The sequence below is a fragment of the Orbicella franksi genome, chromosome 2 (assembly GCF_964199315.1).
Source record: "Orbicella franksi chromosome 2, jaOrbFran1.1, whole genome shotgun sequence".
Lineage (NCBI taxonomy): Eukaryota > Metazoa > Cnidaria > Anthozoa > Scleractinia > Merulinidae > Orbicella > Orbicella franksi.
The window spans coordinates 9,618,356-9,762,534 of record NC_138146.1 but is presented as its reverse complement, the minus strand read 5'-3'; the positions used below and the strand labels follow the sequence as shown (position 1 = coordinate 9,762,534).

General features: G+C 38.5%; 6 protein-coding genes, 1 long non-coding RNA gene and 1 pseudogene across 11 annotated transcripts in view; 4 read left to right on the top strand and 4 right to left on the bottom strand.

The window, feature by feature from the left end:
• LOC145479972 (WD repeat-containing protein 1-B-like) overlaps positions 1–20,731 on the bottom strand; it is a 49,275-nt gene extending 28,544 nt beyond the window's left edge. Inside the window, exons 1-4 of the mRNA XM_081458459.1 lie at positions 20,509–20,731; positions 20,228–20,349; positions 14,269–14,359; positions 2,155–2,302 (exon numbers count right to left, since the gene is read on the bottom strand). Of these exons, the coding sequence (XP_081314585.1) occupies positions 2,155–2,302; positions 14,269–14,359; positions 20,228–20,349; positions 20,509–20,716 (569 nt within the window). The 5' untranslated portion in view covers positions 20,717–20,731. The remainder of the gene's footprint in view (positions 1–2,154; positions 2,303–14,268; positions 14,360–20,227; positions 20,350–20,508) is intronic.
• LOC145480002 (uncharacterized) lies at positions 14,366–20,221 on the top strand (annotated as a pseudogene).
• Positions 20,732–24,334: 3,603 nt separating the features above from the next.
• Positions 24,335–30,764, bottom strand: LOC145477985 (uncharacterized). The gene is made up of 2 exons (XR_014048172.1): positions 30,432–30,764; positions 24,335–26,342 (listed from the first exon to the last, which is right to left on the bottom strand). It is a non-coding gene; the product is annotated as an uncharacterized LOC145477985 (long non-coding RNA).
• Positions 30,765–50,244: 19,480 nt separating this feature from the next.
• Positions 50,245–74,245, top strand: LOC145479969 (mitochondrial proton/calcium exchanger protein-like). 3 transcript variants are annotated; one of them, XM_081458452.1, is made up of 14 exons: positions 50,246–50,419; positions 50,533–50,566; positions 51,823–52,546; positions 54,435–54,578; positions 58,317–58,457; positions 63,307–63,510; positions 67,713–67,832; positions 68,558–68,689; positions 68,950–69,096; positions 69,587–69,616; positions 70,100–70,240; positions 70,326–70,498; positions 71,994–72,135; positions 73,211–74,245. In XM_081458452.1, the coding sequence occupies exons 1-14, from the start codon at positions 50,389–50,391 to the stop codon at positions 73,349–73,351; spliced, it is 2,304 nt and encodes a 767-aa protein (XP_081314578.1). In that variant the 5' UTR covers positions 50,246–50,388; the 3' UTR covers positions 73,352–74,245. The 3 variants fall into 3 exon arrangements, with proteins under 3 accessions (XP_081314579.1, XP_081314578.1, XP_081314580.1); XM_081458453.1 differs by lacking the exon at positions 69,587–69,616 and having other exon boundaries at positions 50,245–50,419; XM_081458454.1 differs by lacking the exon at positions 63,307–63,510.
• Positions 74,246–74,337: 92 nt separating this feature from the next.
• On the bottom strand, positions 74,338–78,502 carry LOC145479962 (metabotropic glutamate receptor 2-like). The gene is made up of 2 exons (XM_081458438.1): positions 77,568–78,502; positions 74,338–77,160 (listed from the first exon to the last, which is right to left on the bottom strand). The coding sequence occupies exons 1-2, from the start codon at positions 77,644–77,646 to the stop codon at positions 74,534–74,536; spliced, it is 2,706 nt and encodes a 901-aa protein (XP_081314564.1). The 5' UTR covers positions 77,647–78,502; the 3' UTR covers positions 74,338–74,533.
• Positions 78,503–90,919: 12,417 nt separating this feature from the next.
• Positions 90,920–98,884, bottom strand: LOC145479964 (metabotropic glutamate receptor 3-like). Of its 3 annotated transcripts, none has more exons than XM_081458442.1 (3): positions 97,064–98,884; positions 96,036–96,153; positions 90,920–94,458 (listed from the first exon to the last, which is right to left on the bottom strand). In XM_081458442.1, exons 2-3 carry the CDS (start codon positions 96,118–96,120, stop codon positions 91,952–91,954), a joined length of 2,592 nt encoding a protein of 863 aa, XP_081314568.1. In that variant the 5' UTR covers positions 96,121–96,153; positions 97,064–98,884; the 3' UTR covers positions 90,920–91,951. The 3 variants fall into 3 exon arrangements, with proteins under 3 accessions (XP_081314568.1, XP_081314569.1, XP_081314570.1); XM_081458443.1 differs by having other exon boundaries at positions 97,315–98,884; XM_081458444.1 differs by having other exon boundaries at positions 97,854–98,884.
• A 12,371-nt stretch (positions 98,885–111,255) lies between these two features.
• Positions 111,256–112,818, top strand: LOC145470488 (uncharacterized). The gene is made up of 3 exons (XM_081454306.1): positions 111,256–111,351; positions 111,828–112,033; positions 112,164–112,818. Exons 1-3 carry the CDS (start codon positions 111,256–111,258, stop codon positions 112,807–112,809), a joined length of 948 nt encoding a protein of 315 aa, XP_081310432.1. The 3' UTR covers positions 112,810–112,818.
• A 277-nt stretch (positions 112,819–113,095) lies between these two features.
• Positions 113,096–113,577, top strand: LOC145477984 (uncharacterized). Its single transcript, XM_081455865.1, has 2 exons — positions 113,096–113,167; positions 113,264–113,577. Exons 1-2 carry the CDS (start codon positions 113,161–113,163, stop codon positions 113,575–113,577), a joined length of 321 nt encoding a protein of 106 aa, XP_081311991.1. The 5' UTR covers positions 113,096–113,160.
• Positions 113,578–144,179: the final 30,602 nt, after the last annotated feature.

The window sequence follows — 144,179 nt, the reverse complement described above, 5'->3', positions numbered from 1 at the left end:
ATTTCAGAGGAATAAAAAATAACACAAATTTTTATGAAATTTTTTTGCTATCGTACCTGTGGGAACAAAATTTAAAGGGGTGACCATATATGGATGAGTTAAATAAATTGCTGTATGCTTCCTTTGTGTGTATCTTCATATGTTATGATCGATTGGCTTAAGTGGAATTCCCTCCATGGGGGTATGGATATTTTCTCGAACTACACAATGCCCAAACACAATAACCGACAAAAAAGTCTCTGGGAAGTTGAAAGAGGCAATTAATACATCTTTAGTTAGTATTTTCCAAGGGCCATTTGCCTCTCCTACCCAGCAAGGGAGTTTATATGCTCCCTCATCCACCCCTACATGAAGTTAACACTCTAACAAAAAGTTAAGTAAACAGATTTCTGTTTTTAATATATTGCGTCCAAATTGCAAAATATATTGACATCTATTAATGCTGCCATTCAGTGCCTTGCAAAATTTTGTGCATTGGCTGGTGAAATAATGAATTTTCCTAGACTAAATGAAAATTCAACAAAATTTACTGTTTTGTTCTAGCAAATTATCTCATCATTCAATAAAACTGTAACATGGTTCAGAAATCAGTCTACAACTATCATTATCAACTAGTGAGACAATCTCAGATACTGTAGAGCGCAACTGATAGCTCTGGCATGGTAGTCCCATAAGTACTCACCCATGCTCGGTTCACTTCAGGTTTTGTGTCTACCTTAGTAGTCTGCTAAGGCTTTTCCCCTTAGAAGTGTGTATATTTAAAGGTTGTACTATCATTCAGGGTCCAAAAATTACGTACAAATTACTACTGGTGTTTTGGGTTGATTTCCGTTCATTTTAAATTCAATAATACGTTGAAGCAGCAAATGTGACAATTTAGCTCTTCTCGCCAACTTTGTTTTCCTCGCAATATGAAACCCTTGTTTTCTCCAAAACACACAGAAGATGTGCTTGTTTTTTGGAGATAAATGAAAGAAAGTTAAATACCTGATGTGGTGATGAAGAAACGGAACAAACAATGTCGTTTTCCTAAAAATGCAAATTTTCTTATCACCGATGAACAAGAACTAATTTAATTATCAGATAGTCATGAAATACCACTTTCTTTTTCCGTTGTCACCTTTGTTGTTAACAATAAAACAATTCAAAATTAACAAACAATGATATTGATGGCTGAGCAGTGTTTCAACGAAAAGTATTGAAGATAACCAGCGCTACTTAGCCAATATGAATGAGGCTCCTCAAAGACTGATTAAATTAATTTGCGTTCTCATTAGGTTCCAGGGAGTCTGCAGCAATATTTGAACACTTTCCCGGTTTCTTTTGTCAAAAATTTACAATTTGTGGAGTATTAAGGCCACTAACTTGGGAACTTTTTGGTCTCTCTTACAGACACAATTAAGGCAAGAAGTAAACAAGCCCCTAAGGAGAAGCAATACTTTTGAACCCTGACAAACACACTATTGTAGATTGAAAACAACAGATAATATTTGTTGAACCGACCTGTGTGTAATTCTAAAAGCTACGCAGCCAAAGCAACATTTCACTTTTGCAATGAAAAGGGACAATTGGCGCTACCTGAAAAATAACTGCCGTCCCTGGTCACATGACATGACATATAAAATACCGCCTGGAAAGATAGTGTATAACACTAATGATGCTAGAACGCATGCGTCTTACATGTTGAGTTCTACCATAAGGAAAACCACCCAACATTTGTGCACGATTCTGTATGCAATGTTTCCTCTACCTAATGTAGAAGCCACGAACACTAACTAATCTACGCATGTATTTAGAGCAAATTAGTTTTGTTCTAAAGGGAATGGTGCCACAAGGAGAGCAAGGGGTTACCTGAAACAAATATATAGCTTTGCGATGTTCACACCCAACTGATGGCAATGGAACATGTTCTACGTAGAGTAAACATGTACCTTTCCCACCCAACCCCCACCACTTCCTTGCCTCTAGACTAATTAATTAATTGAAATTAATTAATTAAACAAACATTAAAGTTTACACCTTAGCGCCATAACGGCTTAGTACTTTAGCTGCAGGCAGCCCCCAAAACCATCCCAATAGTGCACTCTGCACTAAAAATACTAATAACGACAACTGGTGTTTACCATCATTAATCGTTCTATGATGACATCTTACTTTTCTCTGCCCTCCCCACAAACAACTATTCTCTTGCTGTCAGGAGACCAGGCAATATCTTTAATGGCACCACTTAAAGGCTGGTATTCATACTTCAGTAAATGCTCTTTCTGTGTGGTATCCCAGATTCTTAGCTTTCCAGAAACATCTGAAACAGAAAAATCACTTGCAATGGAGCAAATGTATACATGTACATGTATGTCAATTAAAATAAATTATTAATAGTTAATTAATACGTTTATTGAATTAATGATTATTGCATTAACCCATTGACTCCCGAATGATTTGCATGCGACCCACCCCTAAATTCCCCGGCGATTTTTGGACATTTCAGAGTGCGCACGAGCGCTAAAAATAAACCATATGCGCAGTAACCACACACACAAGATTAGGCTTCAAGACTTTGTTTATTTTAAGTTGAATAAATGAAGAGCCAAAATACTAAAAAATATCAACAAAAAGAAGTCAACTTGATGTTTAAAACTGATAAGAAAACAAGAAATTACATTATTTCTTTGCCGTGCGACAAAATGCCAGATGGAAGCCGAGAAAATTGAATATGCGAAAATGAGTTATTATCGACTTCAGAGAACAAATTGAAACCAAATACAACAGAATTTCCATTCCTGTACTATAACGGCTAACATTTGAGAAAACAACGGAAATTAAATGCGAAAGGCACATGTAAAAACCAGCTTGAAAGCAAGAAATCAACTAATTTCTTTGCTGCACGAAATATTACAGCGCTGCGAAAGGAAGAGTTGTATTAAAGTCAAAAAGTAGACAAAAATAAGCTAATTATTTTGAGATCAATCATATTTCAACTGTGCTAAATTAGAAGCCACTTAGTTCTTTTCTCGGCAGTTCTGTAATAGCTGAATAAGACTCGAAAAAATATATTTGAACGAAGTGAATAAACTAATCAAACAAATCGCAGAGGCTGCTGTAAATTAAATATGCAGAAATCCAGGTAGTGTGCAAAAATACTACTCACTTTTAAAACCTAAAATTCCCCTAAACAGGGCACTAAATGAAAGAAATGCGAAAGGAAGTTCAATGACAATAAATTTTCATTCAAGCTGAGGTGAAGAAACCTATTTAAAAGCAAAAAAGTGTTGAAAATTTCACAGACGTGCTTCGCTGCACGACTGCATGTTCAAATTAATTCTTCACGCTAAGGCGAAATCTCTGAGTTTCTCCCGACCACTTTTGCAGTCATTTTATCGGCTGTGGCTTTACCGATCATTCCAAAAGTTGAATTCAACTTTGAAGCAATAATAGACATTACCATTTTTGTTTTCTTAAGTCCAGCAAGCTGCTTTAAGTCCCTGATCTGTGTTCAAAACTCACTTGAAAGCGCACCGATCGTCATGTTTTCCCGGCAGTTGAAGGAAGGAAAAATTCTTCACCAGCAAGGTTTGAGGACTCTGTACTCCTTGATCTTCCATTCTGAGGCCACCTGAACATTAATTTGTATTTTTCTTTTCTATTTTAAATCCCAAAGTGATAATTTCTCCTTGTTAGGAATAAAAACAAGACCTCTGAAGTTTGTAGATTTGGTCCGCAGCGCGCCATGATAACCTGCAATTTATGAGCGCACGATTTTAAGGAGAAAAACCGTCTTTCTAGGACCCCTAAAGTCTTCTAAAAATATGTTCAGTAAGTCAATTCTGATTGGTTTATTTGTCCTCCAGAATAATAGAACAATAAGAGAACCAAAAAGTCTACAGGGAGGGTAGGAAAGGCTATTGTCCCCATGTGCTTCATTTCGGGCGGTTGCAGGTGACACAGGAAATTGGAGATGTTTTTCGCACGGGTGGTTAACGGCGGCACGGGACTCAATGGGTTAAAAATAAATGTCATCAATGATGAATATCCTGTAGATCCAGCCAGTTTCCAGTAAAGGGACAGAGGATATTACATGGACTATAGGCCACATGGGGATATGAAATTTATCTTCAAGTGTTGAAAATATTTCATACGTGAGCACAACCAACAACTCAGATCAGAAATCTCTTTCAACAAGAGAGAAATTTTTGATTTTTAGCCATTTAAGACGTTGCTGTATTTGCAAAAGTGCTTATTTAATTATTTGTTCAGTGCAGATAATCATTGTCCCAGATAACCAAAGTAAGTTCCAGATGTTAACACTATTTTCCAGCCGCCATATTTTACCTATTTAGAACTGAAATCGACATTTTTGAGCTTATAGGTTGCGTGAAATTAACATTTTGCTGTTTTCTAGGTGAAATCAACATCCTTTCCGTCACACGTTACATGAAATCAACATTTTTCCCTGTTTAGATGTGAAATCAACATTTTTGAGCTTATAGGCTGCGTTAAATTAACATTTTTCTGTTTCCTAAGTGAAATCAACATCCTTGCCGTCATGCGTTAACGTGAAATCAGCATTTTTACCTATTTAGACCTGAAATCAACATTTTTGAGCTTATACGTTGCGCGAAATTAACATTTTGCTGTTTTCTAACTGAAATCAACCTCCTTTCCGTCACGCGATAATGTGAAATCGACATTTTTACCTATTTAGACCCGAAATCAACATTTTTGAGCTTATATGTTGCGTGAAATTAACATTTTTCTGTTTCCTAAGTGAAATCAACATCCTTGCTGTCACGCGTTAACGTGAAATCAGCATTTTTACCTATTTAGACCTGAAATCTACATTTTTTGAGCTCATACGTAGCGTGAAATTAACATTTTGCTGTGTTCTAAGTAAAATCAACCTCCTTTCCGTCACGCGTTAATGTGAAATCAACATTTTTACCTATTTAGACCTGAAATCAACATTTTTGAGCTTATACGTTGCGTAAAATTAACATTTTGCTATTTTCTAAGTGAAATCAACAACCTTCCTGTCACGGGTTAATGTGAAATCAACATTTAAACCTTTTTTTGACCTAAAATCGACATTTTTGAGCTTTTACGTTGCGTGAAATTGACATTTTGCTGCTTTCTACAAGAAATCAACATCCTTGCCGTTGCGCACTGACACGAGTCAAGATTTTAACCACTTTTGACCTGAAATCAACAAATTTGAGCTTATATAAGTTGCGTGAAATTGACATTTTGCTGTTTTCTAAGTGAAATGAAAGTCCTTGCGGTCACGATTTTTTGTTATAATAAATCGAGGCGAGACTTCGACTCACAACAAAGGCTTGGCTTGGCTATTATAACAAAGGATCGGCTCTTGTTATCATAACAAAGGCCTGGCTCCGTTTATTTGAAGGACTCGGCGGGAAAAGGCATCAGGTATTTTAATCAAAAGTGAACTTTGTCGAAAATGTTCCAAATTTCGCATGTAGTTTTGTTCAGGTACTGTATGTTAAGCAATGTCCCATAATTTTCGCGCGAAAGTTCGCTTCATTTTTGAGATATTGCATATGCAATAAACCACTCGGTTTTCCCAACCTGTGTGCCTTTTTTGCATATGTTATTTCTCGAGAATGAAGAGCAATGCAGCAAAAAAACCTTCAGAGCAATGTTTTTCAGGTGAAACGAAGCCCACATGCCAAAATTCAGCTAGTTTTGAGCACTTTCAAAAATGGCCGAAAAATCCAGGGGACGTTCTTGCACATGGCCTTTCAATTGTGATATTATAGACAATAAATAAAGAAGACAGATCTCCAAGTTTAAGATGTGTGCGTTGTCCCAAAGTTGAGATATTTGTCGTGATGTTCTGCGCAAAATTGTAGAGCCTTGTATGAAGCCACCATGTTGGAGGACCTCCTTAGTCCTCTAATAATTATGGTGGCTGGAAAATAGTGTAAACATCTGGAACTTACTTTGGCGATCTAGACAACTGATTATCTGAACTGAACCAAAAAACATTTCCAAAAGCACTTTTCCTAAATAAATACTTTAACTCCTAACATGGCTAAAAATCACGAGATAAGTGTATATTTTTCAACAAAGGCAACTTTAGCTTATGTCACACACCGAAATTCAAAATGCGTTGGTTTCCAAACGAAAGACGCTATTGAGCTGGAAGGTTGTAAACAGATATAAATTTAGTACCTTTTATGCCTGATGAAGATAAAACCTTTAGGGGCTCTTTAGTTTTGGATTTGAGAATTTGATGACGCCATGTGCGCACACTCTATAGACTAAGTGAAACACTTGCGTCTGCGGTACATAAATAAAACATTAATAATTTCGTCCCCACTAACTTATATACAAGTAGCTCAGTGTGATAAGTGCCAGCTTGCCATGCGAGACACCTGGAGTTCAAATCCCAATGGTGACTATTGATTGTTTCCCCTTTTCCTTTTCCATGTGCACATCGGAATGCGTGAACTGCAAGGGCAGAACCAGCGCATGCCCATGGGAAAAACTGGATGAAACCGTGCAGTATCATGCTGTGTCAAAAACGTTTTCAGCAACCTTCTGATGATTTTAATCTGCTCAGTGTGTTTTGATAAGGTTTCAAATAAAAATCTCTTTGGTTTTGTGGTCTAATACTGAACAATACAAGGGAATACTGAAGAAAACAAAGACAAACAAGAGCATGAAGATACAGTCATTGAAGAACGCATGATTCGCCAGGTTTTGTCTTGGTCTCATTTTGTGCTTCGTTTGTTCCTGAGATGAATCCATAGGCAAACCTCATGCACTGCCTGTGCATCCACCCCATGAAACCCACGGCTGATGTACATACATGTATGATTGCAGTTAAAGAGGCTATTCAGCAAAAAGTTCATGTAGCGTGTAGGTTAGAATGACTGGGTTTTTCCTCCAGTCACATTTTTGTTCAATTTGTTTTTAGCTTAAATTAATGCTTCATATGTTGAATAATAAATTAGTCTATGAAGTATGCATCCTGAAGATAACAAAGGTGACAAACAATTTGACAAAACAGTGGTGACCCTCATTTACAATGATTATTTAACAAATACATGTATCCATTAGTGTAGGTTTATGTGTGAGAGGTCACAACTAACTAGTGGAGAAAATTGGACTTCATGCCATAAACAAAAGTGCACAAAAATTATTGAACTTTAATCTTTATCCAGGCCAGCTTTCATAATTCACACAAACTGGGAGTTGTGAGGAAAAGAAAAGTCCTGAATATTTCATGTGAAAGCAATTTTTTTTCAGAAATGTTAGCCATAAAACTAAAAGAAAATCTCCAAGAGTAAGAGACCGTATGGGAACATTTACCTTATTCTCACTAAATTTCATAATTTTCACGACTTTGGAAAAATCATGAAATTTAATACTCGCGAAAGACAGGACATGCGAAAATTAAAATCGTGAAATTTAATGCCTAAAATCTCGCTTGTGCAGTTGTCAAACAGAACATGACAAGAACAAAGTTTATCAGAGTGTAAATATACAGTACTGCTCAAAAGTAAGTTACCACCTCTCGTCTCGAGAGATGAGAGTCTTGTCTCGTGAGAACCACTGAAGCGTATATTTTGGAATAAATTACAAGCAGTTAGCTTGCGAGAAAACGATTAATTTCTCGTGACGCGGTGTAGTTTACCCCGTGAGAGCATCTGGTTTTGTGGGCTCTTGTTTTACACGCTGCTTCAAGGGAGCCAACTTTAACTTACAAGCGAAAAACTTAAATGAAAGTGATGAAAAATGAACATCAAAGAGGTTTGCCAAAACTCAAGTTCGGTGGTTGCTTTAATTATTTCATTGCAGCCTGTTGACTTTGCATAAATATGAACGACAGCTTTTAAGTGGAAACTTGCTTCGCAAGACCCAATACTATCATTGAAAATGAAGAAAGTGAATGGAAACATTGTTTTGTATTCTCAAATCAAGACATTGGTGAAAGTGCTTGAGTAATCGATGAGTAAAGTGTCAACAGTCTCCGGATTATTTTTACTTTGTACGTAGTGAATTTGCATAAGCGTGTGTGTCCTTTGAACTCACTTTTGAATTGTAAAACCGTTGTTTTCATATATAAAATTGAATGTAAACAATCTGAAAAATCGCAATATTAACCAACGGAAAGAGAACTTTGGTAAATCTGTACATGTTTCGTCTGACAGCAGGAAAGGAAGTGAATTTTTGATAATATAACAAATCGAAAATGTGACTTAATGCACGCGTCCCTTGCCAAAATAACAAACGCATGTGGCAGAAGCGGCAGGTATATTTTGCAGGTTGAAATTTAATAACAGGAAAACCGCTGGCACTTAAAAGAAATGTACAGGTGGTAGACTTACCATGACTGTTACACGACACTGTTTACAATCGCTCTGTAAGGTGGCTTCCACCTAAGTGCCAAACCAGCCAAAGCGATGGGAGGAGTATATTCCTATAATTTTAAGCCTGCAATGAATTATCGTTTTTGAAGAAACTTCTGAAGTATCATCTGAAATATCTGCAGAATTTGGTTTCTCCCCTGTGTGTACCAAAATGAAAGCACACTGAGCTTGTGCTAGTATATTCCATTGGTTAAAATCTTAAAACTTACATTATTTCATTTCTATATTTATTTGCTTCATTTATGATGGCAATCTTCTGTTGTTGAGGGAAGACCCGAGCCAAATCTGGAATTGATGGAAACATCAGTGGAGCAGCCATCCAGATGGCTTTGAAGAGATTTCACTGGTCTCATGTGATCAGCGTGTCGATCGATAAGTACTTATACCGGAGCGATTGTGTTTTCACTATGTGAAAGACGTGAACTACCTTATGTAAGAACCTCTGACGAGTATACAGGTTATAAATTATTTTTAGTGCCAGCGGTTTTCCAGTTATAATTGAGTTTCAACGTGCAACCTGCAACCTGGAAAATATACCTGCTGTAGCAGAAGTGTCCAAAGAATTGGAAGGTGAAATGGGATGCAGAAGACGTCAGTTTGAATACTGAAAGTTATGTTGATCTTAATTTCCTTGTTAAACGCCCTTACCAAGAAAGTCAAAGTCTGTTGAGCGATTGATAGAAAGATTGTGATCTTTTGGTCAAATTAGTTGTATTGATGTTGACTTTGCCTACATGTACATTGATCGATAAAAGGCTTTTGGAGAACCCTACAAACAAAGAGAAGCGTTTCAAAAATGAAATGGCTTTAAAGGAGTTTTTAATAGCAAATGCTGCAAGATAAGCTGTGTCACGGAACTCGCTTAGCTGCAAAGTTAGTAACGCACGTCGATCAGCGATCGAAACACAGTTATGAAAATTGTGAACCGCTCGAAGGCCAAGAAAAGTCCTGAAGGGTCCGTGTTTGCTTCTAAACATGACACTATTAACCTTTCTTTCATGTATACAGCACCTTTCCACTGAAGTGAAGTAAATGACTTCATTAATCGCGGTGTTTGCTTGGCGAAAGAAGCTGCTGGGATCGATCAGCAAAAGAAACAATTTCAGCGTACAGGTCTAGACACAGTGGAAGTCATGAATGATATGTTTTCGATTGAAAACTGAAAAATTTGCAGCAAATACATTCACAGATACCATTCTCAAGCCATGTGGGTTGAAAATTTCTGGAGTTACATCTCTTATGAACATAGTAAACATTGGAAATCCGGCGCAGGTGCTCACAAGCAAAGCTTCGTCAGATCCCACAAAGTTTTGCTGTGTTGTTGCTGCATTGTTTGCTTTACAATAGGCTATTAAAATCTTGCGAGAAGTTCAGGCAGCCGTACTTACAGTTTTTTAAAGTTCTCATGAGATGAGACTCGTCTTGCGAGATGAAAGTCTCATCTCGCAAGACGAGAATCTTGTCTCATGAGAAGATGGTAACTTACTTTTGAGCGGTACTGTACATGTAGATGTACCTATTGTGGAATACTGTACCTTATGCTTTGTCATGTTTGCTATCGTTTACAATGATGATCAATGATTTTTTCCAAGACCCCCCACACCTCTGGAAATTCCAATAAAACTTCACACATTTCTTTAAATTTTTTGATCTTACAGAACCCCCTCAACCCCCCAAGAAATTTCAATCCCTTCTGTGGGGGAGTATGGATATTTTCTGGACCTGTACAATTTACCTTTGTGGAGGTCTGTTTTAGTGCTTAAAAGTTGCAGATTTGTTTTTTCTTTGAATGCTCGGCCTTAGATTTGTCAAATTTTGTGCTTTCAAACTCGCTGCCTGTGGCCATGTTTTTCAGCACAAAGTTCGCTGGGAGATTATGACGTCAGTGCATTGTCAGACTTTCAACATGGCGGGCTGATGGCGGGTTTTTTGACCTACGTTGGGAGCATTAAAGCGTGTACAGTTTAAAGTTACAGATAAATAGGGTAGTATTTCTAATATAACACTATTTATAGCCTACCAGTATTGCGAAGACTTGAAATGCCACATTGTTGTGCATATGGCTGTAACAACGAGTCTAAGAAACAAACTGACACAGCTGGAAAAGGCGAAAACAAAGTCACGTTCCATCAGGTTCCGGAAACAGTTCAGGGGGAATTAAGAAAGAAGACGCTAATTGCAATTGGCTGGCCCAAAGAAAATTTACCAAAGTGTCCATATTTGTGTTCTCATCATTATGATCCAAGATGTTTCGATGAAAGTGTGGACCTGCGGAATAAGTTGTTGGGAGGGGCAAAATGGAAGTTGAAAGATGACACAGTTCCTATGACGTTTGCACACAAACCTGCACCGAAAGTGCGTGCCTCCAGTGTGGTGAGAGCGACCAAATGGAAGCATCAAGCGGTGAGAAGAACAGTTACTTTGCTTTGTTTGAACTGAACAAGTTCTTTTATCATGTAATTTATTAAAAGCTGAAATAAAAATATTCCATTAATGCATTATCTTGTTGTCTGTTTATTTCCTGCCTTTAACTTTCACTTAGCATTACAGCGTATGTATTTTTCTTTTGTTACCTCGCATCTATTATGAATGCTCATCTCAGTCCTCTCAAATAAGTACAGCACCAAGTTTAAATGAATATGAGGAATGCTTCAATACTTCTGCTGGTCTATGAAGATAATCTCAGGGAACTATTAAAATTGTGCCCAAAATCTGGTTCCCCAGTGATCAATGAGGAAATTGAGGAGAGACAAAATGAAGGGTTGCAATATTCTGTCGGCATAATTTGTTTAAATGGTTGTAACTTTACCTGGTAAACACAACCTTGTATTCCTGGAGATTTTTCAGTGGCATACACCTTTCAAAATTTCAGCAGTTTGCTTCTGTCATTAATTTGAAATCCACTGGAAAAGATTGCTACTATGCCTTAAGAGGAAATATGTCTTCCCTGTTATTGATGCTTGCTGGAAGAAAGAACAAAACAATCTAATTAACACTCTAAAAGACAGGGGAAGCCAGTGAAACTAGCTGGAGATAGCCGCTGTAATTCCCCAGGCCACAGTGCTACATATGGGACTCACACAATGTTGGATGTTCAAAGTGACAAGGTTGTAGACTTCACGGTTGTGTCAGTTTGTGAAGTAAAAAACTCAATGCTTTGGAAAAGAAAGGTTTTACAGAAACACTTAAAAGCATTGAGGAGGCAGGAGTGACTGTGGCAGGGGTTTCAACTGACTCTCATCCCCAAATTAAGAAATATATGAGAGAGGAACAAAAAGATAAGAAACACCATATTGATGATGGAATGCCTGCAAGAATGTCCAGAAAAAAAACTGTCGGCATCCTCAAAAAAGAAGGGCTGTGGAAAGTTGAGCCAATGGGTTCCCTCAATCACAAATCACTTTTGGTGGAGTATTAAGACTTGCCAGGGAAATGCAGAAATCCTGAAGGAGAAGTGGTTGTCAATAACAAACCATGTAGTAAATGGACATGATTTTCCAACCAACAGAGTGTTCAAAAAAATGCCAGCATAATGCTCTCATTGAAAGCGGGCGACGAAAAAAGTGGCTCACTCCAGGTTCTCCACCACACAATGAATTGTTAAAAATAGCTCGACACAAGGTTGCTCAAGACTCTTCCTCATCTTACTGACTGTGTATGCACCATAGCACTACAGGCATACCACTCCCTTTACCTTACACACTTACCTAAGCATACACACTATTCCCACAAGGTGATGGAGGAAGCAACAAAGCTCACTGCTCTTGATCATAATCACAATGTGACATGACAACAGGTAAGACAATAGCATGTACTGTACAATTGTTAAAAATTTATCCTAAAAATCACACAAGTGCTCTCTCAATGTCATGTAATTTGACCTGTAGTTAATCCAGTTGTTTCCCAAATTAGAGAGTACATGTATGTACCCCTATTGTTAACTATAATGTTCTTATCTACTTTTTGAAAACACACCCATTCCCTTGGTACTCAGGGTAGCAATGCAATATTCACTTGACAATTCAGCACTTAAAGTGTCCATACCGCCTACAGGGTTTTTGTGGTTTTGGTATCTCTATAACATCTAAAAATGCCTTCAAACCAAAAAAATGAATTCAGATGCTTTTTTTTGCCATGAAATCAAGCTTTAAATTTCCCGCTTCAGCACACCCAATGAAGTTGACTGCGTAATGAAAGATTGGTGACGAATGATGTCACTTCAGGAAGGTTTCAAAGCTTCATGCTTTTATTTTGCTTGCCTGACAACCCCATTGTTTCACCAACTTCAGTTTGTTTTTTGTCGATGAAAACTCCTCACCACTACTGAAACAAGTTACCTGAACTAGCAGGATTTGGCAAGTCCTGACTTGACGTCACAACCCATTCCGAAACCCAGACTCTTTTTTTGCACTGACTCACGGTCAACTTCACTGGGTTTGGTTGAAGCGGGAACTTTAAAGCTAGATTTTAGGGCATTAACATGTCGGAATCCAGTTTCTTTTCTTAGAATACCTTTCTACACATTATAGAGATACCAAAACTACAAAAACCCTGTTGGCTGTATAGGCACTTTATAGTGAACTTTATTCCACAAGTCAATACAAAATAAAAAATGGAATTTTTGTGGCCCATGATTTGACCAAACACCTATTGGGTAGGTCCGAAATGAAGCATGCACATATTAGGTAACACAGCCCTGGGATCACAGCTATGCTTTGTGATGTTTCAGGCAACAATCCAAAGTGGCCAGAGGAAAGGGTAGCTAAGATATAAAATTGCATGGAGCAAGGTTACTGGGTGACATGATGCTGAGCCTGTGCTGCAGGAAATGCTAAGTGATGTTATTGACAAAACTGAGGAAGTGAGCACCGCAAAATCACTAAATATGGTTACTATAAAAGTGAAACATGACATAGTAGCCCGGATTATAAATAACAACTGGTACACTTCATAAGAATAATTTTTTATATGGACATATTTTTAATGAATCACATGGGAGCTTAAATTAAATATATACGTACTCACTTGGAACTTCAGTAGCAGACAAATCCATGCCTTGCATCAAATATTTTATGCGGATAAGGGTTGTCTTAAGCACTGCTGCATTTAACCAAACTACCCTAAAATCATCTTGTTGTGTAATACAGGTAATTGGTTCGCTGTTAAAGTCAGCTAGTGCTGATGTTTCAGCAACCTCTTGACAACACAAACATTCTCTGGGTTGGCTCAATGTTGTTGTGGCACAGTTCGAACATTTGCACCACTCCAGGCTCAATAGACGTCAGCAACCTTCCTCGTTGCTGCCACCTGAATTTTTGTCTGAACTTGGATCACTGCTGCTTTTTTCTCCCTCTTCGTACTCTGGTTCAAATCAATATGGAGTCACTGAAAATTCCTCAGCAGACACCATATTGGAAGTCTTCGACACACAGTGACGTCACTAATTCCCATGAAACATTTCAGAAGAAAACATGGCGGTGTGCAGGACATTTTTTATCAAAAATGAACACTTTGCATTTGAATCATGTAATGAAATGTTGATTCAAAACCACTGGAATTGTTAGAGATAGGCATGAAGTATTATTTGACAACAAAACTATTTTTAAGCCGAGGTTCCCTTTAAAGAATAGAAAAAAAATTCACGAAATTTAATACACTTCAATTCTAATATCCTTTCAAAATCGCAAAATTTAATACTCACAAAATATGGCACTTGACTTTTCGCCAAATTAATACTGGGGAAATTTAGTGAGAATAAGGTAGTATCCGATAGATAGATATTGGACTGGCAGTGGAGCAATCTGATTGGTTGATTTTAGTTACTGTCCCTCTGAATTAACTTAGTCATAATTCATGTACAAATTTAGCAGCTTACCTCCTGATGCAATGTAATATCCACTGGGTGCATATACAGCAACAGTTGCCTCTTTGGCATGTTGACTGTACACATCACAAATTTTTGGATTCTGCATGTACAATAGAGGTTAAAAATTTTACTTTCATGAGCAAATAACAAAGTTCTTTATACATGTACAACAACTCTGCTTAGTTCAAATCACTTGAAACAAAATTAATGAAAAATGTACCTGTACTACATGCTTATTGATTAACATACCACAAAGTTCTAATAGTAATTATTAATAGTAATAACAACAATCTTTATTCACACTATTCAGGTACAAAAGGAAGGTAAGACAAAAAAGAAACTATAGAAAACATACTGATAGAGGTTATATAACTATATGTTCAATTTGAGTCAGTGTGCAACAGCCAAAGTAGCAAAGCTTTTGAGTTGGCTGCTGCTTATTTACAAATAAAGAAACGAAGGAACGAAGGGAACAAATAATAATTAAGACTAAACTAATTCACAAAGCAAGAAATGAAAATGGGAAGAAAATTTCACATTATCAGGGTTCAAAATTATCAGTAAATTATCAGGGCTCAAAATAATTTTCAGACCGTGGCTGTTCATGTTGCCAAAGAAATCTTAGCTAGGTCATATCCCGTTTCTGACCGCTCAAGTGATGAGGCCTATACACCCAAAAATATCATTTACTTGTACCAGTTGTTGTTGTAGACCATTTAAAAAGTGGCTTAATGTACAGAACAGCTTAAAACTTTACCAAAAATAGCTTTGGCAGGCCTCAGCAGCTCAATGAAGTGGCATGCTGTCAGTGGAATTCTTGCTTGCTGCCATTTTCACAGCAACGCTAGCCTCTGATCTTCGAAATCAAAAACTCGAAAAATGGGGCAGAGCAGAAGCTCAACAGAACAACAATGTCAATTTTGAACATCATCCTTTTTTGATCCTTTTTTCATGTTGTTGGACAAAGATTTACAGTGCTGTGTGCAGTACCGTGAACACCCAGACGGTTTTTTGACATTTTTTTGACATATATTTGACGAGTTTGATGCTTGGTAATTGGCAACTGGCCAATCAGGGAGCAGATAATCTTGTAAGGCGGAGTAGATCTCCCAGCGTGACATCCATGACAAAGACCATGGCAACATACCATGTGAAGGTGAAGTACGGGGAGGAAAGATTTAGTACTTTCTTGATCAAGGATATCTCCCTTGCTAAGCTTATGCAGGTGATAAAGCAAAACTGTTCAGCACTTGCACACTTACCCACTTCAAACATTCGTGTAAGATATCGCGACGAAGACGGCGATATGATGAATCTGTCGGAAGATCCAGATGATTTTGCTTTCGGCGAGATGCTAAGGAGTGCAAAAGAAGTCAAGGATCGGGACTACGGAAAGATTTTTCTTCAGGCAAGCGAAGTAGACTCGCCGCTGCCGAGAAAACTGAGATGATTGGACGTGGAAATGCCGAGTTCTTCCACTTCTAACAAATTCAAGTCGCTGCAACCAAAGCATTTGTCTTTCACACCAACACCTGGTGCACATCTCGCATCTACAACAGCTCCAAAAAATGCAGAGAAAAGTCCTTTGGACTGCCAGCGACAGGAAATGGGAGAAAATCTTAAGGTTTTGAAAGTACAAGTTACCAGCACAAAAGAAGAATTGGAGAAACTGAACAGTGAATCCAGACATTTTTAGTCGCTTAGTGATATTCGAGCTCGACTCTGTAACAACTGTTGTTACAGTGGTCACACAAAAGTAAAATGCTCAAAACCTCCTTGCACGGACATCGGTGGACGTAAAATCATAGAAAAGCATCCCAAACACAAAATGAAAATTAGCCAACTTCAGTGTGAAATTTGATCTCTGGAAAACAAGGCACAAGAAGAGGAAACCCATCTCAAAAGTTTCACAGCCGCACGTGAGCATGCAAAATCTTCGTTTTTCTTTGTTATGAGACCTAGATTGAAGGCACAAAATCAAGTAAAGTATGCGAACAGAAGCCGGTTGGATAGGGATCTGATTATTTTGCATAGAGCGCTCAAAAAGGTTCCCGACTGGTGTGAAGACAAAAACTGGAGACTTCCGATGATTATAGATCAATATGAGAAATCAAATGTAAACATCTATTTATAAATGGAGTGTATCACCACTCACAGGATAGAAGGCATCTTATTTCTCTTCTTGTAATGTTATGTTTTTAGGATTGAGTTATATTCCTCGTGTTGTTTTTCTCAAGTAAAATTAAGGTAAACTAAAGTGAACTCAACAGTTCCTGCACACTGATTTATTTGAATGTGGGGAGTATTTATCAAGGTCAGATAACAAACAACTCGGCTTCATAGCATTGTGAATTTCAGATTCTTGTTCATTTGTTGATTTTTCTGGAAAAATCAACTACTGTCAATCAACTACTGTTGTAGTTATTAGCCAAACAAATCTTCGTTTACATTCCGCTCTTGTAGTTGTACCTCTTGCGTTACTACGTCTATAATATGTATTTTGCAACTCAACAACGTCAACAAACAGCAAACTTTGTAAATATGATGTGTTGTGTTCACAGATATCATGTAACATTTTTCTTAGTTGAGTTTTCTGATCTGGTTTACAAAAAGGTAAAAAAAGTATTGCTCATAAAAAGCATCCACAGTGCTTGAAATATGCATATGAGCTATTGGCAGTAATGTTGAGCATCACCTGCACTATTGCGATTTTGGTTTAATTGACAGCTAACATCTGGTGGCAACGTAAAAATGCCTTTATCGCGTGGAAGCAATAGTCACAGGTGTTGAAATGTGGCGAGTAAGGTGGCTGAAATAATAGTCTTACACCGCAATCGACTAACATGTCCCTGAGCACTGGTTCAATGCGATGACCGTGGTGGAAGCCAAAATTATCCATGACCACGCAGTCTCACCGCTCAAGCACTGCACTCCCATCAGCTCGATGCTCTTGAAGAACTTCATCAAAGACGTTTAGCAGTTCAAATCCATTAGATGGACCGTCCAGTATATTGTAAAAATCAACGCCGGAAAATGAATGCAAAAGATTTCTAGTAAAATTTGCATTAGATGCTTAGCGCTGAATTTTGAAAGCAGCCTGTCCTAGTGGCGTACTCCGTTCATCCATTTTGGGACTAGGAAAGCCAACTCTAATGCCTTTGAGGGATGTATTTTGTTCATTGTCATGGTCTATCACTTTCTGTTCAAAACCGGGGCTCAAACAAATTTCCTGTGTGATTTGACGTTTGCCAAATCCATCATGATAAAGGTCCAACACTTGTTCTCTGTACATTGCAGGTATGGCTCTTCCATTATCAAAGCTTCCACCATACCTATTCAGTCACACTAGCTGAACATCAGCTAGTGCAAAATAGAATAAAAATACAATTTTGTTTGCGAGACAGCTGTCAGGTCGTAGAAAAAAAAAAAACGGATCGTCAAGCAAACCCGAGTTCAAATATTTTAGAAAAGGAAAACTTACAAGCATTTTGAACGTGAGTGTGTAGCATTGTAGAACTCTTGACCAATATGTCAGTATATCTTTCACAACCATGAGCTTTTAAAAGTCCAGCACTTTAGTCATGTTTGGTTTCCTGCCGAATTCTATCCCGCCTGTATCAACTCGTCAAAAATATGTCAAAAATATGTCAAAAATATGTCATAAAAAGGTCGAAAAAACTGTCTGGGTGTTCACGGTACCGCGCAGCACTGTAAAACTAAACTGTGACACAAGTACCGGTATATGTACATATAAAGATAAGTAAGGCAATATGGCTCAAACTGAGTTTTTCTATAGCCTTACAGGGCTGCAAGTGACTTAATTTTTCCTTTACCTACAGCTTGACCTTGTAGAAAAAGATGATCACACTTATCTGCTTTATGTGCAACAATAAGGTGATCTAGCTTCTTTGTGGATGTCCATGTGTCATAATATCGCTTACATACATGTAATCTAGATTTCAATTTAGTTTCAACTTTTTCTGACACTTACAGGACGCTGCAGAATTGCCCAAAAAGCTATGTATTAAATGGTAAATTTAATTCATTTAAGGTTACTGTAGACCTTCAGAGGTGCCTTCCGGAAAATGGTCACACCCTGTGGTGCGCTAATATCTAACGAACATTTTGGCCAAGTTTCGTTGAAATCCAATAAATCTACATACACTATTAATTCATTTGAATAGAGGTAATTCACGCAAAAATAAGCCTTAAGTTTTCAGCCTCAAAAGAAATTCACAGTTTTCGCACCTCACTGAAGCGGTTGTCAATGTGGCCATGCCGCCAACTAATGAAACGCAGCTTTAAACTTCCCAGTAGGCTACAATAATGCTTCCCAGGAATGAGTGTGCAATGTTTACATTTACAGTATATCTTTATATCTTACATTGTCTGCCGTGAAACATTCACAATCTAAACTGAATCAGCAGATAAATGATAAAGAAGGAAAAGGAAAAAAGAGGAATGCTAGCGGAATAGCCTTGAACAGGCCTACTCGGCGAGCCGAGTTGAGTGCGGATATTTACACATTTACGAAAAAACTAAACGCGCAATTCATCTGCCTTTTTGTTTTAGTAGATTATTGAAAAACACTCCATAAAGCAGTGGAAAGGAGCGTTTGGGGCAGTCTTGTCAGACATCAGCAATTAAATTTGTTGGTAATTCCGCAACCTTTGAGCCAGAAGAAGCTAGAGCAGGGCATCGACGAAACATTCGCTCGTGATTTGCGCTTGCGTTTAAATGTGGGAATGCGAAGCACCTAGTCTATCACTTAAGAGACGAAAACAATCAACAAAAGCGACGATTTCTCTGTAAGAAATTGCAAGACGTAATCAAAAGAAGCCAAATATGACTCCGTGGATGAGATCAGTTGCCACGAAAATTGTAACTGCTCAACTCAAAGGTTGACATATTTTAATTGGCTCATCAGAGTTTGTGGTTCATTGACTCGTTTTAAGAATTCACGTTTTTGTGGATAATGCGTCGCGTCTTAAGTTTTTGAAATAGTTTTTCTTGGAAAATTCAGATAAAGTAAAAGTCTTGAATTTTGTGTAAAAAAAAAAATTGGACAAAATAGGCCCTCGAAGGTCTACAGTAACCTTAAGCAGTGAAGAGCTTTAATAAAGGGTTGTTGCTACGTGATGGCGGCCAGCTAAATTTGCTGGCTGAGAAAGAGATGACCAGAGGCCCGGCCCAACTGGATACTAATATATTTTTGAGTAGCACTTCCTGACCTTATATGGTGCAAAAACATAATAATAGAAATTATTAAAAAAGAAGTCTGTCTCAATAAAACAAATTTTAAAATTTTCTCCAATGCATTGATTGAATCAGTGAAACTGATGAACTTATTTTCAGTTTTTGTTTTGTGTTTAAAATAATTATTATTTGTTTAATACACTCTATATACATGTACATGCATAGTAGGTTGCTTTTACTGTGACTGATGAAAATCTAGTAACTTGAATTTTCTCGCTTCTAAAGGATTAGAAGTTTAATACTGGCGTGCAAGTTAAACAAAGAACTTTATGCAAACTAAACAAAATAATTAACGAGGGCCAAATATTTCCTTTTATGGTCATGCAAAGATGGTTTCTCGTGCTGCAGGAGAAAAAGCAGCTAAACCTGTTCGACCTTATAAGCTACAGTACTATAGCTAGCAGAACATACTCCTCTACGATTACACAGAGATGTAATTTCACAAAGCTTTCTTAGAGCGGCTTTTCTAGATTCTTCACTTAAAAGTCCTTTAGTTCATGGCACGAACTTTGCGGAAATTAATTAAGGAAATTCCCTCACAGTTGAATGGTACTGTTTTAAACTTTTAACGCCTCAATAGTCATGAAATCTTTGTCTCCCGCTTGACTCATTTGTGGTTTGCGATGCTGCAGCATACATGTTCCTTACTTTAAGCTTTAGATTGAATTACGATGACTTAACTTATAATGGCTTGCAGAAATCTTAAGCTCACCTCTATATCGCGGATTATAACGTTGTTACCATTCGTATATAAGAAATTCTTCCCTTTAGGATCTCCCTTTAGGACTGTCGGTCTCCCTCTCACAGTCCTTGGCGAAGTAGCAAATATGTGTCCTGTAAACATTAACAAAGCTCACTGAAATGACCCAGACCTTTGAATGCACACAAGCACCTGAACGAGACGAGCTGCTGCAACTTGACCATGTAAATTGTTCACGCTATGGATTATAAATTAACGCAGATGTGAACCTTTGAAATAAATAAGGTGCTTACCTTGCTCAAAAGACATTATCGTTCCTGTTCTCTGTACCGGTCTTCTCTGAATCACAGAAATCCACTGTCTTAAAGTATTTGTGTTTTCCTGAGTCTCAGTCACACCTCTTCCCATTCTCGTCCCCAGTGCTACTCGTCTTAAAATATCGTTGACCACGTGACCAAAAGAAACGGATGTACGGTTGCAGTTATGTCCCATTTGTCCCATGTGGCATTTCCTCTGACGTAATGGAATATACGGAGCCAATCATATCATGCGTTCTATCTAATAACACGCAGCATAAGACTGGTAACTAAACTCCGTTGTAGTTTGGTCTTCGAGCAAAATCGAATTTTCGAGAGGTAGCTTATGGAAGCAGTATTTGACTTTGTAGGTCTTAACTCTGAACCAGAGTGACTCTGAACGTAAACATGCAGCGACTATTTGCAAGAATTGCATTTACATCACAAGATTTCTATCGGAAATTGACCGCTTAGGGTATTTTCAGTTTCAAATTCAACATGAAAGTTCGATCGAAGATTTAAACAGTGGTTGCTCTCCGGTTTGCGAACTGTGTGTTCCCGGCCAGCCAATATTAAACTCCGCGCTTCGATTATCTTCAAATCGTTCAGATCGTTCAATGATATTACAGAGGCAAAACAAAATCTCTGAGAAGCAGTGTAACCAATTTTAGTTTCGGTGTCATAAAACTACCACTCAAACTGCGCAATATTTCTCTATTCCCAATCTTGTCACTCACACGAAAGCCGGTTCGCGAAAGCCCTCTACTCAGTATAAGTTTGTTGAGGCTGATTGAACCTTTTTTGATTTGCCGTCTCCCGTAGCATCGAACATTTATTACAGAAAGTTTCTTGTCAAGTAGATTTTATGGCCGGAGTGCTTTCTAACTGTTCCTAGTTCGCTTTGCTTTACAAAACAGCAGTAGCTAGCAGTAGTACAGTCGAAAAACCACACAGCACTTTGTAGCCTATTCAAAACACCACAGAGCGCTTTGTGGCCAATGCAAAACACCACAAAGCGCTATGTGGTGTTTTATTTTGGGATTTAACATTGAAAACTGGATGGCTCGTTGACTCGCAAATATCTCACAGCTATTTTCTGAAATAATTTGGTTTTTCCAATTTTTCACACCACAAAGCGCTTTGTGGCCTATTCAAAACACCACAAAGCGCTTTGTGGTCGTCATCGTTATCATAGCGATTCTGTCAGTGGAAGTTATACTTTGCGGGCAAAACTGGCAGAGGGGCTCTCTTATTTTTACAGGGAGGTTGGCAAGATTTTCGCACCACCCCTTACATTAATTATGCATGCAATTTTTTGACTGACTCGTTCTTTTCACGATTGCTGTTTGAGTATAGTGTGATAGTTTGAGATAGTTGCATACATAATTAATGTATGGCGCTGTGCGGAAATCGTACCTGGAGGTTAGCCGAGTGCTCTTAAAGAAACCTCTGAAAGGAACCAATAGATTTTCGCAAACGTGCTGAGGCAGGTTATGTTAAACACCATTTCAATTTTTGTTTTTAGAAAGAAATATCACCGAATCTCCGATATAAGACTTGATACCCTTAAAAGTACTCGTTATGGTTATCCGGATAGAGCACTGACTGCTAATGAGATTTGCATTTCTGGTATCGACTGGAACTAGCTACAACGGGTGCCTGTTTTTAATCGGGAGAGACGATGAAATGAAAGCAGAAGGTTGAAAATTAGGAATTCAGTGATACCTCAACAACATATCACTTGTTTCGGTTGAAGAATCTTAGGGGGATTTATTATGTTCATTGATTTATAGCTCTATTGTTAGTCCTCGTTTGTAGGCACACCTCGCAGGAATAGACCAATTTCGATATATTTTAATTTCGAATTTTAAAAAATTCAGCCTAACACAATAGACCTCAGCACGAGGCTCTGGGGAATCAACCCCACAAACTCTTATAGTTATTCCCCAGAGCCTCGTACTGAGGTCTATTGTTTAAGCCTGAATTTTAAAGTTCTCACTCACTGACTCACTCATATCGAAATTGGGTTATTTAGCATTGAACATGGAATGAAACTTACGTCGGATACTGATATGGGTATTTCTTTTTTTTTACAAGTCTATAGATCTCGCCATAACATTGCAAGGTGAAGAACTCGACCAATGTTTCACCAACACGGACCTCATACTAGTTCAATAACATAATTCAGTTACGACAAAGATTACACATCCTTTATTTTATTTATGGCTAGACTGGAATTTATACAACTGGTGTTTTCATGAGCAGGTATAATTACCATTATCACTATCAACTGGAATCTTATAGATCTTTATACACAGGAATGAGCCAAAACAATCTGACTTGTGACCTTGAATTAATTGGCTTGAATTATCTGCAATGCTCACGGATGATACAAACCGTTGCTTTATCCAAACATTTTCGAAAATTATATTTTAGGGCCTGTTTTTAGCCTGTGTTGTAAAACCACTATAATCTTGAGATTTGTATTGTTACAAAGGCAAAATAAACAAATGCTATTGATCAATTTCCCATCAGCACAGAGTTTGATTAAGTTTCTAAGATACATATATTTAGCTAGCAACTGCATTCAAACACAAACAACATTGCATTTTAAGGCAGCCAATTTTATGCTTGAGGAAATCCACAAACTACTGCCTTTTACAAGCACCATCCACAGATTAAAGTCTTCAACCCCCACCCCTTACACCCTGCCCCATAAAAGTCTTGTTTAAACACCCACCGTTACACTGTATCTTGTAACCACAACTCACTGAAACTTAACATTTGCATTAAAATTACAAAGTTAAGCCCTCTTTAATCAACAGTATGGTGACACTTATCTTATTTTTTTTTTTACGGCATATGCTTTATTTCAAAATACAAACATTATTTACAACATGGTGTGTCTGTCAAGTACACATACACACTACTTACAAGACCAAAAAACATTGCAATTCAGTTCTATTTAAATGTTCCAATATCATTATGTATACCACCTACCCAAGGGAAAAGAGATATCTACCCTTAAAACACTAAATAAATAAAACTAACTAATTAGACTAGAACGGTGCCCTTGAAGGAGCATCTTCTTTACGATATTTAACTATTAGATGAATTTTAGTCTATGTTCTTCAACGTTATATTTTGTGTTTAATTTAGTGACAAAATCAGAGAGAGTAATTGAGCTATTGTGGAGTTTGCTGGTGTATATGTAATAGCGCATATTATACAACATGGTATAATAGAGTTTTCTTGACAGAGTTTTGTTTGCAATTGAAGAGGTGGGAAAAAGGCCAAATAAAGTTTCTCTAACAGACAGGTGTTTAGTATAATTAACGTTACTGAACCATTGAATAACTCTTCGCTGGAAAGCTTTTGAAAATTGGCAGTTAATAAAGGTATGTTCGATGGAGTCTTCATTTCCACAATATAAACAATCACTATCTTGTTTGATACTGAAGCGGCATAATTCTTTCTTATGGTGACACTTATATTGCTTCTTAATTTATTGCAAGTAACTATCACTGTGAATAATTTTATTATCTTTGTCTTGTTTCAAACAGATCCAATCAAAGCAGTATGGAGGTCTACATTAACAATGGTGGCATTTCACTAGACATGAAAAGACACATGATGTACATGTACCAAAAGCTGTTACATACAGCATAAAACTCTAAAAATGGAACTAAGCAATGGTCTTCCGAGAGTTTCTGTGGAAGTTAAGTCTTAAACAAGAACTTAGAAACCAAAGCAGTGAAGATCAATGAGGAATGGAAAGAGGAACACTCCACTTCTATATTTAACTCTGTAATCTTCATTTGAATTCATATGCCAAAACCAAGGTACATGTACAATGTAGATGTACTTTTCATGCAGAGCAATTATTATGAACATAATTTTCTTCTGATCATCATTCCCCTTACAACCATCTTATCAGAACAGGCATCGTAACAATATGCTTTTCTTCCTACTGGATTTACAATGCAATTTTACCACATCTGCTACAATCTTAAAGTTTATTAAAGTAAAATGTCACGAAGGAAAACCATTTAAATGGAGAATCATGATTGGCTCTTATACCTTGGACATTAAACAACACCACATTTAATGTCATGGACGCTTTGTGGTCTTTGTGTGATCTTTTTGACGAATCCATAAATATTTACCACGGGAAATTTACCTCAGGGAAATATTGGTAACACTCACTAAATGCAGTTTCCCATCGTAAAAGGGTCACTTACCGCGACAAAAAGAGCCCTGTGTAACCGCACCCTAAGAGAGCTATGGTGCTTACCATTGAGCAAAAAAATCCAGAAATTTCTGTTGAAAGTCAAATGGAACAGTAAGGGTGCTTACCATTTGTCAGAATAAACTGGTTGGGACCGATGGATTATGGTAATTAGGGTTTCTCCAAAATCAGCAAACCAACCGAACGAGATGACGCTTACCATTTGCAATTCGATTTCCCGTAATTGTGTTGGCTGATGAGAGACTGAAGACTGGGAAGTTAAGCAAATGGTAAGGAAATTTCTGCCGTTCCGTTCCGACCGGAAAAATAGGACTACCTCTGGAGGTAGTCTACAATTTCCGAACGGATTTTCCACGAAAATTTCCGTTCCATTTCACTTTCAACCAAAATTTCCAGATTTTTTTGCTAAATGGTAAGCACCCTAATTTTCCGCAAAATCCATTCAGAAATTGTAGACTACCTTCAGAGGTAGTCCTCTTTTTCCATTCCGAACGGAACAGTGAAAATTTCCTTACCATTTGCTAAACTTTCCAGTCTCCAGTCTCTCATCAACCGAAAACAGCTGCAAATGGTAAGCGCCATCTCGTTGGGCTGGTTTGCTGATTTTAGAAAAGCTGTTACAATTATTCACCGGTCATCCCAACCGATTTATTCTGACAAATGGTCACTAAGCACCCCTAATTTCCTCGAAACTAGAAGTCCAAACATGTTTCTCCCCTAACCGTTTTCTCGTCTGCAGCTTGGGATTCTACAGAATCTTTACTCAACATTTATCACTATAACATGACAAAATGTATTACATTTGCTGTAATGCTAATCATCAACGTTTATTTGACTGAAATCCCACACAAGTACGCATTGCGGACCTATTTTTTGATATGTTTTCAACAACTTTCTTATGGCTTCCATTCAAACCTGGCAAATCCAAAATTATGAAAAGAAATGTGAGAGGTGAAGTTGTCGACTGATCAACAGGTTACATGATGCTTGATATTTTCACCATACCTAGTTCATGCATTTTGATTAGCTTATTTAAACCATGGAAGGTGGCCACAGTTAGTCATGCATGACTGTGACTGGGTTGTTATAACAAAGATGAAAAGTTCTGTCACTCTTTTGTCCCTTAAATCTAGATCCAACAAAACTATTCACAGACAACATAGTGATTTGTGGTTCATTTAGTAAAAAAAGTAATGACATATTTTCTTCAGCCTTTGAGCTTGGGCTAATTTGAATAAGCTGTTGTAAATGTAGAACAATCAAAACAATTTCAGATTCATCCTCTATTTACTTAATTACTACTTATTAATACATCTGTGAAAGAAATACTGTCTGTCTGTCTGTGATAAAAATTTAAAAAATCTGCAAAATAAATACTGATTATTCTACATCACTGTCACTAAACTCATCCTCTATTAACTTTCTGTAGAGGTTTTCATCATCATTGTCTTGTTCTTCTTGCCCTTCCTCTTGTTCTTCTTGATTCTGTTGTCCTTCTTCTTCTTTTTCTTCGTCGTCTTCTAACTCCCCTTCCTCCTCATTGATCATATCATCTAATGCCTCCAGGTATGGTTTGGCCAGGCTATTAAAAATATGGAGAGGGATTTACTACATTAATAGACACAACAATATTGTGGAAAACTGACACTTTCTGTGAAGGGGCCTATTTCTTGAAACTTCCTGGCTACTCAAGGGCTTGTCAACTTACAGGGACCGTTTTCAGGCTGCTGTTTTGGGCCCAAAGCACCAAACAACCTAATGAAACTGAAATCAGTTTTTAAAAAGAGCTTTGGAATTATAATCTAAAGTACAACAGTAATATTTTTATAATTCAAATTATAAATATGCATACTGTATTTCTATACCTAAATAAGAAAACCAGTTTTTGATTAATATGATGCAAATGGACTTCTCTATAAACTCACTTCCTTCAACTTAATGTCTGCTAATTTTTCATGCAAATAGCAAACCATCAGTTGTGATTGCAGTTACCCATCTCATTTTATATAGCAATTTTTAATTTGGTTTCAAAATTAACTTGCATTTGGGTTTGCATCACTGTGCTCTGTTTTGCATCCTAGCTGTACTTTCTTTGTTGTGTTGTTTGTAATATTGTTAATACTCTGGTTCTGGTTTCAAGGAACTTCAATGAAAACTGTTCAGACATCACTTACTTCCTGTATGAGATGAGGTAATAAAGTACATGTCATTTTTGGTCTGGGACATTGATGGGGATTCCTGGACAGGCCCCCAGAGGAGTTCCCATCTGCTTTAAAAATTATATCATTGGGCTAGCAAAACTAGTGCTGGTCCCAAACCCCACATTAGAATATAAAATCCTTAAAACTCATAGTCCTGTTGTTATTGGGATAAGATGTTCTACGTTCTGAAACACCTTCGTTACAAGTTTAGAAGCCATAGATTTAGGAAAGCCATTCCCTAACAGGAATGTTTTAATCATTGTTATTTGTTTCTGAAAGAGAGAGTCTATTGCACATATACAAGAAGCCTGGTGCAACAAGGCTCTAACCCAAGCAATTTTGCGAGGCCAACGTTCACGACTAGGAAACAAGACATTCTGTCCAGTGTTTGTGTGCTTCCTATAAATGTCAATGGATGTTCTTTTCAGAGAGATGTCACCATGCCATGGACCATGCCATTATATCTTCAAATTTGTTGACCGTAAAACATGTCAGATTTATTTGGTTTGTCCATCAGCAGCACATCTCCAAAATAATGTCCATAAAACTACTCATTTATAAGGCCACTGTCAAGCATTTTACGAACAATATCGTTTTTGAGTTCTGTCATGATAAAAAAAAAAAACAATGGCCTAATGAAGAACCCAACAAAATGCCATCAATTTGCTTGTTGAGTGCTCTCTTAATTAATTTGGTGTTGATCAATTTATCGTCATTAACTCCTAAGAAAACAATCTGAACAACTGTCAGGGCTTGCTGTCAGGGCTTACAAACTCCAATTCCTGTCAGAGTGAAAACAAGTTGTTTTCCTTCCACATCTACATGGGAGAGCACCATATGTGGGTGGTGGTGGTGGTGTATCGAGTTGCGTTTGACAAACCCTTTTCATTTTTTATGTTTCCACATATAGCAATATAAAGGAACTGTGTTTTAACTGTTTAATAGCCAACCACTTTATTTTTAAAAAGTGTCTGTTATTTTTAGTTAAAGTTAATTTGGCTAAAAATTCCTTTCTATTTAAATGTATGTTGCATGAAAACTGTGATCAGGTGGCCCTGGATGCAATTTGTGTTTTTCTGTAATTTTGAAAAGTCAAGCCCCACTGTTTGTTATTACTATTGTATCAAAAAGATAACACCATTCTTATCATGGTTATTCTGACTATTGATCCCATTTCATCATTACTTGCAGTTATTCTGGGCACACTCATCCATGTCAAAGTTTGCAACACAAATTTTGGGGTTTTGAAGTGTTGGCTAAGAAATTTTGGGAAATATTTTTGTCTTTCACTCGGTGATAATGTAACTTAACTCCATTTACTGGAGATAATATTTTTATTCTTACTGGTGTTTGACTGGACCCCATTTTTTGGACAACAACACTACCGGTAAAAAAATTTTGTTGGCATACTTTTACTCAATTTCTGGAACCAGCTTATTTTCACTTAATACAAACCATGCCCAAGTTTCAGGGAAATCATTTGAGCAGAAGTTCAGAAGTGTTAAGGTCAAAGACATGTAAACTCAACTCTAACATTCACTGAAAGTTTCTATATAATTGACTGTCATTTCCAAAACAAGCCACAAACCCAAATTTTGTGAGAAGCTTGCCCCAAAGCTTGCTAATCAAAGTGGCTAGTCAATTAGTGATTGTCCAAACCATAAAAAGCATTAATCCCTAGTTCTCAAAACACTATAAAATGCTTGATAACCTCTTTGAATTTTCAAAGATACATTTTGCAACAGTATTTGGAAATAACTTTTGTGTCAAAGTCTTTCCACACAAATTGCACGATACTGCAATATTTTGGTTACAAGTTTTACTGTTGTGACTCAAAAAGAAATGGGGCACTGTTGTCAGGATTGTAAGCTACTCCCCAACTGATCTCTGGTGAGTCGGAGAGAAGCAGTTTTGTTGTTCTATGATTACAAATACAAAATGGGTACTACAGGTACAGGCTGAGCCATCTTTTTGCAGTTCCTTAATATATAGTTAAAAAGACAATTATCAATAATAACAATAATAATAAATAAAAATAGCAATAATAAAAACAACAACAATGACAACAAAAATAATAACAATAATATTAATGATAATGATGTGCTTTGTACAGGGCATGAATTATGTTTTCATTCATGACAGCTGGTTCATCATATTTGACCAGTAAAAGTGCTTCACTGGGTCTATTTCTCAGAAAAGTGGAGTCTCATCAAAATGTGTGGGCACAGTTCATGGATGTTTAAAATCTTGTGAAGGTTGTGCTCTATGACTGATTAATTACCCAATGAATCACTGTTGCAACACCAAAACAAGAAGGCAAGTTTATAAAATAAAGCTGAGCATTTCTGCAAGTTGAAATTTTCTCATGAGTGCTAATGGGCAACAAAAGTCTACTAGCTATAGGCAACTAAAAAGACACATTGGGAACCAACAAAAACAGAACTAGTTACCCAAAGGGCAAATTAGCAAGAAAGGTAGTGTTGAACACTGCATTAATAGCTGTCAACCTCTCTTAATTCATTTATCTTTGTTGTGCCCCAAACCATTGCAGGAAAGAAAGTGAGTGCTTTGCAGGCTGTAAGTATACATGTAGAATACAGTAGGGACAATATTGTATATATATGGTTTACCAGTTTTGTCATTTAAGTGCTATTGGTTACTTTGTAAATGGCACTTCAAAAGTTAAGGTTGTTATTTGCTAACACAGAAAGCTCAACTTCCTACAAGCTGCCTTGTTCACAGCTTTTGGGGTTTTAAATAAGAGTCACAACAAACAATAGAAAAAATATGTGTGCTGTGACAAATGCTTAAGTAACTACATAATATGCAAATATCTTCCATGTAACATGCAGCAAAAATTGCTTGTATCACTGCCATATATCTATACCTTAACCTATAATATACCACAGAACTTCCCAAACTACCGGTAAGTTGAGAATTTTATTTTCTATCAATTTTAAAAACAAAATTATTTTGTTCTAGTGGAGACAATGGGTTTTTGACTAGTTTAATGGATACACAAGGATATTAAGCTATGCATTAAAGTGGTACTGTACAATCAAACTCCATCTACTAAACACTCCCTGTGCTAAATTTTAAGCCTTCATAGTGCGATGAAAAGGAATTAAAAATTAGAAACTGGCTAATTTATCTACAATCCCGGCCAAAAGTAGTTGGGACACTTGAGCTGTATCACATATTCCCCTTCCCCCATAATCAACATTGGAAAATATTGCGTTTTTTCCAACAAAAAGGGAAAAAAATCACCTGATTATCAACATTGAAAGTGGGGGGAGGGGAGAAATTGCTTCGTGTCCCAACTCTTTTGTCTGGCATTGTCTGAAAGAAGAATTTAAAGAATGTCACATCACTTGCTCTAACAAAGGCTGGAGAAGAGGGGAGTTGTACCGTCTTGCGGGTAGAGCTAACGAGCGCCACTAAAAAGAACAGCATACAATGGCAAGTTTTACCTGGGTGGGCACTAAGAAACATAAAGTCATCTTCCTAAATGACCTTCTACGGTAGGCGTCTACGTCTTTAGAGGTCTGGTTGATTCGCGCAAAACAGAAATGATGCAACTTTGGTTGAAACAGTAGGTACCGAGCAAGTGGATATTTGTCCTTGTCCTCGCCGTTTCGCAGAGTTTATCTGTGGACAGCAATAAAGCGTTGCTGCTACCTAATACTGGAATGCCTATAAAGTGAGGTGTGTTCTCGGCTTCAGAAGTTTAACTACCGCGATTGACCCTTACGGTTAACTATTCTGGTAAAACATTTTGGTTCCAAACTGCCACGTGTATGGCAAGCCGTTTGTAGCAAAATGAAATCCTTGCAATATATGTTTAATCCTTTAAATAATGGTTTTATTTAAAGATAGAAAAAGGCATTCAATCCAATGGTAAATAAAATTTTGGTTCAATTCAATCTTTTAATTTTCACGATTCAATCCAATACCTAAAATATTGATTCAATCCAATACCTAAAATATTGATTCAATCCAATACCTGGAATATTGATTAATCCAATACATTGAATATTGATGCAATCCAATACCTGAAATATTGATTCAATCCAATACCTCAATTATATTGATTCAATCCAATACCTCAAATATTGGAACGGCGTTGGTAACGCTACCTGACAAATAGGGGCGTCTGACATATAGGGGCGTCTGACATATAGGGGCGCTATATCAAAATACCAAAAGTTTATCATTACCTCTGCATGGTTAATGTGTCACACTACTAATAAAAGGTTTAAAATGACAGCTTTGGACTTATAAAAGTGTTAAAACGACAGCTTTTGACTTCTGGGGGAAGGAAAAGACTAACAATGAATTGGTTCGCTGAGTTGAGGTTCGAAGAATGGAGGTGTCGAGAAAGATCCACCTAGATCCACTACAACGAATGCTTTCTTTGTCAGTATTTGTTAAGTCCTAAACTTTCTAAATTCGGAATATTTTTCAGGATTTCATAATTCTTAAGAGAGTCATAAATGGCCGAAGTCTCCTACATGTATTGCGACTCAAGTTCAGTAAACTTTAATTTGAATGGGGCGATCTGTTTCTCAAATTGTTACAGAATTGATCCAAATAACTTAAGCCACGCGCGGATTGGGCTGTTAGGTTTTGGTGAATTCATAAATGCTTCATGTTTTCAAAATTGATTAATTTATCGCGTAGTCTCTTTCGCAGCCTTTATTGCGAAGGAATCTGCATCGTATCTATGACGGGAAAAATACAATACTGATCGTTTTCAATGTCACGCAATAAAAAAATAAATACAACACCAATACAGTACTAGTGGATAAAGTCAAGAAATAGATAAAGAAGATCATTATTTTTCTTAGTGTTAGGTCTTTACGTTTTCCCAAACTTAAGACATTCGTATAAATTTTTCACAGAACTTTACGGAGCCCACAGTACGGAAACGCCGTGTTGGATTACCTTCGTGGTCAACTAAATATGGCGGCCGGAAATATTTTAAACATCTGGAACTTACTTTAGCTATTTAGGCGATCGATTATCTGTATTGAACAAACGAGCATTTGCAATTAAGCACATTTCCTAATGCTCCAACTTCTAAAAAGGCTAAAAAACTTGAGATAGTTATATATTTTTCTACAAACGCGATCGTAGCTCTATGTCACGCTCCACTGCCATCAAAATACTCTGTTTGAATTGTAAACAGATATAAATTTACCATCTCTTATGCCTGGCTCTCAAGTTTTGTCTACGTACACGTATTTAGAGAGGTAAAATTCGAGACATCTGACAAATAGGGGCGTCTGACATATAAGGGCATCTGACAAATAGGGGCGTCTGACAAATAGGGGCATCTGACATATAGGGGCATCTGACAAATAGGGGCATCTGACAGATAGGGGTGTCTGACAAATAGGGGCGTCTTACAAATAGGTGCATCTGACAAATAGGGGCATCTGACAAATAGGGGCATCTGACATATAGGGGCGTCTTACAAATAGGTGCATCTGGCATATGGGGGCATCTGACAAATATGGGCGTCTGACAAATAGGGGCATCTGACATATAGGGGCATCTGACAAATAGGGGCATCTGACAAATAGGGGCATCAGACAAATAGGGGCGTCTTACAAATAGGGGCATTGTATTCTACTTCAGTGCCAGAAAGTTGAATCAACATTGCTATAATTTAAACTACTACATTGATTAGTGCTGCATTGCCTAAAATAACTTTAACATATTCTTACTTTCACGCGCTTGGACTCCCGACATTTTCGAGGTCTTGCTTACCTGAAAGAAAGACAATTTGAAATTGAACTTTTCGATTTGTTTTTCCTTGCCCGTGAAACATGTCTTTCCTCTTACATGCAAGTCATGGCAGGCGAGCATAATCCATCATGCGGAATGGTTGGACGGTCTTGGTCACTCACCATTGCAATGCTTTTAAAGTGTGATCAAGTCTGCTGTTCTTCTCAACTGAAGGCTAATTAAGGCACTTCAGGAGTCAGCATTATTCTGCTGATCTTCTCAACTGAATGCTAATGAAAAAAACTTCAGGAGTCAGCACTATTCTGCTGTTCTTCTCAACTGAAGGCTAATTAAGCAATTCAGGAGTCAGCTATGTACACTTTTCCGCGTTTTCGGCATTCTGCTGTTCTTCTCAACAGTAGGCATGTCTTTACTACATACATCAAGATAATGCTAAAAAGGAGGGAAACCCTTAACACTTTGCCGTAAGAACAGTGACCTCGTTTATTTCTACATTACTGTAAGGTTTTGGTAATTCGGCCTGTTTACTTTTTACACACTGGATAAGACGTTTTCCAATCTTTTTGAATAATTTACCGTGAGGTTGTTGAGATGTAGAAATTGCACCTTGTTCACCGTGTGCCATTTCGTGTATGACAACACTCAAAAATGATGCATCTGTCTCTAACTCCTCGTGAAAGATGACAATGAGGAAGTCGTACTTAGGGGTGTGGAGATAATGCGTACAACCAAGCTTCCTAGTCGTGTCTTTGGTTACGCTTGCGTGGTCTTCAGCAGCATGCATCCGATGTGAGTTTTGCCATCTGGGAAAGGAAAGTCTTCGTAAATTCCAGCAATTGCCGTGTACAGCTCTTGAACGCGCTTACGTTCTACCGGGTAATTTGCTGCCACACGCCGTAGTTGCTGCACTTTGCCTTCGTTTTTTTTTTCCTTTCAGTTTCCTTCTTTTGCTCCCTTTCGAAGACATCTTGGCACGGTTTGTACCGCCACTGTGGATTGTTAAAATTACCCATTTCGCACTTACCGTGAAACCAACGTTTGCAGGCAATACATAGCACCATCTCACTGCCATCGTCAGGCATTCTACAGTGGCAGTGAACAGGACAGCGCCACGCATAAAGAATATCCGTGTCTTTTTTTGGAAGTGCTGCAGGCTTTCTCGACGAACAAAGCCATGTCTTCTTCTTCGAAGCTCTTAAGTAACTCTTGACGCATGATTTTTTGATCAAAACGCTCTCTCGCTGGATCTCGTCCCACGCACAGCAATGTCGCAAAGGCGATTGCAAATAAACCACAGTCATTCCCTCCTTCCTGTTGTTGCACGTCGTCAACCAAAAAGGTTACCTCTTTGGGAGGCTGCATTATTTGGCAAACGCTCTGTTCAACGCTTATGGGGTACCTAATCTTTCTATCTTTATTTTTGTCCACCCCGTGAAGGCTATCGTATATGGAGACTTCTACCCTGAGATTTTGCGCTTTAGACAAAGTTATCCAGTGGTTGCCCCGCACATTTACAATTTGAACAAATCCGTCTATAGAGAGCGAAGGGGGAAAACCATCTTTCTTTGCTAGGATAACGTCTGCCAGACCGGCAAAATTCGGTGCTATCTTCCTCATCAGTTTCATTGCCGCATTGATGAATCAATCATTTATCCAGTAGTCATTCATGATGGGGTATTTGTCCCGATTCTTAAGGCCCAAATCTTTGATCCAGTAACAATCTGCCAAAGATAGCGGGCGCTGTAAAGTTGCATCAACGTCAATGGGGCCATTCTGAGTGCCTAAGTCTGATGACTGGGGTGATTTAGGTTTCATCTTCTCCGTAGTGGCTTGTTGGTTATCAGTGGGTTGATCTTTTGTACCCGAGACTGATGGGTCGGAAGATTCAGGTCTCGTTATCTTCGGAGTGGCTTGTTGGGCAGCTGTTGGTCGATTCCCTGAACTTGAACCTGATGGGTCGGACGATTCAGGCTCCATCTTCTTTGGAGTGGCTTGTTGGGCAGCTGTCGGTTGATTTCTTGAACCTGAGCCTGATGGGTCGCACGATTCAGACTTCATCTTCTTTGGAGTGGCTTGTTGAGCATCGTCATCCATCTCACCTGCAATATTCCGCTTCTGATGCCCCTTCCTCTTAACAACTATTTTGTTCGTTTTATCTAGGACAGCACAACCGTTTTCATCGACTTTGATCTGGTGTTTAAAAGCAGCTCTAAGTCCGTCTTTTTGACGTCGGTTGATCCTTTCACTATGAATGTCAATGTTTGAACGAAATAGAAAAATGTGGTTTACTGGTTTCATCTGGTTTAAATATCTAGTGTCGTGATTGTATAGGAGATGGAGCTGCTCATCTTTCTGCGTGTTAAGGTTTCCTTTCACTTCCTTAATATTCCTTACTCGTTTCAATGCCTCTTCATCTTTCTTTGCGTTTCTTTCGTGCAATCGATCAAAGAGACATAAATGCTTATCGCTTCCAGTCACCGGGTGCACCTTTGTAGTACTGCCTTTGTCATTTCCACCTACGTAGTTGTCGTTTAACCATGGCAACGATACTTCCAGTTTTCCTTCAAGTACCTCTTGCACATTTTCTTTAGTCGGTTCAGCAACCATACCGTTGTGCGGGCTAAACATTTCTCTGTTTCTCTTTTGTCCACGTGCAACTAGCATGTTGGCCATATCACTTACCACGATATTTGGCTGGTGTGCCATAGACAAAATAAGATCAATGTAATCCCTTGGACTTTCTGCGCGCAGAACAAACTTCAAAGCGTAGATAACGCCGTGCTGACAAGTCCCAGATACCCATCCACCAGAGCGACCCCAACTCTTGTTAAATGCCTTCTTAACCTTTTCGTCGTCCTTGGAAATGGCCTGCTTAATCTGCATGATGACATCCAGTACATTATGTAGAGGGCAAATGATTAAAATGAGAGATTTTTTCACACAAAGTCAAAAATCAGTACTTGTCTTCCAAATGAAAATGGGCCCCGATTTGAAGTGGGAGCGCTAGCTAAGTACAGTATATAGAGGGTGAATGATTGAAATGAGCGACTTCTTCACAAAAAGTAAAAAAATCTGTAGTTGTCTTTCAAATGAAAATAGGGACCGTTTTCATAGAAAGGCGCTAGCTAAGCATAGCATATAGAGCGCGAAAGATTGAAATAAGAGACTTTTTTACTCAAAGTAAAAAATCCGCAATCGTCTTCCAAATGAAAATGGACCCCGGTTTGATGTGGGAACGCCGGGTAAGTACATTATGGAGAGGGCGAATGATTAAAATGAGCGACTTTTTCACAAAAAGTAAAAAAATCCGTAGTTGTCTTTTAAATGTAGATGGCCCCGTTTGATGGAGGAGCGCTAGCTAAGTGCAGTATATAGAGGGCGAAAGATTGAAATGAGAGACTTTTTCACACAAGGTAAAAAATCCGCAATTGTCTTCCAAATGGAAATGGACCCCGATTTGATGTGGGAGCGCCAAGTAAGTACATTACGTAGAGGGCGAATGATTAAACTGAGAGATTTTTTCACACAAAGTCAAAAATCAGAACTTGTCTTCCAAATGAAAGTGGGCCCCGATTTGAAGTGGGAGCGCTAACTAAGTACAGTTTTTAGAGGGCGAATGATTGAAATGAGGGACTTTTTAACACAAAGTAAAAAATCCTTACGGTACTTGTCTTTCAAATGAAAATGGGCCCCGTTTTCACGGGGAGCATTAGCTAAGTACAGCTTATATAGGGCGATTGATTGAAATGTGACTCACACAAAGTAAAAAATCCGTAATTATCTTTCAAATGTAACAGTGGGCCCCGTTTTCATGGGGAAGCGTTAGCTAAGTAGATTGTGCAGCGAGCGAATGATTGAAATGAGAGACTCTTTCACAAAAAGTAAAAAAACCGTAATTGTCTTTCCAACGCAAATGGGCCCCGTTTTGATGGGAAAAACAAGCTAAGTACAGTTTAGAGAGGGCGAATGATTGAACTGAGAAACTTTTTCACACAAAGTAAAAGATCAGAAATTGTCTCAGTTTCAAATGTAATATGGGTGAGCATGAGCTAAGTACAGTAGCTGGAAGGCGCGCGAGATATAAATGAGAGAATTTTCACATAAAGCTTCCGTTGGCGGGAATTACTCAATACAGAGTTTGTATGGGTGTTCAAACAGGGTTTTGTGACGGCGGTAGTAACTAGAGCTGTCCGCTTACGAGAGTGTCCACTTTCAAAAGATAATGAATGGCAACAGAGTACATTTGGTGGAAAAAAACTATGATGTCCGATCAACTCTTAGAAACCGGCATCGCCAATATCTCACACTCCTATATATCAGACGCCCCGATATGTCAGATGCCCCTAATCGTCAGATGCCCCTATATGTCAGACGCCCCTATCTGTCACACGCCCCTATTTGTCAGATGCCCCTATATGTCAGATGCCCCTATATGTCATGTGCCCCTATTTGTCAGATGCCCCTATGTGCCCCTATTTGTCAGATGCCCCTTTATGTTAGACGCCTGTACATGTCAGATGCCCCTATTTGTTAGATCCCCCTATATGTCAGAAGACCCTATTTGCCAGATGCCCCTATATGCCAGATGCCCCTATATGTCATGTGCCCCTATATGTCAGATGCCCCTATACGTCAGATGCACCTATTTGTAAGACGCCCCTATATGTCAGATGCCCCTATATGTCAGATGCCCCTATATGTCAGATGCCCCTATATGTCAGACGCCCCTATTTGTCAAACGCCCCTATTTGTCAGATGCCCCTATATGTCAGATGCCCCTATATGTCATGTGCCCCTATATGTCAGACGCCCCTATATGTCAGACGCCCCTATCTGTCACACGCCCCTATTTGTCAGATGCCCCTATATGTCATGTGTCCCTATTTGTCAGATGCCCCTACATGCTAGATGCCCGTATATGTCAGATGCCCCTATTTGTTAGATCCCCCTATATGTCAGAAGACCCTATTTGCCAGATGCCCCTATATGTCAGATGCCCCTATATGTCATGTGCCCCTATATGTCAGATGCCCCTATATGTCAGATGCCCCTATTTGTCAGATGCACCTATTTGTAAGACGCCCCTATATGTCAGATGCCCCTATATGTCAGATGCCCCTATATGTCAGACGCCCCTATTTGTCAAACGCCCCTATTTGTCAGATGCCCCTATATGTCAGATGCCCCTATGTCATGTGCCCCTATATGTCAGATGCCCCTATATGTCAGACGCCCCTATATGTCAGATGACCCTATTTGTCAGATGCCCCTATATGTCAGATGCCCCTATATGTCAGACGCCCCTATTTGTCAAACGCCCCTATTTGTCAGATGCCCCTATATGTCAGATGCCCCTATATGTCATGTGCCCCTATATGTCAGATGCCCCTATATGTCATGTGCCCCTATATGTCAGATGACCCTATTTGTCAGATGCCCCTATATGTCAGATGCCCCTATATGTCATGTGCCCCTATATGTCAGATGCTCCTATTTGTAAGACGCCCCTATTTGTCAGACGCCCCTATATGTCAGATGCCCCTATATGTCAGACGCCCCTATTTGTCAGATGCCCCTATATGTCAGATGCCCCTATATGTCAGATGCCCCTATATGTCATGTGCCCCTATATGTCAGACGCCCCTATATGTCAGATGCCCCTATATGTCAGATGCCCCTATTTGTCATGTACCCCTATATGTCAGGTGCGTGAAGTATACAAGAGAAATGCCGAAACATTAATATATGCTGTTTGTCGTAAATGGGAATTATTAATATTCTCCAATCTTACCTCTCTAAATACGTGCACGTAAAACAAAACTTGAGAGCCAGGCATAAGAGACGGTTAATTTATATCTGTTTACACTTCAACCACGCGTATTTTGATGGCAGTTGAGCGTGACACGGAGTTACGATCGCGTTTGTAGAAAAATATATAACTATCTCAAGTTATTTAGCCTTTTTAGAAGTTAGAGCATTAGGAAAAGTGCTTAATTGTAAATGCTCCTTTTTTCAATACAGATAATCAGTAGCCTAGATAGCGAAAATAAGCTCCAGATTATTTCCGGCCGCCATATTGGTTGACCACGAAAGTATTCCAACACGGCGTTTCCATACTGTGAGCTCCGTAATTTCGTGCGAAACAGTTATACGAATGTCTTAAGTCTGGGAAAACGCAAAGACCTAACACTAAGAAAAATAATGATCTTCTTTATCTATTTCTTGACTTTATCCACTGGTACTGTATTGGTGTTGTATTTATTTTTTTATTGCGTGACATTTAAAACGATCAGTATTGTATTTTTCCCGTCATAGATACGATGCAGATTCCTTCGCAATAACGGCTGCGAAAGAGAGTACGAGATAAATTAATCAATTTTGAAAACATGAAGCATTTATGAATTCACCAAAACCCAACAGCCCAGATCCGCGCGTGGCTTAAGTTATTTGGATCAATTCTGTAACAATTTGAGAAACAGATCGCCCCATTCAAATTAAAGTTTACTGAACTTCAGTGGCAATACGTGTAGGAGACTTCAGCCATTTATAGATCTCTTAAGAATTACGAAATCCTGAAAAATGCTCCACATTATTTATACTGAGACTTGAATTTGTGGATCTAGTGAATCTAGATTTCTTGACACCTCCATTCTTCGAACCTCAGCTCAGCAAACCGATTTATTATTAGTCTTCTCCTTCCTCTAATAGTCGCTACTGACTAGAAGTCAAAAGCTGTCATTTTAACACAAACCATTTATTGGTAGTGTGACACATTAACCATGCAGAGGTAATGATAAACTTTTGGTATTTTGATATAGCGCCCCTATATGTCAGACGCCCCTATATGTCAGACGCCCCTATTTGTCAGGTAGCGTTACCAACCCTAGTGAAATATTGATGTAATCTTCCTGGGCCGAGCGCGGCCAACAGGAACGAGAGTAACTGAGCACTAGAGAGCCGGTGTCACAGTGATATGTGTATCCCCGTGATATGTGTATCCCCGCACACATATCACTAGTGATATGTGTATCCCCCGTGGGGATACACAAAACACTGATACTCACCTAGGCATTCAACGAACAAAATGGCGGCTCGCTGTAAAGAGTAGGAGAAACCAGAAATTAATTCGCGCCCAATGGAGCAGCTTAGGATTCCTGGAGTTTGGTCGAGTTCCAACCGACTCGACTGTGTATCTGACTAAAACTTCGAACAGCGGATAAACATATCACTAATTATTTCATGGCGCAGTGATCTGTGTATCCCCTAAACACAGCCGTTACATTGGCTTTCTACCTAATCGAAAAAAGGGCCAATTATTGCCGAAATGTACTGGCTGCCTACTCGCGACGACGTTTATACCAAGGTTGAGGTTTGCGGAGTTTCCAACTCGAATGTCTAAATATCTAAGCTGAAATCGCGTGCAGGGGATACACATATCACTAATTATTTCATGGCGCAGTGATATGTGTATCCCCATAAACACAACTGTTATAATATAGCGCATCAACCTTGTCAAAACTGCAGGCAATATTAGCACCCGACATTTTTACACGGCTTGGGTTTACTGGAGTTTGAAACTCGATTATTCCACTAACACGCGTGCACGCGTGCACGGGATAATAAGGGATACACATATCACTGATTATTTCATGAACTAGTGATATGTGTATCCCTATGGACACAGCTGTTATATTGGCTTTCTACCCAAGAAGAAAAATGCCCATTACATTTGCATTGTCAAAACCGACTTGCTAGAAATATTCACACCCGGCATTTATTCATAGCTTGGGAGTTCTGGAGTTTCACTGACCTCGGTTGTATAAGACTGCATACAGGGGATACACATATCACTAATTATTACATGGCGCAGTGATATGTGTATCCCCTGAAGACAGCCGTTATCTAGGCTATCTACCGAAGAATAAACGTCGATTATTATGAAACTTGCTAGCAAAATTGCTAGTAATTCACCGCGCAATTAATATCGTCCTAGAAATCCCGTGCCGTGAAACTCAAATTGAAATATATCTAGATCCATTTGGTGTTCAACTTTAAATTCATTGTATCCTGCTCGCAGAAAACCAGTTAGGATAAGAACACAATTCCAGCAGCAGATACGTAAGCTTTTTCAACTACAAAAATTGAGATTTGCGTTTAAAGTCTGTTTGGGTTAGTCGTTCGTCCAGTAAGGGACCGGACGACGAGAGTGCTTTCAAGGAGGATATTGCTATTTAAAGTAGAGGGGAGGGGGGTGGGGGATACACATATCACTGGCCGCCATTTTGGAGGGGATACACATATCACTAGTGATATGTGTGCGGGGATACACATATCACTGTGACAGGGCAGGTTTCTTTCACAGGTCACAGGTCACAATCAAAACACTCAGTAAATTTCGCGATGTAACAATTACTGAGATTCCCGAGAAGTTTATCGATGTTTCCATGCAACAAACCCTAACTAAAAATGTTTTACTCTATAATTTTAATTAAAAAATTTCTAGGGGTGGTATATAAACGAAATGGGTTGAAATATAGCTTTCAAACATATAGTGTTAATATATTTTATCGTAATAAGATAATTCATTATGATAGCAAATTGAACTGTTTTATTTCTATATATATTTTTTTAAATCTATACAACGAGTATGTACTAAACAGAAACAAGAGGGTCCCCTATACCTACTCTGAAAACAATTTCACGCATAAGTAATCGGCCTTTTCACGCATCGCAAAAAATTCGAAAGCAGCTTCACGTTAACAGAAAAAATCACTTTTCACGTAAAAATGCAAAGGCTAAATCATGCGTTACATAAAAATACAAATTCTATCCACGTTTCGCAAAACATACAGAACCGTCCATTTTGATGCATCGAAATGCCGTGTGCATGTGTGACACATCGTGACAGACTACATTCTAGGTCCTCCTGGTTCACTGTCGCTGTGGTTAGTTCTCAGTCGCGTGGAATGGACAGGTTTTACATCTAGTTTACTGTAGTTTACGAGCTTTAATGATGCTAAAATCTCCAAAAAAAGTGAACAATTATTCCCGCAAAAGTCGTTGGTTCACAAATCACGCGTAAGTAAATGCATAATTCACGGATCAGTGTAAGCCTCTTTCGTTTTCATATTATATTGAAAGGCTAAAAACAATTTATGTTTTCAACAGTTATAAGTCTTAGCTTTCTTTGGATCAAATTCTTTTTTTAATTTCAGTGCTACAAATGATTTCCCCTATGCGCCTTTTTTTTTCAAGAAAGAGTTCTTATAGTTGCACTTGGGACGCACTTGTATGCATCTGTTTTATGATGTTTTGTTGTTGTTGTTGTTGTTGTTGTTTTTCATTAAAATTATAGAGCAAAACATTTTTAGTTAGGGTTTGTTGCATGGAAACATCGATAAACTTCTCGGGAATCTCAGTAATTGTTACATCGCGAAATTTTACTGAGTGTTTTGATTGTGACCTGTGACCTGTGACCTGTGACCTGTGACCTGTGAAAGAAACCTGCCGCTAGAGAGCACTGAAAACATGGCGGGCGAAGGAGAACTAGATTTAGAAGTTGAGTTTCTTAAGTTTCTTGCAGACATCTTGGATAAAACGGGAATAATTTTTGAGAATTTTGACTCAGAAGTTGCAGAAGCGCACGCCGAAGTTCTTGATCAAACCATTAGTCTGCTTAGGTAAATGAGACATTGCTACAACCGAGACACAAGGGACACGGAAAAGTTTGATTCCATTACTGCTGCTTTTGTAGATGTAAGTTAACCAATTTTTATGTGACAAACATATTGGTTTATTAAAGGCTGTGTTTGCTAGCTTTTTGTGGCAAATAACATAAACTGTGGCAAATTTTGCTACCACATTGGTCTTTGGTATTGTGCATATTTCTGCTGTCCAATCACTACTGGCACACTAAACTTTGAACTTTAAACAAAATTTTTGCTGTGCCGTGTGCACAGTCAAACATGTTTCTCACAAAAACTGCTTGTGTAAACCTGGCTTTAAGTTATTTTTGAAATAAGAACCTTTACATTTTACAAGAGAGCAATCATTGAACATTGGGATGTGTTTTAAGTTTTTCAATGTTGTTGTCTCATGTTTTGCATTATTTAACCCACATGTGGTACTTCTTTCCTAAAAACGATGTTTTTCTTGATATTCTATGACAAACATGGCACCAATTTGTTGTGAATATTATCGGGTACCCAGGGCTCAAGGCTAACACTACTGCCAACTAGCCACACATTTAAGTTTTGAATAGTAGATTTTGCACTTTCACTAGCCATTGTGACAATCATGATGGAATGGAGTACTGGTCTACTGGATGAAAACAAAATTGAGAATTATCCTGACAAAGTAAAACTGAAGAGAATAGAAACTAATGAAAACAAGGAAACTATGAGTGGATTTCATGGAAATAATTGCCTCAATAAGCATATGATAAATATTTAACTATTAAAGGGAGATAAAAGAAAATGGCAACACTGATAAAAGTACATCAGAGATTGAACATAAGCATATTCAAGAAAAGCAGGATTCGTGTTTGTGGGAGTGAAATTTTCTTAGTGATTATTATTAACATTTTTGATGCAACAAGAAATGTTCAAGATTGACCACTCTTATAAAAAAGTCAGTGAAGCTGTGTATGAAAAAGCCTGGCTGGTGCAAAGTTAGTTTTGGCTAGTGACATGAGTCCTGTTAGTAGCCATTATGCCAGTGCACCAAGAGGTTAGTCTTGTGTCCTGGGTACTTTTGAAAATAAGATAACAAATTAACCTTACAACATTTTAACATCTGTTTTGATAAGCACCTGAAAAATCTACAAGGCAGAGTAGTGCACATGGCAGTTATCAAATGCCCTGATTTCTCTTCAGTTTAGTTGTGTTGCTAGAAGTTAGGCATTATGTAATTCAAACAGTTTCTGAGTTTTGTATATCAATGAAAAGGAAGATGAGAAAATAATTTACTTGATACAGGGTGAGGTTTTCTGTTGTGAATTGAGTTGCAAAAATACTTTAAGGGCCATAATCTCCTTTACCCAGCCCACACACATGTAGTATTATGCAATTGTCAGTTGCCCAAGTTTAACTGTCACTAGTTCTAGAGCCTCTTGGAAGATGTCTACTCCCATTTGACTTGATTATCTTAAGGGATCTAGCCTTTCCAATACAAATGACTGCACTGAATCATGTTGTCCCAGGTCAATTTCTTCAACTACAACATTGTTATTACTGCCCAATGGAGTTGGACCATCAGGATCATCACCATAGTATTCAAAATCATATGACTTTCCATTTGAAAGGGGGTTTTCAGGCTGCATCATATGATTAAGCCACATTTGGTATGGTGACCAGTTTTTTTTCTGTTCTTACATTTTGGTGGTTGAAAGCTTCAGTGAACTGGCAAAGAGCAAGGTTTATCCTTGGTTGAAAAACTAAGTGTAAGGTGGAAAGATGCACTGAATTATCAGTGTCCAGGATGCCTGACAATTCCATACTACAAAAAGTGTAAAAGTACAAGTGGGAAGCACAACGGAAACATCCCTCCACAATCTTTCAATTCGTTGATTGTGTTGATGGCCCGGCAGTGAAGCTGCCCCTCTCCTCTCTTCTAACCTGCTCCATTGTATCGCACACACCAACGTTTTCAACACCATGATCTACTCGTACTCTCGAAGGCCAAAATTCTCCGTCTCTCTTAACAGCATCCAGAAACAATTCAAGAACTGTTTCTGCTTTATTGTTGGCACTACATTTCAAAAACATTATTCTCCGAGAAAATCCGTCTATACAGCCGAATTAGTATTTTCCATCGGATCAGAGAGTGATGTCCATCCAGATGCCAAAGCGAATTTACGCACCCCATCTCAAGACAGTATTTTGGGAATCTAATTTTGCTAACCTTTCTCTTATTCCTCTCCGTTGAACCCGTAACCCAATGGACTTAAAGAAACCTGCAATGAAATTATATCCATACTCTTGAATGATTTCGGTTCCTTATCAGGTAAGCTGTTGAAACCCCTCATATCTTCTCAGCCATACTCTGTCAATCTTCTGTGAATTGTCCATCTCCAAACTCCAATCATCTTTGTTATCGTTGTCCAGATGAATCCTAGTCCTCAAAGTTCCTCGAGCACCTCAACAGGAATTTTAAGAAATGGTCTTCCATGATTCCAACTTCTGAGTCAAAATTCTCAAAAATTATTTCCATTTTATCCAAGATGTCTGCAAGAAACTTAGGAAACTCAACTTCTAAATCTAGTTCTCCTTCGCCCGCCATGTTTTCAGTGCTCTCTAGTGCTCAGTTACTCTCGTTCCTGTTGGCCGCGCTCGGCCCAGGAAGATTGCATCAATATTTGAGGTATTGGATTGAATCAATATTTGAGGTATTGGATTGAATCAATATTTCAGGTATTGGATTGCATCAATATTCGATGTATTGGATTGAATCAATATTCCAGGTATTGGATTGAATCAATATTTTAGGTATTGGATTGAATCAATATTTCAGGTGTTGGATTGAATCATGAAAATTAAAAGATTGAATTGAACCAAAAATTTTATTTACCATTGGATTGAATGCCTTTTTCTATCTTTAAATAAAACCGTTATGTAAAGGATTAAACATATATTGCAAGGATTAATTTTGCTACTAACGGCTTGCCATACACGTGTCATTCGAATTATACCTTTTTCCGCTTTACAGGAATTACGAAAAACCATTTAACATTGTCTAGGATTATGAACTAGCAATAGAGAGCTTTGCGAGAAGTTTTATATGGTAAACCGTTCAACTGAAATAGAAAGGTAGTTACGTAGTTAACTTATTGTCTCCGGCAAACGGTTAACCATATTTCAAGTAGCAAACTCCACTATTTTGCCACCAAATTGCTTCCATTCTGCATTTCAAATGATGTGAAGTGAGAAATTTTTGAACCTTCTGCCAGTTGGGAAGAACAGGGAAGGTTAGGTTGCAAAACACTGACTTACAAATGGTTTACCGTTGTGGTTAACCGTTGTGGTTAACCATTGTGGTTATTCATGCGCGTTAATAAAACACATGGAACCTGGAAGTTGTTGTGTCGCGTGCAATGGTGATATATCTAATTACTGTACACAGATAAGCATTTCATTGGGTTTAAATCAATTTATTTAACATTATTCCGTTAAACAACACAAAGATCTGCTACTTTGCAAATTGATAATCCTGGAAAATGTCCTAAATAATGGACACGGAGTTCTAACCTTTCCTTAAATGCCATTTTGCTTGAAGCAAGTCGCAAATTTCATTTTGCTACAGGCGGTTACAAGTTATATTCCACAAATATCTGCACCAGGCCTTAATCTAGATTAATGTAGAAAAGTTCTGTCCAATTTCCAGAAACAAAGTGTACATCATTGAACCGAAATTGAACTCTAAAATATTGTGACGCCATGACAATCGCTGGCGTTACCTTCATTGGAAAATTCCTCGCATATCTCTTTCAGACAATCCCGTCCAAAAGTAGTTGGGACACTTGAGCTGTATTACGTATTCCCCTTCCCCCTAATCAATGTTGGAAAATATCGCATTTTTCCAACAAAAAGGTAAAAAAATCACCTGATTATCAATATTGAAAGTGGGGGGAGGGGAGAAATTGCTTCGTGTCCCTACTCTTTTATCCTGGATTTTAGGTTCAAAGAAGATGTGTAAAATAATAGCCAAAACTATAAGTTGGCTTTCTCTGACACATTTGGTTTGCAATGTTCTCCTTAGTATTGCTGGACAGGAGTACTTAGTGTACAAGAAAAAAACTCATAAGCTAACCAGCTAACCAGCTAAGCTATTGAAGCATTATATAAGGACATAAGCCCTAAAATTCTTGAGAAAGTGCTGCCATTACAATTAAGACCCATTTACATACAGGTGACAAAAAAATGAATTATTTTGGCAAGACACAACTCAAAAAAAGTTATCAACAAGTGGCAACTGATACATATATATAATAGCAAGGACTGATGCTCACCATCCCTAGTCCCTTTTCTACTAAGCCTTTCTTCGGTTTGTGTATGTTTTCCCTCATCCAAACCATGATGATCATCCATTACTGCAAAAACAAACATTCAAAGCATTATTATTAAACACAAAATCCCACAAATGCAATTATACTTTAAGTTAGACTGACTGTTTTAAAATAACATGCAGCCTTGTAGATTAAAAGCTGTTCTTCAGTAAAGGGAAATTTAAAAGAAAACAAAATTCAATCAGAAACAACTGCAAGAGTACAACTATCTTATCAAGACCTAGGTTTTTAAAGTCTATTATTTTCAACTGACAATGAAACCAAAACAGAACAAACTGAATCTCTAGTGGCAAAGTTTAGCTGGTGAGAACTACATCATATTTACCAAGTGATAAAAGACATCCTTGAGAATAAAAATACAAGTAGATAAACAAACCGTTTTCCCCTTCTTTAGTTGTTTTTACACATTAAAAGAGCAAAAAACCCAAGTATCCAAAAACATGAATAAATTCTCCAGAAGATAACAAGAATGGCAATGCTCCTCACACAAGAGCTGGCACAAAGAGAAAATAGCAATGCCACCTAATGAAGACATGACAAGGCATTGGCATGTATCCCTATTATGTACTAATTGAACCAGCCGCATAGAAATGGAAACCTAGGCAAGCACTTCTTGAAGTAGCCTCACATGATGACTATATACATTGCATGTCTACAAAACATTGCTTCATAACAAACAGCTTAAAGGAAGCCAGTCAACAACAGAGGAAAAGAAGAAAAGAAGGGCAAACAACCCTGACCTTTACTGGTGATTCCTTAGCACTATATTGCGAACCCTTCAAGTGCAAAATTTTACACTCAATCAATAGCATCCAAGGCAAAATCATTACTCGTGGACACAAATTAAGACCTTAAAATCCAACAACTTGAGGAAAACTTTGATTGTATGTCATTTGGATTATTTTATATGATAACCCAAGTTATTCTCCCATTTTGATTGGTTCTCACCTATGATCTATTGGAGGACAGACGCACGACTGACATCACATAATACAGAGTTTTTCCCTCTGCGTTTTAAAATGGCGGAAAGTTTTGAGAATTTAGATAAAATTCTACTTGACTGGGCACCACAAAATGTAATGTGGAGTGATAAAATAAATGAATAGTACTATTTATAAGAACTAGCAAAATAGGGTAAGACTGGTACATCATATCTCTTTTGCAAGTATGGTGACCTATTTTAATTTATTTTTAGAGACTCAGTGCTTGGTAGGGAACATTCAGGGAAATATATTGTACATTTGTTTTCATGATTGTGTCCAGGAGATTACTTTAAGCTTACTTTAAAATCGGTAGAAATCATTGCTAATACTGATAGAAGCAAAGAAATATCACACAGAATAAAGGCTCGAAAGTTCAAACTGTCACAAGAATGGTAAAATTGATTTGTTGACATCCTGAACTAAACCCGAATTTCTTGAACTGTGACCAATTTCAATCCTTGCAAGTTTATTGTCATACAGGTTTACTTTAGAGCTGTTTACACTCGGCATAAAAAAAGTCATTGGAGCTATTATTGGATTACTTGAATTTTGTAGCTGATTGAAACATTTGTCTGCATTTTTGTCGATAAAATCGATAATCAGTTGAAAACCTTGTGATTATCGACTTTTATCGACAAACTTGACTTGTCGATTGACAATTATCGACAAATATCGAGTACTATCGACTTATCGACTACGTTTTCGATTATCGACTTTGATCGACATGTTACGTCCTGCGTAAACTTGAGCCATTAATTACTTACTCCATTACTACAAACAACATTTAACAAATAAAGAAGCCCCGACTGTCCTCTGTTCTGTTGTAAAGCACGCAGGAAGCGGTAGAGCACGAAAGAAGTGTAGGGGAAAACACGAGACGTAGTCGAGTGTTTTTCCCTACTTCTTGAGTGCTCTACCGCTTCCTAAGTGCTTTACAACAGAACAGAGCACAGTCGGGGCTTCTTTATTTGTTTTATGATGAAGAATCAGATAATTTCCCCACGCATTCGGCTGAATTTTCAAACCAAACTTTATTTTCCAAACGAGCAAAAGTGGCGTCAGCCGTGCACTGTTCTCTGACAAAGCACGCTAAAATAAGCCAATCACAATCCTTGTTAGAATCGTTCAAATAATTTGATTGGCTAACGAAGCGACAGCTGTCAATCACAAACTGGACTTCAGCTAAGCTTTCAGTTTCGAGAAGTTTGAGCGGCTTAGCTTTCGAGAGAAGAACGATGCCTTCAAAGTTCGCTTTTAAGTTAATTTTTAAATACGGATCTCAAGGCAGGTAAAGGTTTATAGTCCAGAGGAATCCGGCCGTATTGTGGCCCATGAAAACGAGCACTTTTCCAGTGGAAATTACGAAACGCGGAGCTCAAAGCTTGTGGATGAAAATGCGAAATGCCGGGTTGAATTTGAAAGGAGCTACAGTTATTTACGGCTTGTAGCCGCATGCAGCAAAATTGCCCGAACTAGCGTAAAAGTTAGAAAGACTTAACGGCTCCCACTGGTTCTACTTCGAACACAGAAGAGATTATCAGAGCAAGTTTTGCACTGACCACTCGTCGGTTTACTTCGCTGAGATGACCGGAGAACGAGCGTTACTACACTACATGTAAGTGTTGTTTGAGCAAATGAGCATTTTTAATTGTACATTTACAAAAATAAAGCTTCTCATCATAAACAGAGACAGTTCAATTGTTTTCTGTCGTTGTTTTACTTCTTAGTATAATTTCTGCCTTCGTAACAAAATTAATGTCTTTATCGAAGCACTGTTTAGGTTGAGAATTTGTGTATTTCGCTACAGCTGTACATGTTTTGTCGGCGGGAATCTAGCAAAACTTGTTATTTTAGTACAGTTTTAACACTACTGTTGCTAACAATGGTCTCTGTGAGCCATATTTACTGCAGAAAAATAGCTCGCTTCCAGTGCGTTTGTCTGAGTCAAAGGGGATGTTTAATTTGGGTCAAATTTGTCAAAATTCCGAAGCAAAAATTTGGAAGCCAACTTACCGTCATCAACCCGTGCTCTGTCCTCTGATAAAGCACGCTGTTTCAGCCAATCAGAGCGCGCGTTATATGGAAACTTTATTATAATATAAAATACAATACACTACAATTCACAAAGCTTCTTACCAACAATATTAAGCTTCAAAGGCAGCTGTAAATGTGTTTCGGAAAATACAGAAAGATCCGCCAAAACACCCTCACGACAAAAGTCACAATCGATAGGGTTCGAGCTTTCACCTGGCAAACACTGTCCCGTCCCCTAGTAAGAGGACACGGTCACAACGCATTTTCATTGGAAGAAACAACAACACATACAATTGGTCAAAAGGTGTTAGACATGTCTGTCACGAAGGACGAAAGTGCAACGCTACAAACGGAGGCTCTGGGGACGAGAATGACCTTTTCCCGCCAGCAATGTCCCAGAAGCCTTTGCAGGTTGTCTTATGGAATGGAAGCACGCTGACCGGTATTAATCACTTGAGCATTGAGATGCCCATGTGGATGGTGCGTTGAGCTCTCCATGTGTAAAGAAAATAATTTACGAGCACAGAACAACCAAGTAATTTGATGGCTGTGATTTGCAGAGAATTGATTGTCTGATCAAACTTGAAAGGCGAGGAAATGGCGATGTTACAGCACTCTCTCTGCCTGCGTGAGTATTATTTTGTGCCAAGTTATTTTGCATATTTGCTCATGAAAATCCTAATTGTTGAACACGGATTAAATTTTTATTTTGGCTCTGATTTGTTCATCTATTTTTAACAGGAAGGTTTTGGTTAACGTCTCCACTGCATTTTCGGTAAGTATACGTAATAAGTTTAATTACAAACGAGGTTGCGTGCGACATGTACTTCACTCAATCACGGTACAGACTGTGCATGTAACATGATGTGTTCATGCTTCATCGGCTCTTGTTTAATAGTTTAAGAACTAAACTGCACTTGTTAGCCTGTCAGCAATGTTTCTTTGGAGGCTATTGGATTTCTAATATTTTTATTTGTGTTTTTTAAGTAATGGTCATTCAGCATGTGTTTTATCACATGATTCTGCGCATTCTGATAAACATGTAGTGTTTATATGACGTATGTATGTTAAATACTAAATTTAAGCCTAAGTTAACAGCATAAGCTTATACTTGAAGAAGCGAGTAATTATAATCAATTTAATTTTTGGCAATAATTTACCATGTTTTTTCAGTTAAGCACATGACCTCCTTTCTGGGTTTTATAAGTAAACACTCCCAGCATTTATTGTTGGCACAGGTGTTAATTTGAAGTCTGATATTATTTTATTTGAAAGTGATTTGATGCAACCAGTTCACGTGATTACTAGTTGTATTAATCACTCCACATGTGCATATTAAGAATGTTTATACTAATATTTATTATTTGTACACATCCTTTCTGCACATGCAGTTTACTTGCTACACCATACATAGAGTGCTTACATAATTTATAAAGTGAAACCCGTATTAATCAACAACAGGGCTAGGGACTACTGCTACCACTTCATGTGGATATAGCAATCTTAGGTGTTTGGCCAGTCCTGAAGGGTCACTTTCTTTCTGGTTTTCCTATATTTCGTAACCAAAATGAAAAATAACTTACTATATACTGTTACAGTATATAATAAAAGTATGAAATTTTTGCCCCATGCACCATTTAAATCTCCTCTTTTGAGCTCTTCGTTTAGCCGTATGACAGCTTCAATGCCTCTTTAAGGGTTAAGTTATAAGAATGATGGTAATATAAGGGGTGTTGAACAATGTTTTATTCCAAGATTGCCAAGACACTGAGACCCTTGTGTGTAACACCAGGACTTAGACCACAATAAAAGGAATTAAGGTGATTCCTCAGAATTACATTGTCCATTCCTTACAAAATTTTGCATCATCAGTGCGCATGCATGAGTGTGTGCATATACACAGCATCAAGCTATGCTCAACAATGAAATAAATGTTTGTTTTCTAATAAATATGTTTTATTACATAATTTTGGTGTGCAATTAGTTCCCTAGTGTAGTCCATCATTATTCAGACACACCTCTTTTTTGCAGGCATAGATGTCAATTGTCAAGTTATCTCTCTTGCACTGGATATGATCATAAATCAAGGTGTTATTCTCGCCATGTCAATCCATCATCAAATGTTGTAAGCTTTGTTAACACAGCTCACATGCCATCAAGATTTGGAGTGTTAGATCTACAATTCAACACAAGTCATGTTACACAAAGATTCAAGTTTGTGCATAACTGTTTGTATGGAAGATGTGGTGTTTCACACAGGGCACAACCATGTTCAAAACTTACTGGGAATCCTTTGTGTTTTCCTTTAATGAAAACTACATCGAGCAGGACATTGTTTTATAAAAATGTCATAGCTTTTGAACCTTTGAAAACGTACCCATGGATTCACCATAGAAGGACAATTTTTACCAGCAGTATAAGTTGTGACCCAGCAGCTAGTAAATTAGGAAAGAATCCAAAACTGTGGGAAGAAGAGGAGAAAAAATCCAAGGTTGAAGAAGCTGTTGAAGCCATGAAAGAGAAGAAAGAAAAACTGAAAGAAAAAGCATTTCAAATGGAATGCAGTCCTGAAGAGATAGAACCAATGGTTGCTGTGTCTCCAAAACTAAGGAAGACTATATGGCAAAGAGTTAAACATGAAGTCGTGCATTATTACAATGGATTTAAGCTGCTTTATTTGGAGATAAAAATTGCTGCTAGGATGTTGTGGCAAATTATGAATGGAAGAGTACTGTCAAGACGTGAAAGACGGCAGGTAAGTCATAAGCATGCATGTTGAGCAAGTGAGATTCAAAGTTGTTCCTTTCAGGTACTTTCAATTAATAGGGGCAGTGAATGGTCATTCAAAAACCGTGTGTTTTCGTTGAATTTCATGGATGTCGCAGTCTCATTTTGTGGGCTTATGCATTATGCATGCATAAGCACAGTTAAGCTATTAAGATCTTGTGGGTTCAAGGATATGATGTCACATGACAGAGCTTTTAGAGCATGAGTAGTCTGTGAGATAAAGTGGGTACTAGTATTTTGCGTGATTGTTTTTGAGTAAAGGCAGCCATTGCTATATTTGTAGTGCGTAGTTGTTGCTAGCTCTAGTCATATTGCGTTGTCAGCAATTTAAAGACTATATTCAGGTTTCTCCGGAAGCTCTGGCGACCTGCGAAAACCACCATCCACTTGGCCTGAGCGCACCGGCTACGCAGGGAAAATATATATACTTTTTTGTGGGATCAGCTTGGCAAGGAAAGAGATTGTTGCCGGCTACTTTAAATTTTTTTCAGACTACAAATTTTCAGGAGAACCCTGATATTTGGTATGCAACAAAGGTGGCTGCATAATTCCATTCATCGATAGCTTAGATAGCGGCTTTTAACTGAAACTTTGCCAAGAATCATGTGTGAGGGTTTCACTTGAAAAGTGTTTTTCTTCTGTGGAAGTTTATTTCAAATTTCCATAATTTATTCAAGTCTCATTGTTTTTTATAATTACTTTACTTTTATTGCTTCAACATTTTTATTTTCCTTTATAAACACAAACCATCTCTTAGTACATGTAGCTTGGAGTAGAAGAAGAGGAAGGAAATAAAAGAACTGCCCACACCAGGATTTGAGCTGCCAACCCTTCCATCCTACTTCTGATTCCCTGACTGAATCCTTGTGAGGGAATACAGCTATTAATTCATCACAACAATCGGAAAGACAAATACATTCCTAGCAGAAACCTCATTTATTATTGTACTTTCATCTTTCTAGTACTTGCCTACTTGTAAGACTACAATACTTAACCTAATGAATAAAACTAGCCAATTAAGCCCACAAATACGCGTTGCGGACCTATTCTTTTTAGTGGTCTCATAGTCTCGACTTATTGCAAGGCTAAGAAAGTCTTGAAAGACCAATTTGTTCGTTTTTTTAATTTTATTTTATCAACACACTTTGGAGTCTCAGCCTTGCAATTGAAGAAGTCATAATGTCTCGGACATAACTCTCCTTGTGATTGCAACATGACATGAAAAAATGAGGGATAGTTTGCAGTCTCTACAGTGTAGCTGTGAAACATACTTGTTCCCAGAAGCCACCATCCTTTTGGGCTGAGAAGGAGAATGCAAGGCTCTTGGGGACAAAAAATGGCTGTGAGATGGTTCAGACTGTGAAAGTGTGTGTTTTTTAAGTTCATAAAATGATTGCTCTTTCTAGATCCTACAGGTATATGAGTCAACCATCAGTCTTGCAATTAAACTTTTCTTTACCAGTGGCTTTGAATCACTCATCAAGGGATCATCTTATCAATGTTCACTATATGATCAACAAAACATTTGTGCCTGGCATTCCACAAGTTACATGTATGTTGTCACCAAGGTCAGGGTGTCGTCAAATAAGGACACCAACATCACCCATGTCCAGTATACATGAATGGGTACAATTCGTCAGTAAATGAGGCTTGCATTGACACCATCAAAACTACACAAAATAATGGTGAAAGCAGCAGTTGATCCATTGATGATCCAAAAAAGTTTATATCTGGCTTTAACTGAATACAACTTTTCAAACAATGTTTACACCATACACATACACATATATATCCATGTCATGTGCTCGATCAAGTTGAATACTTTATGATAATACAAATTATATTTTTATTCTTAGTTTCTTCGCACAGTCTCAGATATATTCCGTTTGGTTCCATTTCTGGTGTTTTTACTTATTCCATTTATGGAGTTTATGCTGCCAGTGGTCATAAAACTTTTTCCAAACATGCTGCCAAGTACATTTGAGGATAAATCAAAGAAGGTAGGGAATATATTATGTGCATGCATTTGATTTTCAAAAATTAAGACATAAACTATTATTAGTAAATCTGGTTTTAAAAAGTTTTTTTTTTTTAACAAAGCATTTAAGATGATTTCCATTCCGTACTGCACAGTCTCAGCACCCTAATGTTTATAAACATTAGAATTCTCACTGGATGTGATGTGAATCAATGTTATTTGTTACAAACCACATACCTTATCTTTGAGGGCTTTCAATTTTTTTTCCATTGGCTTCATTGATTTTTACAGCTGCGAAGTTTTTTCATCAAGTGATATGAAAAAGAATGAAGCATAAAGCTTAGCATCGATAATGGCAGTTGACATGAAACTTTGAATTTACTTCATGTAAGTAGTTGCAAAATGTTGACATTTTGTGATGTCTTACATGAAACAATAAAATTCGTAAACAAACTCCCAAGAGTGTGCAGTATGGACTGGAAATCATCTTTAAACTTTGTTTGTCTGCACATACAGTACAACCTGTAAGTATAAGAAAGAAACTAAATTCAGATATATTTGCATTTCCCCTCTCTACAGTGGAAATTGATTCTTTTTAGATCACAAGGTATTTGGTCTCATAGAAAAAAAATAGGGGAATCCTGTCATAAAGGTGCTCTGGTAACTAGAATCTGGGCTATTCCACAGTATTTTGTCAATGCCTTCAAATTAGCCTCAGTATGTTATGTTTTATAATGTAGTACAGAGTCTCAACGTTACATTTCAAATGATTTTGCATATTGACAAGTCGGTATTGCTGCATAAATTAGAATTTATTATAAAAATCATGAGACAGCTGTTGCAGAGACTACAATTAGATTGTTTGTTTAGAAAAAAAAGGAAAAGCTGATCAGAAACCTTTGGCAAGACCACAAGTTAGACAGACTCTACTACTGGCCTTTTTCTCTAAAACAGCTGATTCAATTTGACCTCATCATTAGAACTACTGGTATGCAATATTTGCTTTCCATTGGCAAAATGTAGTTTCTGCAACATTTTCAAACCTTAAATTTTCTTTGTGAGAGGCCAAATGAAGCTTCGTTGATGTAAGTATGATAAGTTCTAATTTACCCTTAGAGGGAAGTTGTACTGCAACAGTTTTCCCTGAATTTTCCTTTATAAGGTTATACATGTAATATTAAGTATTTTGTTTTTGTTGCGAACCACAATTCTGCTACACAAATGTACATCTGCTGAAAAAAAATCTAAAATTCCCTAATATATTTTCAGTCACAGTGATAGGATTTGTGTAGCAAATTTCTGAAATTATTATTTTTCATCATGAGGACAAGACATCTACATGTATTTCAGCATCCACTGTTTGTAGCCTCAACCTCTTTGCATTCTTTACCATTCCCTGCTTGGTTTTACTTGGCCAACATTAAGTGAACTGCCACTAGTGAACTTCTGAGCTTAGAGACTTAGCTATTCTAGCAACTGAATATATTACTTACTTGTATTATACTGCATTATTATGCTCGATTGCCAAAATTTGTTCTTTATTTACTTTCTGCTGCCTTTTTGAGTTATTTTTTTGTAAAAAAAATACCTCTTAGTTGGCGCATCGGGTATGTTATGGACAGGTCAATGGGCGAGTGAGTGAGTAAGTGAGTGAGTGAGTGAGTGAGTGAGTGAGAGATGTATGTATGTCACACCAATCAGATTGGATCTACTATAAACAGCCAATCAAATTTCTTGTTGTAAAGGTAAATGGTATGTGAGAAGATTTGATCCCGATAGAGTTCAGAACGGCCATATTTATTCTTCTATAAAAGAGGAGGAAGTATTCATATATTGGGTTTACTTCGACATTTTCTGTGGGTTAGGCTGAGGATTTTAGTTAAATGAATGAGATGAGCCTTGAGGTTTGAAACAGTTCGTGAGTTAGTAGTATGCAAATGCAACGATATATTTTTATTTTTAGTTACAAAGGTAACTTGATACTTTTGTTTTTCACAAGGAGTAAATTCAATTAGAGGTCACGAATCGTCGCTTCTAGTTCTTAGGACATGTTTTAGAGGGGACGAGACTTAAAATTTGAAACAGTTCTAACGTTTACAATAGTAAGTGCGGGTAACGATTGTTTTGTTCTTGTTGTATGCAAAGATAACGAGATATTTTGGTTTTTTAGTTACAAAGTGTAATTTGACACTCTTGTTTTTCACAAGGGAGTAAATTCAATTAGAGCGGACGAATCGTCACCACTCTTTCCCACGAGATGTTTGCTATCTTTAGTAACAAATGGTAACTTGACACTTGTGTTTTTTATATGGGAGTAAATTCAATTAGAGCTGACAAGTTATCGGCTATTGTTTCCAGGATATTAAACAAAAAAGAAGCTTTCGTTTCTGGACGGTTTTTACGTCTCTGCAGTAGCAGTTTAATAGTTTTATTCGATGACATTCATTTCAGTCTGATATGTGTAAAGCTAAAAAGTATGAAAACTGTTCAAATGTTCTTTGAAGACTGCGTGGCACCAAGTTAAAGTGCTATTTAATTAAATCAGACTTTCAAGGTGTCAGAGGTTTTTTACTCTTTCTTTCTATTTTCGGTGAAGTTGTGTTGCGTTGTGTTGTGTAAAAAAGGTAAACTTATGACTCGTATAAAATGCGAAAAGGTCTCTAAATTAACTTGAGTATTTTGGAGCAAAAATTCCTCTTGGGGGTTGGAAGGGTTATGTGATCGGTGAGTGAGGGAGTTATGCATGTGCGCGTGTCACACCAATCACAGTGCGGGTTGTATCAAAGAACGAATCAAATTGCCTGTTAGAAAATAAGATGGTATCTACATTAATCTGAAGACTTGTCAGATTACTGTAGTTTGTTCAGTCAAACATTTTATGGCTTACTATTTAGCTATCTTACCATGACCGATGTAACATCGCAACCAAAAAAACTTGTCAAATTAACCAAATCATTACTGTACCATGAATGCTGCTATCTCCAACACTTCACACAAAAAATAACTCTTGTACGCCTTGCATGCCTATGTTTATTAACAGTATCCTGATGTAGTCTCCACAACAGCAGCATCACTTAGAATTGTCAATCACAACGGAAACATACACAACATTAGTTGTTATTATAAATGTTTTGGCAATTATATTAACTAGATAAAATGCCCTTACAAATAAAGCAGACATGTATTTTTGATTTATCCAAGATTCAGAGAACGTCTCACTTAACTTTGCCGGAATGAAAATAATGGAATTTCTGTGTAGTCTCTGCGACAGCCACTCAACTTATTGTTGCATCACACTCCTCTGATACAGAGTGAAATTACACTAGTGTTATGCATAGCTCTAATGGACATCTACCACACAACAGCAGTCTGCTTTTGCTTTGTAGACAGTCTACATTTATAGATATATGTATATAATAAAAGTCTCTGAATGTAGTCTCTGCAACAGTAGAATACTGTGGAATGATCCTTTTGGTAAAATGTACTTTATTTGAAACTTTCTTCATTCTCTATTACACTAGTAGCATCTACATGTGGAAACCTCTAGAAAAATCTGATGAGTCTCCTGCTTAAATAATAAGAAACTGATTTTACATGTGCGTGTAAATTGTTTAAAAGGAATAATCGCATTGTGTTATCTGGTTTACTCTAAATTCTAGTTTACTATGATAAGAATTATATCAGCTGTAAAACGGACGTAAGTATTGAAATTTGTCTCAAGAATACAATAATGTAACAACCTTTTTTAATTAATTATCAGGAAGAAAACAAAAAGAAGCAGTTGAAAGTGAAAATTCAGATGGCCAAGTTTTTGCAGGACACAGTTGAAGAAATGGCAGTTACAGCCAAACAGAAGAAAACACAAGAGGTCGTTGCTGAGTTTGCAAACTTCTTTGAAAAGGTGATTCATAATAAAAATGCTAATGCAGTTCACCTGGTCAAGTATCTTACATAATACATGTATTTTGTTATAATTTTTCAAATTAAAACGTACATGAATTAAGGAGTGTAATAACAATGATGGTGGTTTGGATGCTGATCTTATAAACATAAGGATATTAGGGGAGCTCTGGCAGCCCGAAGGGCCGCCAAGGGGAGCCCCATACTCACTCATATAGAAAGAAAAGGAAACCCATGAATTGATTTTCTCATGCAGGGCTCAAAATTAACTTTTTCGTTTGGGAGCCAGCTGGCGACTAATGGGAAAAATTTGGTTGCCAGATCGTAAATTTTGGTCGCCAACTTATTTTATATATAACTCACATGGGAACACTAACATGATTTTGCACGTTACTTTGCATGCAAGAAAGTCACAAATGAAGAGCTTAAACTTTTGAAAACAGCACGAGTAGGACTTATAAACTGTTATAAAGATACCTTTGTTCTCAGATTATAGGGAGCTTAAGCGTGCGTGTTTTTGAGATGCGGACGGCAACCGGAAGAGAAGATTTCGCATGCTTGGACTGTATTGTCCCCCAGATTTTTATACTACTCAGCTCTAATGAAGAAGAGATACTTAGCAATGTGAATATGGTTGTGTGAGGACAAGTTTAAAGTGAAAAAAGCTCACTTCCGGTTACCGTCCACATCTCAAAAACGTGCGTGCTTAAGTTCCCTGATGTTTCTGGTTCGCAGGTGATGGTTTTCTTCTAAGTTATTTTAAATGGAACGAAGCACAAAAACTTTTACGTCCGTGGTTTTCGTAATGACACAAACACGGGTCCTTTTGTATTTCTTCAAAACGCAGTTCTTTATTTTCGTCGCCTTTCGCCGCTGATAAACAACACTGTGCTTGGTCTAGGCTCCTACACAACTGATCACATCTGCCGCCATTGTTCTCGCGTCAACTGAAAAGTGCACGGTGTTGTAGTGTGCCCGCGATCCCAGTTTTGGAAGAGGCCGCTGAAACAATATGGTGCTTGGTAAACGCAGTTTCGACGTGTCGAAGTAATTTTTACGATTTTCTTGTAATATTCAGACATTATTTTAGTGGGGACAGAAAGGTGAATTGTCTACTAGCCACCAGATCCGAATAATTTCCCTATCTAAAGATTTAAAAACAAAAGTTGTGTTGTGGTCATCTTTACTTATCGTACAAATCGTGAGTCGCCAGCTGGCGACCAGTTCTGAAAATTTAGTCACCAGTGCTCAATTTTTGGTCGCATTGGCGACCAGTGAGTCGCAATTTCAAGCCCTGTCATGGTTATCATGGCTAGCGGTATTGCTCGTGGGCATGTACGCATGACAATGACAACCACGACGGCGATGGAGCCGTGCAAAATGGCAGCCATACGCCAGCCAATAGGTTGACAGAGAGATGCACCCTTGGTTTATAGCGTCCTTCTTTGATATTGGACATCCATGTCATGGTCAATAATTATTGACACCTGTCAAAACAAGGTATTCGTTGACCAGCATCACATGGCCATATTGCACAGTCAAGTTTAGAGCTCACTGAGGTCACATGTTTTTATGAAGTTGACTGCTGACCAAATGCAGGTTTTCAATTGGATTGCGGGCTCATGTCAGGTTAACTTGTTGTAAAAAGGGTCAGGTTGTTCAGAAGCCGGTTAACTCTAACCCAGGATTGTTAAAGTTAATCAACGCAGGGCTGGCATTAGTAGCTGGCAGCCGGCGATTATCGCTGACTACTCTGACAAAAATTTGTGGCTACTTTGTGGCTGCTACACAAAATGACACCAAAAGTTTAGATACCGAACAAGTCTGACCAGCATATTCTTTTCCTTGGTAGAAATGTGAAAATTAAATCATCTTATTTCCGAATTGCAGGCTTTTCTTCCAAGAAAAGTAATGACAAAGTAGGTTTCTCAATATGTCATTAAGTTCACGCTGCACACCGAGTAGTTACCAGGACTCCTCGCTGCTGTTACATAACATTTCAGTGTGACATCGTACATTACTGAAAAGCCACAGGCATTTCTAATTTGTAGACAAAAACTTCTATTATTTTTTTATTTTCTCTAAATATGATTACAGGGATAGGAAGGCATGCCTTAAAATGTCGCCAGGAAAAGGCGTAAATGGTATTTGCAGGGGCTTCTGTAACCTTAGCAGGCGCAGGAAGAGCTTACTGCAAATGTAGACTTAATAAAAGCTTTTTGCTCTTGATTGTGATTGTCTTTCTGGTGGGGAAATACCTTTTGAAAACTCTGGAAATAGCATTTGCGAGACTCTAGATTTCAAAATTTTCTTGGTGGTGGGGGGTTGGGGGTGCCTAGTATTTCTTTTATCAGCAATCTACTTCAAAACTTACTGAGAATAAATATATACAACAACTGACTAATCATTAATACTGTTCTTTTCAACACGTGAGACTTGATAGGAAAAGGCAATTTTTGGCAATGTCAAAACTTTAAATTCGTTTTGCTTCTGGGGGACCCCTTGAACCCCCTGGACCCCCAGCAGGGCTCTGGCCCTGCACCCTGCTGGGGACCTCAGTGACCCCCAGACCCCTCACATGTTGAGGGGCTCCGCTCCGGCCCCCATAGCTGTCTACTTTTAAAATATCTCCACCTACTTTAAATCTTATTGACAGCCTTGCAACGTATATTTTTTTCTTGTATACAAATGTTTTTCACTGCTTTTGTTTTGTGTATTTTGAGGACCTTGAGATTATTCAAACTCAAAACTGGGAAGGCCAAACAACATAAACAGAAAACCTCACTGCAAAGTTACAAAAATCAAATGAAAATTCTCGCTTATCCTGGCTTAGCTTGATCGGGGTTTCAACAACCCAGCCCAGGTCAGCTCCACTTTTAGGCTTGGCTAAATCTATATATTAGATTCTTATTACTTATTTCACTCTAGTTACTCTCAGTTAGATGGACTATGTAACACTTAGCACAGTGTTTCACTGTATTTCCAGAATAACAGAAAATTTGATGGTGAGCATGTACCTGTGCATGTACATTGTATGCTTGACTATCTCGTTGGTGTTTGAAATGCAATGCAACACTTACTAACTTTGTAATGTGTGATATACACATCTATGCATTGTGTAGTGTTTTGTTGCAATAGGCTACGAGTAGTCCCTCTTTCGCTTAGTCCGTCGCACATGACGCGAAAGAAAACTGCGAGAACTAAATGGCCGTGCGAAATCCTTGAGGTGATGAGCATGTGAAAGGAGTGACTACCACTTAAGCCCAAGAGTTTCAATTATGTGTTGCTCTCACAAAGCAAACAATATGATTGGCTTATGTTAGGAGTGTTGACAACATGTTGTCAACATTCGAGATACGTGTGATGTCTTCCAGGAATGTTGTAGAACCGGAGCAAATCAAAGAGGTACCAGAGAAAATTGAAGCATTGGAATTGTGCTTTACAACCCGTGACGTTGTTGCGAACCTGCCAACAGGCTTTGGAAAGATTTAAAGTTATCCAGTGTTTTGTTTGGCAAAGCTTTCCGTCTCCAACCTGACTGTGAGCGTGTTAGTGATTTCGCTGCTCAACAGCATCGTCCAAGTCAGCAAATATAAATTCACTGAGCTTGGCCTTTCTTCTGTCCATTTGAAAGATTGAACCGGACTTTTACTTGAAACCGGACATTAACCTGAAACTTTCGGCTGCTGTCGGCAAACATTTCACCACAGTTGGATGATCTCCTATGTCAAATACATAATGTAAATTCTCGGTTGAAACTTGCAATTTTGGCAATGACTTTAAGATTTACACCTACAGACACAGTGAAAATCATTACAAGATGCCTCTTTCACCATCTTGTTTTTAAAACTTCTTTGGCAGTTTCACTGAATGAAGATATACTTCTCATGGCATATGTTTTTGCCTGGCTACTCGAAGAGTAGAGTAGAGCAATTTTATTCAGAATATCTCCCGGGGTTATTGACAACACGCGATAATAAGAGGACATCAAGATGAGAAATCCTACACTGCAAAATCACTTGGCTGTTTAAGGGCAAACTCTTGGGCTTAGGCAGTAGTCCATCCTTTTGCACACTCCTCGCCTCTAGGATTTTGCACGGCCATTTTTTTCTCGTGGTTTTCTTTTGCGTCACGCACGACAGACTAAGCAAAAGAGGGACTACTCATAGTCTACCAAAACAATAACCTGGGAAAGTTTTCTGAGGTTTTTACAGCAAGACAGTGCCTCAAAGGTCAACATGTAGGTTAAGTTGTACTATTAACTAAATAGACACAACTTGGCAATCTACTTGTACTGGTCGTGAAAGGGGCTCCTGTGTAAATGCAGTGACCAATTAGAGGAGAGCTGTGGATTGCAACATACCAGCATGAACATTGAACGTGAAATGTTTTTGGTTCAGTTGCAGGAATAGGGAGCATTATTAATTTTTTGCACAGGGTCTATAAATTATAGTTGTTATGCCACATACAGGTACAGCTATAGCTGACCAGCACTGTATGTATACACCTAGCCCCAGTTGTTTGAAGGCTGGATAATGCTATCCAGTGGACAAGTGTTCACAAAAAAAAAATCACGCTTAATCTGCTGGATAGTGATTTATCCAGTAGATAGTGTAAACCACCTTTCAAACAACCTGGACCTGTATTGTACACCTGGATGTGAATGGTTACATGGCTCAAACATTACACTAAGTTAGCATTGCTCAGCTCTGATTTTACTATTATTTTTCTGGAGGTGTTTCAATGGCAAGAGTACATGTACATGTATGTTGCATGTAGGTTACTGACTGGACATGTACATGTAGGAGGCTCTGCACACTGTTGTCTCATTTTTAACATTCTATCAACAGATTCGGAGCAAAGGAGATCAACCTAGTAATGAAGACATCCTAAGATTTTCTAAACTGTTTGAGGATCAAATCACTTTGGACAACATGAGCCGTGCTCAACTCAAAGCAATCAATAGACTACTGATGCTGCCAACCATTGGAACAAACAATTACTTGCGATTTCAGCTACGGATGAAATTGCGTCAGCTTAGGGCTGATGACTTGGTATGATCTTTGTATTGCAACTACAAAATTAACAGAATCAAAAATACTGTGTTCCTGTTCTGGAATCATGATAAAAATATCAAAAATAATTTCTGTACTGAGAGTACAATTAAAAATCTTATTAAAAGTGGAATATTCTGTTCTGTTCCACCAAAATTGAAGTGTGAATGTTAAGAAAGGTTACATGTATATGATATTCATTATGGTCTTGAGGGGGCTAAAATGGTGTCATAGATGTTGGCTAATTCAAAGCCATTGTTGTCTGTTCAAAAAGGGCTTTCATAATTGGATCTCAATTGCCTCCCTCACACGATGTTTGAACATGTTGCTTTCCCTGGCAAGCACTTTTCTTGCCAGAATCCACTGAATGTCCTGTGAGCTGGCAATGTCCATGAACCAGAGTCTTTTCAAATTGAAATAAAGTGGCAGGAGGAAATCATAAAGTAGGTGGTGCACATCTGGGTCACAGTTAAGGCAGCCATGTGGGCAAAAGTCCTGAAGTGGGTTACCCATTCCTGCACAAGGGAGATGTGGTGCTGGCCCAGGAAAATTTTGAAAATCTGTTTGCTTTGAGGTGCATTTATTGATAACTTGCTGAATGCAAGAGAAGTTCACTTACAAGATGCTAGATAATGCTTTTCATTCCATTGGCATTTGATCATGTTTTGTGTGCAATTCTATTTCATTCAACCATAATAAAATGAATCAACTGTAATTTTATTATAATAGTTTCAATTATGCCAGTTCAAAAAACAAGTTTCAATAGTACCATTGTTTTAGTTTTTGTAACAAAAAAGAGCTGCAGATGAATCAAGCCAATTATGGTGAATAGATTGAGGCGACTTCCAGTGATATCTTCCCTGCCACACACATGACATATCAGTAGAAAATCAGTAATCTCATTTTGTTTCTGGTTTGATTTTGTGAGTTTTCGTTTGTCTTAAATCCCGAACACTTGCATTGGTGAAGGGTCTTATTGTTAAGACACCTTTTAAACCATCCTTTACCATACATTTGGAGCACTTTTAATCGTAATGAGTAACATTTCATGACGAAGACTGCTTGCATATTCAACGTGCAGACGCGTAGAGGCTTGGTCAATTTGTGGCCAATTCAGCTGAATTGTAAGTTAATTGTTTTATCGTCGCTTTGAAAACTGGATCAGCACATAATATTTGTTTACTGTTTTTTATCTGTTTGCCTTTGGCACTTTTTAATAGTGGCAATGAAAGATGGCCTCTGCTTGCCAACAAATGCGATTCATGTACGACGCAACGCCCGCCAAAATTGCTCTCGCTGCGAAGTTCAAAAGGTACATACAGTGGCGGATCCAGACCTTGAGCTGGGGGGGGGGGGGGCGGGGTGGCGGTGGGGTGACGTTTTGTTTTTGCTTGCCCTGCCAGCTATCCTTCCTTCTGCGAGTTTTGTTTGCCCCAAAATAAGGGGGGCCCCTGCCCCTCCCCTCCCCTCCCCCCCCGTGGGCCCCTCCACTACATCCGCTACTGACATATAATAGCCACACTGTTACCTTTTTCAGCTGTTCACTTATTACCTCAGAAAAAGTGGATCATGATTATGTTGGTGAAATAATACTGTGTATAAGTTAACTTTGTGACAAAAAAGTATGTGGCACAAATGCTTGAAGGCTAATTTTGAAAACCCTGATGAACAGCTGACGAATTCCTTGAAAGATGTTCCTCTACTCTAGTTTTTAATAAACGAGAAGTTTCACCAGCATATTCTTTGTTACATTGTTCGCAGTGGATGTAATAGACTGTTCTGCACTTTTTAAGGTTTTCTGTTTTATCCTTAAAACACGTGCAGTGTACTAGTTGTGATTGCAAGGAATTGCAAGGCTTGTGGACAAGTGTGGCCTGGTGTGATTTAAATGCTCTTTGTATGGCATTGAAGCATATACTCTCTTCAAGTTAACAGATTCTTCGGACTCTCTCAAACCTGATCCAGTGTTCAGTATTGTTGGCATCCAATCAGGGTAGTTGTTGACTTTCAAGGCTTAAAACGTGTTGAATTTCCTTTACTTTGTCATCTTCATGCACCTCTGCTCAAAGTAGCAGAGGGCTAACTACAGCTCTTTTATATTGTAGATGATGGTTAGAATGGAAATTCAGGTATTGATCAGTATGAGTCGGTTTGCAGTATATGGTGACCTTTGTTGAACCATAGTCGTTCAGGTGTAGGCTAGTGTCAAGAAATGGAATTCTGCCATTCTTTTCTTCCTTTTATTGTGGCTGATGAAGCTCGGTGGAACCAAACCAACTATTCCACTTTTAATAAGATATTTAATTGCACTCTGAGTGCAGAAATTATTCTTGATGTTTTAATTACAAAATTAATCTTATTAAGGTTACAGTATACCTTCGGGTCGGCAATTTTCTTCAAATTTGGATTTTTGGGTCAAAATAGTGGTCGAAGAATAATCTCTAATTTCTGAAAAAAATTTTTGAAAAAGGCTAAATATTGGCGGAGAAATGGCGGTTTTACGTTTTCACCAGAAGTAAAAGTTTACCTCTTGATTGACAGCCCTATAGCGCGTATGCAATCAACCGAAATGATTTTCGCGGGAATTACCTATATGGATGTCACGAATTGACTACTCAGTTGATCAGCATTGTTGTTCTGACTACCCAGCATCTTTGGTATTAGGCGTGTCTCTATTAAGTTATAAGTAAACATAGACCACGTTTAAACCATGGACCAGTTCGAAAAAGTGAAAACAGCGAAGAACGAATGAAAATACATCAATGAGTGAAGAAGCGAAAGTTCGCCACGCGGATGAAGCTATAGTTATCGTATAAGGCGGGCAAATATTTGTGGTAAGAGAAAAAAAAGGTTCTGTAAAAATTTCGGAACTTGACAGCAATAACAGGGATGCTGACAGAGACTCTTCTGATGAGTCCGATATCGACGAATTGTCGGACTCATTGAGACCATTTGAAATATTATCCATGCACAGTTGTCCACACACAGTTGCTCTCCGTGCTTTCTTTTGTTTGTTTCCTTCGCTCAGCCACTCTAGCGTTCGTATCCTTTTTAGTCTTCTCCATTTTGCCAGACCAGCTTCAAGAAAAACCGAGCTACAGAAGAATTATCTCTCTGCCTTCGGTTCCTTGAGCGCATTGCAAAACACAAGAGTTTTTTAGAGATTCGCGCATAAATTTCACCAGGAGGTTAACGGTAGTAAACTTTCCCTACACTGATTGGCTTAGTTATCTGAGAACCCAGTTGAAGGCGTTTGTGGGCGGAGTTTGTTTGCGAAGCAGAAAATTTTTCTTACCGCTGTTTTCTCGAATAAATTTTTTCACTTGAAGCAGACACTTTAAAGAGTTATAACTCAAAGGGAATTTGTTCAATTGCTCTTAAATTTGGACAGTGGCTAGTTTAACATATAAACTACAAAAGTGTGTCTGGGAATTGAGAGCGATTTTTGTACAATCACTCCACATTTTTTTAATCCTATTTCGAAAATGTTCTGTAACTTTTTACTGCAATTGAATATGCCAAAACGCAGAGACATATTTTAAGCGCTTTGGGCCCTGAAACCAAGGAAAAAATTAAATTGGCGAAAAACGAAATTCGCTTTGACTTGTAGCTTTCAAAAGGTGATTCGGGCGCTCGCATTTAGTGGTCGTGAAAAATTCGACAATTCAGTTTCATTCAAAATTCTTGGTATAGTTTGATAGCCAGCCCCATAAGCTTTAATTTGATATAGGGGTTTAGGTATCTACAGCTTAAACTGCATGCGCTACATCGCTTGCGCGCGAGACACCCCTGAAGGTATACTGTAACCTTAATGATTCCTGTTTCGGACAAGTTAAATGTATTGGAGTTATTCTGAGAAAAATTAACCTGCAAAAACAACAATTATTACTGAATAATGACAATATCCAGATAATGTAAGGGTAATTCAAATGCATGTGGGCACTTTAAGCATTAGTTAGATAACATTCTGATTTACATATAATTATATCTGAGATTTATCTCTTAGCAGTTAATTGCAGTGTTGTAAAATTCTAGTAACCTCCGTAGATTGCAAGAGTAAATTGCTCATAGGAAGCAATGCACAACCTCAAATATGTTATGCCTGTAAATTTCCTTTTATTAGAAAAATTATATTTAGTGCCGTAGACTTGCTGATCAGAAGTAGTGGTAAAATTTATTATTATGTCTATTTCAATCATCAGTTAATTCAAAGAGAAGGTGTTGATAGCCTGACAGTGCAAGAATTACAGTCTGCTTGCCAGGCTCGTGGTATGAGAGCTATTGGTGTTCCTGCAGCCAGATTAAGGTCACAGCTTAACCAGGTATATCTCTTTCCTCCTATGCTGATATCCTGAGTTTGATGTGCTAGGAACTTTTTCATTTGTCAAAATTCATCTTTAGGCATTTTATTTTAATTGAAAGAATCCATTTCAGGTCTCTAAGTGGCTATGAGCAATTTGCTAGGGATGCATGTGCCTTGTCAGAGACTGACATCTGAGTCTATATTCTTACAGTGTGTAGCTGCTTCTTGCTGCAGTTTGGCAGAGACTCTGTGTAATACCACTACACCATTACACCATTCTACAGTCATGTAATTATTAGACTTACAACATATTGCAATCAAAAAATATTAATTAATTAATGAACTTACATTTACATTACATGTTCAATGTTTTGTGGCAATCATTATCTTCCAATTAGTTATCTTCAGTGGTGAATTCTAAAACTAATAATGCATGTAGATGGTGACTGTGTATATTTCATGTCGTTTTGGAGAACATGCAAGACAAATTAAATATAATAAGTAATGTAGGTTACACGTCTTCATTTAAGCTTGTTAAAACTGTAGCCCTTTGTTCAAATATAACTTTCAGCAAAAGTTGTAAAGTAAATAGAAGACCTCTATGTCATTTGTTCGCGGTTGTCAGAGCCTGGTCTCCCTCTGCTAACTGTGATGTGTGACAATAATTGTATTGGATTAGCTAGTGCTAAATTGAAGGGAATATGGCAAGTGTTCATCCTAATTGTCATTATTTTTTGTTTGTAGTGGTTGGAACTGCACCTGGATGAGCAAATCCCTGCATCTCTGTTGCTAATGTCCAGAGCACTGTACCTTCCAGAAAATGTCAGTAAGGTTGATCAACTCAAGGAAACATTATCCCAACTACCAGAGACCTTGGTGAGTAATACCATGTGCTCAACACTCCACACTGTAATGTTTGCAAGCTCCTGTTAGACCTCAAAGACAAAGGGTAAAAAAACTTTCTCACCTCAAGTGGGTAAAGAGAAGTGATTAATAACTGGAAAGTACATTCATTTTAGTTACATGTACATAATTAATCTGAAAATTTAAATATTATTCTTGAAGTCACAGTTGTCACTAGTTCCTAACTATAGGCTCATGTGTGACACTCGACCAACAAATGAGTTTGTCTTCAGGTGGAAGAGGCTGAAATAAAAATCTGTGAAGTTTCTGGAGAAGAAGTGGACAACAAAGTTCGTTTAGATGTTCTGAAGAAAGAAGAGCAAATGATTGCTGAGGAAAATGAAGAACTTCTTCAAGAGGAAGAGGAAAAAAAGAGAAAGGTGTGTAGCTTAATCATTTGCACACAACTGTGTTTCTCCAACAGACTATCTTATCATTGTACCTGTGATGACTGCAGTGTTAATACAAGGGGTAATCTTTTAGGCATCGTAGGTAAGCCTTAAATAGTTAGCATGATGGACTCTCAAGAGAGTACCCTGGACGAGTTCATTGCACTGTGTTCTCGGCAAAGACACCGTACTCTCACAGTGCCTCTCTCCACCCATGCCAGGTGTACATCATGAATACATGCAATGCGGGACTAGCATCCCATCCAGTGGGGAGTAGAAATAGTCTTAGTTAATTTATGCTTCACAATCCACTAAAAGCTCTGGCGCACGTGGCCTGTCTTCTTATCAACATTGGTAGTCAGCTTGTCTTACAACATCCCCAAAATGCACAAAAAAAAAAAAAAAAAACTGTTTGTGACTGGTTATTCATTGTTGCCTTATAAGTTTGTTGACTTTTTTACTGTCATTATTATTTTTACAGATTGAAAGCATTGCTGCTGAGATTTTGCAGGTATATTCCGTAACCGTTATGACACATGTAGTAGTATTAACGTAACGCGACTTTTTTTTTTTCAAAATTTCAAACTTTAATCCACCATATGAAAATGTCTCAATCGCAAACATTATCCAATATAGCTCACCAGTATTTGACGATGAAAGAGCATTTTGGATATGATGTCATGTAGCCATAATTATTGATGCTGCCAAACAATAACATTCTTGTTGGAAATCAAGAGTTCTCAGTTTCCTTATGTGTAAATGTCCATGGGAGGAAAAAACGATATTGGTTTTAGACATACTTGTCTGTTTTGAGTGATCCCAAATGTGTTACCATCAAGGAAATTTGTTGCTTGTCATTTAGGAAATACTGTCTGCTAAGAGTAAAGTAGTTTGCTCTGGTTTAGTCGAGTTCTAGACACGTCACGACAGGGACATTTTCTACGGCGAGCGTTTCACCATTCATTCTGTTATTTTCCTCGAAACTTTTCTGAAGGACAAAGCTCCAGAAGTCCAACCAACTGCTGAGGAGGATATTTCTCAGGAAGACTGGTTATCAATTAAAGCAAGCCTCGCTCAGGCTAATGAACGAGAGGAACTGGAGAGAATCAAGGAAGACAGAGTGGAATATCAAGAGGTACAGTGATTCAAATCTAACTACTGCAGTGTACCTTCAGTGGTGACAGACTCATAGCTAACTTGTCCTGATTCTTGCCCCCTAGGAACTTCGCGAACTGGCATCTGAGGATGAAAAACATGTGCTTAAAGAATCACTTGGTTCATCTCGACTCGGTAGAAAAGTGGATTTGATGATAAATAAGATTGAAGATCGTTTGAGGCTGTTAGAGACTGAAATAGATGAACAGCCATCAGAACACCAGCTTGATGCCGACGGGTGAGTCTCACTATCTTTCATTTGGCTTGGGAAAACCAAATTATTCGCCTGTATGTGACGAAAACGTACAAGGCAAACAAGTCCCTTTAATGTCGAGATAATTTAAAAGTGAAGTGATAGAGGAGGGGAGGGAAAGTACTGATGTTTACGAGCTTACCTCATGCTCTTTGAAGTCTTTCATTCCACACCGCGGTATCTAAAGTTCACGAAGACTTTTACTGTCGGTAATAAGTGATAATACCTTATTGTACATTAGTCCTTCCTTCCCTTAACTTATATTAGAAAACAGTCCTAAGAAAATACGCGTGCTCATTGGTTAAAAATCCTCCTCACAGATATCTCGAAAACGCAAAGAAGTGGCCGTCATTTTGTTAGCAATCGTATACTGTTACGCTACTCACTATCTATCACAGATTAGTATAAATCTACTAGTGTTCTATCACGAATGCCGTTCTCTGATTGGCTACGCTACTCACTATCTACTCTGTGATAGATAGTCAGTAGCGTAGCAGGGTACCTTTGTTAACAAAATAATGGCTGCTTGTTGGCGTTTTCGAAGTATCCGTGAAGGGGATTTAGACAGTTTTAAACGACTAGTAGATTTATACTAAAACAATTAGATTATTCGCTCTAGATTTTTATCGCGCGATAGAAATCGAGAGGGAATAATCTTACTATTTGATAAATAGTGAGTAGCATAGCCAATCGAAGAGCAGTATTCGTGATAGAACGCTAGTAGATTTATACTAAAACTCGATAGAAACACATAACTAGCACGAGCTGTTGACGTAATGATGGCGCGAACAAAGAGAATTTACATTTTGATAATCAAAGTTAAAGTTGTTTTCCTTTTTTTTCGTCGCGGTGTTTTCTAAAAGAAATAGAAAACATGTTCTCCGTGTTTCTACTCGTTCTCCCAAACTTCCATTCGTGTTTCTATTTAACAATAAGATTATGAGGTCGAGATTTCTATGAGGTGATAGCTGATGAGGCCGAAGGCCGAATCAACTATCGCCTCATAGAAATCGAGAGCGAATTAGTAGAATTCTAACTGAAATTTGCGTCAAATAACGATTCCAATTATTTCTGGTCTTAGTATTAAACTTCAGACTTTAGAGAATTTGCGCGGACTGAATTAATCGTCAATTTGACATTTGCGGTTGTGTACGCGCGCGTATCAGTTTCTTTAAAAAAATTTGAGCTTTTTTAATCCAAGAAACCGTTAATGCACTCCTTTTAGTTTTCTGAGGAATTTTGTTTATTCATTTGTTTATAAATGTTCTTTCGAAACTTCGGAGAAACGGGGAAACGTTTTAATTTTGTCGACCACACCAAGCCACTTTACACTAATGGCTGATAGTGTGCAGTGGCTCAGCCAATCAGATTACGGCATTTGCATTAGTATAGTGGTAGAATTCTACTAAATCTCGATAGTAACACGGTACATATTTTCTATTTCTTAAATATCAACGTACCCGGTTTTGTTTTGTTTCAGTGATGGTAAGATCAGTTTGCAGGAGATGATATCTGCTGTGCGCAGATTAAAAGACGCTCCGAGTGAAGCTAAATGCCAAAAAATCGCCGAAATGCTAGATCAGGATCACGATGGCGCGCTCGACCTAGGTGACGTGGGAATGGTAAGTGACAAGTGTTATCATTACATTTAAGTCTTACAATTCGTAGGATTTGAAATTTCATCATTTAGTTCCGTGTCCAGTCTGTCTAGAGATCATGAGAAACGATCGGTAACGGAAAATTGTAGCATCAAAATTTCACGCTTGATTTGGACACTAATTAAAAGAGAATGAAAATAGCATTGAGAATAGAGAAGGAAATGAAACGAACTCAAGATGGATATACTCAGTGGCATGTATCTTAAGTAAATAATTGACGCAAAATTATCCGAGTCGGTCTCGAAGTCAGTACAAAAATACCTCTTCCCGAATGTTTGATTTTTTTAATTACATAGAGTGAAATTTCATACTTCTTGTTCCTCACGGTGGATGCCATGTAAACTGATAGCTGGGATGAAAACCAATGATATCGTAGCTGGTTCACCGTAGATTAGCCGTTCGTCTGCCATATTAAAGCCGTCGGACGAGTAAAGTGAAACAAGGTTTTAGTTTCATATGTAATCGGAGTGCTAATCAAAGGAATTGTTTTCCTTGATGTTGAGAATCTGAGCGAAAAATAATAAAAAAAAAAACTTTTATCAAACGAATTTTGATTGACAAGGCTGAAGATGTTCGTGGCAAACGGTTTTTCGGTTCCGTTATTTCTGAATCACGGTGACGGCATAGTACCGGAAACGATCTTTACCGTGAAATCCTAGGGCTTCCGCCATACTTCTGGGAAAATCGAGAACCCGTACACAATCTGTAAGCTCGTAAGACAAGCTAAATACAGTAGCTAGAATCTGTTTCAATGTTAGCCATGCAAACCTGTCTGTCTGTGATGTATCCTGATGTCTGTGGTGACCTTTTGTTTGTACAGTTCAACCCCTATTAAACGGCCACCCTCGGGGAAATGGATATTGGCCGCTTAAAGGGGTCTGGCCGTTTAATAGGGGTAAAAACACTAGACAAGGCCTCATCGGAACTTTGATTACTGGCCGCCTAATAGGGGTGGCCGTTTAATAGGTGGCCGCTTAATAGGGGTGCGACTGTAGTTTTATCACTCTTTAAATAATTCAAATCATGTGTCGTCTTGCAGATCGTTGAGCTTTTGTCAATGGAAGATGTAGATATTACTCCTGAACAAATCAAAGACATCGTCGACCTACTGGAGAAAGAAAGCAAGCTGCGAAATACCAGCACAGAGCAATCAAACAGTGTTGCAGAGAGAAGCGAGTAATATAAAGGAGATATCTCAACTCGCCATACACTTATCTTCATTGATTTTTATTTTAGTGTTTTTTTTCTTCGTTAACAGCATTAATAGTGAAAACTTAGGCTAGTTCACACTACGCCGGAGAAATTTGAAAAGCTTTATTTCTACGGTTAGGCCTACCGTCCACACTCAATAATCCGTCACGAAAACAGAGCTTTTCAAAAACGCTTTGAAAACCGGAGGAATTTGAAAACGCCTGCTTTGCGTTTTAATGTAGACGGAAAACATTTTGAAGACAATGATGACGTCACGATAATGATGTGATTTCTCTGACCGAGTTGTACTCAATCCAAAATCCAAAGGTGACCGGTGATTGTTGCGTTTTCAAATTGCTCCGGCATACTGTGGACGGACCCTTAACAATAATATATTCAATCGTTTTCCAATGTACATAGCCACTTATTTACAGCTTGAAATATAGCTCGCTTGATTTCTTACGCCAACGTGATGCTTTCGTGGCGTGAATTTCATTGCTTCGTGATACAAAATAAATTGCAGAACAGGAAATACTGTCAATCAAAGTTAAGTATATTTTAAAAGGAGAACTGAGATAGTACAGGAATTGTATGGGTTTAATGAATTCATTGGCCTAAGAACCAAGATGGTAAATTACTCGAACAAAAAGCAGGGTGTACTGAATTTCGAACACTGGTCATTTTTTTTTTATAAGTAACAACAGCTGAACAGTCAAGTTAAACACCTTGTTGAGAAAAAAACTCTCCTAACCTGCGCTACTTGAGAGAATACACGCATGGGTAATTGTGGAGCTATAGTTTCGGTGTGTTGAAGTCTTGGTGTATGTAACTCGAAGGGAATCAGCGCAGTTGATTTTAAGATAAGAAATAAAGATAACAAGCTGATGGAAAGTGACGATTTTTGAACATAATCTTTCACTTGTTACTTGAGCACTTTCCTTGTCATATTCTATATCTAACGACTGTAACCAAACTACTTCAGTCATGGCGCGTTTCTGTAGTGTTTCGTCATATTCAGACTCGTTTTCTTCGATGTGAAAGCCATTTTATACACCGCGAAAAATGAAATCATCATTCGTCTCTTAGTAAACAGTTGTTATATATGTAGTTTGCGGTTAAGGTCGGTCTTGCTGTGAAATGGTTCCTATAACTACCAATGAACCAGTAAACTCTAAGCCGCCGCTAATTCTGTAGAAACTTTGTGTAAGTTGGATGTGCTTGTACCTATGGAGCTCCCAGTGTGAGATTGAGTGGGTGGCGGTTCCTTGAGCGGCCTTGCACACCTCTTGAGAGAGTGACCCCATTGCAACTGTGAACCCGCAACCGCGCTACTTAGCATGCGGTTTCCCGTGTTCCCTAGCGGAGCAGGCACAGTATAGTTTTCAGTGACGCTAGGGGGTTGGCCATTTGTGAAGAAAAGAATGATTACTTTGGGAACCAGCAAACCGCACAGAGTTATGGTACCGAGCACAATGAAAGTCGCGCAGCTTAAATACACACGAATGAAAGCGTCGGACGTGTTTAAATAAGATGGAAGGAAGATGATCCACACGGAACAGGTGAGGTACATGCTGATACCAATGCACTTTGCCTCGTTGAAATTCCTTGGAAAATTTCGCGTCTTGAATGCAAAGATAGTACATAAGAACATTAGAAGAAAGTTGTAGCAAATATTTACTGCTAATGTAAATTCGTTGACTGCGCACTGGACAATAACAATGCCCTGAGAGGGGTACACTTCCTGGGCCCTGGGGACATCAGAAATGTACCACAAAGTGGTGAGCAATAGCTGTACTACTATCAGCCCTATGGAAATAAGGACCTGTGATCCAGGCCGGGTGAGTGAAGGCCGGGTGACTGAGCTCTTGGCGCTTTGGAAGATTCGGTATATACGAATTGTCTTCATGAGTACAGGAGCATAGCATGCGGTAAAGCTCACACTTTCAAGAAAACGCCGCACGCCGCAAAGCCTGTCGGTCGGTTGGCCAAAAAATGTGAACGGTGTTACGTAACAAAGCATCACCCCTAAAAACAAAATGGCGCTTAACTCCCTGCCAGCTGCTTTGATAAAACTGTGACTTCTATGCTTTATGAATAACGCCACTGTGGTTAACGTGCCTAGCATTCCTAAGATTGTAATAACAGTGAAGGTTACGATAGGAGTGCTTGACCACTTTGGATACAGCACAGGTAGCTTTGCACAGAAAACCAGGTTTTCACTAGGTGAGTAACCTATTGGACATGATTGACAGGTGTCATTTTTGATGATGTCGTTGTCCTTGCAGTTTATACAGTCCCAGCAACACTTAGGATCTCGTTTTCTTGGTTTGTGTATCTGTGAATCATTGCAAGGCTTGCTACAAAATGACGTAGGAGGATGCGCCTTATGTCTGCCCCAGCGTAGCAGAGAATTATTTACTTTCAGCATTCCTTGGATTTTATTATCCGGGAACAATTGCCCTTGCCAATTTCCAATATTGTTGTATTTCCAGTCTCCACCATCCTCATTTTGGAAGTTTTTAATGTCATATACACCATCTATTTCTTGATTTTGATTGAAACGAATGGTGACGTTTAAAGCAGAATCTAAAAAGGTCACGTTTCTTAGAAATGTAAGCAATTTCTCTCTTTGAAACTCTTTGGTCATGTTGATGCAGATGCCGTTCACCCCTGGACAGTAGTGTTGTTGAAGATTATGCAGCGCATGCGCCATAGCATAGACTGCATTGATCACCACTCGCACAGGCGCCATTTCCATTCCAGAAGGTAATGTTTCATCGCTCCTGCAAGATCTTGACATATTTGCAACGCTTCCGTTTGCTCCAGGGATATTGCATTTCATTATTTCTTCCCAGAATTCGACAAACCAAGGATTAAACTTGTTGTTACTTGGTTTTAAATTCTTAAAGTGTTTCTGGAATCGCGGGATCTCTCCTTCAAGATGATTGACAGTTAGGGAGCCGTCTGCGACTTCTTCATTTCCGTTTGTGACGTCAAAACGATTGCTCCAGCCGTTGCTCCCAACCCAGGTAAATTGGGTCGCCCCAGCCTCTTTAGCTGCGCGGAGTAAATCAGCAGAGTCGGCGTGGGTTGTAAACAGCACAATAGTGTTTACAGAATTTGAACTTTCTCTTCTCCTTATGACCATGTTCTTAATAACCTCATTAAAATCTTCATCTTTTGGGAGACTTGGAAGTTGAGCAGCGTCTGCGACACAGATGCCTGCGGCGTCTGCAGCCTTCCGTAGTTCAGCCATTCCTTTCTGCCCATAATTCCCGTGGGAGTTGATGGTAAATATGTAGTCCCAGTTGTACTCTTTGATAACATCGACAAGAGCGTGTGCTTGAAAGGAATCAGGTGGAACGGTGCGAAAAAAGTAGCTGAAAATCTCCTTGTTGCTTAAATCCGCGCTAGTTGATCCATAACTGACCTGAGGGATGTCAAACACACGCAGTAAGTTTGCCACTGCTATGGAAACATCGCTAACAAAAGGTCCAATAACTCCTGCTAATGGCGCATCTTGATCCACAAGAGTGTATTTTATTATGTCTTTCGCACGGTCAGCAGCAATTGTTTGACTTCGGCAAGTGTCGTAGATTTTCGTACCGAGTGTTATGTTCGGGAGCAGGTTCGGGTCGTTATTGATTTCCTCAATGGCAAATAACATGGCGGCCAAGTACTGGAATCCAGGTTGAAGATCAATAACACCACAAGCATTCTCTGTCTGCTTACTTCTTTGGTGAATTGGAAAGAGTCCTCCCATTATTATATCTCCGCTCAGCTCAATTGTCTTGACCTCTGAATGAAAAACAAATGGGAATAGCATTTGTATTAGCTCGACCATCAGAGAAAGTTAAATGAACAATAGGGACGTTTACGCCTAGCCTTGACGATGTGATTCGATCGAGCCAAAAGGAAAAACACGTTAACACAGTGATATCAATTTAAATGTTGAATTCACTTTTGGAGATTTACGACCCTGATTCTCAAGTTTATCTTTATCTACTTGGCGCATTACTTGGCGACTGGTTACTTGGTCAGTTAATTGCAGTGCACGATCCAAAAATCAGTGAGATACGAAATGACCAAAAACAAGAACTCTCTGAAGTATAAACGTCTGCCTACCCTCGCGCAACTAACGATCACACTAGACCTGCACTAGACCTGCACTAGACCTGCACTGGACGAACCATCGAACTATTTACCAAGTTCAGTTGAGTACGCTGACCAGTAAGGCAGCATAGCAAGTGCCACTAGGGAACGGAAGAACCTGGTAACTAGCATGTTTCCCAATCTGAAAAAAGATCAGAAGATGAATCAAATTTGTAAAATAACTATAACTGGTAACTTCAGCTTCAGATCATAGCTTTCTGTCAACATTTGTCGCTGATTAACGCTTGACTGAGATTTCAGGAGAGGGACATGACTAAAAATTCTGAAATGGTTCAGTCTGCAGAGTAGGCTTGATAATCAGCAGTATGCCAGCTTGTGTAAAGCTGCATCAAATGAAAAGTCATGTACATTGCCTATAGTTTCTTAATTATTTATTTTTAACCACCTTTTCATAATCGCACACCCAGGTGAAACAACTAGTTTCACCTACCGTGGGTTTGTCAGCAGAATTTGCTAAGAACTCCTGCAATTATGATTATGGTGTTAAATTTTCAATAGGTTAAGTCTACATATTATGTATTGTTTTATTTCAATTTTTTGTTTATTTCTTTTGGCATCTCTTTTTTAGCGCTTTTTATTAGTAACTATATTTTTAATTTTTAATTTAAAGTTCTTATGTAATTTTTATCAGTGACTCTGTGGATACCAGTCGATATTGCTTTTTCGAAGGGGGCCACTCTGATATAATTCAATGAAGGTGTCTATCTATTGAGGTTTTGGTACAAATTCAGAACGTAGTATATTAACGCTGCCATATATATTAGCATGTAGCAAGTTTTTAAAGTTACAATTTACCCTGCGTTGTTTATGGAACTTGTTGTGGCGTCATTCTCCTGTCGCTGCCTTTTTCAAGTCAATCAAATGATGTCACTTCGTTTACTCAAATCATCTGAATTTACTTATCCAGTTTACAATTAGACATTTATTGGAAAAGCCTGATTTTCAGTTGATGGCTAGCAGCAATTTCGGGGATGACGCAGCTTTTTAAGTTTGTTAATTACAATCCATCTTAAGCTCAATTGTAGGCATCCTTGTTTTTTGCTCAATTAATTGCTTCCTCTGTTTCTCCATCTTGGTTGGCTGTTATTTCAAGGTTTCTTCGATTTGAAGGTCTGAGGTCAGTTACATGCACGTTAGAAAAGTGTCTAAATTGACCGTATAACTGCCCCTTTTAGCATATTCACGAGTTAAATGTGACAAAGCGACAACAATATTGGAGCAGGTTCCTTGGAACCGGAGTGACTAAGTTGAGTGAAACACATTACCTCACCGCTATCATCCGTTAGCAGTTTTCATGTAAAACTATTACATGTAAATTGATTGCATTTTCAACTTTTCTATTTTTCCTTCCATTTGTGTTTCTCGTGAGGCTTCTCAAAATCTTTCAGCGTAAAATGCATGAAAACTAACAAATTGAAACTCCTCTTTGAAGGAATGCTTGTGTAGATCGCGGTACATTAATCACGAAAGGTTTTCTTTAAAGGGAAAAAAACATTTGCGGGATAACTTGAATATTGTGTAACAATAGTGAGGAGACGAACTAATACATCCAACAGGTATGAATGGATAATTTGTTCTTTTTCTTGTTCGCGAAATTAAAAAGTGTGTAATACAATGACATCCCTAAATGAATTGTTCTTCTTTTGACAGCTATGCCATGTTGAGTGGCAGTGCTGGCCGCTTTTTGGCCTTCTTTAGAGATGTTGTTTGTAAATACAGTTACCGAAAGATACTAATTCATTAAGGCTAATAAAAGATAGCTGTAATAAATAACGTTCAGAAAAAACAGCCAGCTCCAGAAGTGACTTGCTGTAGAGAAAAACTCTAGCATAAGGTTTGTCAAATATATAAAATGAGACAGATTCTCGGAAAACCTCCGGCGAAAACAACGAGTAACAGAAGGCAGGCTTAATTACCGGCCTTGTTTAATTAATTAAACAAATGAAAGAAGATCTTCTTTTGGTTAAAGCTAAAAGCCTATTGCAAGATAGACGTTTACAAGCGAGATGAATTCTCTATCGGGAAGTTCTTAGCGGACGCAACTTTTATGAAAGAGGAATTCTCTGTTGTGAAAACGGATCAAAATGTGGCCTTTCATTTCCATTGTTCCTCCGCAACGTTTCTTAACCTTACGATATGGCTCGAAGAAAGCTTGACCTTTTGAAATATTTGCAACATCATTAAACACGAATCTTGGGACCGAGATGAAATTTGTAAAGTTATGGAAGCTGTTGTAGTTAGAATCAATGACAAGCTATACCTAGAGACGGTTTTTTAAAAATACGTATCGGTAGAAAACACAAACTTTTTTTTTCAGATACTTGCAGTCAGTAGCAGGATATCGAATGTTCGGCAGCAGATGTTGAAAATCGCGCAGCCTCTCTCTCTCTTCTGGCTCGTAAACCTGAGTATCAAGGAAGGACGGAGTTCTGTAGTTTTGTAGATTGTTTTCTCCACAATTCAATGTACATGTAGTTTGTTTTCTGCAATAATGGCTCCGTCAACTTTAAAGAAAAATAAGGAAATCGGTTTGTATGTCCAACACCCACACGCTAAATGAAACAAACGTAATTCCCACACTAAGCTAATAAAACGAAATGCACCTTGGTAACGATAAACAAGCAAAAGAACACCTGTTACCTGACAAAGACTGAGTGAAATTTTAACGTCCACTAAATACAAAATATGGACTAAGAATTAACATATCATCCCTGCAAAGCCGCAAGAATTCGAAAGAAGAAACTTGAAGAAGACCTTTTGAAATATTTTGAAGAAATTTGAACTGTATTTTGAATGTCAGCTGAATATTCAAACAGTAAAGGAAATAAAAGGGTGGTGAATGGTAAAAGCGAGACTTTTCGAGGGGGAGAGACTAGCGTTTTTATCTGCAAGCCCGATACATTTCGACTTCTACAGTTGCAAGACCGAGCCTTCAAAGTGCTTTAAATGCGAGCTCAAGTCGTTCAGACGTCTTTTTTCAAAAAGAAAACAAACAAATCGGCATTTCGAGACTTTCTTAGCCTTGCAAAAATCGAGACTGAGACAGCTTTGTGAAAAAATCCAGACCGCGAGACGCTCATAGTCGCTGAAAACACGAGTCTGCGAGACCCTTGAAATTTGACGAAAATTTTGCGAGAGCTGTGCTTTTTGAAGGAGTTTTCCCCACCCCTAATTAAACATCGGTCTTGCCTGAGGTATGAGGTAAACTGAAGACCATCTCACTTCGGAAAAGCGCAAAAAAAATGATGTCAAACATCGGACTACAGTAAAAATGGATATAACGACGGAAAGTCTTGTCGATTTCTGCTTGAAAATAGCACGAGGAAGTAAACAAAACAATTAGATCTGCTCTGGATTTCTATGTCAATGAAGTGACAGTTGATGAGAGCTTCGGCCTCGTAAATCTCGAGCTCATAATCTATTGATTGTGAAACAGAAGAACAGGTTTTAGCTCGCACGTTCTTACGGGGTATTTTTTAATTAAGAGATCAAGTAACTACAGCTAGCACTTCAATCAACTGTCAATTCGTCATAACATTTCAACATTTCAACACAATTTTTCTCTTGTGTTTGTCGTATGTACACCTTCATCCTCTGGCTAAAGAGACACTCCCTAGTGACGACAAAAAAGAAGAGTTTTTCGACTTTGTTTTGTGTTTTTAATTTTCTTTATGCGGAGTCTCGTCCAGCGAGGTTGCCGCTCGGCAAGCAAATCTTAAATTAGGGGTGGTGAGTGGTAAATGCGAGACTTTGCGAGACGGCAAGACTAGCGCCTTTCTTTGCGAGCCCGAGACATATAGACTTTTTAGATTGTAAGACCGAGACTTCAAAGTGTTTTGAGTGCGAGCGCGAGGGCCTCAGACGCTTAAAATTTGAGCCCCAGATTTAGTTGGGAGATATAAGAATGAGCGAGAATGAGCTTGTACAGAAGTCTTACAAAGGAGCCTTTTGTCGTAAATACTTGTGCCTTTACAGAGTTCCACAGGGGACAACAGATAAGTTCTTCGACTTCGTGGGTTTCATCATGAGCTATCGTGGGTTGTGTGTGGTTTCTTGATTCCCCTTTTAGCCAGCCTTTGCGAACGAGCTGGAACTGGAAATTCGACTATAACACACTACGTTAGGATATCCTGGAACAAAATAACTGTTTTTTTGGCGCCAAAATGACGTTGCGGTAAGTTTTGTAGCTTTTTGTGGAATTCAGACAATTTGGCAGAAGTTGGGATTAAAACTTTTTCTCGGAAATTTGAAAGTTGCTTTATTGAAATTCAATATCAAGTGACGAGAAGATGTCATTTATTAAAACAAACAAACGAATCGGAACCTCGAAACCCTTAACCTTGCAAAAAGTCGAGACTCCGAGAGAGCTTCGTATAAAAATCGAGACTGCGAGAAGCACATAACCGCTAAAACAACGAGACTGCGAGACCCATGAAATTCGACTAAAATTTTGCGAGACCCAGAGTTTTTGAAGGACCATTCGCCACCCCTTAAATTAGTGCACAGTTTGTCAGAAGTCGCTAATTTCAATCCATGATATTTGTATCTCTCTGAATATTTAAAGCCGTTGGTGTACCTTAGCTTCGGTAGAGTACGGTTTAAGAGAACGATGCTTTAAACAGCTTTAATGATTTAAGATGTTTAATTTCACATGTTTTTATAATAATTACAGGGTACTGAGGAAACTTTAATCAACTTTCGAAACACTGTAATTTTCTTATGAAAATAAACAAAGGCAACACTGAGGACAAAACTGATTACAATTGAAATAAGTTGAATCATGATGTGGCTTAGTGCCGTCAAGTTATTTCTAACCTCAGAACTGGAACTGTTCATTATACTGTGTACTACATTTTTGTATTTTCTCCTGTTAAAACGGAGAGATTGGCAGCATATGCAAACGTAAAGGCGATGCAAAAAGGACTCGTCCCTTACGGCAAATGCTCAGTCATGTTTGTCTTGAACAGCTGATCAGCATGCTCTTTCGCTTATAAAAACTACCAAATAAGTAAGGGTTTCAAATTCGGTATTTGACACTATGTAAAAATGTAGAGTTTTAGAGGCCATGGTTATCACCTCTAGCTTGGCTTAATCGGCGAAATGGACTGACATACGGTTTACACTCATGTCAATTATCTGCTATCACTGACTGAAAATCCCATAGTTCTTATTCGGATATCTTTCGTTAGAAGTTTTAGCAAGGTTTTATTACATGTATTTGTAAACTGTGTAGATTGAAAAGCAGCCAGGAGTGTAAAACATCATTTTTCCAAGTTCTGAGCTGACTGAACAATTCAGGTTTTATAATCTTACGTACCTTATCTTCTTAAGATCCTTTTCCAGTATTTTGACTTTCAACTCTGTGGTTTCCTTTTATAGTTCTTTTGCTTTCACAAATCAATCCATATCAGTCCGTATCAGTCAAAATCAATTGCCGTATTCTGTAAAGTTCGTAAGATTTGAAGATCTTCAGTAAAAGTCTATCTACGAAACAGCATTTGAATAAGTTATTTACTGATCGGCTCGTTTGAGTTGACATTCATTTGCACACTGCAGCTGGTCCTGTTATCTTCGGATTTGAATTTTCGGACGAAAGACAAGACGTTTAGTCAATTGCTTGCCTCAGGGCTTTAAATAATGTCAATGCATATAATATCTTCGTTGAAAACTTGGTAAAATCACTTAGTATATTACGAGATCTCTTAACGAGAAAATTAAAAACACATTTTAAAAGTGCTCGCATATAAATTAAAGAGAAAATAAGACATATACATATTAATTACATCTTCAAAAGATAGGCTGAAAAAATTATTCACTCTCTGATCCAAGCTATCTACGACCAAAGCAACAAAATGTTCAAAGAAAGTATTCTGTTTTTACACAGACACTGATAACGCTACTAACTGAGTTTCAGAACGTTTCAGTTAGACCCTTGAAATGTCCCACAAACACAGCTTGTGGCTTGTTGTTTACACAATGAACCACTCAATGTATCCGAGGCGTCAATTGTTCGATAAAATCATCTGATAAAATCTGTTTGACTCGAGTTATAATTAAAGATTGGTACAGTGGAATACGCGGAGTGCGGAGTGCGGAGTGCGGAGTGTAGAAAATGAGGAGTGTGGAAAATATGGAGTGTAGAAAATGCGGAGTGTGGAAAACGCGGAGTGTGGAAAGTGCGGAGTGTAGAAAGTGCGGAGTGTAGAAAACGTGTAGAAAATTTCAATTTTCCACTTCAATTTTCCATTTCAATTTCCCATTCCCTATTTCCATTTTAGTAATGTCCATGCTGAGTGTGGAAAACGAGGCGTGTGTAACTCCGTTATATTCTCATTGAAAGAGAATGGCCTCGGCCATTTCGTCATTCCAACCATCGGCAGCAGCAGGAACATTGCACTCAGGTTTGTCGCCGCATTCGTATTACCTCGTGGCCTTGTCAACAAATGTTAAGTGCTACGGATGCGGTGACATGATCGCAGAAAAATTTCGTCAGCCACCACACAACATCATGGTCAAGCACGTGGATCGGCGTGTGGTACGCAGGGACGACAACATAGGGGCGTTAGTGTACAGCACAGACTTTACCAACACCTATTAGCATCCCAACCCTGCGCATGTTAAATGAAAAAACTCTGCTTGTGACGGCCGTGTACTAATCGATCTCGGTACCTACCAATCACTTGATGAAGGCCACAGGGAAATGTTGAAAGAACACGGGCTCGTTGTTAATATCGTTAATTCACAATAATGCTACGTGTATTGATTTCAACTTTTAGCTACCAAAAATATTGTTCGATGTAGCCATGACAATGTAAGGATACATCCCATTTTTAATGAGAATGGATCGACTGTTAATATTGTGAATTCATAATAATGCTAAACGCGTTGATTTCAATCTTTTATTTATCTATTAGTTTCTGTTCTTTAGAGCTTCAAAAAATATTGTTCGATTTGGCCATGAAAACGCAATGATGCGTCGCTTAAAAGAAAATCGACCGATTCTTAACATCATTAATTCACAGTAATGCTTCGCGCATTGAATTCGTATATTTACCTATTCTTTTTTTCTTTATAGCTAGAAAAAATATTGCACGATTTAGCCATGAAAATGTAAGGATACATCCCGCTTTTGAAGAGAATAGATCGATTGTTAACGTTGTTAATTCACAATAATGCTACGCGCATTGATTTCTTTAATTTAAACGCATGTGTCACGATATTTTAAACACTCTTTCGATGAGAATGTAACGGAATTAAAGATTATTTGTTAATCTTCATATTAAACACGCCTCGTTTTCCACACTCAGCATGGACATTACATGGAATGTCCATGGAAATTGAATGGAAAATTGAAATTTTCTACACATTTTCTACACTCCGCACTTTCCACACTCCTCATTTTCCACCGCGGAACGAATACGTTTATAATTGTGTTAGTTACGTGTCTCTGATATTCTACAACGAGTGATATTTGGAAATTCTCTGAAAATTGCTAGAGCCTGCTTTAGGCGAGAGCAATTTGAAAGAATTTAAATATTACGAGTGCTATAAATCCTTAATTGTTCCAGCTGTCATACGATTACTCATTCATTGTGCCTTAGAAAATTACGAACACACGGTATTAATTTGCAGTGCAGTGCAATTGACTGTAAATTGCCTTCTTTCGGCCAATCACAGTGAAGTGATTTTCTCAGTCATATAATAAAGCTAATAACTTCCGACGGCAAATTTATTAGATTCATGATCATGTGATGTGGCCCTGTAAAATAAAGACCATCCTAATAAAATAGATTGTTTCTCAACGCCTTGGGTGCTCTCCACTGTGCCAAAGATTCCGGAAATTTCGGTCGGAAGTCAAATGGAAAGATCCATTTAGGTTCCTTCCGACTGGAATATTCGGAATCACCTTTTGAGGTGGTCCACTTATTTTGGTCGGAATATTACGACCGAAATTCGCCGTTCCATTTTTGACAAACCGGTTCATTGCCCTACTTCTCTTCACTCATGTAGCGAATTCGAAAAAAGGAAGAAAAAATGGCGAGAGCAGTTCCTCTTAATTAGTTGGCCCGGTTCGTTCCATTTTCCTTGGTATCCCACTGGTCTCTGACCGGTCGGTCTGGTATAATGGAAAGCATCCCCTCTCTCTCGTGCCAGTGGGTCAGTTAGACAGTTAGAAAAAGAAAAGCCAAGAAAGGGATAGTGATAAATTAGTATTTTTCCCTTTTCAATAAAAAGTGATATTAACATAACAGGGCACTACAATTATATTTTGAATACTTATATGACTGTTGTTTTTTGTATAACGTAATGAAGAAATAAGACATTTACACCATTTTCATGGTAAAAAAATATTTGCCAAAACGTTACTGTTTTGCAAAATGTGGTAATTCAAGCCTGTTCGCAATAAGAAACTGAAAACAAAGACGTCATATCGAAACTGTCTCTCATTGATGCATTATTCAGTATGGTTAGTTTTATCTAATGTGCTCAGCTGAACATAAAGGCTTACTTGTTTATTGTGTAAGACGACAAAGGATAAATGCCACGGGAAAGCTTAAGATAAGTTTCCCTGTTTTTTTTTGTTTGAAGGCGTTACAAAAAAAAAAAAGCCGGCTGCTGGAACAAGTAAGCCCATGAAATCATATATCATTTCCAAGGAAAGCAACTTTAAGCAAACTATTTTGAGCACTTTGACAATATAATACGTATGATAGTGGTTACCTCGATACGTGTTCGGCCTAGTGAAAACGATACATTTATGTGGACAAGAAGAAAATATCCCAAGATTGGGATATTTCTCGTACGCTGTCTTGAACTTTGTAGGTAGGAATTTATAACTCATTATCATTTAAACCGCAAATTCACCTGGCATATATCTAACTGATCTAAGTAATGAGAAATGACACAAACCTAGATGGTACCAGGAACTGAATCGTTAATGTCTGAACGTACTGAACGAAAACAAAAAAATGCGCTTGCAAACTCTTTTCGTCATATTCGTTTTGGTGAGGAAACAGTGATGAAAATTAACGCTTGCTTGAATTTCTCATTTCTTCATGGCCATAATGTTCACATCATGAAACATTGTGTAACAATAGTGCTGAGACAAACAAATATACGCAACAGAAGTGAATGGTTGGCCTGAGTTTGCTCTTTTTCTTGTTTAAGAAATTAAAAAGTATGTGATACAATGACATCTCCAAATGAATTGTTCTTATTTGACAATTATGCCATCAGTTGAGTGGCAATGTTGACCCTCCTCAGAGATAACGTTTGCAAACATAGATACAGAAAGATACTAATTCATTAAAACAAAAAACAAAGATAGATGTAATATAACTATCGCAAAACACTCCAGAAGTGACTTGCAAGGGAAAAACTCTGGCATAAGGTTTGTCAAATATATAAAATGAGACAGATTCTCGGACACCCTACGTCAAAAAAAAAAAAAGAAAAAAAACTAGTAACAGAAGGCAGGCTTAATTATCTTATGCTATGTTAAACAAATGAAAGGAGATCTTCTTTTGATTACAGCTAAAAGCCTATTGCAATATAAACGTTTATAAGCGAATTGAATTTCTCATCAGTTTGTTTCTCGCGGATGAAAACGAAAATTTTAATGAAAGAGAAATCCTCTATTGTGAAAATGGGTCAAAATATAGTCTTTTATTTTCATTGCTCTTCGATAACGTTTCCTAACCATACGGGTCGAAAAATCCCTGACATTTCAAATATTTCTAACATTGAACACGTTCTTTGGACATGAAATATTTAAAGTTATGGAAGTTGTTGTAGTAGCTAGTATATTTGGAGAGCTCTAAAAATATATAAAAAGAATCTCACATACTTACAGTCGGTAGATGGATATCTAATATCAGTGTTCGACGACAGATGTTGAAACTCTCGCAATTTCCCTCACTTGTGGCTCGTAAATAGAATTTAGGTAGGACAGAAATCTAATAACGTTTGTATTCTCCCGGGGGGGGGGGTGGGGAAGGGGGGAGAAGGGAAAGGACTCCCATACAAAAATGACGGGGCTACTGGTCGTACCTTTAAGGGGTTATAAACGGGGTGTTGGTACCTCTGAGGGTGTTTAGCCTCCAAAGGTCCACAGCGGGAGCTTTTACGAGTTTAGTGCAAGTTCCATTTGTTTAAGTTTCGGCAATGTGAAGATTATTCTAAACGATCCAACTGTACTTCGAGCCTTTGACTTTTCGGCAAGCTAAGATGTTTACTTAAACCTGAGTATTTTGACTTTGTTTGTCTACATTTTCATTGAGTATTTTTGACTTTGTCTGCCTACATTTTCATTATAATTAATTCCAAGAAGCGAATTTTTCGTTGACAATTTTAGAAACTAGCTCTAGATTAAGCGTTTTCGTTCAACTGTTGCTCAACTGATTGTGGCGTGTTGGGATCCTAATGACCTTTGTTTTCCTTCACCGAGCATTGTGAGAACTTTGTAGTCAATAACAACTAAAACATGTTTTAGCGCCCAAGTTGTCGCCATGTTATAAAAGAATTGGTTCATGCTTTTAGCTGTGCGTATATCGAGTTATGGATACACTTGGGAAGTTTGGAGAGCACTCAAGAAGCTAGAGTTGCTCTCAGCTGTCGCCTCGAGCAACCCCTTACGCTTCTTTCGTGCTCTCCAAACTTTCCGCGTGCATCCATAACTGGATGTACACACGCTACGCATGAAACAATTCTTAATTATGTAATTTATTCCCACTACATATCAAGGGGTGGCGAATGGTCCTTCAAAGAGCATAGGTCTCGCAAAATTTTCGTCGAATTTCAAGGGTCTCGCAGTCTCTTATTTTTAGCGGCTATGTGCGTCTCGCGGTCTCGATTTTCTCACAAAGCTGTCTCACAGTCTCAATTTTTGCAAGGCTAAGAGAGTCTCGAAATACCCATTTGTTCGTTTTCTTTTTGAAAAAAGACGTCTGAACGACTCAAGCTCGCATTTAAAGCACTTTGAAGTTTCGGCGGTCTCGCAATTGTAGAAGTCGAAATGCAGAAAAAAACGCTAGTCTCCCCCTCTCGAAAAATCTCGCTTTTACCATTCACCACCCCTATATCCATTACCACTTCGCGTGGGGAGTCATGGGAGGAGCCTGCGACTACTGTGGCAGATAAAGTATGCAGCGGGCAGCAAGGGTAGCACCGTCAACCGGCACTAGAGGAAGGGGGTGGGGAGACAAACGTTCCCTCCACCGGAACGCCGGCAAAATAAAAGTGATCGAGGCAAAAGCCAGGAATCTAAATCAATAGACCGTAAAGCATCATGCCCGCCCCGAAGCATGAAAGTATGGTAGAATTTGAAGGATTAATTCAAATTTCTGTATGCGCTAATTATTTATGCAGGTGAGAATAATTTTGCTTTAGATGTGTGTTTTGGTGGAGGTAACTGACCTCACCCGGGTTGCATCTCGCTTTGTCTCGCTTGTATAGAGAAAAAACAAGGGCTTCGCTGTGTGCTCTGTGAGACACAATACCAGGAATGTATAATTATCGTCGCTCAAAATCTCTCGTTAACCTTCATGATGTGCTTCTCATTAAACTTCTCAAGCACCTACATGACCAGCATATGAGTCAACCAGCTCTGGATTCATCTCATTAATTTAGTGGTTGTCACTTCATGTAGGACCAAGTGGTCTAGTCATCTACGATATGTTACTGACATATATAACCTTCTTGAATCAAACAAATAAACATTTAATCCCGTTAATGACAAACAAAGTACGTAGTTTTATTACGTAGCATTAATTATGATATGAAAGACTTAATATTACAATTATCACATGGCACCGAGGTTAAGAGGAATAAAACAAAAGCATTTGATTCTCTCGAATGGTCCTTCATACATTAATTCACACATTAAGATCCTACGGTTTCGGTGCTTCGTTAATTAACTGGGTGAAAACCCTGTATAGTCATACTGAAAGCTGCATTCTGAATAATGGATGGCAAGTAATTTTTTTGAGATTCAGAGATGTTAGGCAAGGCTGCCCGCTCTCACTTATTCATTCATCCTATCGGCAGAGGTGCTGGCCACGGCAATTAGGAAAAATACTAATATAAAGGGAATCTCGATAAATGATGCCGGTGGAAATTAAGTTAAGTCAGTATGCCGATGACACAACACTTATATTAGACAGATCACATGAATCTCTCCTTTCATCCCTCACAATGCTTGACGATTTCAGCAAAGTCTCCGGCCTCAATGAGACTCAATGATATGAAAACGTAAGCTCTATGGATCGGTGCAAATATTGGAAATGATAAAATTCTGTTATCAGGAAAAGAACCTAAATGGCCAAAAGACAAGGTAAAATCCCTAGGGCTATGGATTTGAATAGATCCCGAACTATCTGTAACTTTAAACTACAGCGAGAAACTTGAAAAAGTAAAGAAATCCTAAGATGCTGGAAATACCGCCGTCTCACATGGTTAGGGAAAATCACTGTCATCAAGTCATCAGTGGTCCCCCAAGTCCCAATTAGTTTATCTACTCTCGCCTCTTCGTTCAAACTACCATGTTTTAAACGAAATAAACGATTTACTCTACACTTTTCTGTGGAATGGTAAAGGCGACCAGATAAGACGGAAGATAGTGATCAATGATTTCGGTGCTGGTTGCCTAAAATGATTGATATTAGCTACTTTAATAAATCTCTCAAAACCACTTGGATTACAAATATTTAGATAACAATAACAAGGGAAATGGAAAATCTTTTTTGATATAGCCCTCAAAAAATATGGCTGTCAAAACCTTTTTACCTACAACGTTAACGTTAAAGACACCTCATCGACAACTTTGGATGCCTTTTTAAAAGAACTATCAGGAATCTGGGCAGAAGTTAACTTTGAACCTGAAATAACATCGAAAGATCACTTTCTGGATCAACAACTTTGGCATAACCCCCTAATAAAGATAGCCAACAAGACAGTTTTTTTTTAAATAATTCGGGTGAAACATCTTTTAGGACCGGACAACACCGTTTTCTTTCGTTAAATGATTTCCGCTGTAAGTATGAAATAGACCGTCGCCCTCTCAGCTTCTACGGATTAATGTCGGCTGTAAAGTCTCTTTAGGCTGATTCTAATTTTCAAGATTTACAGAAAAACCAACTACTAATATGAGCCACTTACAACAAGAATTTTACAATTCAAAAAAGCAACTACATTAATATATCAAAAAAATGATTAGTAACGAAGGTTTAACCCCAGAGTCTAGTCAAAAGAAGCAGCTAGAGGATTGCAGTCTACCAATAAATGACAACGTAAATTGGACTGCTGCCTATCTTTTGGCTAAAAAATGCACCAAGAGCACTAAGCTGATAGAGTTTCAGTTTAAATTCTTACATAGACGCCTACCTTCGCGGGAGTCCTCCAGAAAAAAATTCGTACGCGCGCTGTTTTCAAGGAAACCCCCACAGACTATATATCAACAGAAAGGTTGTAAAATGTAGAATTCGATAAAATTATGTTTTGTTTTGGATTTTCCTTTCCAAAGGCGGCAGAGGTCGTCAACTCCAAAATGACCGACTGACGTTCCAGCGAATTAATCGGGTATCAAATGCGATCGTTCATGCAAAATAACTGTGCAGTGTTAATCACAAAGCCTCAATCTCCAAAAACGTGTCAGCATTTTCTTTTATTTCTATTCGTTACCTTTTTATAGATCTGTCAAGTTCGACTATCGAAAAATTCGCGTAACCTGTTACGTTAAAGGCCGCCACGAGGAAAGTATTTAAAATAAAGGAATTCGCCGACACGCCTTTGTTCCACATCTATCAGTGAATGTTCTGACCAAATTTCATGGAAAACCGTCAAATCTGCATACCCTATTAATTCACTTAAAGAGCGGGGGTTCTCTCGAAAAACGAGTGCGAGTTTTCGCCTTCTAAAGATTTATAAACATATCACGCCTTCACAGAGGAATGTGTCAACTTGAAAACCGCGAGCCAATGAAATAACAGAACCCCTGGCGTTCACAGTATGCAAACTTGTGCTTCGCGGACATTAATTTTCTTGACCCAAAAAAAATCGACCAATATAGCCCCGCGAAGGTTTGAAGTAACCTTAAATAGTGTAAATAATCAGAGTAATATAATGTAAATAGAGTTAGTGCTGTAAGTAGTCTAGAGAGTGTACTGTTTGTAATTATATTGTAAATATTGTTTCTCTTGTGTTATTGCAAATGATAATAAAAAATAATAACAAAAAAAAAAAATAAAAATAAAACAAAAGAAGCAAAATCGAGGTTGAGATGCGAAATTGAATAAATTGTTTTTTATTTTAGTCCTCTGTGCTTCGACGCCGGTTAGAAATTAGATTTCGAAAATATCTTGATAAATCTTTCGCGTGCATGATACATTTGAGAAGTAGATTTACTGTTATTCTAAAAGATTTAATTTGTAGACGCCACAGTATGATCTAGCTTGTGCTTACTTCTTCTTTGATTGTCCATAGTTCCTGTCAGCGTGGTGTCTCCAGTTGGATCTACTGCATTGCCAAAATACACAAGGAAAATCTTGGGTACAAGAAGTCCTAAGAGTGTTACAGTTCCAATGAGAAAAAGTGAGCTGCATAAGAAATACGATTTCCAAACACTATCAGCAGCATTTAAGTAACAAGGTAGAAATATTACCCACACAGAACATGATATATACATTGTAATGCCGATATATTTCGCTTCGTTGAAATTTCTGGGAAAATTCCTGGTTTGAAATGCGTACACTGTTGCAACAAACATTAAAATTACGTTAAAACACAAGTTAATAGCTACACTAAAGTCGTCTGTGCTACACTCGAGAATCACGTGATCTTCGTACCCGTAATATTCCACAGCCATTGGTGGTTTTGATAATACCCAAATCATAGTTATGAGACACTGTACACCGATAATACCCAGAGCCACAAACATTTGTGACAGCGGGCTCACCATAGAAGGTCTACGAACTGACTTTTGAGCGGCCTTGAAAATGCGATAGATGCGGTTTGTCCGCAGAACCACAGGTGCATAACACGCTGTCATGGAAACGCTGTCTAAGAAGCGCATGGCGCCACACACTGTTTTTTCAGGTTTGAGGAAATGCAACAATGCGCCAGTGTAGCACGAGATCACTCCAACGAATAAAATAATGCTTAGCTCTCGTCCAGACGCTTTCACAACGCGGTGATTTCTTCGTAAAACAAAGAATGTTGCTGCACTAATGCTGCCAGTGATACCAATCGCTATAAGAGCTGTTAGGACTTGGGCAGGAGTGTCTGTCCAAGAAGGGTAAACAACAGGCAGCTTGAAGCACTTTGTGAGGTTGGTGTCTGGCACTTTTCCTTCCCCGCACGAAGAACACGTATTGTTTACGATGACATGGTTAGAGCTGCAGCCATCACATCGCCAACAGCAGCGGGCGTTGGTAATTTCTGGTATCGTTATTTGTTTCATTGGGCAGTTCTTGCTGCAGTATGACTCCGGAGTGAGGATTTTTCCTCCGCCCCACGAAATCTCGCCTGTGTCTAATTGTATTTTCCCTTCGATGTTTCCATCATTGTTCAATTCACCACTCCAGTTTCCAATAATAACATGTCGGTGTTTTCCATCGACTTTTTTGAAATTCAAAACGTTATAATTTCCATCCACATCACCATTTTGATTGAAAGTCACGTTAATGTTAAGAGACGCATCTGGAAAAGACACTTTCTTTAAGAATTTCAGAAACTCTTCCCGTTCTAGATTCTTCATTTCAGTGCAGAGGTAATGTTGTCCTGGACACAGCGCTTTATGCATGTTGTTAAGCGCATGCGCCATGGCGTAGACCGCATTGATCACCACGCGTACAGGCCCGATCTCAAGGTCTTGTGGGAGAGACTCGTTTGCTAAACATTCACGTGGAAAATCAAGTGACCTTAAAGAAGTTGAAAGCTTGCATTTTAAAGTTGCTTGATAAAATTCGTCAAACCAGGGATCGGAGATATTTTTAGAGGGTTTTAAGTTTAAAAAGTACTTCTTAAACGCATCAACTTGGCCTTCAATGTAATTCATTGTAACTGCGCCTTCGCCTGCTTCTTCAGATCCGTCAGTAACTTGCTTTCTGTCTCCCCAAGAATTGCTTGCAAGCCACGAAAGTCTTTCACCACTTTTCAGTACTTTGTTGGCTGCTTGGACCAAACCCGTGTTATCTCGCTGAATGCAAAACAACACAACAACGTCTAGTTTACCGCGCGAATTTTTTTTCCTTATTTCTAGAAGTTCTTGAATGGTGTTAATGAAGTCTTCTTCGGTCGGAAATGCAGGAAGTTTAATTTTGTTTGCAATACAAAGTCCCGCGCGTTCTGCCTCTTCGTAGAACTTCTCCATTCCTTTTTCTCCATATTGCCCCGGGGAATAGACAGTCATCACATAGCTCCAACCGAAATAACGAACAACATCCACCATTGCCTTCCCTTGATAGGAGTTAGATGGAACAGTGCGCAAGAAGTAGCCATACAGATCTTTATCGCTAAGGACTGGGGTTGTCGAGCCGTAACTAATCTGAGGAATATCAAAAACGCGAAGCAAATTAGCAACAGCCACCGACACATCGCTTCGAAACGGTCCAACGACGCCTGATAACGGTGCAGTGTCATTGTCCTCACGTAGTGTGTATTTTATTATTTCTCTCGCGCCATCGGAACCAATCGTTTGACTTCGGCAAGTGTCGTAAATCTTAGCTCCGAGTGTAATGCCTGGAAGAATATGGTCATCTTTGTTGATTTCTTCCAAAGAAAACAGCATTGAGGCGAGATATTGGTATCCTGGAAGAAGGTCTAATTCACCGCACGCGTTTTCAGTCTTGTCACTGCGGAGATGAACTGGAAACAGACCCCCGAGAATTATGTCGCCATTAATATGAAGGGAAAGCTGATTTCCTTCGTCTAAAAAGCAAACAGGTAAAGTTGGTACGCTAAAGCATAGAGAAAGTTTAGATTTAAATTGATAGGCTCAGCTAAATCTACTTGATTCAAAATGATATGACCGGTTATTCTTCCCTAAAAATACCATAATACTCACCGCATGGACGTAGGAGTTATATCAAACGTTTTTGTTCTGCTGTTACAATTGAAAATTATTACACATGTAGCCAGTTTGTGCTTGAGTATGACGTGCTCTAAAACTAACGAAACCTGAAGACTTACCTCTGACTTTTAATGCAAATGAAAAATAGCGAACAAAACTAAGTCACAGATCACAAAGTGAGGAAAAGCAAAGTCCCCTTAATTTGCATTTCTTCCCCGAAGACGACAATCATGCAAAATTAGTTTTAAGAAGTTGTTGCGCGATACGTGAAGTCGCACAAAGAACAAAATACATTGGAAATTCACACATCCTGATTACGAGCCTTAAATACCTCACAATTTGAAAAGTATCAAGTTACGTTTACAAAAAGACTATGATTGAAATAACATCAAGGTCCTCTCTCTCTGTTTTTTTTTTTCAGACCTGCATAGCATTTGCCTTTCTAATTCAACACTGACCGCATTAACCTACTTCAATATGTGTTAGCACGTAGAGTCTGTTAATGGCTCGCTTATGTGTTTTAGCAGGTGGCTTGCAACAGGAAAGTTATACCTCAATATGGGCATCAAGAGGAGGGGTAGGGGTAGGACTGACAAGAAAATGCGAAGGATTAGTTTGGTAGCGTCATAAAAGTGCTGTGTAGATTGGTATGGTCATTCAGGTTTGTATGTCTACACGATACTTTGAAAGCAGGGGCGTAGCGTGAGATTGAGAAGGTGTAGGCACAAGAATAAAATTCGAATTCGTGAAGGCGCTTCAAACGTAACTAGGGTTCTTCCCCCGGAAAATTTTGAAATTCGAGGTCTCGGCAATGTCATTTTCTGCAATTTCCGAGGGACATTTCAATACATAAATGCAAGGGAAAATGCAGTAGTTAGTTCTTTATTTAACCCATCTCTAGAGTTTTCGGCAAGCCACAACAAAAACAGGGGGTAAAACAAACCGAGGGTTTACAACGTTTACATGTGTGGGGGCCGTTGAGAGTAGAATTTTTTGCTTTTGTTGTCACTCCACTATTACGTTTCTCGCCGTTTATGGATTTTATGAAAAGGTACTGGAGAGACTTACACACACAGACAACAATTCAAAATTTAAAAATCGACTCGATTTTATGGTAATTTTTGAAAAACTTTCAGGGAATAAGAAAAATATTTTTCCATATTTCCGCTGTACGCACGAGCGTACGTGCGTATATGGACGCTACGCCCCTGCTTTGTAAAGGTCATCGGGGACCCTACCCTCAACTCCCCCAATTTAAGGTCGAACAAAACCATTTTATATGCAGCATATGTTTTCGCTGAGGTTCATGAAAGTCTGAAGTATTAAAAATAGAGTGCCTCGTTTTTTACCGGGTAACTTAATGGTGGCATATGTGTTGATATTCTCCTGAACAGTGCGGAGACTCCCGTAAAAGGGGAATAGGCGATTATGTTACCTTGATAGTGAATCGATTGTGACCGTCCACAGATCATCAAGATATCGCCAACAACTAACATCAAGGTGATTACTGCAAGCTGCATGATTTACCTTCTTGCGTACTCGGCTCGTGATTCCTTCAGTGATTTATAAGCAAATAAAACATCAAATGTTAGTGACTTCAGAACATTGGAATCCTGCTGCGATCCCAGCTACTTGGACGTCGTTGAATTTTTTCCCTTGCTTTTGCCAGCTTGTATAAACAACAGATAGAGGTGAAATTCATCGAGCTAATAACAGGCAAGAATCGCATTGGAAATTTAGGATAGGGTAACATCGAAGTAAAACCTATCAAATTTATCAAGTTTACCGGGGATTGGTTAGGATCGAAGTGTGAAATTTAAAGACCTCAGAATAAGTTAAATTGAACTGAACTTTGTAACAACGTACACTTTCCTGGTTAACAGAATCTTTAAAATGAAAACATAAAAGGGTCGCATATCGTATTGTTGTCGTTTTGTTTCGCTTGGATTCGACACCTCATTGGCTTTGACACTTTTCTTAAATTAAACGTTAGGAAAGGTCATATGGAGTGAATTTCTAAATTGATGTCGGTCGTTTACCTCGAAAAACAGACCATCTCCTGAAGGAAAAAATTAATTTCCTTCAAACAAAGTTTTAATCTGTAAATCTGAGCGGAAGTGACATGGAACAGGTAATAAATTCTAATTTCCGCTCGGTTTCCGTTTTTTCAAGCTGACAGCTCACTATTTTAAGCCATTTTTTTTGCAGTTTTCTATTGTTTTAAACTGTATTGCCCTGATTGGTGTAATATATGTCCTTTAAATCATTTCTGTTTCTCCTGACCTAAAATGAAGACGTTAAATTAGATCTTATTGGAAAGAACGTCCCCTACGAATTGCATCTCCCAGTTAATAACATCACATAACGTGTACAGCTGCTGTTTTGCAGGGTGAATTAAAAAAACCAAACCTGATTACTATTGAAGCCGAAAGGTAAGTCATGCTAAGAGTTTTGTAAGCCTACCTGTTATTAATATGTCTTCCAGTTAGGAGCTTTACTTTTCTAGAACTCAGGGAACCGATAATTTTAGCGTCAACGACTTTGCTTTCCAAAACTAGACAAATACAGCTGCTGTCAGAAATTCTAATTTTTTTCAAAAGCAAACAACGTAAGTTTCAATTCGAATTTATAAATGAGACTGTATAGAAAAATAGTGTGGCACGTTTGCCAGTTTTGTGATTTGAAGCGAGTCCATACAAAGGAACTTTACTGACCTGACATAGTACATACAGAGCTGTGCGGTTTAGCTTTTGGACATTTCCTTGTATGAATCTCACACTATATGCTGTTAACAGTGACGTGCTATCAGTGACATACGCCTCTCAATTTGACGCGCAGAAATACAAATTTGAAGTTTATTTGACAGTTTTTGGAATGCAATTTTACCTCTGTTGACCATAAAATGTCAAGCACTGGGGTTAATGCAATTCGAATACCTTGGTGGACACAATTTATAAGGAGAAGGCCTTGACATACTATAGAGAATTATAGTGATGCAAGTGAAAATAAAAGGCCGGACATATAAAATGTGAAATTTAAAAAGCGATATGACTGCCCTAAAGGAATAACCAGTGGCTAAATTGACATGATTATGTATGGTAATTCATCCTAGACGTGAATGTGTTGGTAACAACACAAGCTACGCTGCTAAAAAAAGCGTAATTCAATACGCCTTTCTCCTTAATTATACGTGTTTCCTATATTAACCTAACCGTATAAAATCGAGCAGGCAAGTACAAAATGGTCGCCTTACCACGAAACAGTGCCTCGGTTCAATCGTAGATCCTGAAAATTTGTTGTTAAAACTGGTTACCATATAATCGGGATCAGTTGCTGAAATTAGATGAGAAATTCCAAACACAAACCCATGAGGGTTATTATTTGTAGAATGAAACAGGTTAATTTGCCTTCGACAAGAAGACATTAGTTTTAAACAGAATAAACGATAAGTCTGAGACATTTGGGGCGCCCGGAGCACTATTAGGCAACGAAAAACAATTAACTTCAGCAATTACATAGAAACCATCCATAAAGCTGGTCTAACACAGAAATTTCACTGTGAAGTGCACAAAGTAAAAGATTGTCATAAAATTGCTATAAAGCATTGAATGAAAAGAAAACAAATGTATACATTTTTGTCGACGTGACTTACTGATAGAACTTTTGACACGTTTTCCACAGGTACAGTAAGTAAGGAAATTGTTTGAATTGTCAGTATTATTTATCCGGAACTTAGCTCTTTCAGCATTTCCTGAAAAAGCGCACAATTTGTACAAATAATCCCCCTTGTTTACTTCCCTTGTGTGAAATTTTTCCCCTAGCAAATCTGAAAGTGAATTTCCTTTCGGGAAAGGTAACTTAGACACCTTAGAAAGTGCACTTTTACAATCTCATCGATGACAACTGAACAATTCAGTTCAACACTGTTTATAATAGCGTTTTTTCTTACCAAGAATACGATGCCAATTCCGATCACAAAACGGGGAGGCAAGGAGAATGGCAACTACTGCTATGCAATCTGAATGATCTTGGCATGTATTTGGAGTGTGCTGTGTTTATGCGAATGCAACCAAGAATTTACGCTACGCTACGTGCTATTTGAAAATTCTCTTAAAATTACACGAGCCTAGAGGCGAGTGCAATTTATAGAGTCAGTCAAACGTCACGAATAACGTAAACATCACGATAAATTGAGCTGCTCTCAGCCAATTACATTAAAGTAATTTTATCAGCTATGCAGTAAAAGCTTTTAACTAAAAAGACACAAGCTTCCACTTAAATCGACGTATGTGAGTGAATTTCCATCCGGACCTTCCGTCGTCAATCTAATTTTATTCCCCAATGATAAATTAATTTGTTTAACTATTTTCACGTCAAAATGTCAGCGGAACATTTATTTCTTTTTTGCAACTTTTTGTTACCTTCAGCACATAAAAAAGTGTGAGTTCTACATATATCTATTTGTTCATATGTGAGGGAAAAAAACAAAAAAAACAAAACATCAAGACCAAACTCAACACAGCGTAAACATGAGTGAATTTTTTTGGTGACACGTTAACCGAGCTACAAATGGTTGATTTTTTTTCCAAACGTCAGTAATGAGTCATTACAACTAGAGGGAATAAAAATAGCCGTGGTTTGCACAAACAGATCTAGGAAAAAAATAAAGTTAATTTTTGTCCTTTTTTGTAGATAGATTGATCTTGATAATCTTTAATTAAACACGGTAACAAATTTGTCAGCCAAAACTACCTAATAGATAATGCCTAATGCCTAATACCCAATATAATAAATATAATTAAATAAAAAACTGCTTTCCATGGATGCCGTGTCTTATATTTTATTCATCTCCTTTGAGTAGGCATTTAAATTGCCTCAGGGACTCTGTTACCCTAAGTCACAAGGAAGGCTGTTCCAAAGAACGATGCCACAATTGCCAAGGCTATTTTTGTAATAGTTTGTGCGCGGTAATCGAACATTGAGTTTATTCTCCAAGTCCCTTAGATTATGTACGGTTTCTCGCCTTTCGAATTTAGAGCAGAGATAGTCTGGAGCCAACCCGTGCAAAGACTTGTAAACCATCGCAGTTCTTTGAATTTGCTGCTAGCGTGATAGATTTTTCCACCCTAAAAGTTTGAACAGGTGACCAGCATCTACGTCATTAGTTTGAGTAGGTCAAAACACGGGCTGCTTTATTTTGTAGCTTTTGTAACTTATTTCGTAAAGTTATCCCACTGTTTCCCCAAACATGAAAGTAAATTTTCCAGCAAAAACCGTATTTCAATGACTCAGAAACAACACATCTCTTATCTGAAGAATTAAGAAGAATAAATTCGAGTCGCATCACAGCACGTTAGCTGTTTTTCACGCCACTGGTAATTTGCATTAACTTACAATTCATAAAATTAAATTTATATTTGTTTTGATCTTCTTCGAAGCCATTTCACTAATAGAGAAAAATCAAACAAGACGTTGACCAATGTACATATCATCTGGAGTGGAAGCGGAATCATTTGACTTTCGATATTCGTGATTCCTGCCTTTTTTCCCCAATGATTCATGATTCATTAACAGTTTTTTTTTCCCCGATATTCATGATTAATTTCTCATCGTTTTATTCAGAAAACTAAAACAAACACAAAATAAAAATTGTATATGTTACATTTGGTTCTAATGTTTCGAACTCATTTTCTGGTATAGGATATCATCAACTTTAACGAATCACCGAAATTAAAATCCCAAGAGAAGTGAACCGAAGGGTTACTCTCTAACCCTGACTGGATAGTGATTCACCCAATGGATAGCTTTATCCACCTCTTGAACAATCGGGCCAGATGTATAGCTAAGGGTTGTTCAGAACTAGTCAATAATTTTTTAACAGTTACAATTTGTGGCTGAAGTAAAGCAAAGAAAATGAATAACAACAGATTAATTTTTCCCTATATTTATTTATTAGACACCGCTTAAGTGAATTATTTCTATCGTCATTCATAATATCTGGATTCCGGATTCCGGATTCCGGATTCTGGTTTGCGGTTCCGGATTCCATATTTTAGGGCTGCCCGAAAACGGATACGTGTGGACTGAGTCAGAGTTAGTGACTTTTTGGGTGGATAGAGTTACCCATAGCCTGCGAGCAGGCTCTAGTATCTGTCTCTAGTGTCAGGTCCTAGTGTCTAGTGTCTTTTTTCGTCGGCATGTGAGCGAGTGCCTTCTCGCGGCTTTGCCGCGCGTGCTCCCGGCCCAAACACGAGAGCCTGCTCGCAGGCTAAGTTACCCATCTTTTGTTCAACCTGGCCCTGGTGAAGCGCGGTTCTTGTCTAGATCAAATTGCTCTGAGAAGACTGGTGATTAGCACAATAGCAACAAGCTATTGCAGTGAGTTTGTGGCAGTCTTTTAGCATCTTTTAACAAATGTGGTCCGATCCGTTCGCAAGCGGAAAGCAGACGGAAGTAAGTGTGCAACATTTCTATAAATTGTTTTAATATGATGGCCTGCAAGAATACGTAGTGGTGATTTGTAACAGTATCAGTGTGGAAATAGTGTTGATCTGGAATTAGTCTCGTATCTGTTGTCAATATCATGATGAACAATTTATAGTTTAATGGCTTTTATCGCCTGGGTTATTTTGTAGTATACGCAATAAAAACAAAACCAGAAAAAAAAAGAAGGCAATACTGCTTTTATTCTAACCTGAATAAAACAGTTCGTTGGTTTACACTCTCTGTAAGGGCGATTGCATCTTAACCTTTCGCAAATTATTAAAAACAGGAAGGTACATCACTCTTTTTTTGCCAGAATGTGTTAGTTTCGCACTGAAGCTGAATGTTTTTTATAAGTATTTTGTCGGCTGTTTGAGCCTGAAACGTTCTGGCATTTTAATGAACCCCTGAGCACGTGATCACTCAAGCTGCAAACATAATCACTCATTTATTTTCAAAATATGTTTCTAAAAGCATTTGGTTATTGTGCTGAATTAATAAAGTAGACTCAAACTTTACATTTTACGTGAGTTCATACTGTTTTTACAACCATTCTAAAATTAAATCAAATAAACTTCCTCTTGTGATTCTCAGCCGAGGGGTGTTCTTCATGTGCTCGTAAAACTTGGGTTAATCTCAGCCTTAACGTTGTCATGTAAAAAGTTCTTTCAAAAAAAATAGTGTATTCCTTATGAACTTTATTACAATATAGTGAGAATTTCAAGTTAAAAATGAAATAGAATTAAACCACGATATAATGATCGTCTCTTAATAATTCCTACTGGTTGGGAAATCCGCCAGAATATCAATATATTATTACACGACTGAGTTAGTCATTCAGGGCCAATAACTTAAATAATACAATTAGATTGTCCAATTGCCAATACAATATTTTGCAAGGTTGATTCTGTGCGATTGTTATTGAAGGTTTTCTTGCAGTTTTTCGGTTTACTTTCATAAGAGAAAACGTAGTTACAAAATAAAACCGTGGCCAAGGACTCGGTTTTTTCCCTGCTGTACGGACCAACCTGGACAACCGCTGTTATTTTTTTCCTACTTTAATTTGTTAGAATAATCTTTGTTTTTGGATCAATCGGAAAACCGTGGTAAAGATTTAATATAAACTGTTTTTCATTCAGTTAATATATTTCAATGATAAAGAACAATCTTGCTTTAAGGAAGGTATGTCGTATAAAAGAATACTTATGAAAGATTCACGAGAAGCGATTTATTTAAAATCAAAAGCTTCCTATTTCTCAAATGTTGCTCAAGAACAAAGTCGTCACAAAGTGCAAATTAGTAGCAAACTGATCATCAATTAAATTCGACAATCAGTCTTGGTCTGTGAGATTGAATGAAGGCAATTGGTTTTTGTCAAACGCCACGCGATGCATATTAGCTGCAGACGACGCCCAGTTTAGCTACCATTGCGTCAAATACATTAAGGAGATGCAAATGAAAGACCTAACTAAAAAAAAAGACTTTTGTCACTTGAAATTAAAGAGATATATACTCGCCTTTTCGAGAGTTTTGAGGTTTCAATTCTGCTCCTCAGCAGGTTACTCCTTATCTATTCGGCTAGCGTTCACGTTATCAATGGTTTGTAAACAACGATTCCTTTGGCTGAGAGCAAAATTTTGTATATAACAGTTCAATACTCCACTCGTGTAACTGATTATGATGAACGACCACGACAAATTAATAATAAAGAATGAAAATTGTCTTTGTCACTTTTATTAAAAAGACGATACGTGTGAGACTGATTTGAGAGGATTTTCCGTTATTTCCGACAGGCTCTCGATTCATATATATAAAATCATAATTTTGCTCATCTTATGTACCTGGAATGGCCGCAGTGCAGAAACCTGGGTCCACTCTTTTTGACTAAAATGTACGAAAATACAAATTAAAGACACAGTTTTTTTAAAAGTTCTAAGACAAAGCAACTAAACAATTTATCTACTTATTGTTTTTTTTTTTCAGCTAAATGTTAGTTGATAAAAATTAAACTGACGGTCGATTTTCTACAATCGCTATACTAAACTCTGCACATCATCCATTTCTGACAAAAACAAAACTAAAAGAACGCCGGCTCGCACAAACAGATAAAGACTTAAATCATCTCTGTAAACTAAGAAACATACGTTCACATAATGAAAAGAACATTGTTACCTAGTGTTTCTCCTGCCTCATTTACATTTCATTAGATATGGCTTGATTTACAATAGTGTACAAACGTTCGAATGAACTAATGAAGTTAAGAAGATGTTGCCCTTTTCCGACGGAGGACATTTTACTTTTCAGTAACAGTACAACCAGTTAAACAAAAAGAAAAATTAACCTGCGCAGCTGGCGGGATGCTTTGTTTCCAACAAATAGGCGACGCTGCGAAAAGAATGCAGGTAAGTTGTACGCCTCGCCCTTGGCGACCGCAAAGCACTTGTGGACGCAGGTTAATTGAATTAGAGAGACTACGTTTTAAAAGATTGCTACTGTAAAAACACCATTTCAAAACAACTGGCAACTGAGGTTAGTCTTTTGATAATTGTTTGGCATTTTTTTTTCATGAGCTTTACATTGACCTCCCACTGAGGAACGTTTGTAATCAAAATATAGCTCCACTTCATTATATAAACCGACAAAAAAGGATCAGGTATAATTGACCCAAATACCGCCGATATCTCTATCGTATCCTCGAAGCAGGTAGTCACGTTTCTTGTTGGTCCATGTCTGGTGTTATCCTGAACGCTTAATTGCAGGGCTGATAGCCCTAAATTTAATTTTTCAACCTTTATTGAGTGACCGGTTTTGGATAGATCTGAACTATGAGAACGAGATGCTTTACAAATCCCCAAATTTGAACATCTCATTCAAATTTAAAAGAAAGGATTTTAAGACGAAATCCAATGGGAAATAGAGCAATTTCAGTTTTTAATAGACAAAAACCTTGTATCAGAATAATTTTAATTATATTACAGACCTTTTTGCATTTTCTAAAAGCTGAAGATAAAAACAGTTGCCTGAAATAACAACAAAAACTATTTCCCATGGGAAGTTGAGAAAATAATTTCAAAGTTCAGGGAAATTTTGCAAACATAGGCAAACTTCATCACCAGTTTCATTATTTCGCCAGTACATTGTGTGGAATTCAAGTGTTTCATATGAACTTCAAAATTTCTTTTCGACATTCAGTGTCATCCGAAATGATTTCTTTTGAGAAGATATTTAAAACAGTGGCACAGGAGTTTGCAATACAATTTAAAGTAACCTCGGTACAAAGCTTTTGTCTGCTTGTTACTCGAACTTGTGGTGTAATCCTTCCTAAATGTCTTTCTCGACTGATGTTTATGTTTCAAATAAGTGTTTCGGATACACACATTTTTTATTTTGCGCATGCATACTGGGTTTCAAAATTAACATAGATTGTGTTACTATTTCAATTCCATAGTCAGTAGCCCAATAAGTACAAATAAATGTTGATGGAAACTTAACTCTTCTCGAAAGCCTATCAAAACAGTTTTGTCAAAATACTTGTTCAATTGTGGAAGCGTGCATGGCTACGGTGCAGCATCTTGATTCACTACAGATATTGACATGTTCATGAGTTCGCTGATAATACTCGGACCGTTTAGCCTGTCAACTCATTTTAGTTACCAAAACTGAACTCAGATGAACTTACCTTTCAGAAGCAATCTTTTCAGAACGCGGACAGCTTCTGTTGTGCCGGGTACGTGTATTTGCCAAATCTTTTTGTCAAAAGAAGGTTAAACTACATGGAAGTAATTTTCATAACAAATGTAAACCATTTGGGACGTTATCACCTTTCCTCTGAGAGTAATTTAAATATATTTTTTCACTTTTGTGTTAATCATACTTTAACTGACCTTAACTGCCTGTCGTTTAATTTATAATTTTTGTCGGCGTGGATTGATCATTGCTATTAGGGTTATTTGGCGGCTTCATGTGGAATAATGATTCCTAACACTCCATTATCTCACCAGTATTCAAACTCTTTGTCGTTTTTCTTTCGGCTTGAAGTTCATTATTTTTTTTGAATTCATTATTAGAGAGTCTCTATGGGGTTAACCAGCAACTGTCAAATGCTCTAAAAAAATAACTTCGAACAACCGATAATTTAATTTTCAACCTTCAAAAAGCTAGATTTTCTTACTGTGAACTGAGGTAACATCCCTTGGCGTTGAGACGCCCTTATTCCACGATGAAAAAAAATCGAATGATTCAACTAAAGCTCTTTTTAATTTCAATTCAGGATTCATCATCTCACGACTTAAGCTTAAATGTATTTTTTGGACAGAACAATAGCAGAACATGACACCATTAAGCCACAGATGCTACAATAGAACACTGGTAACCCAAACTCACATTTCGAGCGGTCGGCAGGTTATCGTTGTTGCGTAACACTGGGTTGACTGTTGAAAGGCCTGTGTCCTTTGGTCTTTGCTGCGTCTTGTATTGCGATTTTTCCGATTCTGTTCCGCTTTCCTCCGTCCTAGGAAAGAAGCTGCGCTCAACCAGTACTATAGCTATTTTTACGTAACTGACTGATTACTTTATAGCGACCGCTGGAAACGTGAGTGTCGGCTGCCTGTGAATAGAACTGAAAAAGACGCATTCAATTAAGTTTTTTATTGTTCCATCGAGTTTTCAGTTTCACTGCTCACCAAAATTAATGTTTTCGATTCAAAGAGAAATAAAATATCAGAGCCACTGAGTTTTCCAGGATTAACGTTCAACAGGAGTCACCCGGGCTGCTTGTCAGCTCTACGAGTCCCGTAAACAGGGCAATACCTCCCCTTACAGTGATACCACCTGCTGGATTATAATCCATATCATTAGAAGACTTGATCTGTCTGCTAGAATGATCGCAGCACAAAATCTATTTCTTTTCGACTCAAATGATCATGAAAATACAATTTCGAGACAGTCTTGTTAAAAGTCCTACGACAAAGTTTTACAATTCACTGTTTTTTTTTCAGCCAAAGGTTAGTTGATAAAAGTTAAGCTGATGGTTGATTTTCTACAATCGCTATACTAAAATCTGCACACCATCTATTTCTGACAAAAACAAAACTAAAAGAATGGCTCACACAACCTGATAAAAACGAGAACCATCCCTGTAATTTAAGAAACATACGTTCAAATAATAAAAAAACATTGTTACCTAATGTTGTTTCCTCTCTCATTTACATTTCATTAGAGGCGGCTTGACAAATGGTCGAATGAACCATGAATATGTTACCCTTTGCTGACGGAGGGTAGTTAGCTTTTCAATCAGTTAAACAAAAAGCAAATTTAACCTGCGCCACTGGCGGGATGCTTTGTTTCTAACAAAAGAAGCGAAACCAAGAGGAGAATGGCGAGTATTTCGCCTCTCCCTTGGCGACTGCAAAGCACTCGTGCGCGCAGGGTAAATGAACAAGAAAGACTGAGTTTCAAAAGTTTGACACTGTGAAAACAGTATTCGGTCACATTTTGATGAGTTTGTCAAGGCCGAAAGAAACAAAATGTCCAGTATTATTTTTCCAAACAAACGGCAACTGAGATTAGTCCGTTTGATAATCGGTTTAGCATCGACCACTGAGTAGGAACCATGACTAAAATATAACTCCAGTTAATTACATCGACAAAGGCGTTAACTGACCTAAAGACCGCCGATATCTCTGTCTAATCCTTGACGTAGATAGTTATGCTTGGTGTTAGTCTATGCCTGGTGTTATGTCGAACGATTGTGTGGAATGCTAAACGAGACCTGAGCAAAGCGAGTTCATAAAGGTGCAACCATAATTTGCATACTGAATTAAGCGACTCGGCTGCAGTTATTGAACGTTTCCCATAGGCGACCACTTTTCCAAAATATCGAATTTTGCCCACATATTTTCTGTCGGCACTAAATTCATCATTGTCCTTAGGGTTATTTCGCGGGTATTCAGACCTCGTTCTCTTTTTTTTCGGCTTGAAATTTCACTTCAATTCACTATTTATTTGTGCTCATTATTGGAGGGTATTTTCTAACTGTCAACTGAGGTAACATTCCACGAAATTTATTCCAACCGGAACTTAAAACCTATGGAAAGCGCTATTGACTTTTTCGCTCGAAAGAAGCTCTCAAAAGTATTTTGTAATATCGAGAAATTTGTTATAAATACGATTAATTAGTAGCTAGACCACATGCGTGCCGTACAATTCAAGGAGTAATCGTGCTCGTTGAAATTACTCGCGCGATTACCCCCTAAATTGTACTCCACTCGGTACAATTATTATTACTTATCAGTGAACGTTTTGCCAAGTATACTCTGGCAGCACTATCAAACAGGTTTGCTTACCTTACTTCGCGTTCTTTAAGAAATTTCGTCTCAGTGAGGCGTTAGTGTAAATCTTTTAGGTTTGATCTTTCCTCTAATTTTAAAGGGAAAAAAAATAACAGCTGGAAAATTTTCTTTCATTAATCCTAAATGTACGCAAATCCTAATCATATAGTCATTTTCGAAACATTGTCGCTCCATTTAACAAAAAACCCTAGAATCCAAATTTTGCCGAATTCCTGGCGTTTTTGAGCATGCTTTGGATAGATTTCCCAAATTTATCGCGAAGGGACTCATCTTTTGAAAACTTGGGTCATGTGATTAAAAGCAGCTTTTTTGACTTAACGGCAATTATTCTAGGCTCGATTTCCAGCTTTTTTGAGAGCCCGCGTTCCTTGCCCCACACCACCTCCGCATCATTGGGAGGAGGATAAACAACCGGACTCCCAAAACGGCTGGAAATCGAGCCTGCAATTATTCCAGCAATGACAAAAATAATGAAAAACCGCTTCGCTTTGTTTTACTAATGATACTTTACTTCCACCTTTCCGTTTCACAACCACTTCTCTCAGTGCCAACATGCATAACAAATTTCAGTAACAGTTGTATTCGGTTGAAATTGCTGAACAAAAAAAATATTAAGTTAAAAAAAATATTAGCTTGTGGCTATGACGCCTAATTACTTTCTAAATAGGAGAATAAGTTGAAATATCATTTTTTTACATCTCTCAGTAAGTTCGTGTGATATAGCGGGTCTTGTTCTACTGTACGGCCGGCCCGCTAAAATTTGACGCTGTATTTTGCTTAAGAGTCAATGTCAGTAATTTTCAACTGGGGTCGTGCAATAGCGAAAAAACGAAAAATCTGAAAAAAATTCTCAAGATAGCCCTTGGTGAACTACTTCTGAAAATATATATTTTACCTCGATCCGATAAATATTTTGGACGTAGGGAGATAAACTTGGTTTCGCAGCTCTCAGACCAGATTTTAGGCGTCTGATACCGAACATCGCTGAGACCTCCTTTGAAAATCAAAACACCTTTTCCACGAAACAGCAAGTGACTTATCAAATAAAGCAGACGATAATACACATTTTGAGTGGTTATTTTCTCAGTTTAAATTAAAACTGAATTTTTGACAAATTTTCCAGTATTTACAATAATTCGAGTGATTTTTCGCTCCACAAAATTCACAAAATTAAGGGCCTAAAATCATTGACTGGTACCTCGCCTTGTAAATCGAGACTTATTCCACGTGAAAAAGCACTATTTCTCCTTGCAAAATCCATTTTCATAACCATGGGCTACTTAAAATAAAATTTTTGAGGTCGAAAAATACACGCACTACTTTCGTGAAATTTGAGCTCTTTGATAATGGCATACCAATGTCGAAAGGTCACACAAACGTAACGATAATATATTTTCGAAACCCAGCGCTTCAATAATATTTGCTGTTACTCACAAACTAATTTTACGTGATTTACCATCTCTTTTGAGGAAAAATTAAAGAATTTGGATGTTTATTTAGATCTCGAGTTCCTTAGTGTACACGGGTCACGTCATGCTTGTCAAGGGTTGAAGGTGAGGCACTCGTTATCAAATCAAATTAGAACATTTTCCAGACAGAAATTGCTCACTAACACATACAGTAGTAACTTGAAATGGATGGCTCTTCAAATCTTTCGACGGGCTTTCTGGACATTGAAGAAATCCTGGACTTACAATTCGTAAACCCCACCTCCGACGAATTCAAAGCAACGGATGACAGTTGATTGCGTTACAATTCACAAGGAGACCGCTGATCAAAAAGAACTATATGGTCGATCAAGCCAAGGAAATTAAAGAAATATTTTGAATAAATATAAATTTTGACACGAGCCGCTATCACTCTAAAAGGTGCATCAAGACGACGTTACTGTTGTAGTTATTATTAATTTTTCGAGAAAAAAAAACTGTAGGTTAGGCGCGGGTGGGCGGAGATAAACGAAACATTTCCTTATATGGTGACAAAGATAATCCTTCGCCGTGCAAACCTGGGGATAGAACATCATCTCATTTGTTTAGATATTTACTGGATTAAATGCACTCTCATTTTGAACCCCTTTTACTTTACCTTATTGGGATTATGACATCGAAAAATACCCGCGTCACTGTGAATTCAGAGTGCTACAGAGTTGTCTGTTACGCTGTGTTTGTTGTTGTTGTTGTTGTTCTGAATTCGTATTGGACTTTCAACAAGAAAAATATTGGGGTATCGTATTTTATCGGGATATCGTGTTTTAAGTATGTGTTGAATGGCATTGTGTGAATACGCTGCTCAAGTTAGCGGACAATGCGGAGCTAGCGCAGAAAACCCAGGCAGCTCTCAACGTATCTCAATCGCAAAATGTGACAAGGACATAAGAATTCACCTGAGGTGTTTTGGTGCTGGGTTTGCGGATTAAAACTTAAAGACTGAGGCAGGACTTCTTCTCGCCAGGGCAGGTATGCATTAACGCAGATCTTTGGAAATGTAAACTTGGCAGGCTTTCTGCTCAAGTGTATATATAAGGGGATTGGGGGGAGGGGGCGGAGTTAATGATGTAACGATACACGTAAGAGAAGTAATCATAACCCTAAATTGAAACATTGCAATGGGATAGCATGTTTTTTTGGATCAAGCTTATTTCGGTGTAAAAGTACCGTAATAGTTTAAACACCTGAAAATTCCACGCCCAAGCGTCCTGGTGGACCCTGGACGAGCCTAGTGATTCTAATGCTTGGACCGAATATAAATGAAAATACTCTTTGATTGGGCAATATGCATTATGAGCGTTTGTTTTTTCATATGTGTTACTGACCTCCATGGCGCGTTTATACTGCCAACGGATTCCACATTGCAAATAGAGCGTTAATATCCAATAGATTTTGGTCGTACCCATGTCAGCAACTTGTTGTTTCCACGTCAACATCTTGCAAAGCGCTCTACAAATACCTGCCTTGAAAATTACTAAAAAGTGCATTGCTATCGTAATTTTAATTTTCCAGTTAACGGCTAGTGCTGTTCTTGTTGCTTTTTGGCGCTATTTTTGCCCTTTGGAGAAAGGAAGAATCATATAAATTTTCAATCGAAAAATTAAATTCTTTTCCAAATGTCAGCCCCGGGTTTATTTTTAAAACGTTCTTAAAATTTCGCACATTTCATCTTCGATGTTCCTTTGAAATATATTCCTATATAAAAAAGTGTATTCTAATGTTAACTAAAGATAATCGAAATAACTTTGTCTAGATCTGACCGTCACTTCTTTTTGTCAGGTATATTCGACATCGACGAAAGCCACCTTAACATCCAAAACATCGGGATGCATCTGGCATACGATGGCGTTGCCGAAAGCGATTCTGTTCTGGCCACCATGGCCGACCTTGCGCCATACAGTCTTATCCAGTGATGCCTACCCGGTATAACGGAATATCGAGTGAGGACCGCACAAGAACACGGAAAAAAAACGGGTGTGGCTCAGCTGTGCTCCTGCCTAAGAGCCATCGTATGCGCGTAAACTTTGCTCAACTTGACCACTTCCTAGAATTTATAACTGGTCCACACGTAGCAATAAGCCTGCCTTTTGGCCAAAGACTACTTTCACTGGCACATGGAAGTATTCTCGAAACGCCAAATCTCATAAGAACAATGATACCAGAACCAATTGTGGCACAGTGTACTTAGTACTGTAAGGAAGTCAACTTTACGACGTTCAGAAGATGAACCATACTGCGTTTTTTTGTCCTCTTGTGCTGCAACGTACGAAAATCACTTCAGGGACTCGATTACATAGCGGCAGACGGCGGGAAGGCTTTCGACGAACTGATTGAAATGGTACTAAAGCTGAGTAATGACGACAGGGTATGGGTAAGCCTCTTGCAGAAGGTGCTGAAGGAAGCAAAGCAGTACATCAAAGGCGATTATAAGGTATGGAGGAGAGCGATATTATAGCCTTATAGTCCCTGACCAAACTTTTAGAAAAAATATTTCGAAAGTGTGTTGTTATTTGTATGTATTTTGAGGAAGAATTTGAGCGATGAGATAGTTACGCGTAGAAAAATATGCGCAGTCATTACCACAATAGACATGTAGATGAGTTTAACCCTGCCTTGAACACAACGGTCAGGGATTCCGCTTGTGGTGCAGAGGGAGAGGGGTATATAATGGAAAGCAACTTCCAAAATATTCAAAATCTAAGAAATGTAGGGTTTATTGAGTTAGTTTCTCAGCCACCCAGCCAGCCAGCCAGCCAGCCAGTCAGTCAGTCAGTAAGGAGGTTATTATTTTTTTTTATCTTGCATGTATCGTTATTATAAGTTTATGCTTTCCGTTGATCTTTGCATGATGCCATGACAATGACGTAATTTGTTAATAACATACACTGGCATACCCTCTTACTGAAGGTGCATGTTTCAACTCATGCAACCACACCCGACCACTGCAGCAGTTACGCCCCAAGCGACCCCAAAGACCAAGCCTTTCGATCGGATTGTGCCCACAGTCATGAAGACAGGTGCCTTTCGTGTGGGGTGCATAAGGGTGCTCTAAAGAAGATTGGAAATGCTGTAGCTGAGTCCCCACTGACGGAAGATGAATGGGATGACATACAGTATACTTTCCGCAATGCAGTGCAGGCCATAGAGTCTTGGAAAGCGCACCAACTTCGGTCTTTGCAACAAGACAAGGCAAGAACCACTGCTCTAGAAAGTCTGGATGAGTCATCGGTACTAACAACCCAGGACTGGGCTGCTGAAGTGGCTACCACAAAGATACCGGGAGACTCCAGCTGACTGGTTCGGCAAGAGGGGTATCTCGTGGCATGTCAGCGTATTAGTTCGGAGGTTGGCCGGTCAACTGCAGCAGCAGACCTTTGTCCACATTTTAGAAAAGTCCAGTCAGGACGCTGATGTTGTTGTCCGAGTTCTCCATCACACACTGAGGTCACTGAAAGTGGAACATCCCGAGATAAAATTTGCGGCACTTAGACAAGACAACGCTGGGTGCTACCACAGTGTGGCGATGCTGTCAGCATGCCGTCTAATGGGGACAGCAACTGGAATCCATGTCAAAAGGGTCGACTTTAGTGACCCTCAAGGAGGCAAAGGCCCTTGCGACAGGAAAGCCGCTACCATCAAGACTTACGTGCGACAATACATTAACGAAAGCCACGATGTGCTGACAGCGCACGACTTTAAAGAAGCCATGCTGTCTCATGGAGGGATTAATGGTGTTCGTGTAACCTTAGTCACTGACGTCCTCGAGAAGCCACAACAAGTGATGACAGGCCGCTGGGAGGGAATCAGTAGCTTGAACAACTTCTTCTACCAGGAGGACTGTGTCACCGTGGTCTCATGGTCTCAATTACAAGGTAGCAACTACGACTGAACAAAAAAGATCTAATCGTAGAAACTCTTATTCTTCAGCCATTTCAGCTTGAGTAAAAATAAAAACAAAAAACAATTGCGGTCACAAACATTACAAAACAACGCATGTAGTAAAAACCTTGTTTTGAGAACTTAATGTTTCGTATGCTTCTACATACATCATCAGGAAGTATAAAACGGTTAGCTGCATTACAATAAATTTAAACGAGAAGACTAGTACCTAATAAGGAAAGAAATGACAATGGATAAAAATGAAAATAAACAGATTTGAAATCTGCTGAAAACTGCATGCATGCACGGATGAGGAGGCAGAAGAGGATGGCGAAGGGGCGGATGCAAGCTCGCTGTTGTCATGTCCTGTTGAGGGATGCATACGCACCTATCAGAAGTACCACAACCTGGAGCGTCATTTACTCATCAAGAAGTGCAAGCTCGTTTCAAGTATACCCTTTTAGATACCGCTAAATTGGCATACGCTGAGAGAGTTCACGAGGGCTCCACTATTCAGCCAACATTAGCTGCCCCGACCACCACTGAAGTCTCTTCAGAATGTCTCTTGGTGCAAGGCTGGGCTCTAAAAGGCACGAAAAAGACCACCCGTTTTAACGAGCATCAGCGTCAGTACCTCGATAACAAATTCCAGATTGGACAGGAGAGTGGCCATAAACCCGACCCTGAGAAGGTGTCACGGGACATGCGCTATGCTAGAAGGGACAACGGTGAGCGGCGCTTCGACGTGGAAGAGTTCTTGACTGCACAGCAGATTTAGAGCTACTTTTCACGTACTGCTGCAAAATTGAAGCACGCAGTTACTGCTCAGTCAGGGCATGACTCCATCGACGATAACGATAGCCAGGCGGCCCGAGAACAGGAAGCTTTTTCTTCCGCCCGCTTAGCTTTCCTTCACCAATGCGAGCTGTTACATCCCATTGTCTTTGACACGCTGATCATATGTTCTTTGCACAGCAGCAAAAAGCTGACCAAGCTCAGTGTTGCACAACTGAGGCTTATCTGCAGCTACTTCGACATGGACATAGAGGAACAACAATCAAGGCGAAAAGCGCCTTACATTACTTTTATCTCGGAACTTGTAGGGTCCTGTTTTTAAGAGTGCTTGCGATGTTATCGGAATGTAAAATATCCTCTGATAATATTACTTGTCCCATTTGTTATATTTTGTTTTCATACAAACCTGTACTGATGTTGTTAATATCGGAATTATTCCATCTCTTGTAACGTTCATTCCGTTCCTGAAAAATTTATTTCAAGTGCGTTATGTTGAAGTTATAAATAATTGTATATTTAGGGCCGGGTAGAAAGCGAGAAACAACAACAACAACCAAAAATATCCGCGCCCACGTGTACAATCATAGTATCTGTTAGCGTTCTCATGTAACAGAGACTGTAACGCATATTTCTGCCGTTGACAGTGAATTCAGTAACCGTCGAGAATGCTGATCCGATGGCAGATTGTTCAAGCCTAATGCAAGGTGTGGAAGATGCTGTTGTCATTTTAACCCTAAGAAAGCAATGTCGGAATGATAAATGTTCCAATTTGATTTACTTAATTAAGCTTGCTTTGACCTTGATAAAGATATCGTGACCCGTTTACACGTTACGACTCGAGCTCTAAAACACAGGCAAACTTTCAAATTTTTCCTTAAAAGTTATAGCAATCAAGCAGAATAGTCTTTCAAACATTAGTTTGTGAGTGACAGCAAATATTACTGAAGCGCTGAGTTTCGAAAATATATATCGTTATGTTTGTGTGACCTTTCGACATTGGTATGCCATTATCAAAGAGCTCAAATTTCACGAAAGTAGTGTGTGTATTTTTCGACCTCAAAAATTTTATTTTAAGTAGCCCATGGTTTTGAAAATGGATTTTGCAAGAAGAAATAGTGCTTTTTCACGTGGAATAAGTCTCGATACACAAGGGGAGGTATCAGTCAATGATTTTAGGCCCTTAATTTTGTGAATTTTGTGGAGCGAAAAATCACTCGAATTATTGTAAATACTGGAAAATTTGTCAAAAACTCAGTTTTAATTTAAACTGAGAAAATAACCACTCAAAATGTGTATTATCGTCTGCTTTATTTGATAAGTCACTTGCTGTTTCGTGGAAAAGGTGTTTTGATTTTCAAAGGAGGTCTCAGCGGTGTTCGGTATCAGACGCCTAAAATCTGGTCTGAGAGCTGCGAAACCAAGTTTATCTCCCTACGTCCAAAATATTTATCGGATCGAGGTAAAATATATATTTTCAGAAGTAGTTCACCAAGGGCTATCTTGAGAATTTTTTTCAGATTTTTCGTTTTTTCGCTATTGCACGACCCCAGTTGAAAATTACTGACATTGACTCTTAAAACGTTAACGTGTTAATGACTTGTGACGACTTCTAATTAACTCGCTTCCCGCCAAACACACAGTAGAGATATAAAAAATATTTTCACTCATGCCTCGTCTTCTTCGTCCCTACTGCATGGAACTTGCGGATTCTGTTCCAATATTGAAAACTTAAGTGCCATATTTGTTTCAGTTTTTTCGAGTTTTTGTACTATTTCTATATATATATATTTTGTGTGTAGTGTATCCTAAAACATTTTCCGATATTAAGTCTGAAACTAGCGTTAGTTTTTTTTGTGTGCCAGTAGTGTGCGTGTGCGTTATTTTTTTAGTATTAACGTTAGTAGCGTGCTTATAAATTATTTTTTGGTCTGTACTTTAATAAGAAAAAAAAAAAAATAGAACTGTTAACAGTCAGGAGCCATAATCGGGGACGGAGACCGTAAGCACGCGCCATTTCTAGTATTGGGGTTGTCCCCATGATATGGGACAATAATTCTATTTTTAGAACAAATTGCGCCATCGCGCCATTGCGGCACACGCGCGTACATGCTGCGAGGATTTTTGCGGATGTCGCGCGGGGGAAATGGCGTCCGAAATTCCGAAATTTTTCATGTTTTTGGCCCACAACTCAACGCGTTTACGTCTGTTGGAAATTTTCTTTACTATTTTCGTCGTAGGCTGCTCCAGTTTGAGTGAAGTAAGACAGTGTCGAATTTAGGTATGTTCCGCTTTAAGCTTATATATATCGCTGACCAAGTTGTGTTCCGACGGATGCTTCTTTTACATGAGCTGTACATTACTCCCTTTAAATTTCACATATGTTGAAGATTAACAGCTTTTCTATTACACAGTAAAAAACTAGCTGGATATATTTAGATATAGCAGAGCTTCAGGACTTCATAGTTTCCTAGCTCCTCTTGCCACACGCTTGCGAGCAATTTGCCAGTCTATCGCGACTGAAAAGTAAAACAAAATAATTGCTAGTTTGGTCAGTTTGAGTTTCGCCTGAATTGTAAGCAACGCTTGCTGTTTCATCAAGGCCCAATAACTTTACGTCCGTAGATACTGCTCAGTTTTATTCGTGTAAAAATCCACCAAATTCTCTGTTGTCGATGAATGAGTGCGCCCGCCGATGCTTGTTTTGAACAGTCAGTAAACATGACAAATTGTACTTGCGCCGCACTTTCGTGTGAAAACGTACATCGAACTCAAACAATAATTCTATAGTTTTTAAATATGTTTAAGATTGATAAATGTTTGAGAACATTAAAAGCTAAGCTGAAAATATGTGAATGAAGCAGAAATAATCAGAAGCAGAAATAATAAGTTACGATGACACTTTCTTTACTCAACTTCGAATAACGATTTCGGTTTTGTTGATCGAGTTATCAAAACTCCTTGTTTATTTTCATTTTCGAGTGTAAAACTTCACTATGCTTATGTTGAAGAAACACACATGATGTTAGTAACATTTTTTGCGTTCGTGAAATTTGTTGCAGCATCTCAGCACAAAAGATAACGAAAGAAATCTTTGTCAAGATTTGTTGACAATTGAAAACATCGACTCGGACTTGAAAGTGCACGAGCTGTACTATGCAAATGAGCTAATTGTTCGCGTCAGACTTTCCTTTCAAAGACTTTTGCAAACTCATCAAACAAGCAGAAACAATAAGAAACCATCAAAACAGGTTTTGGTTATGATTAACCATTGTCTGAGAAACTTACAAATTAACTCGATACCAGAGTAGAGAGTTGCGCGACCAGATCTTATTATTCATTCCCAGCGCGAGATTGAAGTCTTGTTTTCGACCCTGAAAAACCCACCTTTTCCGTTAGCTCAGAGCATAAAACTACATATAGGCGCCCTGGTTCGTATTCTCTGCCTTATTCCCTGCCGTCGCTGTGAAATATACGCAAGATAATCCCTCAAGGTCTCTCAACTCTCACCATTTGATTACGCAACGTGACAACATCCACGCGAGAGCCCCCGACATGTGCGTGGATCCGCGCGGATATATGACGTCAGGATGGCGCAATTTGTTCTAAAAATAGAAAAATTGTCCCATATCATAGGTGCGCGCGGATCCCAAGACTTACGGTCTCCGTCCCCGATTATGGCTCCTGTTAACAGTGTAATACATAGATTTAGCCAAGCCTAAAAGCGGAGCCCCTGATTGCAATAACTGACGATAAAGGAAAAAGAAAATTATTTTTTCTTGGATCAGAAAGTCAAAAAATGATCAATTGTGAGGATGTAATTGTTCAGCGTGTGGTTTTGCTATTTTCTCCAGCTAAATTTTAACAAACTATACCCAACAAGCCTTACCAAGATTGTAGAAATTACGTACGCAATATATCAGGGACTTTCCAGGAGACGATTGTACAAGGGATATGTTAGAAGAAAAGTCAACAACGCCAGGGGTTAATCTGCGCCGAAATTTTGCCTTTGCGAGTACTCTTTCCTTCTCCCCCAGAGAAATAACGTGACTTGAGCCCGCGATCCAATCGGTAAACCAGTAACTGGTCAGCGGTCGCGTCTTCGGCGCGCAGGAGCTCCGCTACTATTGAACTAAAATAAAATAAAAAAAAGGAAGTTATAGAGACCACACCGTCCCCAGAGACCGCGCTCCTTTTAGTCAGCACCAAGAATCGGACCCGATTTTCTGCTGGTTTATGTAAAAGTCCAATAAATTGTCTGTTGTCGATTAATAAGAGCGCCCGCCGATTCGTGTTTTGTAGTCAGTAAAACATGACAAATTGGACTTCCGCACTTTCGTGTGAAAACGTGCATCGAACTCATACAATATGTATCTCTAGTTTTTAAATATGTTTAAGGTTAATAAATTTTTGAGAGTATTTTAAAAGCTTAGCTGAAAGTACGTGAATACAGTAGAAACAATCAGCAAAGTTACGATTTCGCTTTCTTTAATCAACTCGAATAACGGCGGATTTCAATTTTGTTGGTTGAGTTATCAAAATTCCTTGTCTATTTTCTTCGTAGTGTAAAATTTCACTATGCTGAAGAAACACACATGATGTTATCAGCCTTTTGGCGTTGGTGAAAATTGTTGCAGCATCTCAGCACAAAAGATAACGAAAGAAATCTTTGTCAAGATTCGGTTGACAATTGAAAACACCGACTCGGACTTACCCGCCGCACTATGCTGCAGTGTACCCGCTGCACTATGCAAATAAGCTACTTGTACGTGTCAGACTTTTATTTCAAAACCTTTTGCAAACTTTCCAAACAAGCAGAAACAATGAGAAACTATCAAAAACAGGATTTGTTATGATTGAGCATTGTTTGAGAAACTCGCAAATTAACTCGATACCAGAGTAGAGAGTTTTGTTACATAACTTTTCATTACAGAACAAACGCAAAAGCTCACGCGTACAATTAGAGCTAGCTGAGATTGAAGTCTTGTTTTTAAACCTGAGAAACTCACCTTTCCCATTAGCTCAGAGCATAAAACTACGTATAAGACCCCTGGTTCTTATTCCCTGCCCTATTCGTTACCATCGCTGTGTAAAATAGGCAAGAGAACTCTCACCATTTGATCGCGCAACATGACAACATCCACGCGAGAACCCACAAAATGTGCCTGGATTCGTGCGGATATATGTCGTCAGGATGGCGCAATTTGTTCTAAAAATAGCAAAATTGTCCCATATCATAGGTGCGGGTGGATCTGAAGACTTACGGTCTCCGTCCTCGATTATGGCTCCTGAATCCATCAAATGTTTTTCGCTTGCACACGACTGGTCTAAACGTGTTATGAGACCGAAAACTAAAACTGGGGAATATCCGAGTGATATTCCCAAATTTGCAAAACTGCGCCTGTTACGAAAAATATTTGAAGGATAATAAACATAATAGCCTGCATTTGGCACGAAAATATGCTCAGAGAGGTGCCTGGACAGAAAAGATGGAAAAACGAAAGTACGACGGAAGTTCCAGAAAGAACAAAATCGAAATATACGGGATCTTTGTTAGCAGAGAGAGTTTTTTTAGTGACCTATTCCAGCCATATGGGCATTAATTGCTGAACGAGGTCTATTTCAATTCCTGAAAAGTGAGCTTAACCACGGACGGTAACCGAAATTGAAGAGTTTACCGTTTTAACCGTCCTTGACGCAACTTCATTTTTACTGCTCAACGTCTTTACTCTTATAGAACCGATTCGCTCGAGAGTTTGGCCGAAACCACTACCTAGGAATGCGAAAAACTCACTTTCGATTGACGTCCGTCACTCAAAATACATTTGCACAAGCTCCTTCACGGAGGTGCTATCGTCACATGATCAGAGACTTACGCCAAACAAAAACGGAGCTGAATCGCGCCTATGCAGAAAATTAAAAACTTGCAGTAGCAAACTGATATAAAATGGAGACAAAAAAGGTCAACTTAAAAAAAGGAACCTGGTGCCAACGTGAACACGTAGACCATCTCATTTGCACCCGGCATTTAAGTTTTTTTTGTATCGTCCCCTTCAACTTTTATTTTTTAGAGAGAGAATATAGTGCCGCTGCCGGTTTAACAGAGCGGACTGGACAAGAGCGAGAAGCCAGTCCGATCAAAGAAGGCGGGGCACTTCATAACACCATTCCTGTATGAGACAACGATGCAAAATCACGAATCGTTGGTTAACGTAATTTTTGAGTCAAGAAATGTTTGAAAAAAGGGAACCAGTGTTATTCTATACACCGGAACAAACGGCAATGTCGCTTATTCTCAGCACCGCGACAAAAGAAAATCTCCACTCTGGCGTCGGATTAAATTGTTTGAAACATGGGCAGCATGGTTCGAGTCTCGTTCAAGGCGGCTGCTTCTTCTTCAGACTTAAGTTGTCTGCTTCACTGCGATGATCATTCTATAATAAAAGATGCACTTATACTCTTGGAAGTTAATACTAACCTTGATAAGCACCAAGTTTGTTAACGAAAGGTCAACGATTTATTCTCGTAGGACGTGCAAAAAAGAAAAAGTGGAAAAGGCGGTAAGATAGCAGAGTTTATAGTTTCATGGTTTCATCGGTTTTTTAAACAAGTCAGTATATGAACTAATCCTGTTACTTTTGTACACAGCCTAATCCACTGGGCTATCTTTTGTAAGATATATCTATTTCGTGGGTTTTGCAGTATGACCAAGGAAATGATTTTGTGCCGTAGAGTAAATAGATCTCATAAGTTATTTGGTCAGATGATTAACGCGATTGCTGACTGCGGAACCTTTCGTAAGCCAGGCCTATCGTTGTCACTGCTCTATCAACTTCCTTAAATTGTTGGCTTCAGGCTGCCAGTCTCCTGAAAAATTCGAGTTTGTTTTATCCTTCGTCGAGGCCACATTGAAAGTAGTGACTAGAATAAAGATGGAGACGATGACGATGACAACGAAGATGATAATGATAATGATGATGGCGATGAAGACTTCGTTTATTGACGGTGACATGAATAATTGTTGACCCAGTAGTTTTCGTCATGACCGTACTTCATTCTAAGTTAAAATTAATGGAAAATGCATTAGTATGAAGTACATACAGACAATACAAATTAAGATATTGATATACATATCGGATGAATTTCAAAGTGCTCTGGGGTGATGATGAGGAGATGTTGAGGATAATGATGACGATGACGATGACGATGACGATGATGATAATGATGATGATAATGATGATGATGATGATGATAATGATGATGATGACGACGATGATGATAATGATGATGACGATGATGATAATGATGTTGATCCTGAAGTTTGTGGGGGTGGTGTTGGTGGTACAGGGTTGTGATGTGTTGACACGAGAGAAAATGAGGTGAGAGAACACATCCCCGTGCCCTATGATAATCATTTTCAATCTATTTTAAGCTTCGCATCAGGCTTTCAAAGTTATTTTTAGTCTCGGTCCCATGATCGCGCAGCAATGGCCAAGTGTCATCGATCGGGTCGCGACTACTATAGTAAATACGAAATTGAAAATCTGGCGGGTTAAGAAAAAATAAGTTTGTTTTGAACTACATGTATACCACACGGGTAGCATTGGAAATATTTTCAAAGCGCTCGCAGTGCAGGAAAATTATACATGCTTCTCCAAAGTTAAAAAATTAATAGAAGTCATGTCATTTCCCTGTATGAATGATTTTTAAAACAAAAAACGCCAAGACTCTAATTTCTAACCCGCTTGAAAGTCATTTCTCGGAAAGTACCGAACGGATTGATGAGAAAAGCATTTCTTTCGAAAGTTATTTCAAAGCCCAACACAGCTAAAATATTTGTTTCGCGTTTGCTAGAACTTTTGCTCCGAAAAAACTGGTGCGTCCGCTCGACAAAAACAGCACTCGGTCAGGGTGATACGGAACTACGGTGTTGATTTGCATATAGGCAATAGTTCCGTCCCACCCTAGTCTTCTCCGCAGCCGTTTTCTGGGATGTCACGCAACCCTCCCCCCAAAGAAACGGCTTCTCACATCCGAACAACATTCCTTTTACGAAATTAGCCAATCACCGCTTCCGTTCCATTTTCAAGAACGTTTTGGCGCCAAATTCGCCCTTTGAAACTTGTCCAATCAGAGAATGTTTTTTATCTTTGTATCCCGTCGTGGGAGATGTCACAAATGAACATACAGATTTCCGGCTTTTGTTTAGGGACGCCGTAAAATACTGGCGACGCTTGAACGAGCTTTCTATGTAGCTGACGACTCTTCAAAGTTCAAGCTAATTATTAGAAGCTTTCAACTCAAAAAATTATTGTCGAGAAGGAAGATATCTATTTTAACTTAATAAAAGAACTAGGAAATCAAGTAGCTTCGCTCGATTTGTTGACAGCGAGCTCTGAATGCCGCTCTTTCCTCCTGATTACAATCTGTAGGAAACGTTTAGTCCTTGATTGAGGCTTACAATTTGACATTTCGAGAAAATATATATTCTCTCATTAGATGAACATAGCGATGAGCACATGAAGCACTTGTACTTGGGGCTTTCATTTACATTTTTTTTCGTCCGCCATGACCGTAGCCTGCGAACGCCGCCTAATTTTTGGCGACATCCGGCGTGAAACAAAAGCCAGAAATCCTTCGCGTGTTCGCACCACAGACCTTTTCGCGCGAAAGCTTACGTCATTCACACTTTGCTATTATTGATTGGTCTGTTCAACGGAGCGCAAACAAACCACAAACACAAAAGGAGAAGAATGTGGTTCGGATGTGAGCAGCCATTCCTTTGGGGGGAGCGTTGCGTGACATCCCAAAAAACGGCTGCGGAGGAGACTAGTCCCACCCGGACCGAGTGCTGTTTTTGTCGAGCGGACGCGGACGCGGTCGATTTTCAAATCTGGTATCCTCACTGTTGGCCACACGCATGATGCAGCAGCGAGAGAGGCAGATTTGAGCTCATAAACGAGCGATTTTCAGGCCGTTGCGATGAGATTTGTGAACCAGCGGCCGACGGACTGGGAAGCGAGTTATTCACGCTTCGGTTGGTAGTGATTTGAAGCGGCTACGTCCATTCCTCGGGAATTTTTGGCCTTCGCAGTACGATGATTCGATTCTGAGCCAGCCAGCCTTGTGTTTTTTTCCAGTGGGATACCACCACCAGCGCTAACTCGCTGAAAACGCTTCAAAACGGCCTCAAACACCGTGAAACAACAAAGGATACGACAGGAAATCAAGGTAACTCAGTTTTATTCACAGAACATTAAATTTTAGGTATTTAAAGCAAACACGAATCCTTGTAAATCGCATCTTTGTAACACAACACCGCTCGAAGGCAAGAGCCACGTTTGCATACGTTTTATCTACATTAATGCATCAGTCAATTCCAGCAGTGCCCATCCCTCCCCCCCCCCCGGGCTAACCCCCGGGCATTAGCATTTTTTTAAAAAAATGGGCAAATTCCCCGGGGTGGGGAAACATAAGCTGTCTAAATGCCCCGGGGTGGGGACGAAGAAAGATGGCAAATGCCACGCCCCCGGGATTGTCGCCTTCCAACACCTCCGCAGTTTTTTAATTAATCAGTGAATAAAACGGTCAACTGTTCAGTATTTTAATGCAACGGTAAGACTTCAAGGACAACAGTACGTGTTAGTTGATTCTGATTATATTTATTTCTTTATATTTGTTTTTAACAGTTTGCTAGAGGACAGCTAGGGTTGCGGCAGACGTGCCCCCAGCCGCGAGCGATGATAGGCACCTGTATTCGCAGGCTACTTTATCTGTGAAGAATCAAGACATTTTAAATGATGATGCATTGCATTTTAAGCTCGCAAGATCTGTCTTCAAGATCGCATCATTTGAATTCGCAAACCTTAAGTATTTTAACTCCACTTCCATGAATTTAAAAAATGCTAGGCTAGTTTTGAATGCGAAATGCAAAATAGTCGTGTTCACGTCAGTTATTGTTTTGTGATAAACAAAAAATAGGTCCCTTGTCGCTTATATTTATATGCTTACAAGTAATGAAGAAATATCTAAAATTGAGAAAACATAACTTTAAAAACAAGTTTCTCTAGTCTCTGACGGACAAGCCATTGTTCGACGAATGCCTCGTCTTTCCCGATGAACTCATCCATGGCACTTTCCAAAACACGTGTGTCGAATGCCCGGGGGTCGCCCCGGGGTACGCAAATGCCCAGCCCCCGGGCCGCGATAAAATTGCGGATGCCCCACCCCCGGGACTGACAACTTGAGCAAATGCCCCGCGGTTGCCCGGGGGGGGGGGGGATGGGCACTGCTGGAATTGACTGATGCATAATTATTTCCTCTCATCTCGCGCTTGGGCTGCCTGTGGTTTATCCTAAGTCGACTTCAAAAATAAGTCTTGTCATTTCTCTGCATAACTGATTCACATGAGGCGCCATGCCGTGGCTGCTGACAAGAATTGCATTCCAATAAACACGTTCGAAAGTCGTTTCTCGAAAAGTACTGAACGGATTAAATTGAAAAACATCTCTTTTGAAGGTTTTTCAAAGCGCAGGACAGTTAAAACACTTGTTTTCAGTTTGTTAGAACTTTCGCTAGGGAAACACCGTTGCAAATTTTTGCATGATTAATTTCGAAAGCGCTGTCTAATATTTACCAGAGTTTGGATGTCCACAGCGAAAAAACAGTTTCTCTGGAACTACCACATCGTGTGGATTGAGAGAGGCCTCTTTGAAAAGCATTTTCAAAGTGCTGGGCAGGAAAATCATCTTCTATGTACGTGTTTATCCTAAGTTTACTTCAAAAATTATTAATCTTGTCATTTCTCTGCATGACTGATTTACATAACGCGCTATACTTGCTGACAAGAATTCCATTCTAACCCACTCGTTTCTTAAAAAGTACTGAACAGCCTAAAGCAAATAAGATATCTTTGGAAAGCTCTTTTTAAGTGCCAGACAGTTAGAATTTTTCTCCCTCTGTCTTTATGAACTGCGCTCCAAAGATCCAGGTGCAAGTTTTTGCATATTTGATTACTGTTAAAATTAAACCGTCAGTGTTATTACGTCAATTAAATTGGCCAATCAGGTGTCTTTCTTAAAATAGCCTCGCAGTTTGACCAAGCGCTAAAATAAGATTGAAAGGGATTACATGCATCATTGGAAGAGGCCCATGTATGGGGGATGTGTTCTCTTAGATCATAGTCTCTTGGTTGACAGTAGTGATAATGAGGAAACGTACTCGCGCCTCCCAGCAGACTCTCCAAGGCATTCTTCGGTAAAACTTGCAATTTACTTTAACGAATCTTTTACACGGCTCCCCTAGAAAAGAAGGAAAAAAACCCTGAATAATATAAAACGCGTCAGAGCAAAACGGGAAATCGCCACTCCAAACGAAGAAGGGAACAAGAATTGGACACCAGTCTTACAAACGATGCAATGGAGGAAAAAGAAGAGGTATTGTAATGAAAAGGGTTTTACATTCCTTTTGATTAGAAACTTACCAGTTTCATTCTCTTGGCATCGAGGTCTTGAATCCTTTTTCATCTTCAAATATGGGCATGTAACATGTACAATGCCATTTTGCCCTAACACCCCACTCGAGAATTCAGTGTGTTCATCTTTATGGCCATAAAACGCTGTTGAACTTGAATTGTTTCTATTGAGCTATGGTGTAAGGAAATGAACAGAGTAGGTATTGACAATGAGTTGTTTCCACCCTTCGATGTATCATGAATCAGCCGACGGGAAGCTAAGCCTTCTAAACTAGCACCGTCGGAATTTCCCTTAAAGTCCACCGAGAAATCAAAACCCTCCAAAAAGTTCGTTTCAAAAACTGTCGTGTACAAGGAAAAGAACAAACCGGCAAAAGTAAAATGAACGTCACTACAGGAAGAGGAAATTAAGGATGCGTAGAACGAAGACTCATTGGTTACCAGTCTAGCACTATTCCTCGACACCGTGGAGCCTGTTGAAGAGTTACAACTGGCTAGTGGAGAGGGTTCTGGAGTGGAAGTTTGCCGGACAGAGAAGAGCCCATTGCAAGCAGACGAGACAGTTAGTGAAGGAAATAGGATTACTGACGACGACAATACGAGGTCACAGGAAGGAGCGAGAGCCGGAAATGAGAAGAAAGGCAAGATAAAGATAGACAAAGAGGAACCACAGAAAAAACAGGAAGACAAGAAAAAAAATCATTTCAAAAAGTGAGACTCTTAATTTGATTCGTTGTTTGTTGAGAGCGACGTTGCATAATTTAACTAATTTGTCTTCTTTAGTTCGAGCCGTGGCAAGAGTAAACGCGGCATTTAAAGAACGCACAGAATTGGCAAAGAGATTACAAAGAGTCTTCAAGTAAGTAATATAGTGCCAGTGTCATTTTCAGCACCCGGTGGAACAGGCCGTGTCCGAGTTCAAATCAGCCTCCTTTTCAAGGCGAGTCCAAGTGCAAAACGTTTATGATGGTAATAAGGTTTACTTTCCATGTGAATGAAAACTTATTTTGATAATAAAAACTTCGCACTTGGACTCGCTTTGAAAAAGAGGCTAAAGTGAAGTTGGGAATGACCTATTTACTGTTGATAATGGATACGTTATTTTGTTTTTTCCAAAAATATGGGGAAGCCTTCAGTTTAATTAGTCGATCAGATAATATCCCTCATTGTCAATTTCCGTTTCATCAAGAGCTATCATAAGAGAGAGAGAGAGAGAGAGAGAGAGAGAGAGAGAGAGAGAGAGAGAGGGAGAGAGGGAGAGAGAGAGAGAGAGAGAGAGAGAGAGAGAGAGAGAGAGAGAGGGAGAGAGGGAGAGAGAGATAGAGAGAGGGAGAGAGAGAGAGAGAGAGAGAGAGAGAGAGAGAGAGGGAGAGAGAGAGAGAGAGAGAGAGAGAGAGAGAGAGAGAGAGAGAGAGAGAGAGGGAGAGAGGGAGAGAGAGAGAGAGAGAGAGAGAGAGGGAGAGAGAGAGAGAGAGAGAGAGAGAGAGAGAGAGAGAGAGAGAGAGGAGAGAGGAGAGAGAGAGAGAGAGAGAGAGAGAGAGGGAGAGAGAGAGAGAGAGAGAGAGAGAGAGAGAGAGAGAGAGAGAGAGAGAGAGAGAGAGAGAGAGAGAGAGAGAGAGAGCTATCGCTGTGGGAGGCCCAAATCTGAAATTTCGAAAGAAATTCCGCGTGTTAAAAAACATTGACCATCACGAAACAGTCAAGGTGGGCGCCACGTTTATTATAAACTACCCAAAAGCATTCTCGGCATGATGTACGATGCTGGGGGCATGCTGTAAATAGCGCTATTAAATTCATAGTGTATCACGAGTCGATTGGAAACTGAACTGCATATTTTTATTGTGAGTATCATATATATACTGTGTATATACGTAACACGAAATGAAGTGATTTGATTTTGAGGTTAGAATAATCATCGCAGTTACAGAGGCAACATAAGCAGTTGCCAAGGACTTGTGCGCATACTTCAACCCATCTCCACGAATGAATTCACGCTCAGACTCTTCTAGTTTTGAGGACTGGGCCAAGACGTATAACCATAACAATGAAATGATGTGCTCGTTTGACGTTAGTTCATTGTGTGCAAACGTTCCACTTGATGAGACAATACAAATTTGTCTTGACAAATTGTATGCCCTCTCCGATCCACCGACACTGCCCCGCTCAGTCTTGAAAGTTCTACTGGAGTTTGCCACAAAGAAGAGTCATTTCATATTTGATGGCCAATACTATGACCAAATTGATGGTGTGGCTATGGGCTCTCCTTTAGGTCCTGTTTTGGCCAATATCTTTATGTGCCATTTTGAAGAAAAATGGGTTCGTAATAACAACGCTCGCCCTTCCATTTGGTTCCGATACGTTAACGATACTTCCACCTTGTTCGACAGTAAAAACACAGCAACTCAGTTTCTACACTACCTCAATAACTGTCACGCAAATATTAACTTCACCGTTAAATTTGAAGATAACAGTACAATCCCTCTCCTGGACATTCTCATCAAACGCCACAGTCATACTTTCTCAACATCTATTTACCGAAAGAAGACCTTTACTGGCCTGTACACAAAATTGGACTCCTTCACACCTAGGAAATACAAAGTTAACCTCATCCGAACTCTCACTTTTCGTTGTTTCCGCATCTGTTCGTCACCTTCTCTTTTGCGCTCTTGTTTGAATGAACTGAGGAAGTTGTTGTTGCAATACGGATACCCTGCGGGTGTTATCAATTACAACATTAATGATGTTCTGAACAGGCAGCAACGCAAACCGAAGAAACCAACCACCACAGTCCCTAAAAGGGAAATAATCTTAGTTCTACCTTACTTAGGGGTACAAAGCAAAACTGTTACCAAACAACTGAAGACCTGCATTAATAAGTTTTATGGCTGCATTAATCTTAAAGTTATTTTCCAAAGCGCTTATCGCATCAAGTCTTTATTTCCCTACAAAGATAGGATCAACCGTTCCCAACTGTCAAAAGTTGTGTATAAGGCTAGCTGTTGGGACTGCCAGGATTTCTACATTGGAAAAACAAAACGTAGATTGCATGACAGAAAAACTGGACATTTTAAATCGATTACGAGTAGCTGTCATGCTTCTGCTATTGCAGACCACGTCACGTCAACTGGTCACAACTTCAAATGGGACCACTTTGATATATTAGCAAAAGGTCGGACGGATACACATTGCAAGATAAAAGAGACTCTGCTAATAAGGGAATTAAAACCCACCCTAAATGATAATGTAAGCAGCGAAAAGCTTTATCTTTATTAGTTTGCATTGTTTATAAGCAAATTTTTCTCAGCTTCTCTCATTGTAATTGTTAATTAGTTACTTATTTTAAATTGAAATTTAGTTGTTACTTCTCTTCCTAACGGTCACTTCTGAAGATGCATGTTGAAACATACGAAACGTCAAGTAAATGAACTTTGTTTTTTAACATGTGTTTTATTGCCATGTTTATCACCGCAGTTTGCGTGTTATTTCTTTTCAAGTTGCCAGGGAGATCGAGGCATGAAAAAAAAAAAAAAAATTAAAAAAAAAAAAAATAAATAAATAAAAATAAATCTGGGTGTGAACGGGACTCGAACCCATGAAGGAGCGAATGCGATGCACCCTGTTATACCAACTGAGCTATCAAGCCATATTTTTGATTTCGTATTATATCACTTTAGAGCTGAATTGATAGTGAATATGTCAGTATATTACTGTATGTATATGAGCTACGGACATGAAATGATGTCAAAGTGATCATCGCAGTTAAGGAAGCAGCTTAAGCATTTTCAAAAAAGCCTAAATAAAATCCAGACCTGGACTAAACTCGCACCCAAGTACCCAATACTCTTGAAAATACTGCCACTGTTACGGATACTATCTTTAAATTCTTTAATCTGGCTTTAAGGGAAGCTATCAGTGACGTCATTGGTCAAGCTGACATTAAAACAAGAAAAGGTGTGTGCTCTTTCAGTCATATTCAGCCATGAAGTTTATTTTAAACAATTCTTTGCCAGTTAAATAGCTCATCATATTTACAGAAGATCCAAAATCGTTGGTTACGTTTAGACTCAAACATAGATTACTTGGCTCAGTATCAAACGAAGTCATTTGGAAAGGTATGGTCGAGCGTTCACATTTGAAGACCGGGATGAAGGTAGGCTTATATCTTATGAGGTAAATCAGTATAGATCGTGTTTAAAGTGTTTGCATAAATTAATTTCCTAAGGGTTCGTTAGGGACACCAAAATGGCCGCCGCTTCTCTGTTTAGGGACACCAACACGATCGCCGTGACGCCAAGTGCATACACTCTTTTTTAAATCAATGGTTACTTGTTTTAATCTTCGCGTAAAAAAAAAATTAAATTCACCGCAAGTAAAATAATTTTTGTGTCGCCGTTTCGTTTTGGCGCCAAAATATGATTGCCAAGGTTTGGATACAAATCTCCAAAGCTCCGCAGCCCTAAATAAGGACCGTACTTGCTTTCCGATCAGCCGAACACCGATGTGTTGATTTCCTTACAGAATTTCTAAGTTGAGCTATTCCTTTGCCAAACATTGTGTCCTTCCAACCTTGCAAACTCTCGCCCAAACAATATTTGCTTATTCAATTCCTTTATAGTTTGACTGTTGTTAAAACAAGTCCAAGAATTAAATCGGAATCCATACATCGGTGTGACCTTCAAAATAAGGTAATGTCTTACAACGTAGGCTCGAATCAAGGTCTTCTGAAATGACGACCAGTACCTGGAATAAGGGTAATACTCGGCATTACTTCCATAACGCACGTGCCACTCATTATCATTCAAATCAGGCCGATGTTTGCTGTATGAGCTTGTAGTTTAATGGTCACGCTCTTAAGAGTCTCCTATAGCGATAGAGCTGGTGGCACAAGTAGAGCATCCGAACAAGTATTTGGCTTCCTGTTCGGAGTCCCGTGAGGATATCCTTTACAAAGAAATATCAGGTTTGGAAAAAGGATTGGTTGAAAACACTGCCCTGAGCGACACACAAAAATCACTGCTACAGTGATAATCTTAGAAGTGAGATGGAAGAAATTATTGAGTATCGTACAAAGGGTGCCATGTTACGGTCGAGAAGCCGATGGCATAATGAAGGAGAAAAAAACACAAAATACTTTCTAAATCTAGAAAAACGACATTACAGATAGGAAAAGTTAGTCGCTTAAAGAAAAGTGAAAACGACTTTGCAACCACAAATAAGGAAATCCTTCATGAATGCGAGTCTTTCTTCAAGGATCTTTATTCTTCTAAGATGAAAACTGACTCGATCCTTCTAGAAACTGCCTTTTTTTTTTCTCAGAGAACGACACCGTTTTAAGCAACGAAGAACGCGATTCCATTGAACGTTTGTTAACTGAATTGGAATGTCTCAATGCTTTGAAAGATATGGAACCAGACAAAAGCCCCGGAACAGATGGCTTGCCTTCTGAATCTTACCAAATGTTTTGGAGTGAAGTTTCCAAACCTCTGCTAGAAGCTTTAAATTACGGTTTTGAGATCGGCCAGCTGTCTATATCTCAAAAACGGGGTATAATAAAACTTATTCCCAAGAAGAGTGAAGAACTTTACTACATCACAAACTGGAGGCCGCTTACACTCTTAAACTGCGATTACAAGGTAGCTACAAAAATGATTGCAAACCGCCTGAAGACCCATCTCCACAAACTGATAAATAATGACCAGACTGCTTTTGAAAGGACGGTTTATAGGAGAGAACATACGTCTAATTGACAGCGATATTAATTACAGCGCTGCAAAAAAATTCCCGGACTTCTACTTTTCCTTGACTTTGAGAAAGCGTTTGACACGTTGGAATGGTCTTTTATACAAGAAACACTTATTTCTTTCGGATTTGGCCCTTTCATTGGCCAATGGTTTAAAACCTTGTATAACAACACTGAAAGCTGTATTATGAGCAACGGCTGGGCAAGCAACTTCTTTTCGGTCCACTGGACAGAGGTGTCCGCCAAGGTTGTCCTCTCTCCCCTTACCTTTTTATTCTTTCAGCCGAAATTCTGGTCCTCACAAAGCAACCCGGAAAAATGCAGACATAAAAGATTTATTAGTTAAGAATACTGAGATTAACTTAAGCCAATATGCTGACGACACAACTTTAATTCTTGACGGTTCAGGAAAGTCACTCTCTGAAGCCCTGAGGATCTTAGAAAGCTTCGAGAAAGTTTCAGGTCTCAGACTAAACAGTAAAAAGACTGAGGCTCTTTGGATAGGCTCTTTGGATAGGCTCTTGTGCTGGCAAAAGTGAAAAACTGCACCCAGAAAAAGATTTTAACTGGCAAAATACAAAGGTTAAAGCGCTCGGAGTTTGGCTATCAACCGACCCGGAAATTACAATCAAACTTAACTTCGTCGAAAAAATAGAAAAAAATTCGGAACTGCTTGGGCTGCTGGATAGTTCGAAGACTAAGCCTTATCTGGAAAATAACAGTTCTTAAGAGTTTGGTTACCTCCCATGCAAATCATCTTTTGTCGCCTCTTCAAATCAAATCTCAAATTATAAAACAAATGACCTCTTTTTTGACTTCCTTTGGAACAGTGAAGGTGATAAAATCAAGAGAAACGTTATCACCCAAAACTATGGCAACGGAGGACTTAGAATGATCGACATTGCTTCTTTCAATAAAGCCCTTAAGTCCGTGTGGATAAGACGAAAATAACAAGGGGAAATGGAACATTTTTTTGACGCTGAGCTCGAAACACTTGGAGGCCAAACTGTTTTTAGGGGCAACCTTAACATAAAAGACTCGAAGAAATTTGCTAACAATCTTAGCCCCTTTCTAAAAGAGATTCTCGAGATATGGTCTGAATTAAACTATCAAGGCTCAATAGAAACGGTAGAGTCCTTCATCACACAAAGCTTATGTTATAATTCTTTGATTAGAGTTATGGACAAACCGGTTTTCTATAAAAGTTGGTATCAAATGGGCATTTCTCATGTGAATCAAACCGTTTAGGAACAACCAGGTACTTTCTTGTCACCAACAGAATTTGAAAGCAAGTATCATACCAAGGTTTGCCCTTTGACACTCTATGGAATGACATCTACCCTCCGAGAGCTCTGGAAAAATCAAAAACCACCAAGTGTACCACTAAATTGTAAACAACAAGAGTCTTTCACAACCGCCTTTTTAAAATCGAAAAAGCCCAGCAGACTAGCTTATCGAAAACTGGTGGAAATAAAATGTAACTTTAAAATTTCTAGTCAGGAGAAATGGAGCAAGGTTTTCCCAGAAGCTCGTATTTTAATCTGGCATAACGCGTACATGACTGCTATTAAATGTACCAAAAGCACCAAACTGATTGAATTTCAATTTACATTCCTTCGTCAAACTTTTGCAACAAACGTATCTTTAGTCAAAATGGGATACAAAGATGACATTAGGTGTACATTTTGCCATGAGGAAGCTGAAAATTTCTCGTATCTTTTCTGGTTCTGCAGCAAAATAGAACTTTTCTGGAAACACCTTATTGCTTCTCTAAAGGATCGTAACTTTTTATCCAACGGCTATCTTGTTAACAATCTTGTCGTCTTGGGTCTGAGGCCTGGTACTTCCAAAAACAAAACTGCAATTAAGTTTGTTCTGTTACTTGCGAGGTTCCACATTTGGTTTTGCAGAAGTAAAGGAAATATTCCAACTATTGAAAGTTTTAAGCCTTTTTTAAAACAATATAAGAAAGAAATTGAACCTTTCTCTCTTTAGTAACCTTTTACCAGTTTGAAGTCTCTCGCTCTTTTTACGCTTTCCATTCTACCAGACATTCCCTTCCTATTTTCCTCGCTTCAATATTCAAAGTATATAAAGCTAAATTTCAGTGAATCAGCAGGGAAAATATCTTTAATCGTTTTGATCTCCTTTGAGTTAGAAGCTCAGTTCACTAAAATTTACCATACATTCCCGCCCCCCTTTATTTTGTGGATTTTGTAGCGTATGTAATCCGTATTGTAAGTAACGCAAGTAGCTGTATGTCTTTTTTATATATATTTATATATAAGTAAATCGTAGAGTATAGCATTGTTAGTAGCGTAAGTATCTCACATTGTAAGTAAGTACTGTAAGTGTTGTATTGTAAGTAGAGCATAGTATTGTTAGTAGCGTATCTCACATTGTAAGTAAGTACTGTTTTGTAAGTAGAGTATAGTATTGTTAGTAGCTTAAGTATCGCACATTGTAAGTAACATTCGATTTTCTGTAGGATTGATAATGGTGCTGCTCTAGTTGCTCAAACTTGAATGGTATCATTACTCAAAAATCCGATCGAGCCACATTAAAAAGGTTATTTTGTGGGTTAAAAAAAAAAACAGCAACAACAAGGCTGTCGTAGGAATTTTATCAACTGATACAAGTAAAGCTTTTGACTGTCTTCTTCCACCATTAATGTTAAACAAACTGAAGGTCTATAACTTCTCAGAAAAGGCTCTCAAGCTGGTAAGATCGTATATTGAAAATCGGCAAGGAAGAGTCAAACTTAAAGATGCCATCAGTTCTTGGAGAGAAACAAAAAAGGATGTCCGCAGGGACCCTGTTTTGGCCTCTACTTAAGAATATTTTTCAGAATGAGATGTATTATACCGTGAGTAGATGTTAACTTTCAATGTACTCCGATGACCATCAGCTCTACACATCAAGTATGGATGCAAAGGAAGTGGAATTAACTCTTAAAGCGCAAGCAAGACTAGCCACTCAGTGGTATAAGGAAAATTCACTTCTCGCAAACAAGGATAAATTTCAGACAATGACACTAAATGCTAATAAGAAAGAAGCAATGCTAGTCACTATTACACTTGATGACACAGCACCGATAGAGCCCACTAATCTTATGAAACTCTTGCGTATAATTATAGATGATAAACTTAATTTTACAGAACATGTTAAATTAATTACGGTTAAGGCAGGGAGACTTATCGGTGTCATATAATGCGCTTAAGAAATCTCATTCCAGAGAAGGTCAAACTTCAGCTTTATAAGTCGGCAATTCTACCACATTTAACTTACTGCTCTGTTGTATGGCACATCATCAAAGCTTCTGATACACGTAAACTAGAGAGGATCCAAGAAAAGGCATTTAGAGCTATCTACCGCGACACAGCTTCAAGTTATGAAAAACTGCTGACTGCTGCTGGATTCCAAGCATTGTTCAATCGAAGACTCCAGGATATAGCAATTTTAATGTTTAAAGTTAAGAACAACTTATTCCCACAGTATATAATCGATCTTTCTAAAAGACAACAGAGTAACTTTAATGTGAGAAATGCAGACTTTGTGATCCCGCGATTCAAGACAGTGACCCATGGAAAACATTCAGTGTCGTATTTGCGTCCAAAACTATGGGTCAGACTTCCCAATCATATTAAATCATTAATTGAGGTTACAGTATACCTTCAGGGGTGTCTCGCGCGCAAGCGATGTAGCGCGTGCAGTTTAAGCTGTAGATACCTAAACCCCTATATCAAATTAAAGCTTATGGAGCTGGCTATCAAACTATACCAAGAATTTTGAAAGAAAATGAATTGTCGAATTTTTCACGACCACTAAATGCGAGCGCCCGAATCACCTTTCGAAAGCTACAAGTCAAAGCGAATTTCGTTTTTCGCCAATTTAATTTTTTCCTCGGTTTCAGGGCCCAAAGCGCTTAAAAAACGTGTCTGCGTTTTGGCATGTTCGATTGCAGTAAAAAGTTACAGAACATTTTCGAAATAGGATTTAAAAAATGTGGAGTGATCGTACAAAAATCGCTCTCGAAGAAAAAGTATTTCGAAATTAACAATTCCCAGACACGCTTTTGTAGTTTATATGTTAAACTAGCCACTGTCCAAATTTAAGAGCAATTGAACAAATTCCCTTTGAGTTATAACTCTTTAAAGTCTCTGCTTCAAGTGAAAAAATTTATTCGAGAAAACAGCGCTAAGAAAAATTTTCTGCTTCGCGAACAAACTCCGCCCACAAACGCCTTCAACTGGGTTCTCAGGTAACTAAGCCAATCAGTGCAGGGAAAGTTTACTGCCGTTAACCGCCTGGTGAAATTTACGCGCGAATCTCTAAAAAACTCTTGTGTTTCGCAATGCGCTCAAGGAACCGAAGGCAGAGAGAGAATTTTTCTGTAGCTCGGTTTTTCTTGAAGCTGGTCTGGCAAAATGGGGAAGACTAAAAAGGATACGAACGCTGGAGTGGCTGAGCGAAGGAAACAAACAAAAGACAGCGCGGAGAGCAACTGTGTGTGGGCAACTGTGCATGGATAATGTTTCAAATGGTCTCAATGAGTCCGACGATTCGTCGATATCGGACTCATCAGAAGAGTCTCTGTCAGCATCCCTGTTATTGCTGTCAAGTTCCGAAATTTTTACAGAACCTTTCTTTTCTCTCACCACGAATATTTGCCCGCCTTATACGATAACTATAGCTTCATCCGCGTGGCGAACTTTCGCTTCTTCACTCATTGATGTATTTTCATTCGTTCTTCGCTGTTTTCGCTTTTTCGAACCGGTCCATGGTTTAAACGTGGTCTATGTTTACTTATAACTTAATAGAGACACGCCTAATATAAAAAATGCTGGGTAGTCGGAACAACAATGCTGATCAACTGAGTAGTAAATTCGTGACATCCATATAGGTAATTTCCGCGAAAATCGTCTCGGTTGATTGCATACGCGCCACAGGGCTGTCAATCAAGAGGTAAACTTTTACTTCCGGTGAAAACGTAAAACCGCCATTTCTCCGCCAATATTTAGCCTTTTTCAAAACTTTTTTTCAGAAATTAGAGATTATTCTTCGACCTCTATTTTGACCCAAAAATCCAAATTTGAAGAAAATTGCCGACCCGAAGGTATACTGTAACCTTAAGTTTAAAGAATTTTAAAAATTACATTAGGAAAAGGGATTTAAACATTTTTATTGATGCGAGCAGGGGATGCAAATGCCATGTGTTCAACTTGACTATCTTCATCATTCTTAGTTGACTTTATTTGTAACTTTATTTTCTTTTGTATTTTTCTTTTGATAGATAGGCTTTTATCTTGTAAATAACAGGAGCCATAATCGGGGACGGAGACCGTAAGTCTCGGGATTCGCGCGTACCTATGATATGGGACAATTTTTCTATTTTTAGAACAAATTGCGCCATCCTGACGTCATATATCCGCGCGGATTCACGCACATGTCGGGGGCTCTCGCGTGGATGTTGTCACGTTGCGTGATCAAATGGTGAGAGTTGAGAGATTCTCTTGCGTATTTTTCACAGCGATAGCAGGGAATAAGGCAGGGAATACGAACTAGGGCGCTTATATGCTCTGAGCTAACGGAAAAGGTGGGTTTTTCAGGGTCGAAAACAAGACTTCAATCTCGCGCTGGGAATGAATAATAAGATCTGCTCACGCTGGTTGTAAGCTTACGCGTATGTTTTTGCGTTTGTTCTGACTTAAGAATATAGCAAGAAAACTCTCTACTCTGGTATCGAGTTAATTTGTGAGTTTCTCAGACAATGGTTCATCATAACCAAAACCTGTTTTGACGGTTTCTTATTGTTTCTGCTTGTTTGGTGGGTTTGCAAAAGTTTTTGAAAGGAAAGTCTGACGTGTGCAATTAGCTCATTTGCATAGTGCAGTTCGTGCACTTTCAAGTCCGAGTCGGTGTTTTCAATTGTCAACAAATCTTGACAAAGATTTCTTTCGTTATCTTTTGTGCTGAGCTGCTGTAACAAATTTCACGAACGCAAAAAAGGCTACTAACATCATGTGTCTTTCTTCAACATAAGCATAGTGAAGTTTTACACTGCGAAAATGAAAATAGACAAGGAGTTTTGATAACTCGATCAACAAAATCGAAATCGTTATTCCAAGTTGATTAAAGAAAGCGTTATCGTAACTTTGCTGATTATTTCTGCTTTATTCACATATTTTCAGTTTAGCTTTTAAAATGTTCTCAAACATTTATCAATCTTAAACATATTTAAAAACTATAGAGTTATTGTTTGAGTTCGATGTACGCTTTCACACGAAAGTGCGGTGGAAGTACAATTTGTCATGTTTACTGACTGTACAAAACACGCATCGGCGGGCGCTCTCATTCATCGACAACAGAGAATTTACTGAATTTTTACACGAATAAAACTGAGCAGTATCTACGGACGTAAAGTTATTGGGCCTTGATGAAACATCAAGCGTTGCTTACAATTCAAGCGAAACTCAAACTAGCAATTATTTTGTTTTACTTTTCGGTCGCGATAGACTGACAAATTCCTCGCAAGCGTGTGGCAAGAGGAGCTAGGAAACTATGAAGTCCTGAAGCTCTGCTATATCTAAATATATCCAGCTAGTTTTTTGCTGTGTAATGGAAAAGCTGTTAATCTTCAACATATGTGAAATTTAAAGTGGAGTAATGTACAGCTCATGTAAAAGAAGCATCCGTCGGAACACAACTTGGTCAGCGATATATGTAAACTTACAGCGGAACATACCTAAAATTCGACACTGTCTTACTTCACTCAAACTGGAGCAGCTTACGACGAAAATACTTAAGCAAAATTCCAACAGACGTAAACGCGTTGAGTTGTGGGCCAAAAACATGAAAAATTTCGGAAATTTAGGACGCCATTTCCCCCGCGCGACATCCGCAAAAATCCTCGCAGCATGTACGCGCGTGTGCCGCAGGCGATGGCGCAATTTGTTCTAAAAATAGAATTATTGTCCCATATCATGGGGACAACCCCAATACTAGAAATGGCGCGCGCTTACGGTCTCCGTCCCCGATTATGGCTCCTAAAATAATTACAATGTTTAAAAATTTAATTCGTACATAGTCTTGATGATTGTAGCTCTTTTTAGGTGTCCCCAATTAGCAGCAATGCTAAATCTCATTGACACGTAAATATATGTTATTTGCCGGCTGGGAGGTCCGTATCGTGAAAAACTGTGACCGAGGTCTTGAAAATGCTGCCCGAGGCCGTGCGACCTCGGGCAGCATTTTCAAGCCCGAGGTCACAGTTTTTCACGATATGGTCTAAAAGTACTTACGAGTGACCACGGTTAATATTAAGTCAAAAAATTGTCATGACGTCATTAAGAAGTCATTGTGAGGTCATTTCATCAAATAATGACCTGACCAGTGACCAAACTTAGGCTATTCAATAGTGTTGAGAGCACTGCCTGTGAGTTCACGATTCGATTTTTTTTTTCAAATATTGGCTGTTGACCTTCTGTTCTTTCATGCTTCATTTGTGATCTTTTTTCAGTTGTGAAAGGTAAGAAAATCCGAGCGATCTCATTAAACGTAGTGTAAAGGCTCAAAACTTCACTCGCGGACTTTGCCAGTTTTGGTTGATCGAATAACATAACGATCTGCATGTGAGGTTGAACTACTAATGAATGAATGACACTTGTCAAACTATAAGCTTTGTAGGGAACTGTAAACTTCCAGTAAAAGCATTTCTTTAAGATTTGTTTCCGCAAGTGAACGTTCAATTTCAGAACGCCAAACCTTATAATAAATATTTCTTGAGAAAATTAAGTTTCGCGATTTCGGCCAGCCGACCCACCAGACAGCGCGTCGCCAAACATTTTTACCCTGTGTTTGTGTTTGTTTAAATTGCACGAGTTTATCTCTTGTTTTCACAATTGAAAAATGTTAACCTTGGAACGTCGAATAAACCATCCTGACCACAAATCACGGTGTTTTGGTAAGCTGTGCAATTCGGGGTTAAGTTAGTTTTCTGACAACAAATCGTGCCCATTTGCCTAGCTGCAACTCGCAAAGTTTATGTTTCAACTTGTTTTCAATTTATTTTCAAATTTTGGGTTTCCCTTTCATTTTATGGCATGCAATCTGAAATCTATAGTCCACATACCACGATTTTAAACATCTCCGGGGACTCCGGAGGAAGGGAAGGACATAAAGGAGACACCTCCTTTATCTTGAGTCGTCGCTAAAAATTATCGGACATGTTTTAGTTACACTAGTGATCACTAGTTACGTTCACGCGGTGTTACGCAATCGTAGTCCAGTCTGTACGAGATTTTCCACCTAGTTTTGTAGGTTGCCAAAAGGCCGTATTTTCTGGCCAGAATGGTTTATCTGTTATTCGATCAAACAAAGCATGCAAAGTCCGCGCGCAGTTTTTAGTAAAATCGGGCGAATTTTTCTTCCCTTGCACAAGTAAAAAAGCAGCTAATATTTGAAAAGGAAAAAAATCGAATTTTGAAGCACGGCTACTGTTCTAATCTTTGATTACTACACCAGTAAATAGCCTCAGTGTGGTGGTAAGGTCATTATTTAATGATATGACCTCACAATGACTTCTTGATGACGTCATAATAACATAACCGACATTTTTGATGTAATCTCACCCGTGGTCACTCGTGGTCACTCGTGGTCACTCGTGAGTACTTTTAAACCCTATCGTTTTTCACTATACAGACCGACCCTAAGCCGACAAACAACATGTTTATTTTTTTTTCCTGCGGGAAATTGGTTTTACAGATTACAAATGGGTTTGTTCACGCAACTTTGTCACTAAATCAGCTTCCGCGCCGTCTACTAACGATTTGTAAAAAACTCTTCGCAACGAACGAGTAACTCAGATAGTAGACAAAGACAGATGTATTAAAGAACAGATTTTTTTCGCACTACTTTATGTTAGTTGCATTTATTTCAACAGTTATGTTCTCCAAAATTGTTTTTGCGGTGTGAAATCTTGTGCGAAGTTTGAAGTGTTACTAGAAAAACAATTTCTGTCAGTCGTTGCTTTTAAAATCACTTGAAATCAGACTTTTCTACCGTAAATTGATTAGTAGAAAGCGAGGAAATTCGTTAAGTATATTCCACAGAAATTCTCCTAAATACGGCAACGATCAGAGAGGTAAACTCGGCTGAAATTGACTCAAATTTTACGGCGAGACTGAAACACAGGATTACGCGCCATTATTCTTGGTTTTCACCAGTCATGTGATCAAAACTAAAAATCGTAACCATTCAATAAATAAATTCAAGAATCTAGGATATGATAGATGATTGCTATATAAACAACCTCGCCAAGAATCAGGTTTCTGCTGTTGTTCATTTGCCCGTTATTCGCAGAAGCGTGTCATCCAAATTTATAGAGCTTTGTATGGAGACGCCATGTTTGTGCCCTTCGGAGGGGCACAAACATGGCGACCGTAAAATAACAAAAACATCCGTCCTTGAGTTTTGCTATTGAAACGAACATTTTTACTCTAGTGCTCCGACACATTGAAATAAATGCTTCTTCTAGTGCAAGCACCGTTTATTTAACAAAAACTAAAGCGATAACTCGTCTTTTGACCTACGCGACAGTCTTTTCTGGCCGCCATTTTCATGTCACGCAACGCAAAAGCTTGGAGTGCTCTGTTACAAAAAGAAGAACTCTGTCGAGCTAAAACATTGCCAAACGTCACGTTCCTACAGGGCCTTTTATCTGATGAAACTAAAACCTCAGAAGGAAGGATAATTTCTAATTTTGGAATATGACTACGTCACATGAAAACCAAGAATAGCGCCAAGCTACAAATAACTAAGCAAACTCTGGCAACATTCGCTTGTTTAGTGATCTCTCAGCATCTGTTAAGCCAGCAATCGTACTCTTACTCCACATCCTCGGCATTATCCACATAAAAACGGTCTCTTTCCATACAACTGTGTTCTTCAGCTGGGCAAAATTTCCGTATAACCTCACACATAATTATGCATACAGTTCTTTGTTTAACTAAACAAAAGCCGAGCCGGGTTACTGCATTTTAATTTGCGAAACGAAACAAAACGAAACGAAAGGAAACTAGTAAACCCGTACTGTATTTTGCGAAACGAGCTCCTCGAAGACTCTAACGATATGTAACTTATTTCTTCCGATTCTTTAACAATTTTCGTAGATAAAACTCGATGCAGTGATGATTTTTGAACAAACTTGTTGAGCTAAGCTAAATCCCACCCAATTTCATGAACCTATTTCATAAACCAATTTTATAAACCAATCAGATGCGGGTACATAACACGTGATTCAGGTCCATGATAAAACCGTCGACGGGAAAAATGATAAACTCGATGTACATTACTAAATTCGACATTTTCTGGGTCAATCCATTGACACCTTCCGTAAAATTTGTGTTTTAGTCATTCTGCTAGCATTCGTGTAGCTGTATAACTACACGCAAGGTTAACACTCGGCTAATAGTCTGTGATTATTGAAATACATGTAGTTGATACGAAAACGAAAATGTACTTTATCCATGGAGTCGGAAGCTCGCCCTGGCTTAGCCTTTGGGTCTAAACGTAGGAGGGGGTCCGTCAGAACCGGGCTGGAGACATGGCCCAGGCACTGGCCTATCTGCTGGTGGTTTGCTGGCAGCCAGGCGTCAAAAGCGGGGGGAGGGGAGGATGTCTTTATCTGTCACCTTTACTTAGCTAGACTTGAGTTTTTAGTGCCAAATAACTTACTTGATATTGACTGTGTGGCTGGGCACTTTCCTCAGTTGTTGAACATTAATTACCTGAGGCTCCTGTGTAGACCTCGTGTGAGGAGAGAAAATTAGATAATTAAGTACGTTTTACATATTCGTTTTCGCTATCAGAAAATATAGAAATCCAACATAGATATATTTGTTTTAGTTCGTTTTGCGTTTCTGAGTTAGAGATTACTGTTCCAGTTCAGTAACCGCACCAGACACCTGCTGTTTTGTGTAAGATCATAACTGTAGTTAGAACCGAACTGTAATGACTACCTGCGATAGTCTTTTGTTAAACTGTTATCTACCTGTATTGTTTTGGAAGTTATTAATCTTGTAAACGTTGAATTCCGTTATAGCCAATCGAGCTTTCTGAAATGTATTAGATAATGTTTAGTTAAGAGTTTTTGATAGCGTTGCGTAATCCTTTAGAATTGTGTTTTTCGGCTTAAATAATCCTGCCTTGTGAAATATTCTTTGGTTACATTCTGGTTATGTTCGGGTTCGTTCTGAGTACCTTAGTGGATTAAACTCTACTGTTGGACCCAAGAACTGTGTATTCTCTGTCTTCCTGTTGGATTGTTTTGCTGTAACAGATCCCGAGTCCTCTAGGAGTCTGACAAACTCCGTCGCTGCAAGCGTGTTTCCCTCTGGATTGTTGTAACAAGGATAACAACTTAAGCGGCCCAAAAACCTGTTATCACACTCGGACCCTGCTGGAGAGGCACATCGTTACGGGCCAATATCCCAGCCAGGAGTGGTCAAGGCACTTGTGGGCCGCTGGGACTGTCTTTGAGCTCTTTACGAGCATGTTTTTGCGAATACGTTCAGATAAACCTGCACGCGGTAATAATTCACCATTAGTATCATGCTGAATGAACCTTTAACTGGCCCGAAACGCGTTCAACTGACAAAACAATTGACTATCTCACATCATAGGGAAACGCTTTGCCTCCCATTTTAACATCCTCCTAAAGAGGAAAGTGATATATTAACTGAGTCAAGAGAAAGGACATTTCAATCTCTTTTCAGAGTTTCTCTTTAGAGAGAAACCAACTCGCCAAACATCAAAGTTGAAACCGACGAGTACTCCATCACGAAGGCATAAGGCAACAGACACTACTATAACTTGCAAAAAGTTGCGTTATATCCTACAAAGTACAAAGAAAAGTAATATACAGCTCTAAGTTACAAACTTCTTGTCAATTAAATCTTTCCATTTATTGTAGTAACGTTCAGGTGAATTAGTCCTTGTTGATATTTGTTTTTCGACTTCGGCCTTGTTTATCACTATTGTTTAGAAAAGTACTAAAATACAAAGGTTCTTCATTAATGCTACAACAGTATATATACTATTTCGCAATTAGTAAGAGGTGATTAGTTAACTTACAAAGGCGGTCGTTATTGCTGTAAGAGTCTCATACCATTCCAGAAAGATTTTCCAGAACTCTGATACCACCGGACATGAAACTAGCATATGCTTAAGATCTTGTTTTGTTTTTGAGCATAAATAGCAAAGATCACTGCTCGCAAGTTTAGCTTTGAATAATTTGGTTTCAGTAAAAACTATATCATGTAAAGTTTTGTATTGGAACATAGTTAACTTCATTCTATAGTGATGGAGAAGGCTAAGTTGAAGTATTTGCTTATTTGGTTCGGTGTTAACCCATTGGCAATAAGGCGTTGTTTTGTGGTGGGTTCTTCAAATATGTGCTTCACGAAACTTTTATGTATGGCTTTGGTTGTTAGTACTTTCAAGTTCTCCCATGGTTGTGTAAGATGCTCTTGCTGTACACCCGTTCGCTTCTTTGCCTTTTATATTCTTGTGGGATAGCGTTTATCATGATCACTCCATCATGATAGGTCAAAAAATTTGTTTGCAGCTGATACCGGAATTTAAATTCTTCATAAGTGAGGAAATCTAGATTAGGGTCGAGAAGGTCTTTTAAGGTGTAAACCCCCTTATAAAATCAAGTACGGAAAAAACTCGTCTTGTTATCAATTGTTTAACATTTTGTTATTCCATATGATCGTTTTCCTTGTGCATGGCATTTTATTATTCTGCATATCCACTCAAACCAGTATTGTAACATTCTCTCATAAAAGAGTGGTAGCTCTTTGATGTTAAGATTCTTACTGTAGTGAATGTAGCTGTATTTTTCTTTTCTTTTGTTGTATTCTAGTGTATTGTAAGTATTATTTGTACGTATTGTAAAGGTAATGTACATATTGTTAATAATAATAAAGTTAAAAAAAAAAAAATGAGGCGACAGACAAAATGTCAGAAACCTAGAGATATTTCTGTGGCCTTTAGCTCTGTTCAGAATTCCATTTTCCTTCTCAAAGTATCGCTTGGATTAGGTAGTCTCACTCAGTTCTCGACCTCTCGAAAACAACACGTGTACTGCACATCCGTTCATTTGAAATCTGCCAAATAAACAGAATCAAACTTCCCGCTTCCAAGCTTGTCTTTAATATGTACAAGGTCCCATGAGAATTCTTAAAAATTTAAAGGGCGTCTTCGCTTTTACAAGTCCAATCCCTCGTTTGAGAAACCCAATCTAGGCCAATACATGTTTCACGATATGGTGCCGTGCCTGAAAAGCTCGAGGATTAGTCTCGATATGTTTACA

Bases quoted from the DNA above. Each gene is read 5' to 3' on its own strand.
- LOC145479962 (XM_081458438.1), bottom strand. From the start codon at position 77,646: ATGCTAGTTACCAGGTTCTTCCGTTCCCTAGTGGCACTTGCTATGCTG. The intron at 77,161-77,567 runs GTAAATAGTTCG...TTTTTCATTCAG, and splicing joins AGCGTACTCAACTGAACTTG to AGGTCAAGACAATTGAGCTG.
- LOC145479964 (XM_081458442.1), bottom strand. From the start codon at position 96,120: ATGCAGCTTGCAGTAATCACCTTGATGTTAGTTGTTGGCGATATCTTG. The intron at 94,459-96,035 runs GTAACATAATCG...TTTGCTTTTTAG, and splicing joins ACAATCGATTCACTATCAAG to ACGAAGGAAATCAGCTTTCC.
- LOC145470488 (XM_081454306.1), top strand. From the start codon at position 111,256: ATGGTACTAAAGCTGAGTAATGACGACAGGGTATGGGTAAGCCTCTTG. The intron at 111,352-111,827 runs GTATGGAGGAGA...CTCTTACTGAAG, and splicing joins ACATCAAAGGCGATTATAAG to GTGCATGTTTCAACTCATGC. The intron at 112,034-112,163 runs GTATACTTTCCG...CTAACAACCCAG, and splicing joins GATGAATGGGATGACATACA to GACTGGGCTGCTGAAGTGGC.
- LOC145479969 (XM_081458452.1), top strand. From the start codon at position 50,389: ATGGCGATGTTACAGCACTCTCTCTGCCTGC. The intron at 50,420-50,532 runs GTGAGTATTATT...TATTTTTAACAG, and splicing joins ACAGCACTCTCTCTGCCTGC to GAAGGTTTTGGTTAACGTCT. The intron at 70,499-71,993 runs GTGAGTCTCACT...GTTTTGTTTCAG, and splicing joins CACCAGCTTGATGCCGACGG to TGATGGTAAGATCAGTTTGC.